The 144,179-nt window shown below is 44.5% G+C and overlaps 1 protein-coding gene, 2 long non-coding RNA genes, 1 other non-coding gene and 1 pseudogene across 6 annotated transcripts; 4 read left to right on the top strand and 1 right to left on the bottom strand.

Annotated features, from left to right (window-relative positions):
* Positions 1-13,412: 13,412 nt before the first annotated feature.
* LOC142775952 (uncharacterized) lies at positions 13,413-16,444 on the top strand (annotated as a pseudogene).
* A 1,242-nt stretch (positions 16,445-17,686) lies between these two features.
* On the bottom strand, positions 17,687-22,572 carry LOC119163046 (uncharacterized). The gene is made up of 3 exons (XR_012887176.1): positions 22,105-22,572; positions 20,508-21,201; positions 17,687-19,363 (listed from the first exon to the last, which is right to left on the bottom strand). It is a non-coding gene; the product is annotated as an uncharacterized LOC119163046 (transcript).
* An 18,090-nt stretch (positions 22,573-40,662) lies between these two features.
* LOC119185162 (uncharacterized) lies at positions 40,663-57,459 on the top strand. The gene is made up of 4 exons (XR_012887178.1): positions 40,663-40,827; positions 44,447-44,538; positions 50,238-50,321; positions 57,341-57,459. It is a non-coding gene; the product is annotated as an uncharacterized LOC119185162 (long non-coding RNA).
* A 9,854-nt stretch (positions 57,460-67,313) lies between these two features.
* Positions 67,314-133,037, top strand: LOC142775956 (uncharacterized). The gene is made up of 3 exons (XR_012887179.1): positions 67,314-67,829; positions 126,658-126,840; positions 132,734-133,037. It is a non-coding gene; the product is annotated as an uncharacterized LOC142775956 (long non-coding RNA).
* LOC142775955 (uncharacterized) lies at positions 83,657-119,653 on the top strand. Of its 3 annotated transcripts, none has more exons than XM_075878562.1 (5): positions 83,657-84,117; positions 109,806-109,868; positions 115,936-116,024; positions 119,045-119,204; positions 119,302-119,653. In XM_075878562.1, exons 2-5 carry the CDS (start codon positions 109,865-109,867, stop codon positions 119,562-119,564), a joined length of 516 nt encoding a protein of 171 aa, XP_075734677.1. In that variant the 5' UTR covers positions 83,657-84,117; positions 109,806-109,864; the 3' UTR covers positions 119,565-119,653. The 3 variants fall into 3 exon arrangements, with proteins under 3 accessions (XP_075734677.1, XP_075734676.1, XP_075734675.1); XM_075878561.1 differs by lacking the exon at positions 83,657-84,117 and adding an exon at positions 103,847-104,831; XM_075878560.1 differs by lacking the exons at positions 83,657-84,117; positions 109,806-109,868; positions 115,936-116,024 and having other exon boundaries at positions 116,039-119,204.
* Positions 133,038-144,179: the final 11,142 nt, after the last annotated feature.

Here is a 144,179-nt window from a genome sequence, read left to right as displayed (position 1 = left end):
CCCGCACCTCCACCAGAATGTCACGTAAGAGTGAGGGTAGCCCGAAGACAGGAGACCGGGAGGTTAGTAGAAATAGAAGGAGATCCGTTTATTTGGCGGAGTTGCGCCCACTAAAGGAAAACAGACGCGCCGGCTTAGCGGGTGGCGAACAGCGCGTTCGACTGCCGTGGGGGAACAGAATGTCCCACTGGAACGCAAGGCGCGTTCACCATCCGAGATACAGTCGCCGTAGTGTCTGGCGCTATCTCGTTATCAACGAATGGTCGACGTGCGGGTCATGATCTTTGCAGATGAATCGCGGTGCATCCTGGACCACGATAAGGCCGCGTGCCGGCGGTATCGGCATGCGCAACACTATCCGCAATACGCCTCGCGGCAATATAGTGCACCGAAAAGCACTGTGGTCAAGAAAGCCATCAATACCGTTGATGTCACTATACAGCACTTCAAGGTAACAAGAACACCACTATTAAAATATCGATATTTTTTTTAAACTGTGGGGCATTTGTAGTTAGCCATTCTGTTAGAAAAGACAGACTATCTTGTAAGGTAAGTGCAGTGTCTTTTAGGTCGACGATAAAGGCAACGTGGGCAATACATGTATTTTGTGGATAAATACATTGTTTTTTAAATCCTTGTCCTGATGCCAGCAGCACAAATGTAGTGATAGGAATCCTCATCTTGTTCTTAGAAGCCACTGGACTGGATGCAAGTCTGAAGAATTACCCCAGCCTAACAAGACCATCTTCTCGTCTCCCTACTTTACCATCGTTAATCAAAACTTTTTCACTCCCTAGTCACCCTTCTCCAGTGCAGAAAATCAGGCCAGTACAGAACTGTAGCCCTGGCCGATCTCCTTGCTTTTCTGTAAAAAATAAATCTCTTTCTGTTGTTCTTAGAAACCAAAAAGGACGATTACCTCATCCTATAGAGCTCAAATAAATAATATTCAGAGCCCCCGTTGTAAGCATTAGTTCCCTACGTGCTGGCCCTTGTTTTTTTCGGTCCACGCAGAATAAAGTCACGTAATTAAAGGCGAACAATCACGCATCTCAAACTGCTTGACGACACTTGGGAGAGGAACACTGTAACACGTGTACATGTTTGTTTAGGCGATACGGAATTGTTAATCTTGACGGTGGCCGATCGCGGAATGGTTTCCCTGAGCTCATGCAATTACTTCAATGGGAGGGGAATACATTCTCGACTACTTTCTTGAGAAACTGAGAAGTAGATGTCCAACAATTAGCAAACTCTTTAAACGTTTGAAACTAATGACATGCTAGCATGAACTGAAGTATATTAGTTTCCTCCTGGGATTTTGCAACAAAATGGATTTCCAACGAAAGATGACACCTCCTTTCAGAAATCGATTCTCTATTTGCAAACAAATGAAATAAGAAATAAGAAATGAATAAGAAATAAGAAATGAAAAAAGAAACAAACAAATGAAATAAGAAATGAATAAATGAACAAACCAATAATTGAACTACCAAACAAATAAACAAATCAAATAATGATTACCAGCATAGTCTTCACCGTCGACCGATTCCATGTCCAGTTCAAGACGAAGGCCTGTCTGAATAATCTTTCGAATACCGTAAGCGAGCTCATTGCATTCTTTTCATGCGAATTTCGCAATTTAGACATTGCACTTGTCTCGCTAAAATGACAATACGAGCAGAGAAATAAACAGTTAATATTCAGGTGGCACATCAAATCAAGTTGACCAGCGAAACAGCACAGAAATTACCCGTGTAAACTACGCAAGCAACGTATGGTACAGAGAAAAACCCAAAATACAAAACAAGTGCTTGTTCTGCGCTGTGTGTGCTCCTCTGTGTCCCGCACGTTACTAGTAATCAGAGTGTACATCAAACATAGGCAAGCCACTACTTCTCTCAAAGCCCGTCGAAATGTGTATTTTTGAGAATGTTATAATATACTTGCAATAAACCAGGGTGTTGACTCTATAGGTAAATAGCAGCTTCCAATGGCGTTGGTTATTTAGTCATGACAACAAAGCCGTAATCAGATCTTGTTTTTATTGCGGGGGAGGGGGGGGGGGGGGTATGCCGGTATGTGTGTCCCATACGCGTTTTATGTGCTGTTTCGAAAGAGACGAGACCGACACCCGCGTCGCCCTGTTTGAACACATCGTTCTTCTTTTGTTTCTTACGTTCTTTTTATTTTATTTATTTATTTAGGTACCCTAAGGGCCCAAATGGGCATTACATAGGGGGGGAATGGGTTGAAAGCCGACACAACGTACAATATTGTAAAAAGAAAGAATCAACACAACAAAAGTGACATTACAATATCATAAAGACAGCAAAGGTACACAATTGCAAAGTACAGCGTGAAACATATAAAAAAAGTGTAAAAGGGACAGAAAATCTGGTATTTGGAAGGCAGGAACACAAATTTACAGCCTAGAAAAGATGAGCATGATGAAGACAAGTTACAGTGTATTTTCAATAGCTAGAAAAGCGAGGAGTGCGGTTTGAAAAGAAGGGGTGTCTGTTTGTTCCACTAGGCTACTAGGTAAAGAATTCCATTCATTGATTGCCAGAACAAGGGGTGAGTTCTGATATTTGTTTGTTCGGGCAAAAATTGGGCCAACTTTGTGAGCGTGGTCAGCGCGTGCGGACGTATAGGGTGCCGGGAGTATAAATTTGCGAGCGAATGGTGTTGGATGCTGGTAGAGGGTGCGAAAAAAAGTTAATCTTGACAACTGCCTGCGTTGGGTGAGAGGGGGGAGATTAAGTTCGTCCTTCAAGGCAGATACACTCTGGTATCTTAAGTACGATGACAGAATGAAGTGCGCGGCCTTGTTCTGTACGGATTCGAGCATGTTAGTCAGATACATCTGATGTGGATGCCAGATGATTTGCGCGTATTCTAGTGAAGAGCGGATAAGAGCATTATACGCGTGAAGTCGTGTCTCTGAATTAGCTAAATAAAGGTGACGCTTGAGCAGGCCGAGCTTTTTACACGCCTTCGATGTGATTTTTTCTATATGGAGGGTCCAGCTTAAATCGGAGGTGAATGTAACTCCCAGATATTTGAAGGATGAAACTGTTTCTATTTTGGCATTATTTATTAAGTAATTATAAGTTTCGGATCTTGTCGTAGAAGAAAATTGCACATGCTTAGTTTTTTCTACGTTTATTTTCATCAGCCATTTTTCGCACCATTCAGTTAGAGTAAATAAATCATGCTGGAGTGTAGAAACATCATCGGAAGTTACTATTTCTCTATATATCACAGAGTCATCGGCAAAGAGACGAATTGACGAGGAAATGTTACATGCGAGGTCGTTTATATAAATCAGAAACAGTAAAGGGCCAAGTACTGACCCCTGGGGGACTCCTGATGAGACACCCACTGAGTTTGAAACGTGGTCATTTAATTTTACAGATTGCAAACGGTCTGTTAAAAAACTACGAATCCAGCTATAACAGCATAGCGCGCATCCGGTGCGCAGCATAGCGTTTCCCACCAACGTTTTCCGCGGTAAATTTAACATCCTCCCGGGACCACGGCGTGGTCGCTTCCCTCCATAGGGTACAGACGTTGAGCGGCGCAATGAACTTTCTGGCAGTTGGGGAAGGCGATCTTGAAGTACTTCTCCAGGCCATCCCTGCCTGGAAACGCCTCGGCTACTCTGCCGAGCTTCTTTTGCAGTGCTCACACGTTGTCGTCCCTAACAACCACCAAGTCACCGACGTGCGGCTGGGACGAAGAGGACGGCTGGCAGTGATTGGCGGAGCACAGGAGAAGTAAATATTCCTTCTTCTACCGTGTCCACGATCGGTGCAGAAGTCTGTCTCTGTATACTACCCTGCTTCGCAATTCATGTGCGGTTGAACTACGCAAACTACCACTTGAGCTTGCTGGTAATTCCACAACAGCCTTGCCGGTTAATTAATGCGATGGTGTCAGTGCCTTTGCATCCTCGGTGTCCTCGCAGAGTTGGGTGTGAGGGTGGCAGTTGACGATCACTTCCAGCTCCACCAGCTCAGTGAGCAGCTCTTCGTAACTGAGGCTGCTTCGTTCAAGGCAGCGCTTGAGCGCATCCTTAATTGTCCTTATGACTCGCTCCCAGAAACCTCCTCACCACGGGGCTCGTTCGGCGATGAACTTCCAGTATATTCGGTGGGTACATGCGTGGTTTTGCACGGTCTCGCTGAGCAGGAATGGCAGTTGCTTGGAACAGCTGCGGAAGGTTTCGGCGTTATCCGAATAAACGGTAAATGGGACGACCCTTCTAGACGTAAATCGGCAAAAGGCAAGAAGAAAAGAGTGAGTGGGTTGTCATGTCCGAGATTAATTGTAACTGCAATGCCTGCTTCATCGCACAGGAGAAAACGGCAATATAATGTTTCGCAAACTGTTGAGTAGAGTGGTAGTACAGTGGGCCGCAAAAGTCTACTCCCACGACGTCGAACGGTGACGCCTCCGTTATGCGGTCTTTCGGCAATGGTGCCACTGTGAGTAACGCTGGACGCAAACATCAGCGATGACACGTCAAGCACGTCTGAAGCCGCCTTTTAGCTGTTTGTCTGTCCTTTAAAATTCAAAACCTTGTTCGGAAGTCCAGCAGCGTATAACTTGAACAACGGCATGTAAAAGACGGGCATGCGTCGCGCGTACCAGGAGCATCGTAAACACGTTGTATTTTGGTAATAGGATTGTGTGTTTAAGCTCCTCTGGTCCATCAAGTTTCTGTAAGTGACTTGCAACTCTTAGCAACCCGTCCTGGTCCATATCCGGCCTTAGTTTCAGAACATTGGAATCTGATGGCAAAGGCTCGCTTGCGCGGTGAGCGGCGACGTCTGCTGGGAAGGCGGTTTTCTAGACAAATTTGATACAGTATTGCTATGCGTTATCTATTTGCGGAGACGTCAACGGCCCAGAGGAGGATGGCTGGTTTCTAGAAGCGTTGCAAACGAACCTAGAAATCCAGGCGATTACTTAAAGGAGCCTGAAGAGTGAGCTGTACTTCTCTTGGTCCAGTAGTGGTCTAGGTGGTTGTATGGCTTGAGCTGATAGTGCAGTTGGGAACACGGTCGGCGATTCGCTGTGATTTTAATCTAATTGTCAGGTTCACGGCGAGAACGAAACAAAACCTTTTCCTTGAGGGAGCAATGAAGAAATATCTGTCGACTTTTGACATTGCCTTCACGAGGCCCAAGCAACGGATCTACGTCAACGAACTACTGACACCCCACAACAAACGCCTTCTTGGTGCAGCCATCGGAAGAAAAAGGGAAATGTTTTGGAAGTGCGTATAGACAAAGAAGGGCAGCATACTAGTACGCAAAAGAGATACTTCCGATGGCATTCAGATCAACTATCAAGCCGATTTGTGTAAAATGACGTAATTCGGCGTCACTCAACCTTATACATGACTTGTTTGTTCTTTTCTCACCTCTAGAAAATCACTCGGGTAACACACCTTTTTTGACACCCTCGCAGCTTGATGCATATGCAGGCACAGAGAAAATTATTAGGTTGAAAGTAGTACATTTCAACATGCAATCTGCTGGGTAAATGTTGATCAATTGACCGATTATCTGGTGGGCTTTACAAACCCGTTTGACGTCATCTATTTAACCGAAACGTGGTATCATCAAGATAGTGATGTTCCGCTCATGCCTGGTTACAATTTTTTTATGTCAACCGTACAGCGAAACGTGGGAGAGGCGTTGCCCTTCTGCTTAAAAACAAGTATGTCTGTGAACTGTTACGCGATCACTGCCTTTGTGGCACTGATATTGAAATGATTACCATCCAGTTGGCCGGCCAAACATTTTGTTTTGTTTGTCGCCCGCATCAGGGAAACCTATCCACATTTTTTAAATGCTTTTAATGCGACATATTCTTTATCAATGCAGAAAAATTTTCTTCTTGCATTGCTCGAGACTTTAACATAGACTTCGGCACCATCAGCCTAACGCAGAAACCGTTGTCCTTGCACACCCAATCCCTAATTTTCATAATGTAATCAGTAGTCCCACACGAGTCACTGCTACTAGCACTTCGGCGCTAGACCTTACGATTACTAACGGTGATTGTGTGCTTGTTTCGGCCTGTGTATGAATAGCCATAAGTCATCACTTGCCTGTATTCTTGTTTCTTGAAAAAGCAAATTCCTTCAAAAGCACATGAAAATGTACAGCGGCAACTTCTACTTCTTGAGAGACTCGAACAATTCAGGAACTACATTGCTTAGGTGGATTGGTCTGCAGTATACAGAGAAAACACAGCTGAGGGTGCTTACCGTAAATTTCTAGAACTTTTTGATTTATTATAATTATACAACGAGTGTTTTCCCATTGTGTCCATACCTCCACCTAAAAGTGCTCGTAAACACTGGATGACCGGTCGGCTTACAAGGCAAGTGAAAAGAAAACACAAGATGTTTGCGATGTTCCTCAAAACAAGAGACGTAGATGTGCTGGCAAAATACAAATCACTGCGTAACCGCTCAAATAGAGAAATTTGGGTAGCGAGACGTACCTATTACGAGAACTTATTTGAAAAAATTATCTTTCTAGGAAACCAAAAGAAAAATGGGGGCACCTAAACGTGCTTTTAAAGAGAAACACGCATGAGGGAAATATCAGAAGTTTAGTAATTGATGGCAAAAAAAAAAAAACATCCGGCTTGCATTTTGCTAACTCATTAAATATAGGTCGCAGTCAATTCAGCGCTGGAATATCTGGTTTTCTGGGTGGCAAAGTAATACCATCCCTATATATTTTTTGCACCAACGAATGAAAACAGGTTTTTTCGACACGTAGAAAGATAAACGTTACCTGTAGTCTTGATCCACGCAATATTCATAGTCGGCCAGTGAAATATCTTCTCAATATTATGGCGCCTTGTCTAACGTACATATATAGCACCGCACTTACCTCAGCCGAATTTTATGCTTCCAACTAGTGAGGGTGGCTGTGATTTATGAAAAAGGAGATGCGAAAGTTTTAGGAAACTACAGGCCTGCAGTATCTAATCTTTCGTACTTTTCTAGGGATTTAGAGCAACTCGTCCGCGTTCGTCTTAACGAATTTATTTCTCAAACATTCCATAATCACTGACTGTCAGTATGGCTTTACACAAAACAGGTCTATGGAGCATGTGCTGCTTGTTCAAAAAGAATATATATTAAAGAAATTGCAGGCGCAGCTTTGAACTCTTGGTATATTTGTTGACTTTATTTATTTATTCACTTATTTACATTACCCTCAGGGCCCATAAAGGCGTTACAGAGGGGGTGGGTAATATAACAAAAATGCAGCAATAACAGAACACAATAATACAACCAATTAACTAGAATACATGTTCAAACAATATTCAGTTATTAGAGGCTTAAGATATGATTGGTTAGTGCAGTCTTGAAGGATGACACGTCCTCAATGAAGGCGATGGAGGTGGGAAGGTGGTTCCACTCGGCACTGGTGTTTAGCAGAAAGGAGTCTGAAAAAACGTTAGTACGGCAGAAAGGAATAAAAACTTTATACTGATGATCAAGACGTGACGATATGTATGAAGGTTGCGAGATGAGTTCCTGTATAAGTGCATTATTTTGGTAAAGGATTTTGTGAAAATGGCGTAGACGAGAAATTTTTCTTCGAATTTGCAAATCAATTAGTCCAAGGTTTGTTTTCATTAGTGAAACGCTAGATGTGCAGGTATAGTTTGAAATAATGAAACGTGCTGACCGATTTTGAACCAACTCAATGATTGCTGATAATGTTTTTTGACCGGGTTCCGCACAGATGACGCATACTCAAGCTTAGATCTAATTAGCGTTTTATACAGCATTAATTTTAAATGGGAGGGGGCTTTAGAAAAATTTCTGCGTAGGTAGCCGAGGGATCTGTTGGAATCGTTAGTGATGTATTCGATGTGCGCATGCCAAGAAAGATTATTGGTTAGCTGAATTCCGAGATATTTATATGAGGTTACGTAATCAAGATTAATGTTATTGATAGTATAGCCGAAAGAAGTGGATGAGCCATAGCGACGCAAAAAACACATGATTTTGCATTTAATGAGATTTAGGAACATTAGCATTTGTGAGCACCACTTATAGATATGTTATCTAGGTCTGACTGAAGAATAACGTTATCATGCTGATTAGTTATTTCACGATATAGAACACAATCGTCAGCAAAAAGTTTTATAGAGCTATTAGTAACAGTAGGTAAGTCATTAATATAAAAAAAATAGCAATGGGCCGAAGAGGGCGCCTTGAGGAACACCTGACTTACGTGGTAACGCGGGCATGCAGCATCATTGGCGGTTACAAATTGAGTACGGTTAGTTAGAAAGCATTCTATCCAACTGAAGATGTTAGGGTCAATATTAAGAGTACGGAGTTTAAGAAGTAGTAAGCGATGAAACACCTTATCAAAAGCTTTAGCAAAATCTAAGAAAATACAATCAATAAATTGGCCTTTGTCTAAAGAGGAAGAAATGCTATGTATAAACGATATTAGTTGTGTTTCGCAGGAGTAGTTCTTGCGAAACCCATGCTGAAATGAAGTGAAGAAAGAGTTTGACTCAATAAATGAAACGAGATGAGAAGATATGATATGTTCAAGGATTTTGCAAGGTACGCTGGTAAGTGAAATGGGTCTGTAATAGGCAATGGATGGATGGATGGATGGATGTGGCTGTACCCTTTAGATCGGGCGGCGGCTAACGCCACCTAGCCGTAATACTTAGTGAACTAACCATTACATTTATCTTTTTTTTCCTTTAAATAATGAAGTTGAGGATTCGTACTTCGCAGTGAAGGGTTTAATTTTCACTCGTGCCTTGACTTTTGCCACCAATCAGATAACCTCCTTCTAGTTAAGTCTACCCGCTTAAAGTCTATTTTGCCCTCGCTGTCCCTAAATCCCAGTGCTTTGAAAAACTCTGCGCCATCATCCTGAACTATAGGGTGAAGCCCTTTACAGAACATTATCAAGTGTTCGGCAGTTTCTTCTTCCTCTCCACACGCACTGCATACTGCGTCGACCCCTTCGTATTTGGCCCGATATGTCTTGGTTCGCAGTACTCCCGTCCTGGCCTCAAACAGTAGAGAACTACCCCGAGTATTATCATAGATCCTTTCCTTGGCAATTTCCTGCTTAAAATTTTGATAGATCTCTAGTGCGGACTTCTTAATCATGTCCATTCTTCACATGTCAGTCTCCGTTTCCTTCACTTTTTTCTTAACCGATAGTTCCTTTTGGTTTGGCCACCTGCTGTTTTCTAAGTATTTACCAGTCAACTTCCTGGTTCGCTTCCTCCATTTTGTATCGACATTCTTCATGTACAAGTAGCTGAAAACCTTCCTAGCCCAACGCTCTTCCCCCATTTCTCTCAATCGCTTCTCAAATTTTATCTTGCTGCTAGCTTCCCTGCGCTCAAATGATGTCCATCCCATATCACCTTGTACTCCCTGATTTGGTGTATTCCCATGAGCTCCTAAAGCAAGCCTACCTATTCCACGTTGCTTAATTTCTAATCTTGCTTGAACTTCTGATCTCATGCACAAGACCGCATTGCTGAACGTCAGCCCAGGAACCATGACCCCTTTCCATATGCCTCTCACAACATCATACCTATTGTAATTCCACAGTGCCCTATTTTTCATGACTGCTGCATTCCTGTTACCTTTAGTCGTCACGTATATTTCGTGTTCCCTCAGATACTCGGTCCCATTGCTTATCCATACGCCCAGATATTTGTATTTATCTGTTATGTCTAGCGTGACCTCCTGTATTCTAAGCTCACTACCTTCGTTGTCATTGAAAATCATGACTGCTGATTTTTCCCTACTGAATCTAAAATCTAACCTATCTCCCTCATTACCGCAGATGTCCATCAATCTCTGCAAATCTTCCTTGTTGTTGGCCATCAGCACTATATCATCTGCGTACATTAATGCTGGTAGTGCCTGATCAATAAGTTTTCCTTGTTTGACTAAAGAGAGGTTGAAGCCCAGTCCACTTCCCTCTAATTTTGCCTCTAATCCTTGTAGGTACATCATGAATAATAAGGGTGACAGGGGGCACCCCTGCCTAAGCCCCCGTTTTACCTCTGCCGGCTTGGATACCTGTTTTTCCCACTTTATAACTACCTTGTTACCTTTATAGACACCCTTTAAAAGATTAGTGACTACATGTTCCACGCCTAGGGTGTCCAGTATTCCCCACAATTCCTCTTGAACCACGCTATCGTACGCTCCCTTGATATCCAAAAATGCTAGCCACAGGGGTCTGTGTTCTTTTTCTGCTATTTCGATGCACTGCGTCAGTGAGAACAGATTGTCTTCCAACCTCCTGTGTTTCCGAAACCCATTCTGCAGTTCCCCCAGCACCCCCTCATCCTCTATCCACGCCTGCAGTCTTTCCTTTATAATCTGCATCGCCAGCCTGTAGACCACTGATGTCACTGTTATAGGACGGTAGTTGTTTATGTCAGCTTTGTCCCCCTTTCCTTTATAGATCATGCTCATCCTGCTAAGTTTCCATCCATCGGGAACTTCACCATCGATTATTGTTGTACTCACTGCCTCTCTCAAAGCCTGCTTAGACTTCGGACCTAATGTTTTTATCAGCCTAATTGGAATGCCATCTGGGCCTGTTGATGTACTACTAGGAACCCTTTTCTCAGCCCTTTCCCGCTCTTGTTGTGAAAATGGAGCCATTGCACCACTTGATTCGTCTTTGTCTATTGTGGTGCATAAAGTACTTCTTTGTTGAAATTTTTCTGTCACCCTTGTTCTTATATATTCAATAGCTTCGTCCCCTTCTAGCCTAGCACCTTGGGCTGTAGTTATAAAGTTTTGCTCTAGGCTCGTCTCATTTCTTAGGGAGTTTAAATGGTTCCAAAATTTCGCAGCTGCCTTTCTATCTTTTTTATGTACTTCTGCCAGCCACTGAGCTCCCTTCCTTCTAATCTTTTCATTGATCAGAAGAGATGCATCCCTTCTACAGCTTAGAAAGGTTGCCCATTTTCTTTCCACATCATCTGTCGGTTCCCCCCGCTGCTTAGCATGTCTGTGTTCCCTAGAGGCTTCCTGACGTTTTGCTATGGCTCTCTTAACTTCCTCATCCCACCAACTTTTGGGTTTCTGTCTTCTTTTCCGGGGTGACTTGTCACGCGTCTTAGCAAGCTCTATCTCAAAGAGTCTAATTAGATTCGTGTATGTCCACACTGTCTTATTATCCTCCGTGATTACTTTCTCAATTTGTTTAGTGGCTATTTCAATTTGCCTTTCTGGATAAAAATTTTTCCTGTAGTTGCTCATCTTGTCTCCTTCCCACTTTCACTGCTCTTCCAAAACTTAGCTTGATACGTTTGTGATCGCTACCCAGACTTCTGGAGCCACCCTCATCTATGTGCATTTCCCTGAGCTTATCATACATCCTATGTGACATCAGTGCATAATCTATCGTCGACTTAAGCCTTCCTACCTCCCATGTTATTTGCCCTTCACACTTCTCGGTACTGTTGCAAATGATCAAATCAAGCCTTTCACACATATCCATGATCATTTTGCCTGTCGGGTCGGTATACCCATCTATATCTTCTATGTGCGCATTCAGGTCTCCTAGTATAATTATCTCGCACTCTCTTCCTAACTCCTGAATGTCCTTTGATATACACTCCACCATTGCCTGGTTTTCCTCTCTGGCCTTTGCTCCCGTCCACAAGTACACGAAACCAAGGAGTGTCATTTGACCTGCCACTTTCCCTTTTAGCCATAAATGTTCCTTGCACTCCTGCTTGACCCTTTGCCAGTCTGTACTTTTATGAATGAATGCCCCAATACCACCCCCCTTTCTGCTGCCTTCTGTTCTATTACAATACTCCCACGCGTAGTCCGGATTGTTCGGAGGTTGTTCCATGTCCCTGAGATGTGTTTCTACAAAACCGTATACCATCGGCCTCTCTTCCCTTAGCTGCTCTTCTATCTCTTCCCACTTCAGCCTGTTCCTACCACCCTGCATGTTAATATACCCTATGTCTGAATTGGCTCGGCGCTCGTGGCTACGTCTATTTATGCCCCGGACTCTACGTATCTTTGATATTGGTGCCACTTTGGAATCGTATCTGTCCATACCACCTGTCGAAGAGTCTCCCTGGTTGTTTTCCTCGTTACTAGCTATCCTGCACCCCGAAGGGCTCGCTTGCCCCCCAAAAAAGCTACTGCGCGTCCTGAAAGTCGCCAACCCACCTCATGACCTAGCCGCCCATCGAAGTGAATTCTGTCTCGTTGAAAACCCCCCCACCTATGCACCTCTCTGTTTATTTCCACCACCTCAAAGCCTTTCTCCCGACTCATCCGCCATATCTCTTGGTTTGCGTTGACCACCGCTCTTTGCAGGTTGCTATCACGCACCGGTACCTCCGGTATCGTGCATATCACTACCTGCACCTTAGGAGAAGTGGCGCGCATGTGATCGACGCCTTTCGCCAGTGTGGCTGCTAGTCCTGCTGCATCTTCATTTAGGACATCGTTTAAACCGCTTGAAATTATCACGAGGTTGCGTCTATCAGCTGTCGTTTTGAGCTTTGCGCTCGCTTGCTTCATGACTGCTTCCAGCTTGCATCCTGGGAACGCCCCTACTGCAACCCTCTTGTCACCTCTTACCCTCTCTTTGATGGCTTCTGTGCATCGATTTAAATTTGAGTCCCCGGCGATTATCACATGCTGTGACTTTTCCGCTGGAGTGTTCTGCACCTGGGGGCTACTTGCACCTGTGACGCCGGCTCTTTTGTTCCCTTCCTGCCCCACCACTACCTCGCTGAAGCTGGGCCTTGCGACAGTTGAACCGGCTAAACCTGTTTTTTCCAAGCTTGCTTGCTTTTCCTTCTCCACCGTTCTGGTTGCCGGTTCCCTACTGTTCTCTCGGTAGGTCGCTTCTTTGTTCAGCTTCGCTAGCCCTTCCTCGGCGGACTTCAGTCTTTCTCCCATTGCCCTCGTTTTTTCTTGCTCTGTCGCCAACGCAGTCTCGAGTTTGGCGATTCTCATCAGCAGTTCACTCTGGGCAACCATCATTTTCTCCATTTTTTCCTCGACCTCACATTGCCTACTCTTCGCGTCAGCCTCTTCTCCATTCGCTTCTACGCTTGGGTCCACTTTCAAACCCACTCCACATCCTGAACACTTTACAGTCTTTTTAACCATATGCGAAATTGCGAAATTAACACCGCCATCTAGTGAACGCAGCAGGTACCCTATCCGCCATTTTGATGCTGGCGAGGCTCGACCACTACACACGGGCGACCCGCATGCGAGCGTACCACGGAACGTACGCGCTTCGACGCTTCGACTGTCGCAGTCAGATTTTTTTTTTTGCTGGCGAAATGCCAGTACACTGCTGTGTACCGCTGTGCAAGCAGCGCGGAGTCACAGACAGCGATGGGAGCAAGGTATGTGGCATGAATTACGTTTTTGCAACGATCATTTAAACGAAAAACGGGGTATGGCGTGCAGAAGCTTTATGGGCACATTCTAGGTTGCATGAATCTCCGCGGTGCACGGGCTGCACGAGAGCAATGCAGGACTAACCATTTTTCTGTGTTACTCAGACAGGCCGTGTTTTTATAGGTTTGTCAGCTTTGCGGCTAGGTGTTTTCACTACGTCGGCCCTCTCCACGACAGTGGTGCTCTTCGATTTACCGTCTCGGACTCGCCGAGAAGCTGTCCGGCATTCGAATTTCCCTATGGCTTCGGGGAATCCTCGGACTACCCGCGGCGAGTCCGAGATGGTAAATCGAAGAGCCCCGGTGATTCTCTGCAGTCGAGTGGAGAGTGCGCCGCTGCTGTTGGGGTAACTAGTGTGATAGAACCGAATTGTTAGGACGGGCTGTTTTGTGATGAGATTACACCATGTAGGTAGACGACGTATAAATGTTATTTTTGAAGGTGATTGCGCACAGAGACGTGTAGAGCTTCCGCTACTCCGAGTAACATGCCGTACACGCATCCTAGAAAGGCAACTCGGTTGCTTGTCCGCGTTTAGGCTCCGTTGTGTCCCCAAGTACGGTCACCGCGCAGCAATAAAACTGTCATTCGGAAGATGAGGGCTATGCCCACTTTCAAACAGAAAAGTATCTGCTCAGGCGCTTAACTTCAGTTCCCCCAACGTGCGCGGATGCAACTTTTCCATTCGGTCCTCTCTCACCGATATTCCTTTACCAACGAAATAAAATCGAAAAGATAGCGGGGCGCGCTGCCGTAGGTTTGGAAAACTGGCACCATGAGTATCGCCAGGGCTTGACTGAATGACGTTCTGCATGAGTTCAGAGCGCGGCAGTTCCATTTATTCGTGAGACGGCATTCATTCTCTGCATTTTAGTCTCTTCGGCTCAGTTGTGTTGCAACTGTTTGGTTGTGTTGCAACTCACCTCACCTGAAAAATGTTTCATGTTGCATTATCAAACATACAGCTGTGGAGGCAGCCATAACTTAGTTGTACGGGATTCTGCCTTTTGGCTGCCTTAGACTCGCAGATCATAGAAACCTTTGAAGCTACCTGGAGATAAAAAATAACTGATTTAAATTCCCCCCAGTGTCCACAAGTGACTAATGCCTCTTAAGGCTTGCTGTGAAGGGCCATATCTAGGAAAGGCTGCTAGAAAAGGGGAGTGTGCGCAGAAAAAACTGAGGGGGGTGGGTCACATTACAAGTGCATCATTAGTCCTGCAATGCACGTATTAGTTTGACCTCTATTGTTTGTGAGATGAATTTGTGATAGTGCCTGTGTTTGTAAACAACAATCAAACAGCTAAGAGAAACCTAGCTCATGACGTCGCACTGAATGTTTGTTTGCTTATATCTTGTAGGTATCCTTCCACCGCTTTCCGAAAGATGCAATGATATACAAGAAGTGGATTGTTGCGATCAAGAGGGATGAAGGCCCGGAATTTCAAGTCGGCAAGTCAACGAAGGTCTGCTCGAAGCATTTTAGGTCATCGGACTTTATACCTAGCGTTGCGAGTGGCCGCAGCCTCCTTCGGGACTCGGCAGTTCCGTCAGTTTTTGCTTTTTCCAAGGAAAAGAAAGAACGGAAGCCCCCAAAGCCACGTGCTTCACCACAAGTAAGAAGCCAAAACCCGGTTCTAGGCCCAGGAGTGCTAGGCGATGAGCTTATGCATAGCCCAGATGAAGTGAAGGCAGCACCGGTAGGTCTAGAGGAACCCACTAGGCTCAACAGCTCACTTGAAGGTGAAAATGCACGTTTGGCCGAAACGATAAAACAGAAGAACAACGAAATCGCGCGGCTCCGAGATGAGCTTTGCCAAATCAAGGAGCAGCTTGTTGCTGCAAAAGGAATCATCGGGCAACTGGGCTTTGAAAAGGCGTCCTTGAGTTGCCAACTTGCTGCTGAAAGAGAACGAACGGCTCCCTTCACAGTGGAACGGTTCAAGGACTGCGACGAAGACATGCTATTTTACACTGGGCTGCCAAGCTACAACCATTTCAAGAAACTTCTGGTCTACTTGAACCCCGGTGATGATGGGTGCAACGTTCTACGTTCAGAACGTACAGAAAGCAGTGAACCCAGATCATCGCGAGGGCGGAAGAGAAAACTAAGCACGGAAAATGAGCTGTTTTTGGTGCTAGTCCGACTGCACCTCGGCCTGTTTGAAGATGATTTGGCTCACAGGTTCTGCATTGCCCAGTCAACTGTGTCCCGAATATGCACATCGTGGATTAACTTCCTGTATGCCAAACTAGGCCTGTTACCTCTGTGGGCTCCTAGAAGAATTGTAGATGCTACAATGCCACCCGAGTTTAAGGAAAAGTATTCATCGACTCGAGTAATCCTGGACGCCACGGAAATACAGTGCGAGGTGCCATCATCCTTGTCCCTACAGTCTACAACGTACTCCCCGTACAAGTCGAGCAACACATTCAAGGGACTCATCGGCGTCCTGCCTAATGGCCTTGTCGCCTTTGTGTCAGAGCTTTTCACAGGATCCAGCTCAGACAGAGAGTGTGTGATTAGGAGTGGCTTTTAGACTTGAAGTTTGACGACGAAGATGCTGTTATGGCAGATAAGGGCTTTCGCATCGAAGATCTCTTGGAAAAGAAAGGAGTGAAATTGAACCTGCCGCCGTTCCTGAAGGGTGGCACATTCTCACCTGAGGAAGTGAAATCTACAAAGGAGATTGCTGCTTTGCGGATACACGTGGAGCGGCGGATACAGCGGATAAAGGCATTCCACATTTTTGATAGACCCATACCGTTAACCTTGGCTCCACTGATTAACCAAATTTGGACTGTGACGGCAATCCTGAGCAACTTCCAGTCTTCTCTCATGCAACAGTCAAGTGGCAAACCGCAACAAGAGCCTTAGATGTGGCAAGCTAAAAAATTACGCCCTTTCCCACGAGGGGATTCCTGCGAAGGACGCGGAGCGTAACGGGGCTCCATCTGAACAGCACTTTGCGACTTATCACAAAGTATATATTTTTGCAATGCACCAATGAAGTGCAAGTGGTTTTTTTTTTTCAGCGCATGCACTTGCTTTCACGAGACGAGCCCGCTTCCCCTTTAAAAGCTCTGAAGCGACAGTGTTGCTGGTGTCCTCCTGGGCCGGCACGAGCCCCGACCATGAGATGGCTCCTGGAGCGACAGTGTTGCCGGCGTCTTCCTGGGCACATGCGCAGGTGGCGTGCGGACGACGGACTATGGAGGGACAGAGCCCAAGCCTAAGATGCATTCGCAGTTACGCTCCGCATCTAAAAGAACACACAGCACTTGGCACGTTTTAATGCACCGACGACTGATGATTGACTGGTTGTGAGGTGTAACGTGCCGACGCTACACAGGCGATGAAGCACGCCGTAGTGGAGGGCTCCGGAGTAATTCTGATCACCTGGGGGTCTTTAACGTGCACTGAAATCTCAAACACGCAGGCAATTTCACTTTCCGCCTCAGTCCGAAAAGCGGCTGCTCCGGCCAGGAAACGAGCCCACAAATGGAGGATGACTGCAGGATCAAAAGGGAGATGACAGCACGGACCGTGAAACTGGTAATCTGCAGCTGTGTGACTTGAGCACTCAGGGGCGCCACGTGCGCGAACAAAAAGCCTTGAGCAAGAAGGCAATGTTGTGCGCTGTTAAGTTGCTGCTCACTGTGTGATTCGTTCAAAGACGTAACCACCAAACTTGTACTCACCATGTAAATACTTGTGCAATTTTTTTTCCTGGTCATCTCCGGACACCATTCACGCTACCAAAAGGCTCCCGAACCTGGATTCACAGCAGTACTTTGTCAAGCTCTATTATTATTTCTTCGCTCATTTGTAATCCTTCCTTATTGTTCATATACTGTGTTGTGTTTGTTAACCTACCTCAAGTTGACTCTCATTGTAACAAATCTCGCAAAGATTGACTATAAACTGGTTTTGTTTTGTCCATGTGCAGCTCAATGGCAGAAGATGTGGTTGTGTCCAGTCATGACATGCTTTTGGTTACCACAGACTAAATTTTAAGTAATCTAGTCCAAAAAAATGCTCACAAAGGGATTGAGTGGTGCTAGCATGTACATTATAACTTATTTGGATGAGATAAGAATTTAATTCGCAGCATTGCAATGTGGCCCACAATCATAGCTTTCCTCCCCCCCCCCCCCTTTAGGCATGTTTCGTTGCCTTTTTTTGCTTTTTTTGAGGCCGTAGCACTTCTGTGTATCGCTGTGTATCACATGTTAAAACATGTGGAGCTGTCCACCTTGAATGGCTAGAAAGGCGCACTCGCTGCGTGCGGAGTATTTCTCTATTTCAAAAAAAAAAGTGCAGGAACACAAAAGTACATGTCCCTTGTGACTCTGTAGCATGTGGTTAAGAAAACTGCTACGTTGTGTTTGCGTCTCTTCCTGCAATATCACTCAAACTGATGCGTTACAAAGCATCACTATGCCTGAAAAATGGTGTTTTTCTGAACTTTCATCGGCGAGATTTTAAATTATTCAAGATTAAATCGAGCGAGTGTGAGCTCACGTACAATATCTATATTCTCTTAGACGTATCCAAAACTTTTAAGGGCTCACTAAGTTCTGTATGAATACAAGCAACTGGATGCTGCAAGTATGTACTAAGATTCATTAAACACTGCTTAAAAAACCTTGGATGGGAGTATAATAATAATAGGTATGGCATGCAATCTTTTATCTTTACCCAAAATATGATGCATGAGATTTTTCATTTCCTTATTGTGGTCTCCACAACTTGTGCTGTGGCAATGTGAAGTCTAGTGAAAAAAGTGAATCTGAAAAAATTCTTGCACGAAATCAGCCTGTGTATGTTTGGTTCACAATAAAGCAGCCAATGTTTTTATTTCCACATGTCCGCAAAAGGAAATTTTTTTGTCTCAAGGTATTATGTTGTGTTGCCTTCTCTGCGTTGAGATTTTGGTGCACGTTAAGATGCCCAGGCAGCCAAGACAATTTGCAACCATCCATTACAGGGCACAGTATTGCCCAGATGCACAAATGGCAAGTAAAGCTCGGAGCGTTATTTTTTTAGTATTGAAAAATCCTCTGGCACGAAGGTAGCACCGAGTTACCTCTTGGCTAGGGTGTGCAGGTATTGTGCACGCCTCATAGGTTAGGTGTAGCCTTGGTGCACTAATCAGCTGAAATCTGGAAGCTTCACTGATTACCGCCTGGCAAGATGGGGCAGCATTTGCTCAAAGAAGAAGGCATCAAGCTTTTTGCGCATATCCTCCCACTCGTTCCTGTCGAACCAAATGCGCTCAATGCCAATCCACTTTTCCGAACACACGACAAAATCGCCCCACAAGCAGCCAGTGAGGGCCATCTGCCCAAGCACCTGAGCATAATACTCATGGTCTCTGTCCAGCTGCGGTTCACCATTTTCCCCGAACACTAAGGAAAACTTTTTTTCTTCGCTTCCTCTGGCTCAGAGTCTTTCAGAGAATGGGGGCACTTGACCTCCAACACACCATATGAAAGTTCTTCCGGGTCGTACACGAGTCCGTCTGGTGTTGCACCCAACCAAGGGCACACAGGGTCTACCACAAGGCCCCAATGCTGCACTGACACATAGTGCCCGTAGCTGTTCATGACAGCTATATACCTATCTTTGGCCATGTTCTCATTCCTTATGCCATATTGCACCGGACGGACGTGCGTGAGGTCCTTCGGCTTAATGAGGTTACGGAGGCCCTTCTCCGTCCATGCCTGCCACCTGACGACGTGGCCGAAAGTTGACGCTGTCAGTCGATTGGCCCGTGCCTGTCGCCAGCGTTCACTGAGCCGCTGCTGCCTTGAGTTCAGCTCGAGGTCCCGAGCTTCTTCTTGTGACAGCTGGATCTCCTGCACAATGTGGAAGTAAATATAATGAGAAAGCGCTAGAAACTTTTAACGGCTCAGAGCTTGCATACACTGTACCCAATCAGCTTTCCTGCAGCCTAGCTGGTATGCCAATGTTTGTTTTCGGTACCGTGCTGCACTAAGATTAATAGCCAGTCATCAAAAGACAGATTTAGGAGCCACTTTTAGGAGAGTCAATGGCATGAATGGCAGAACAGCAGCAGCAATGAAATTGTGCTTTTTAATAAGAACAGGCAAGAGAGGAGCACAGTTGCCGGTTTTTTAAGCAAAGCTTGGATAGCTAGGGTTCCATATATTTTTTGCATTTGGATATAGAAGCTCATGAGGCTGCAAATGTTTTCAAAGCGCAATACAATAAAAAGAAGTCCACACGTGTGTCCCCTCATGTTTAAAATGGCATATGCAGTGGATGGTGACCGCGCACATAAAAAAAAACGGGGTGTTTGTCGTCCTCGCAAAAGTAGCTAGAGATTTGGGCTTGAGAGTGGCACACACCCCAACCGAGGCATCGGTGTTTGCACCACAGAATGAATGCGCACCTGAGTCGGCCTCCACCACCTGCCGCCGCAGCGTTAGCGCCCGGTCATCCCTATTCTAAAGCTCTATTGTTATAATGCAGGTTTGACAAAATCAGAGGACATGCAATCGACAGTGGCCCCAAGTTCGATTAAGTGTAAGTCTTGGTTTACATTACACTGATGCATTGAAATTAATCAAAATACGGATATTGGGTGGTAAAGCTAGCAAATAGCAAATGTTAGCCTGTAGAAGCACATATGAGTGAGACTGTTTAATAGCCACACAGCTTAACATCCTTCAAAGCGTAGAACATAAAGCAATGATCTGCGCTGATAAAATAAAGCACAGCATTAGTGCTGGGTTTGCCTGTAGTTTAAAATTGCTTAACCACTATCATCACCGGGGCCATTGTCTTGGCATTTGTAACATTTGGTGGAAGCAAATAGGGCATTCATAATTTTCTCGCTTTCTCTTTTTACAGAGGACTGCATAAGAATATTTCTAGGCTGCATGTGCTCTACATCTAGGTCCACCTAATCAGTTAAAAGCATGAATGGTACACACTCCACCAGTGCAGAGAGAAGTATCTTTTCTATACTGCACTTACAGTCAACACCCTCCATTCTTCAGCCGTGAATCTGCCGGGCAAGGGTGGCTGTGAGGCTCCGTCACTAAACAGAGTCAAAGCTGGCACTGGTGTCACGGTGGCTGCCCCTTGCGAAATGCTCGGTGACATCCACGTAGTGAAGCCTGCAGGGAGTTTTGCCTGCTGGTACGACAGTGCAGACCCCGCAGGCGCAGGCCCAAGCTTTGTGTCCACTGACGGCCCCCCAGCAGCAAGGAGAATGGCAGCAAAGTTGAAGGTCCCGAGGCTCTGGAGGTCCTCTCCCAGGCTATAGATCGCTTCAAGGTGTTGCTGCTCCTTTTGCTCCTCAGCCCGCGCATCAAAAAGTCGCACGGGCATTGGCATGCCCATGCCACCCTCACGTGGACTCCGCCAGTCCACGTTCTGCACGGCCATAGGCCTGATGCCTTGTCGTCGGGGGCGCCTCCATTGCTGCGGCAACTCGGTGCATGAAAGCTGTGGTGGTGCCTCTTTGAAGCCCTTCTGCTTCAGCAGAACAAGGAGGCGCAGAGCCGCAAGAATGTGGCTGCAGGCACCACCAGCCCCAGCGGGGCACTCACAAGTAGAATCTGCCACTGCTCCACTGTCGCTTTTCAAAGCCAAGCTGACTTTGTACGGCCGCCCACTCTTCTTCTGGCTTCGGTAGCACGTGGCACGTGCATAGACAATCCCGAAACTGTAAGAGCAACAACAACAACAAAAAAAAAGAACTTTGTAAGCTGCACACAGTCAAGTTTGTCATCTTTTTACCGAGTGCCATATCACAAGTACGAATAAAGCTGTCGTGGCACTTGCCATGACAGCTTTATGCAAAGCAACAAGGTTATGCAACCTACTCTCCACAAAGTAATGACTATGTCATTCGGGGAAACCCCTGCGCAGCTGACGTTACAGTGCAATAATACAAAACCTGCATGAAGTGCTTCGATGTGAACAACCTCTAGTGGAACATAAAAAAACGCTGCTTTTTATTGACGAGTTGGAAAACCACATGCCAATGCTGCTGAAAAATCTCCAAACCAACATGCACCGAATGAATCAGGTTTTTAAGGAGTCCCACTGTTAACTTACGTTGACACTTGCGGTGGATCAGTTCCGTTCTTTCTAGCTGTCCTTGTAGACCTGTTTAGTCTAATTGTTTAGTGAACAAACTAGCGTACGTCGTGTTTTATATAAAGCAGCATGCGCACTCGTAAAGGCAGCACATTATATTAGACCAGTAATGCATACGTGCGGACGCGAAATTTGTTTGCGCAAAAAACTGTTTTCATAGTACGAGCGATGTCCTTCAAGGCATGCACACTGCACCACCGGAACAGCTGCGAAGTTCCTGCGCGACCACGCCTGCTGATCGGACGTGCTAAAAATAAATGCCAAACCATAGCCTCCTCTTGCCAAGCCATAATGACAAGTTATCCAAGCACGTGAGCACGCGTAGTGAAAGAAACACGCAGTGACATGACCGACCTCGCCGAGAACGCCCGCACGACGTTAACATCGGCGGCACTATTTGTACGTTGCTCCAAAAAGAAAAGCACTGCATGCTTTCAGAAGGTTACACAAAACGTCGCTTACCTACCTTGTGTCACAGGCGTTGGTCACAACCGACGACGGCAAGGTGTACGCTTCCACGGCGAAGGCATAAGATTTTGTTTGCTGCTTGGATGACGTCGGCGCCTGGTTTATTAGGTCCGCTACAGTGTCGTTCGATATATACGGCAAGTTTTCTAAACGGTTTGTCCACATCACATGTTCGGGCACTGGGAAACGTCTTGCTGTGGCCATCGCAGTAGCTCAGCGCAGTGAAGCGGGTGTTCAGAAGTCGTACGGCCGTACTAGCGAACGCGATTCCGTCGACCGCTCGCCCACATTAAAATGACGGCGGGGTCGAAGTGAACAGTGTTGCCAGAGCACAAAGCAATTTCGCATATGGTCTATTGAGAAGAGAATGCGGGTTACCTGATTTCAACAGCGGTAGCACCTTCCTCACCTTCCAATCTGCGGGCAAAGTCGAGCACTCAATAGACTGGGTGAAAAGGTACATAAAAAATACAAAGGAGTACACAGCAGTATTTATCAGAAATTTCGAATTAATTTCGTCCGCTCCACAGGAAGAGGATAGTTTTAAACTATGAATTAACTTTAACATCCCCGCAAAATCGACAACAAGTGGATCCATGGGGAAAAAAATCTTTTTTGCGCATGTACGGGACTGTGTCAGTACAGCAGTCAGAAAATGACTTTGCAAAGGCGTCATTTAGAACCATGCAACATTCTTCATTGCTCATGGTGCAACCACCAGTATCTGTAAGAGATATGTTATTTTTCTTTTTATTTGAATAGTGCTCCAAAATTTCGATGGATTAGTAGAAAAAAGGGAAGGTAGATATGTATTAAAGAAGACGACCTTTGCTTCTCTTAACGCGATGCAATATGCATGCAGTCTGTTTGCGTAATCATTCCAACGAGTAGATGTTTGACAGCGTTTCGCAAGACGAAAAGTGCGTTTTTTCTTGTTTGATAATCTTTTATGTGTCGTTTAAAACCAAGGGGAGCGTTTCTTTCCGGAAAGCCTGCGCAGTGGAATATATTTAGTGACAAGTGACGTGGCTTTGTTCCTAAATAGTGTCCAATTATCTTCTACAGTACGGCTAAAAAATTCTGGCATGAACTCGTCAATGAATAATGCAAGCTCATTACTGATTGTTGTGTAATCGCCTCTCGCATAATCTCTGATAAATTTTGGATTGCTTTTCTGACATGTAACACGGCCCTTTACAAAAAGAAATGTAAAAAACAATGATCGCTCATTCCAGGTAAACAAGTTAATGAATGCACTAAATTAGGATTACTGACAAGGACCAGGTCAAGTGTGTTCGATGAAGTAGTGCCAGTTCTAGTAGGCCCAGATACAAGTTGCGCAAGATTGAAATTTAGGCACAAGTTAATAAAAGATTGACTTTCAGCGGACGAACCAAAAACGGAGGGAAATTGCGAAGCCCAACTTATTCTACGAAAGTTAAAATCTCCCAGAAGAAGCAACGGAGAGTCAGGAAATTCTGAGACGAGAAAATTAAGAACTTCATGCAGCTCATCGCAGAAAGTAGTTGGTGCATTTGGCGGCCGATAACAAGCACAGATCAATGTGTTTTGGTGGTCTATGACAGCACGCACAGAAACCAACTCTAGGGGCGTTGTAAGTGCAATCCTAGCAGACACTATATTATCAGCAGCGGCAATTAGAACGCCACCACCCGGTTTTAAATCACGGTCACGAAGGTACACAACATAATTCTTGTCGCAGTGAAACAGCTCTTCACTATAAATTTTATCGGTCAACCAGGTCTCAGTCGATGCAACCACGTCAGCAGCGCATGAATCAATAATAGGTGTGAGAGCGTCGCGTTTATTGATTAAACTGTGCACATTTGACACAAAAAATGATAAGCCTTGAGAAGACTGGCTGCGTTGCTGATGCTTAACATCTGTTAGGAAAAAGACCACATCAGGACGGCGGTTTGTAGCGGCAGACGACAGTTCAGCAGTACTGGCGGCATTGCCCAAATGCAGTTCACAGACACTGTCGGTATCAGCCAGGGCAGTAAATGTAACATTTTTTGTTTATATACAGGTTGTTGTACCTCACAGTGAAAAGTTCACCGCTTTTCTTGCCAAAATCGTACAGTTTTGTCCTGACAGTTCTGATTGCCTTACAAAAGTCTTCCCCCGCCGCGGTGGTCTAGTGGCTAAGGTACTCGGCTGCTGACCCGCAGGGCGCGGGTTCGTATCCCGGCTGCGGCGGCTGAATTTCCGATGGAGGCGGAAATGTTGTAGGCCCGTGTGCTCAGATTTGGGTGCACGTTAAAGAACCCCAGGTGGTCTAAATTTCCGGAGCCCTCCACTACGGCGTCTCTCATAATCATATAGTGGTTTTGGGACGTTAAACCCCACATATCAATATCAATTACAAAAGTCTTCACTTACAGAGACACCACTTGTTTTTAACTTGTTTTTGGAAGACAGAATCGTTTCTCTTAGTTTACAGGATGAAAACCGGAAAAAATCAGGTCTGCACTTATTAAGGACAAAACGGCCAAGCCTGTGCGCCCGGGAAATGCGATCATCGCTGCTATCTAGGTTCAGGCTTAAAGCTGAATTTAATATCGAGCAAACTTTATCTTCTGACTGTGCCCAAGTTTCAGCAGCGGCATATACTACGCCGTGAAATATTAAATTTTCTCGACGTGAACGGTCTTGAAATTCATTGAGCCGTTGGTTCAGTACGGCCATTTGAGGCACGAGACTTTCTCCCTGTTGCCCTTCTGACGATCGAATGCTATGTTCAACTGCCGAGAGCTTATTGTCGATATCGGCGATTTGTTGCTCCATTGAATACTGAGCCTCTTTGACTTCACTCAAGGGAGACATCCCTTCTTCATGTTTTGAATCAAATTTGTCGTGCAGTGATTTAACGAGCTGTAGCAATTCTTTGTTAGGGTCGTCTTTTGGGGGCCAGGGTTTAGCTCTACGTCGCCGGACATGAATAGCAACTTAGCGATAAACACACATACACATGGTAATTGAAACAACGTTTGTGGGCCTGGAAGCACTAGCAGCCAAACATTTCTTGACATTTTACAGTGAAGTTGAGGTGCTGTACTCACCTGCACCCAAAAACGGAACGGTGTTTGAAACATGTTGACGGCTGTAGTGCTTCCATTCCCACTTAAAGCTTAGCAAAGCTTTGGACTCTTTGAACTTTGAATCACAGCATTCTTTTTGCGAGATTAGAGCAGTATGGTGTACGTAGCCACGCCCTTTACATACTTTAGAGAGCCTTCAGGCACGAGCACTGAGAATATGCCTTGGCCTGCCATGGTGCACGTCAACGTCTGGCACTATAAAGGAGTCCCGCACCTACCTTATGCAGGTTTACACGTCCTGTGAGCCTCTTCGAGTGCACCTTCGTCTGCTGACCCGACATGCACAGTACCAGTTGTCTTCGCTACAAGTGGACCGACCAGGCTGTACCTATTCGCGATGCCTCGATACGCATAGACACAGGATCCCTTCAAGCTTTGCACCTGCCGTAATCCCTGCAGTGCCTCCATGGACATTGACTAAACCGCTGGTGTGCCTTCACATACGTGGAATTTCGTATAAGTCGCGTGTCTCTTATATTGCTCTCAAGCAACTCACCTTGGCACATTTGGATTACCGATACAGCGACTCTGTGTACACTTACACCGATGGATCCGTAACTTCATCCACCTCAGCTGCAGCCTTCATGATCCCTCAACTCGGTGATTCCCGATAGTACAAATTAGACCACAGGTCATCTTCGACAGCTGCATAACTTGTTGCTATACAAGAAGCCATAAAATTTGTGAACGACCAAGCACCGCGTAAATGGACGATTCTGTCTGATGCAAAATCAGCGCTTCAAGCTATCCATTCTTGCGCAAGAAGAGGCCAATTTTACGAGTTAGCGTTAGGAATCGTCCAAGCATTTGACCTAACACACAGGAGTGGTCACTTGATTACACTCCAATGGATTCCTGGACACTGCGGCCTGGTTGGCAACGAAACAGCCGATAGCGAAGCAAGAGCGGCAGCATACAACGCTCCTATGTACGTCAAAGTACCGTATTCGCGAAGTGACGTCAACACATTGTTGAGATCGCTCATGCGCGAATGCGCTGCCATTTACTGGTCGCTACCAGATCACCGGAACAAGCGCCTGCGAGAAACAGACTCCGGTATGACGTTTCGTCTTCCAGATAAAATCAGCCGAAGACATGCTAATATACTGCACCGAATTCACCTGGGCGTCGCCTTCACTCGCCACTACACCCACCTAATCGGCCGTGCGGACAGCCCGAATTTTGAACGCTGCCAAGTGCGCGAAACGATAGCTCGCGTATTTTGTGACAGTGCATTATACGTGGCGCAAAGAAAAATGCTAACTGCAACGTTGCCAAGCATCGCACGAACGCCATTAAGTGAAAGCCACATATTGTCAGCAATGATCGACCAAACAGTGTCAAAAACTGCTACAAAGGCTGTTCTAGACTTTATAAAAAGCACTGGACTAGATACTAGACTGCAGGGTACTATACTAAGTGGCTACTGTACATACGCACCACCTCTACTTGTCTCCATCATCACCCTTCATCCCTCTTTCCTTCCCCTTTCTCTTATCTCATGTGTAGAGTAGCAGGCTAGAGCGAACTAGCTCAGGCCGACCTTTCTGCATTCTCACTCTCTTTCTCACCCTTAACATAATAAAGTCGTACCAGGGTTCGTGGTCCCAATACGTATTTATTATCAACTATATGCTTCAAAGTTGTAAAGTATTTCAAATGGAGTCCCTCAGGGTAGCATCTTGGGGCCTCTGCTGTTCAATATATATATATATATATATATATATATATATATATATATATATATATATATATATATATATATATATATATATATATATATATATATATATATATATATATATATATATATATATATATATATATAATTCACTGCCTCATGAGATTTTTTTTTGCCTGACAATTTTGCTATATATCGCTAGAAAGTTATCTACTTGGAGAATAGAGTGTTGAAATATGTTTTAAATTTTGTTGTGGTTTCATAGACATGTGACCTTTGTTAGCGTAAAGACACGTGTGTTTTTTTGTTTTTCTTTCTTGTTTTTCATTATGTTACAAATCACTTGATGTTCGTCGTGCCCTTCCTGTCTGGACAAAAAATGCTGGCGTGCAGCATGTCTAAATAAATAAAAATGAAACTGGCCACATAATGTTTTGAAAACACTCTAATTAGTTTTGAAACAGCATAAATACAGTAAATAAAATTTTGAAATGTCCAGGCATGATGATTATGTTTGCAACATGCACAATATCAATGAGCTGTGGCAGCTTGAGCTAGTCGGCATGACATGACGGTAGTTATAGCGCGAAAACCGAACGAAGGATACGAGAAGGAACGAAGGACACGAAGGATACGAGAAGGACACGAAGGACACGAGCGCTCGTGTCCTTCATGTCTTTTTTGTCTCTGTGTTGTCGTTCGGTTTTCGCGCTACAACTATCATCAATAAGCTGTTGGGAATTCCTCACATTAGGTAACTAGTGTTAAAATGTACTCGTTTCACTTTTTTTCTGCCTTTGGTAAACTTGTCTCTAAAGGAGGGGTTTCAAACACATAGCCCGTGGACCTTTCATTAGCACTGCATGGCTTCACAAGTTTTGCAACTTTCCGACACGATCTTTTTTTTTTTTGTGCGTGTGGCAATGCTTTGTTTAAAACTGCGAAATCAAAATAAGCGCCGACAGATGGAAAAACGTAGTGGGATAATGAGGGTCAAGAGTGGAAGCGCCTCAGACAGGCTAGCTGACATTTCGATAAGAGGACCTATCTTTGTCAAAGGCGCTTTGTCATCCTTGGCGTGTTAGTTTTAAGGGGGTTAGTAGAGGCGTCATCTCCTGGTGGGGGCCCGTGTCTCTGTTGGCAATCACCGTTTGAAAAGAAAAAAAAATGTATAGTTTTTTTTTTGCTTTATAAAGCAGAGAAGTGCAGTCCTCACTTCATTTCAAGTTAGGTGGAAAAAAAGGAAAGAGCTTATGTCACGGACGGCTATTTTCGGCGACACCGCGTCACGGCAATTAACGGGCGCCGTACTCCCCGACTGACCGTGAGAAACGGCGGCACATGAAAGGGAACCGATAAGTGCAAAATGGGGGTGCTCTCCTTAGAACGTCGCCGCCGACAGTTAATCCTTTTGTAACTGTGGCGACGTCTGCAAGGTCGTAGAAGGCCGCGGTATACCCCGAAAAAGGATTAGACTACAAGACGTACCGACTGAGAGCTAAGTGGTTGACCGTTTCCACGGAGAAAAGCGTGGGAAACGCTCTGGTGGCCGAGCCGTATGACAACAACCCGACAGGTTGTCACTCTCGCTAGTTGCGGGCCCTCTCCCAATTAAAAAGGGGTGGGGTCAAAATATTTTGGGGCGGAGTTTCCCCTCAATTAAGCGCGCATGATTGGACCCAGGTAGAGGTCTCTTGTCCCCAAGGAAGAGAGCGAGGAGACACGAGGGGGATTTAGGCGCAGGATTTTGCCCTGCTAGGCAGACTAGTCGCTGACCAAGATGGTGTAGAAACAGATCAACAAGCATCTCTTCTAGAAGTTTTTAGTGTGGCTCTGTATCGGCTGGCCACCTAAACTTAGCCGTTCGTCTAGCTGTGACGCGATATTAACGTCTGCAACGTAGACATCGGGACTTCGCTTCGAGTTAGCTCAACCTGCTCGAAGTCACCTGCAAGCACTAGCCTCCCGGAACCACCAGCGTTGCAACACCGCCGACATCGCAGTCGTGCCAGAACTCTCTTCGACTTCTCGCATCCGATCGTCGGGGACACAGCGCTGCCGGTCATCACACGTATGCCTTCACCTGTTTATATCTTCGAACTTTCTACTCCGTCGTTCTATTCTTGTTAGTTTGTGTAGTTTGTAATAGTTCTCTCTCGTAAGCTGATTTATTGTTTCTGTTATATATTTCTTTAGTCGTATCAAGTGTTGATGTATTTTGTTAGTTGTATTGAAGTGTTTTATAAGATCCCGTGTGCTGCAATATCACAAGAGTAAAGTTGTTTTGTTTTCTCACGTCTCTGATCTCTTCACTGTCTCTGCTTGCGTACGGAACGAACCAACCTGATGTCATTCCCGTCGCCGACTTCGCGCTGGCGACGCTAGAGTGGCAGCTTGTAACAGCTTAAAACATCGAAGCGGGCAGACGATCGCCGCGTCCAGCCACAACAAAGGGTTGTCGACGATAGTGGCGCACGCCTGTTCCCGAACACCTGTGAATGGAACGCATAACAAGAAAGCAGTTACAAAAAGGGGAGAGAAGCAGGTGGCGTACTTTTAAATGCAAAGATGTCGAAGGTAAGCGATTTCGAATGAGGTCAGAAGAAGACTTGTTTAATGGGTAAGGTCATTCGCTAAAATATGATTTCAGTATCCCCGTAGGTGCCCTTTTCAGCGGAATGGCCTCAAAAATATGGTGGCTTATTGGCTGAGAAAGAGGGGAATTGGGAATGCGAAAGAAATGCAACAATGAGGGAAACACAAAAGAAAGGAAGAAAAATGCAAAGAAAAGGCGGGGCGGGGATAGGCGGGACGTCAGGGTAAACAGGCGAGAAAAAAAGAGAAAAAAAAATGACGCAAAGAACTTTCTGGGTTGGCAATGACCTTCGTGATGCGAACAATAATTATAGATATGTACGTGTCAATGTACATACATAACTGCGAAGTTGTTGTTTTTTTCTAGAACATTTAAACCACTGTTTCTTTTTCTCTTTCCTCGCTTCTGAAAGCACTCCTACCGCGCATCTTTAAGGTCATTGCCAACCCAGAAAGTTTTCTGCGTGTTTCTTTCTTTTCTTTCTTCTGTTTCTTTTTCTCGTCTGTTTAGCCTAATGTCCCCCCTCCGCCTTTTTTTCCCTATTTTTTTCCTCTTTGTGTGTCTTTCATCGTTCGCTGGCCTTCTCCGTTTTCCTTTTTCTCAGCCAACATGCCGCGCAATTCTTGAGGCAATTCCGCAGAGCGAACCTCCTATGGGTATACTGAAGGCATATTTTTGTCAATGACCTTCCCCATTAGACATCTGCTCTTCCGAACTCACCCGGAATTGCTTGCGTTCAACATCTTAGCATTTGAAAGCACGCCGCCTGCTCCCCCCTGCTTTTTGTAACTGCTTTCTGGTTACGCATTCCATTTATACGTGTTCGAGAACAGGCATACGCCGTTATCGTCGGAAACCGTTTGTTGTGGCCGTGGCACCCGTCTGCCGGCTTCGAAGCTTTTGCATTTTTTCGTGTCTGTAGCGGACACCACTTTGCAGCACACGGCTCCTACTTAGCGCGTTTTTTTGTTTTTTTTTCACCCTGTGAAATCACTTGGAATCACTACCACCTAAGTAGAAATAAAGCGAGGATGCACTACTCTGCTTTATAATTTTTTTGAAACGGCAATTAGCAACGGGGACATTTGCCACCACCAGGAGATGACATCACTATTAACCCCGTTAAAACTAACATGCCAGAAATGACAAGACGTCTTTGACAGAGATAGGTCCTACTATCGAAACGTCGGCCAGCCGGTCTGAGGCACTTCCACTGCTAACCCTGATTACCCCACTGGATGCTTTGTTTGAGTAACCTGTAGAAACAGGACTGGTCTCAAAAGGCACCCCATGCGGTTTCGATGCATTGAAACATGAACGTTGTATAAATTTTTTTTCTATGTGTATCTAAACCCTGCTGCCCAACACCCTTCAGAAATGACTCGCATAATCTGCGAAAAAGCTTTCTTTCCAATGAAGTGTAAATTTAAAGATAGATTATTTGTTACACAATATTAATGACAACTAACAATGAAAGAGAAATCAACATGAGATGGCAACTTCTGGTGACAAAGTTGAATCCTGGTTCTCGAGAGATTAAATATCATGTCTGTTGCCACACGATGCAGATTTGTGACGACAACAAAATGAAACATGCTAAGCTGGCTTAGTGGTTATGCCAGCCCTATGCTAAGCACAATAACATGGTTGAGCCATTCAATTACTACATGCTCTTTTCAATTCACTGTAATGAAAATTCACCCGTTTGCTTTTAGTTGGATTAAAAAACCTCAAAAAAAGGCATGCATCATAACCTGACTGTGGTGCTGATTTAGGCATTGCAGAGTAACAGCATGTTTAAATAAGAACAGATAAAATGGACCTGACTGTGGTGCTGATTTAGGCATTGCAGAGTAACAGCATGTTTAAATAAGAACAGATAAAATGGGAGTCACCATTTCTTTTCATTCAGATTTGTTTTCTTTCGGCTTTTGTCCAAGGACAACAAATGCTTTCAGGATCTTTCTGACATATACAACGTCATAGCTTCATTTTCTGCCTGGCAAATAACAAAGCATCGGAAAACTGACTGCTTAAGGAATGTAAGGATACGAAATGAACATTGAAGTATTATGACACATTTAGTATATTTGTCAGTTTGGCAGCTTTCTTGTAGCACCCGTTTTACAGTTGCAAATTAAGTATTTCCAAGCAAGTTTAGCATGTGCTCGCATGCCGCAAGCTTAATGTTCAACAGGGTTCAGCAATCAGCATGGTCAATAGACGCATAGAAGGACTGACAAACACATTTATTTATTTACTAGTACCTAACAGGCTCCATGTAGGATTATTATGTAAAGGGAACTATACAATACTTCTTTATCAAGAAACACAGAAAAAACAAAATAAATTCAAAAGCCAAGTATACAAATGATAAGCCTGAACAATAGCATGCACAAATAATATAAAGTTTGTGTTATACATAATTAAATTGGTTCTACAACGAATGAACTCCAATACGAAAGATATGTTTAGGAAAGACAGTCGTAAATAGTATTCTATTCCTAAACTCCACGTAATCGCGATTGCAGAAAACATCACCAGGAAGACCATTCCAATGAGCAATGGCACGCGCTAGCGCCGATGCGTTAAAGGCTCGGGTGCGGCCGAAAATACGAGAAAAACTGTGCTGATTGGGAAGCCTGTGATATGTGCGATGAGTTTTCAATAGTGGCAAGGTATTCACATGTGTGCTGTAGATGGCTTTATGAAATAAACACAGAATGGCTATCTTTCTGCGTAATGCCCGGGAGTATAACGACAACGAAGTCTTTATTTTGGTTACATTGGAATAGCGGTTGTAGTCACGCGCTATAAGTTGTGCAGCGCGGTTTTGCACGGCTTATAGGTCAATGAGTAAGTCAATTCTAGTAAGTCAATGAACACATCTCATGATGTGTGTGTGTGTGTCCCCCTTCTATTTTTAGAGGAATGAAAAGCTCTTTACTGTTCCCCTACAACAGCAATTGTGGCAAATACAAGACTCCTGTTTTTGCACAGCAGTGACATTGCACTCTATGAATTTTGAAGTGCTTCGCATGGCTTGTGTAGTAAATATTACTGCGCACAAGTGCTTCAATTCTGTCACATGAAAACGAGCCATTTATGCAGATGCCGAGCCGCAGTTCAAACCAAGTTCCTTGGGTAGTTTCTGCAACATGCCTTCAATGTGATGTGGCTTGCTTGTTGTGTCCCGTTTTTTCTTTTTTGCACTCTGTATTCAAACTCAACTCACGCTACAAATCACTTGCCTTGCTATAATATTTGCTGCAAAATACTTTTGATCATTTCCATGATTGACGCTTCAGCACGCAATACCCGAGCCTTGTACACAATCATTGTGAACAAGGCTCCTATTTTGGGTACCCGCAACGTCAACAGATGTTTATTCTCTTGTGGTGAGCGTCCTTGTCTTTTTATTCAATAATTCTTTCCATCCAAACTAGTGTCTGTTGAAGCCTTGATTGCATCTCTATAGTATTAATAATTTCAACTGTAGAGTGTATAAAGATCTTGTGTACCTTATCGTCAAGGGACTTCTTTTGAATCTGTATTGCTTGAAACTAAGAAAGAAAAACTCTCCTACATCTCATTCACGACAGTGTTACGTCAGTGGCATGCAATACTTACGCCTAGTTCATAAGCAACTAGCTCAGTTTTTCTTGCCCGGCTTTGTAGCACATTACATCATTTTATATTTATCTACTAATGCTGATTTTTAATGAGTACAAAATTTAGACATTGCCTAGCTGTCTGCACGCGTATTTTCCGCATCGATCCGCAACGAATAGCTCCCAATGAATGTACCCCTTTTCCTGCATTCTGTGAAGTACCAAAGCCGCCTTAAGTTGTCTATACAACATCGTCTTGCTTGAAGGATTGCCTGTTGACGCTATAGCAACTAACTGGTCCATTCGCCAATAAAATGGCACAGACGATTGGTTAAGCGTCTTAGATGCATCAGTCTACAATTTCAAATATTCGCGCTACAAGAGAGGGAGCTGTGGAAACTTGAACGTGTATGTCACGTGGTCCTAGGAAAGCAGTCGCATGCGGGAACGAGCGAAGAGCGCGTATAGATGCACACAGGAGACGGCACCGCGGACAGTCGTGTGAGGCAAACAAAACGAATCAGAAGAAAACGAAAGATGGGAACTTTCTCGAATTCATCTCTGACGCAAAACGCGGGTGATAAAAAAAATTCTTCCGACTAAGAGGCCCGGGAGCATTGCGAACAACGTGGCCGGAAGAAGAGGCAGAAGCTGTTGCTCGGCTGTGCAGGACTATCATGCATGAATGCACTGACTATCCGCGTCAAACGAAACGCGAACAGCGACAAGCCTTCGTGGTGGTATTGTGCGTACCATCAGGAATTATCCCCGTTCACATGAGCGCGCATCCTTTTCGGCCACACTGCGCATATATGCGTGCCCGTCCATGGTGATAAGTGGACGGTGAAGTAAAGAAGCAAATTGGGCTAGTTGGAAGATACTCCTTACGGATCAGCGCACAAAAAGGACAACGGACAAGAAAGTGATCAGCGCTTGTGTCATGCACTTTCTTGTTGTTGTTTTTTTTTTGTCTTTTTGTGCGCTGATCGTGATGAGAAGTGGACGGTGTGCATTATACCATTGCGAAGGCTTGATGCCGTTCGGTTTTCGTTTGACGCGGATAGTACATGTGTTCATAATTTTGGCTCGCGTGCCACTTCTCGCGAAGTAAACTTCAATATTGGCGATTGGCCAACAAAGTAGTTTCCTCTGTATCTGGTGCATTCTAGTGCTCCCTAACGCTACGCACCCGAACGACACGCTTGCCTAACACCGATTCATGACAGCGAGAAGCAGTCACGGTCACTTTTATGGCCGGTAGCCAAACCTGTTCATCGCAAAGCCACCGTCATTGTTGCGGCCCTGTCGAGACAGCACAATCGGGCAAATACTGGTCGTTCGGAAGCGGAACGTTAGGGAGCACTTGAATCATCGTGCGCACTGGTGCGCGAGCTGGTTTGTCACGTGGCATTTTTTTTTTTTTTGTATTTCATTGGCAGTTTGCAGGAAAACACTAACAATAAACAGATATAAAGTTTGAAACTGTCCAATCGGATGTTTTGCAAACGGATCTACAACTTCCTCATATAAATTTTCATCCATCTCTCTTCTTTTCAAAGTTCGTTTATTGAACGGATATATTTAACCAATATTTTAGTACACCAAAATAGTCTGACTAGCACCAGGCAACGGTCAGCAACATGTGTTTGGTCGCGTCGTAAATGCGTGTGTCGGCACTTTTCTGAACTCTGGCTAAAGATAGTTGGGGCACTCTGAAAACGGGACCACCGTTTATATATTGATTGCATTATTAGAAAACAAATTCTGAATGGCTAGCTGAGTTTTGGAAGTATGTACGCAAACGTCCCAGCAAAAGTGGGGAGTCCTTCCCACTACTGGACGCAGACGGTGTCGACGTGCATGCCATCGTTGACTGTATTGCCAGGCATTTTTCATCCATTTAAAAAGTATCAGGCTCTCGGACTCCGTCAGTAAAACAGACCAAGGCAGTCAGCACATCTAGTGGCCTATCCATGGATAAAAAGCTTATCTGCTCATGCATTAAGACCTTAAAACCGTCCTTATAGCGTACCCTAGATGGCATTCCTACCACCATACTAAATGTTTAAGGTAGTATATATTTGCACCATTACTGACTACAATACATAACAACTGTCTGAACTCTTCCACATTTCTCAGCATGTGGAAAACTGTGCGTGCTTTTCAAATATTTAGGTCGGGCTGCAAAACTGATGTTTATAATTATCGCTCGATTTCGCTACTGTGTGCCACATCGAAGATATTTGAGCTGGCTCTTCACAATTACATATATATGCTAGCATGAATAATTTATTTTTTCCTAATTTACACGGGTTCAACCTTGGCCAATCAACTACCACAAATCTTGCAAATTTCATGACGCAAATCTCTTCTCCCAATTCTAAGAGAGGACAGGTTTGCAGTCTACTGAGTCCTGAGCAAGGATTTCGACGTAGTCAGCTGCTCATTGCTTTTGTTTAAACTTACAAAAGTTGATGTTAAATTGTCTGTTATAGATCTCCCGCACAGCTATCAGCATAAAAGATAATGTCAAGTAGCCGTAAATGGCAAATTATCTTTCTTGTACTAAGTGACTTACGAAGTCCCTCAAGGGTCGGTTTTAGGCCCACTGTTATCTTTATTTACGTTAACGACGTTTCTTTTGCAATTCGTTATTCTTCTTTTCTTTTCTATGCTAATGAAACCAACATATTCAAAGAAATTCATTCAGTGAACAACTGTCGTTTTCTTCAGTCAGATTTGTGTTCTTTCTCTGAATGGTGGGATAACAGTAACATTCTCTGATTACCTCAAAGACCGAATTCATGAGTATATCTCGCAAAACATTCACCGTGTCATTTACATACTCTGTAAATACCATGATTTTATGTAAGGTATATAAATTCAGTGATATTTGTGTTATTTTTGACAACCTGCTAAATTTTTCTCCTCACACTAAACGTGCTGTCATGTGTGGCTTTCGTTCTATAGGCTGCGTTTGTAGAATCTCATGAGAATTGAGTTCTCCTACAGACTTCCACAAATTGTGCACCACAATATGTCTTTCTCAACTTGAATATGCATTTGTGATCCGCAATGGCATTGCCAACATTGGCAGAGACACCATTCAGCGAGTCCAGAAAAAGTTTACAAGCATTTACAATAATCGTTTCTCAAGAAATGACTCAGGATCCAGTTCCAGCACTGCCAGATTGTTATTATTGGCATCTCATTACCATCACTCTACTGCCGAGGAAATCGCGCTGGCCAATTATTTCTTATTAATATAATTCATTGAAAGATATTCTGCCCTTTATTTATCAGTTGAGTAAATTTTTCAATCCCGCCTAATTTACCCAGAAAGAATCGACCATGTCATGCACCTGCCAACTTCTTTCAACACTCTACTGTTCACAAAAAACAAACCCTCTATAAAGTTAACTTTCATGATCTGGAAGTTTTTCACAGTCCTTGGTCATCGTTATTTCTCAGCTCTTCACTGTCTTAAAATAGTTTTTCACAACGTACAATTATCTCTTTCCCGTTATTCATGAAGCTTTGCACATATTCGTGTATATCGCCCTTTATTTTTCACTCCCTTTCCATGATCCTCATCTTGTATTTTTATTCTTCCCATTTTGCCCTGTTTTTTCCTGTGTTTTAATTCTTTATTTATATTTTTCCGAGTATTGTCTGTATTGTATTGTTGTTTGTATTGTTTTATTTTCGCATGTGCCTTCACAAAGATTTCACTGTTGTTCCAGGGCACGTTAAATAATTGATTAATTGATTGATTGATTGTTAAAGAATATCTAAACACTTGAGTTCTCCCAAACCTTTCGTCAAACAATACGTCAAACAGTACGGTCTTCCAGAACATGAATATGCGTGATTAGGAATAGAATCTCCAACTGTTTAGAGAAATTCCCTAAGCATTTACAACCATCATCTAGAAATGTTTAGGGTATCGTTCTAACACTGTTAATTTATGAAACAGCGCTGACCTTCTATTGTTCATGGTGTAAGGAGGAAGAACAACAATGTGCCGAAGAGAGCCACCTTTTTAGCCCGAAGAGCCGAGCGCGAGCTGTTGTGACCTGCCCTGTGACATTCGCACCCGCTTTCAGCGTCCATCACCAATAAATCCCGTACCATATCTTGCCCTCAACTGCTCAGTTTTATTAATTTTAGGATTGCTTGGAAGATTGACTGAGGTGCGCTGGTATTCAGTGCGGATCCAAAGATTAACTGTTGAGCAGTCAAAAGAAGAATTAAACGACGTACACGTCGTAAAGGCCAGTGAATTTTTTATTTATTTATTTTATTTACAAGTACCTTACAGTCCTCGCAGAGGCATTGTGTAAGGGGGGTCGATACAATGTAATAACAAATTGGTTTAACAAGTAAGTAAGAACAATGTAGTACGCCAACAACAGCAAAAATATGTCCAAGTACAGAAGTAGTCGTATGTATTTCACATGAATAGGTAAGTTTAAAACATCTAAAATAAATGCAATAGCGTGTTGGACAGATCAAAATGAAGCGTAATGAAACAGACTACGCAGTTTACCATTCCGGTTTGGGTTAATGAACAAAACTTTAAACAACAGCTTCACTGTGATGATGAAAATAAAAAGAAAAAGGGTATACATGAATCCCGGCAGTAAGTGGACTAGCTAAGCATTATTAGTGAAATGGTTGAGAAGATGCTCGCGAAATTTATTGTGATTACGCTGGAGGGTGATGCTGTTTGGAAGATCATTCCACAGTCGTACGGCACGCGGGAGAGACGAGTAGTTAAAAGCATTAGTGGTGCCGTAGAGGCGGGTGTAGCTGAGGTCATTGTGCAACCTGTGCGATAAGTGAGAGGAAAGTTGTAATTGCGCTAGCGGTGATCGAGTGGCGTAGGATATTTATGAAATTTGAGAGAGACAAAAGCGCCATGTCATGACGAATTGCTAATGAATGGAGTGAAAGTTCGAGCTTTAGCTGGGATACACTAAACAAGTTATTATAATTCCGCGTGATAAAACGACAACCGCTGTTCTGAATAGCTTCTAACTTCTGTATTAAATATTTTTGGTGAGGTGACCAAATGGATGATGCGTACTCTAACTGGGGCCGCATAAATGTTTGGTAGGCCTGTTTACGTACGTAAGGAGTAGTGTATTTTAGGTTGCGACGAAGATACCCCAATGATCTTGAAGCATTAGCAGAAATAGTAGTTATACGGCTGACCCAGGAAAGATTTTGTGTGAGGTGTACGCCTAGATACTTATATCCTGTGTTTCTAGCCAATCTGTTGTTACTGATGCTGTAAGGAAAGAGTGAAAGCTGGTTTACGGGTAAATAAGATAATGGCGGGTAAATGAGATAATGAGATAATTATAATGAGATAATAATAAAGATAATTAGATAAATGAGATAATTACGGGTAAATGAGATAATGAGATAATGCAGAGTATGGCGCTTTTAACATGACAAAAGAAAATAATAGGTACAGACTATAGAGCTAATATGCTACAGATCGTAGCCCCTTCCCCGATTCTTGCCCATCATACGCATATACGAAACGTTTTGCCCGATGTGCAACCGAATGTGCGAAGAGGCGCTAATTTATTAGGTTCGAGGGAGCACTCAGGCATTAAAAATATCGCCGTGCGGTTGTCTTTTCTCGAATATGTCTATTGAGCCCGCCGTGAACAAAATGCTTGCCAGGAAGGTTTGTTGATGCCGTACAGTTATCCTCTTCTGTAAATTCTGTAATGACATTTGCCACTCACAACCCATGAACAAAGATGGTGCCAATTCACGTCCCGTTTCCCCCAGAATAATGTCCCTCGGGCCCAACCACCTGTCGTGTCAACTATACAACTTGGAGATATATTCCAAGAAAAGAGTAAGTATAAAAGCTCCCTTGCATCTCCCGGCATCCCCCTTGCTGCCTGCTGAGTGTGCTGTCAGCTGTCGATTGTGTGGAAACACGGTTATCCGCCTTCCTATTCTTCACAAAGCTTCTATATCCGCACGGCGATTCATGAAACATGTCCGAAAATACCCACAATAAGGGTTCTGCGACATTTTTACTCGCCGCCTACGGCTATATTTATGGAAGTAGTTAAAGATAAATATATATTTATTTACTCATTTCTTTCATCAGATAAGGCAGGTGATCAGTTAACACAGGAGGATGAAAGTCCCTCCTGCGAACAGCACATCGGCGCTTTGGGAATTCCAAAAACCCGCCACTTGTGAAATACCGGCTGGTTACGATTTCACTGCTGAATGCGAAACCGAAAACACCAGCACTCTTCAATGACTTCCCAGATGTACGAGCATCTGTGCATAAACAATGCATCCACCTGACTTTGAATGTAAGCGGAAGGGTATCGCTACAAAAACACGCGTGGCACATGCAGGTACCAAATGCAGAAATCCCCCCACTGCCATCATTGTCGCAAACAAGCAGTGATGTCTGTCGTCTGCTTGAAAATACCGCTGGCCAAATAGGGATAAAACTTTTCGCTGCAGTTTGATCAACCTTCTAGTTTCATGAAAAGGCCATACATCTTGCAGTGTAGGGAAAATTTATCCCAAGTTCGTCAGACGTCGTCGAAGTCCGAAGAACGCGATCATGCTCTTAGCAACTTTCGCCTCAACGCCTTTTAAACCACAGAAACGAAACCACCATTGCATGGTCAAGTGATAATAGGCAATATTTTTGTTGTCAATTTAAGTCAAAAAACATTCTAGTGACACAAAGTTTGCAGGTTTAAGACATAGATTTCTGCTAAGCAATGATGCCCATACAATATTATTGGCAAATGCATTACTAGCAATGTGGACAAACTTTCATGTTTTGTAGTTGCCAGATTTTGATGTTCACAAAATACAAACAACTGATACATAAAACTAATTGTTACTACTATAATACTTCTAAATTGAAAACAATTTATACTTATATTTTGTATTGATTAACGCACAAAAAAATTTTGTTTTGTTCATTGTTGCCTGTTTTTGACGAGCGACTATAGACGTGGTGGCCTAACTTTTGTGCAAACTAATTACGTATTCGGTTTTGTTAATACTGTTTAAGATTATGTACAACGTCGACAAAAATTTTTTCAAGCCTTTCAGTGCACGCCGTGTGTTCGTTGTAATAATGTTATAAACTGATCCTCGCGGCACAAGTGGCACAAGTACGCAGAATCAATGCCTCCTAGAGTTGCCGTGCCTGCCAATTGAGCACGAAACGCCAGTTTTCTTTGACGACGCTGTCTTCGTAGGGTTAAGGGTTTTTGTACTCGGCCTTTGAGATCGGCAATTTTGGCGTTTGCTACTACTTTCAGAGAATGCCCTATAATAAAAATGGCTTGGTGAATGACAATGTCACTTACGTAGGGTTAATTATATTTATGTTTACGCCTTCTATGACTTTTTTACGTAATTTTTGTTACATATAAGCTTCAAAAACGTAAGAACCTTTATAAAGACACCCCTACTTGAGTAGCGCCACCACTGTAGTTCTGACAACCGCTTTTTCCAAGTGACCACCGATAATCCGGCAGGCACGAGAAATCTAGGAGGCGTTGGCAGTACACGCGACGCGCCTGTTCCAAAATGCGCTAGTCTGAAACTTCCCAAACGGAAATATCACATCGTACGGTTTTCTTGCTTGTACCACCATGCTTGTCAAGTTCTATTTGCGCCAGTTCTGCAAGTCATCTGTCCGGTATGTACACTTTGCGAAGCACGGTGAAAGTCGTTTGCGAGTCGCGGCCTTCCGTAAACGATAGTTATAGCGCGAGAACAAAACGACGACACAGAGACAAGAAGGACACGAATCACGCCTTCTTGTCTCTGTGTCGTCGTTTTGTTCTCGCGCTATAACTATCGTCATGCCATACCAGCTAGCCCAAGCTGCCACACTTCTTCCGTAAACGTTTATCACTTGCAACAAGTGTTTTCTAAAAACCTTCACTAATTGTGTATCTCCTGCGTCTACTCCTAGCAAGATGCCAATGAATTCTCATCCAGAAAACCGCCACCACTGTGCCTTGCCTCAGTTCTAGGACTCCCATCCGGCCTGTAGGTTTTTTTTTCCACCCCAAGATGAGTAACGTTTACCGCATATCTGCTGCTATCGTTTTGCAGACAATTAAAAAAAAATGAAAATCTGGCAAATAGATGTGTGCTATGTTCATGTTAATAGAAACAAATGCAACACATGCATTTTACAAGACAATTATGATTACAATGCGATTACGTTTCTCTCGGAGAAAACTTTCTTCAGATTCTGTTTCTTTTTTTCTTCTTCTTTGAAGTTTAGTAGCGACCGCGTCTATTTATAACTAAGCTATAATATGAAGACATTTAAAACGCTGCAAATGCAGAATTTTTCGCAATAAACTGCATCTAAAAGTGACAGTGATTATTCGGAAAGTATTGCTTTCCCACTTGAGAAAACATTTTTATTGTTTTTTTTAGTTTAGGTCTCAGAGGCAAGGTGCTAACGGCAGTTCCATCCACTATCTATTAGCTGATAATGGTCACATTGGATCGGAGGCTACCAGATTGCAATGTGAGGACAACAACACGAAGCACAAGAATAAACTCAGCATCTCAGTTTTTTTTTTTTTTTTTCAAAAACCGAATTGAGATTCATTCCACTTATGCAGGTTTGTCCTGCATTATGTAGCTGTGCTGACACTATCACAAGTTTGTGTTTAAACCATAGGTGTACGCAGGGTTCCCCTTCAAGGGGGGAAAGGGGCGAGGTTGGTCGCAGTGCCCTCGGGGTCCCCTCCGAGGGTGTCTATGCCGTTATGGGGTCGGTCTCTCACGCAAACTTCAAAATTAATTTAAAATACCTGCTATATTCGCTGTTGATATACGAATGTTCACGAGAATCGACCCCACAGGCTATCTCGGCCCCGAAACTTTGTGTCAGTACCTTTTAAAACCAGCCTTATGGTATTGATGCCTTGTGTAAGTTTAGCACACCAGTTAAGAGCCAGACTGCAGTGCAAGTGCAGGTCTCTAGCACACAGAACTGTACATGCAGCATGCCTCAAAGAAGTGTGGGGCAGGGAATAAGTCTGCTTTGTTTCTCTTGAGCTTCCTGTTCTCCTCTCCTTCTTTTTTTTCTTTTTTCAGTGTTTTCTGCTTTTATTTCCCCTCTATTTTTAAATCTATTTCTCTTGCCCTTTATATTTTTCTTCCTATTTCTTCCTTTTCTATCTATTTCTGTTTCACACTTGCTTCATCTTTTCTATTTTTGATATGGTTTTGCTCGCATTACACCAAGCGACGACAGCCGAGGCCCATAAAGTGCTTGACACTAAAAAGCACCTTCGGGCTGCGTAATTTCGCGCTATCATGTACGGCAGCACGCCACGTTTATCTCAATTTTATAGTGATTCGCACGCTTTATCTCCTCGCGCATGTAAGTGTGTGCATTACGCATGATCGAATGCTACATGTCCATTTATGTTCGAGCACTTGCTAGATTTTACGTGCCAGTATATATTTATCATTCTAAACGTCAACTAAAACGGTTCTGAAAGGCAGAAAGTTCTGCGATGCATCTGATGTTGAGAGCACATTTATGCGACATCATTTGCGACGTCTACTTTTTGTCTAAGAGAGAAGTGCATACGATCTTGATAATACGTAGGCTCTCTAAACTGTAAAGATGGCACATTATGGGAATGTTGATTTGATGTTATCGATAGATGTAGACGTATGGATCTCATCTCATTGTTGACAGGATATCAGTGGTTCATTCGGCTAATACGACACATTTCTAAAATTTTACTTTATTGCTTTTCTTGTGGAGAAGCAGGGTAACTGTGAAGTTGTTTTTATTATAGATGTTGGCTAAGGCTATCACATATGTTTCTTGACGTCTGCTGGTATCTCTGTTGACGACTGCTGGTAACTCTGTTGAGTCGAACGGCGTTAAATTTTTTACTATATGCAAGCAGCACATTTTCGAATTCCAGTGATCTCTTGAAGAGAACCCTTTTCAGAAGCCAGCTTCGCCTCAGAGTATTTTTTTTTGTTTTATTTGACATTAACAGGATAAGAAAGAACTTTTTTTTTCTTGTGTATATATTACTGTTATCTTGTTTTTCTAGCTCACTGGTACACCTCACTACGTGGCATGCAGAGTCACAATAAGTTTTTATTATGAATGCCCTCAATCTTTAATCAAATCAGCTGTTATGAGGGCGCATCTCCAGTAACTCTCCTTCAGGTTATTTGTTGCATGCATACTTATTAACATCATACCTGTGGAACTGCATTGTTCCAATCAACTTGGATTTCAATCAAGATTGGATGACCATCCTTCTCAAGTTTTATAATGAATCTGTACAACACAGAGTTTCTTTTTGTTGACAAGCTTTACTAGTTCAAAACTTTTGTTCAGTCTAATGATGTAATATTTGCCTTCGTCTTTTGTCTTTTTTTTTTAATAGAGTGCCTTTTGTTTTAAAGAGAGGTAGCTCACTTCTTGTTTTGTGTTTTACCTTCCATTTCACTTTCTGCTTTCAAAATCGGTTTAATAATGTTCTCCTCAATTCCTTCATACTTCCTTCTTGTTTGAAAGCACTGTTTGTGTCCTTGAGAGCATTCCTAAATTCGCTTTGTTTTACCCTCACTGTATCTGTGTTAACCTGTTTCATAGTAAATTTTTTTGCATGTTTTCTTAAGGTCATCCTCACTAAACTGTGATCACTATGCTTTATCATGCCAATTACTCTTTTGTTCTGCACGATGCCTGGGCATGGTCATCACACATAGTTTGTTTCTGTTTTATTTTTCGCTTTTACATTAACGCCTGTCCATGTCCACTTTCGATTTCTATAATTCCTCAAAAAGGTATGCATTAGATACAAAGTACCGCTTATTTCAGCATTTCTCCGGTTTTATTTCAGTATCTCTCCTGCTATTGATACCAACATTACCAACTTCTTGTTCTTCTTCCCCTTGTCTTCATACTGTTCCATTCAAGTTTTCAATGACTGTGGCACATTGGGCTTGTGCCTTTTTTATTGCCAATAGAAAATTCTCATGAACTGGTCTACATCTGTGGTTGCGCACACTTATACCTGCATCCATGCATGCCTAATTTAGTGGGGCCCTGAAGATTAAACTTACTGATGTTCAATTTCCTGTTAAGAGCCCTAGGTTTTTTTAATTCCTTGACCTCAGGCAAACCTGATAATCACTGCATATTGTAATTCATTGAGGGTCTGTCTCTCTGTTGTTTTATTTGCAGTATTAAAGCGTGAAATGTGTCTTGTATCAAAAAGAACTCTATTTGTGAAGACGTGATTTGCTTTCAGTACAAGCTAGGCATTCAAGTTGTGCGGTGGAGCCCATGCTGTCCCACTTTATGAGCAGAAGTCTTGGGCTGCTGGTCCATAGACGGGAATGAGTGAGTGAAACGAGTTCTAAGGTTTTTGGAAAAATATGCTTTTTATATCTACCACTGTCCTCTCACAGTGCTCTTGGTAAAGTGTAGTAATGCATCATGAATATGACATCCACAATTACTTCCTTCAACACGAAATTTTTATGATTCTGTCCCATATGGCGCGTTTCCAATACGAGAATTGCCATTCTGTCAACGCCCTCACAATTTGGTCCAGTATAGGTGAGATTGAACTCCGTGGACAGGTATTGAAAAAAAAAAATATATAGAGTTAATAATTTATTGGTCTTTGCTTTATTAAATTGGCATAGAGATCTACAGAATCACATTAATTGGAGTCATGTCCAATTTGAACAAGTTCCTTTAGAAGAAATATTGCTGCAGTTGAGAAACAGAACTAACATATTTGATTATTCTGCTGTTTTATAAAAACTTGTAATTGTGCCAAGTTTTATTTGCTCTAATTCTATAGAAGTTATTTACTCTATTTACCCCACTTAATAGAGAAATTGCACAATATGCTAAGATTAAAAAAGTTCAATTTCAATGTGGAAAGATTTCTGGTTCAATACTCTAGCTGGAAATGGTCCTTTTTTTCCTCTAACAGGCCCATATGGCAAATGTTTGTTGAGATTGTGCTTGGTTAGAAGCCTTATTGAAAAGATACAGGACTACTGACTGAATTGATTCTAGGCATGTTGTGAATAATTATTTCATAATTCACCTTCAAATTTTGGTGCGAACAATTTGTGTTATATTGTGTGCATCTATTAATGCAGGAAAAACTTCTTCCACCTTCCTAAGGCATCACTGTCTAGGCCAGTACAGCCGTAGCAATGTCTGTGTAGAGCAGGCAAGCAGCCGGTTTTTGCTCTGTGGTGCAAAACCTTGAGGCAGTATCAGGCTCTGATGTGGTCAGCCTCACAACGAGGACACGAACACTCCTGGTACATCACTTTAGAGCCAGAAACTGTATCAAGTTATCGCACCGTGGAGCAAAAACTGGCTGTTGGTGCTCTACATAGAATTTGCCGTGGCTGTACATAAAGCTTCTGCACAAGCTGGAAGCTTGCAAGTGTTTCTGTGCCTCCATGTATTTTTATACATCGCAAATATTTTGCAAGCACTCTCACTCCACAAATGACATGAGTGCAATTTACAGCGGGACGCATGCATGGATGCTGAAGTCGTCAGTTTATAGAATTGTGTGTGCATTTCAATGAAGTTAGGGAAGGGGCTCTAACAGGCAGCACTGTCTGAAATTAGTGGTTAGGCATGGATGTCATGGTACGCATAATTTATCAGGAGATGGCAGATGCAATTTCCTTGCTTACACGTCATCATCATCATCATCAGCCTGACTACGTCCACTGCAGGACAAAGGCCTCTCCCATGTTCCGCCAGTTAACCCGGTCTTGTGCTTGCTGCTGCCAATTTATACCCGCAAACTTCTTAATCTCGTCTGCCCACCTAACCTTCTGTCTCCCCCTAACCCGCTTCCCTTCTCTGGGAATCCAGTTAGTTACCCTTAATGACCAGCGGTTATCCTGTCTACGCGCTACATGCCCGGCCCATGTCCATTTCCTCTTCTTTATTTCAACTATGATATCCTTAACCCCCATTTGTCCCCTAATCCACTCTGCTCTCTTCTTGTCTCTTAAGGTTACACGTACCATTTTTCTTTTCATTGCTCGCTGCGTCGTCCTCAATTTAAGCTGAACCCGCTTTGTAAGTCTCCAGGTTTCTGCTCCGTAGCTAAGTACCGGCAAGATACAGCTGTTATATACCTTCCTCTTGAGGGATAGTGGCAATCTACCTGTCATAATTTGAGAGTGCTTGCCGAATGTACTCCACCCCATTCTTATTCTTCTAGTTACTTCAATCTTGTGGTTAGGCTCTGCGGTTATTACCTGCCCTAAGTAGACATAGTCTTTTACAACTTCAAGTGCACTATTACCTATCTCGAAGCGCTGCTCCTTTCCGAGGTTGTTGTACATTACTTTCGTTTTCTGCAGATTAATTTTAAGACCCACCTTTCTGCTCTCCTTGTCTAACTCCGTAATCATGAGTTGCAATTCGTCCCCTGAGTTACTCAGCAATGCAATGTCATCGGCGAAGCGCAGGTTGCTAAGGTATTCTCCATTAACTCTTATCCCTAACTGTTCCCATTCTAGGCTTCTGAAAACCTCCTGTAAGCACGCGGTAAATAGCATTGGGGAGATTGTGTCCCCCTGCCTTACACCCTTCTTGATTGGTATTCTGTTGCTTTCTTTATGAAGCACAATGGTAGCAGTTGATACCCTGTAGATTTCTTCCAGAATGTTTATATATACTTCATCTACGCCCTGAATCCGCAGTGTCTGCATGACGGCTGATATTTCTACTGAATCAAACGCCTTCTCGTAATCTTTGAAGGCTACGTATAGTGGTTGGTTATACTCTGAGCATTTCTCTATTACCTGATTGATAGTATGAATGTGGTCAATTGTTGAGTAGCCTGTTCGAAATCCTGCTTGTTCCTTTGGTTGATTGAATTCTAATGTTTTCTTTACTCTGTTAGCAATTACCTTTGTAAATAGCTTGTATACTACAGAGAGCAAGCTGATCGGCCTGTAATTCTTTAAGTCCTTGTCATCTCCTTTCTTATGTATTAAGATGATGTTAGCGTTCTTCCAAGACTCTGGTACCCTTCCCGTCAGGAGACACCTCGTAAACAGGGTGGCTAGTTTTTCTAACACAATCTGTCCTCCATCTTTCAGCAGATCTGATGTTAACTGATCCTCACCAGCAGCTTTGACTCTTTGCATGCTCTCCAAAGCTTTTCTGACTTCTATCATTACTGGTGGGGTGTCATCTGGGTTACTGCTAGTTCTTATAGTATTAAGGCTTATAGTATTATAGACTTTACAATGACTGCACACCCAGGAATCGTGCAGGATGTGGAAGTGGTTGGCAAGGTACGATGCAGTGACCATAGAATGGTACGGTCTCGAATTCGCCTAGACTTGAAGAAGGAACGACAGAAACTGATACGCAAGAAGCCAATCAATGAGCTATCACTAAGAGGGAAAGTACAGGAATTCAGAGTGTCGCTGCAGAACAGGTACTCGGCTCTTAGTGAGGAAACCAACCTTAGCGTAGATACAATGAATGATAATCTAACGAGTATCATTACGGAGTGTGCAGTGGAAGTTGGAGGCAGGATAGTTAGACAGGACACTGGCAAGCTTTCCCAGGAAACGAAGAACCTAATTAAGAAGCGTCAAAGCATGAAAGTGTCAAGTACAACAGACAAAATAAAACTGGCACAGCTTTCGAAGTTGATTAATAGACGTAAAGTATGCGATGTAAGAAGGTATAACACGGAGATAATTGAACACGCTCTGAAAAACGGAGGGAACGTCAAAGCAGTGAAGAGGAAACTTGGGATAGGCAAAAGTCGGATGTATGCACTAAGGGACAAAGAAGGCAAAATAACTACCAATATGGATAGGATAGTTAAATTAGCGGAGGAGTTTTGCAGAGATCTGCTTACACGTACAGTCGGTTAAAACAATGAAACTCTTCATAGTCCCTTTAGTAAATTCAAATACATAGCACCCACCTGTCTGCTTGCATAGGGAATCAAAATGAGTTGGAACTGAAGTGTGAATGCCTTTAAGAAAATACAAAAATGCATATGACCACACAAATTTGTTCAGTTTCACCTAAATTTAGCTGGATACAGCAGGCTTAATTTCTTGATAGTATAGCGCAGTTGCAAGGGTGATTGCCCAATTGCATCCACAATGTGATATCAAAAGTGATGGCAGATTCACATATTGCAGTTACCTTTCCTGGCATACAGCAGTCATCCATTTTCTTGAGATTGTAGTACACAAACAAATATTGCAGAGTAATTTAATGATTCTAACGAAATTTCTCTTTGCTCAAACACTACCACTGGAATCCCAGAGGAACATAATGACCTGATGACAACATTGATAAAATGCCAGTTTAAATTGAAGTTTGATAAGGTACACAAGCAGTACTTGTACAACTACACTCCAGCTAAGTAGGCACCGTTTGAAAGAAGGGCAGCACTTTAGCATCACAGTTCCTCTCATGGCAGTTTTTTTATGCACAAAAAACAATTTTTTATTCAGTCGCACCAACAAAACTACTTTTCCAGAACTCACGTGACTTCTTCATCTATTTTGCAAACTTGTACAATTGTTGACTCGTGAGACATTTACCAACATATTTCCGATACTTATAAATCTAAATATAAATAAAAAACACCTCATGCTTATGTGTTTTTCCTTTTTCAAAATTGGCTGCATACTGAATGATTTCATTAGTTTGTTCTTCTTGATTCCACTTCATATATATATCAAGGGAGCAGCAGGATTATATCAGATAGTTTACAGCAGTAGCCTCCAGATTGATCGTCGCAATATTATGTCCAGTGGTCCTTCAACTGAATGTGCCTTGTGCGTTCACTCAAAACCTAGAAATTCTACTCCCCCTTTCCCCCTTGAACACATGCATGCATGTTCGCTGCGCTGCATCAACATCTTCTTGCGTGTCTGTTGATATGTTGCCGTTAATCGTAAAAGTTTTCGTAGATCAGTTATACACTCAAACCTCGATATAACAAACCCAGATATAACTAATATTTGTTATGACGAAATAAATATAGAACATGTCTGAAATAGTTATAGTGGTAGCTAAAGTATACTTTTGTAACCAGCTTTCAGTTTTAACAAACCTATTTTGTATAATATGCAACTTCAATATAATGAGGTTTTAGTGTACCTCTTCTTACTATATATTTGCTGTGATGAAACTGCATAAATAGGCTGTGAGTCAGTGGCGTAACTAAGGGGGTGCAAGGGGGTACAAGGGTCCCGCGCGTCATTTTTGAGGGGGCACTGAGCCAAGTCTGCTCAACATGTACTCTGGGATCTGCTGAAGTCCCAAACAGCGTGCTAGCTCCCCTCGCCCAGTGGGAGGGTCAGCCTTTAGGTTCACTTTTCAGTGAGGGCATGCCATCACGCTGTTTCAACACTCCCGTCTTCACCTTCTTCTCTACTACTACTACATTTGAAGCTAGAGGCTAAATGGTGATCCTAACCTTCAACAAACAAAACTTAATCTTTTGGGAGCCTGTGGCTTCTGGGAACTTGTGGCTCATATGAGCAAGAAGCCTGTTCTCTTTCTTATAGACAAGTCTGTGAAAAGCAATAAGACAAATAAGTTGGTGTTAGCCTGTTTCCACATAAGCACAATTTTAGTTATGAACATACCTATCCTTGGCAGTAGACAGAAACTTATTGCTGGAGTTCGGACTTCTCTATATTGGTGTTCTGGCATATGTTTGTGTACATCATGTATCATCATCATCATCATCAGCCTGACTATGTATACTGCAGGAGGAAGGCCTCTCCCATGTTCCAACAGTCAACTCGGTCCAGTGCTTGCTGCTGCCATTTTGTTCACGCAAACTTCCTAATCCCATCTGCCCCCATAAGTTTGTGCACTCCCTCTAACCCGCTTGCATTTCCAGGGAATCCAATTGGTTATCCTCAATGACCAGTGGTTATCCTGCCTACGCGATACATGCCCGGCCCCCGTTCTTTTTCTTGTTCTTGATTTCAACTATGATATCCTTAACCCCGGTTTGTTCCCTGATCCTTTCTGCTCTCTTCTTGTCTCTTAAGGTTACACCTACCATTTTTCTCTTCATCGCTCACTGCGTCATCTTCAATTTAAGCTGAACAAGCCTCCAGGTTTCTGGTTCGTAGGTAAGTACTGGCACAATGCAGCTGTTATATACCTTCCTCTTGATGGATAGTGGCAATCTATCAGTTATAACTTGAGAGTGCTTGCTGATTGTGCTTCACCTCATTCTTAATTTTTCTAGTTACTTCAATCTCGAGGTTCAACTCCGTGGTTATTATCTCTCTTAAGTAGACGTGGTCTGTTACAACTTCAAGTGCACTATTACCTATCTTGAAGCGCTGTTCTCTTCTGAGGTTGTTGTACATTATTTTCGCATTCTGCAGAATAATTTTAAGACCTACCTTCCTGCTCTCCTCGTCTGATTCAGTAATCATGAGTTGCGATTTGTCCCCTGAGTTACTCAAAAATGCAATATCATCTGCAAAGGGCAGGTTACTAAGGTACCCTCCAATAACTCTTATGTAACCCCTCCCATTCTAGGCCCTTGAAAACCTCTTGTAAGCACGTGGTAAATAGCATTGCGGAAATTGTATCCCCTTGTCTCACAGCCTTCTTGATTGGTATTCTGTCGCTTTCTTTATGGAGCACTATGGTGGCAGTTGATTCTCTATAGATTTCTTCCAGGATGTTTATAAATGCTTTGTCAACGCCCTGATTCCGCAGTGTCTGCATGACTGCTGATATTTCTACTAAATAAATGCCTTCTTGTAATCTATGAAGGCTATGTATAATTTTTGGCTGTATTCTGAGCATTTCCCTATAACCTTATAGATAGTATGAATGTGGTCAATCGTTGAGTAGCCTGTTTGAAATCCTGCTTGTTCCTTTAGTTGTCTAAAATTATAATGCTGCCTTAATTCTGTTAGCAATTACCTTTGTAAATACCTTGCATATGACAAAGTGCAAGCTGATCGGCCTGTAATTCTTCAAGTCCTTGTCATCTCCTTATGCATTAAGATGATGTTAGCATTCTTCCAAGATTATGATACCCTCCCTGTCAGGAAACACTTTGTGAACAGGGTGGCTAGTTTTTCTAACACAATCTGTTCTCCATCTTTCAGCAGATCTGATGTTACCCGAACCTGAAAAGCAGCTTAGCTTCTCCGCATTCCCTCCAACGCTTTTCTGACTTTTTCTGTCATTACTAGCGGGATGTCATATGGGTTACTGCTAGTTCTTACATTAAGTCCTCTGCTATTTTAACTATTCTATTTATATGGGTAGTTACTTTGCCTTCCGTTTCTCTAAGTGCATACATCTGGTTTTTGCCTATCCCAGGTTTCCTCTTCACCACTTGGACACTTCCTTCGTTCTTTAGAGCATGTTCAATTTTCTCCACGTTATACCTCCTTATATCGGATACCTTTCGCTTCTTAGTCAACTTTGAAAGCACTGCCAGTTCTTTTTTGTCTGTTGTGTTTGAGACTTTCATGCTTTGATGTTTCTTAATGAGACTCATTGTCTCCTAGGACAGCTTGCCAGTGTCCTGTCTAACTACCATACCTTCAACTGCTACTGCACCCTCCGTAATGATACTTGTTAGATGATCGCTCAGTTCGTCAACGCTGAGGCTGGTTTCCTCGATAAGAGCCGAGTTTCTATGCTGAAGCGAGACTCTGAATTTCTGTACTCTCCCTCTCAGTGCTAGCTCATTGATTGGCTTCTTAACTATCAGTTACTGTCGTTCCTTCTTCAAGTCTAGGTGAATTTGACACGTTACCATTCTATGGTCACTGCATCCTATCCTGCCAAAAACTTCCACATCCTGAATGATGCCTGGATGTGCACTCAGCATAAAGTTCAATTCGTTCTTACTTTCACCATTAGGCCTCCTCCATGTCCACTTACGATTCCTTCGTTTTCGGTAGAAGGTATTCAAGAAATGTAAATAATTGCATTCTGCAAATTCTACTAATAACTCTTCTCTGGTATTTCTAGTATCAATGCCATGATCTCTTAGTGCCTGATCTCCAGCCTGCTTTTTTCCTACCTTAGCAGTCATATTGCCCATCAGTATAGTATACTGTGTCTTTACCCTACGCACCGCTGATTCCATGTCCTTATAGAAGCTTTCAACTAGTGCGTCATCGTGGCTGGATGCAGGTGCATAAGCCTGTGCCACCTTCATCTTGTATCTCCTATTGAGTTCAATTACTATACCTACCACCCTTTAATTAATGCTATAGTATTCTGTCATGTTACCAGCTATATTTCTGTGGATAATGACTGGTGGTGGTCACTGGTGAGGCTGCATCCCAGACCTCTTAGGGCAGTACCGTCATCACGCAGATTTTTTTTTAATCCAGTTGGGAAATGCTTGGATCCGGGATTCAAACCACGAACCTCTTGCACGCGAGACTGATACTCTAACCACTACGCCGCCGCTGCTATTGAAGGACATGTATATACATTTACAAATGTAATAATATCCGTGAAGTGGGAGGTCGAACCTCCCTAGCCTCCTCCTAGCATCGCCACTGAACTGGTCTCTTGAAATCTTCATTTTCTTCGGGTTTGGCCCAAACATTATTGGTTCTTCCACACGTACATAACCCCAGTGATAATTGGGAAGGAAAAGCGCTGCCCACAGTCTTTTTGAAGAGGTGTGATAAAAAATTTTTTTACCAACTAATCAAACATGTCAGCCTCCAAGCTTACACGGCGAGTTTTCATGAGCAGATGTCTGAATGAAAGAACGAAAGGATAAAATTAAGTACAGGTTATCCCATTAGGCTACATTATTAACCTTTTAAAGTGACAAACTCGTTCAAAAACTGCTTTCTTCCATCTAACTGTGTCGCCCCTACTGGTTTTTCTTTGTGTGTTGGTACTTTCCTTTGGCATTTTCCTCAATCAGCGTGCATAGGTTGGAGTTGCCTATGAAGGATCACTTACCCGAAGTAATTATTTTTTAGAAGACTTCGAGGTGTTTGCGTCTTCTGATAGAAATAAAGAAGTCCTGTGGGAAGTAAATGTCATTCACAAATTGATAATTCTGTCACCAGTCCGCAAAGAAAGTCGCCTTCTTGAAAGTGCGTGCAGCAAATGCCTGCGTGTGTCTCTGGCTAATTGCTCCTTCTAAGCTAGCTTTATCAGCCATGCGTCCTGCTGTTCGCTATTTTTGGGAAGAAAAAACCATAAATGGGAAATTGTACCCTGCTCTATTGCATGTGCGATGCACAAATTGTGCCTTACAGCACCAGTGAAAACATTAGTCATGCTTTTTAAGCTTTTGTTGTTTCTAGATGCCAGTGCACAAAAACTGGTTGTGAAAGGAGGCTGCATGAAGGGGTAAACTCTGAGAATAGACACGCTCGGGCCGCTGGCTACCTGTCTTTAGAGCCAGGTTCTGTGAAGCAAGGTGGCATCACCTAATCATAATGTCGTAGCATGTCGACTCCTACACCCGAGTCGGCAGTGGTGGGCCTCTTGTAAAATAACGCAAAACAAATTCAGAAAGTGCAGTTGCAATGGTAATTTATCCAATTATTTATGGATTCATTTCGTTATTGCTGTCAACTGAACTTTACCAAGTGAAAAAAAATGCCAGAGACTGAAGGGAATTTACGTGTACTGTGGGCATCAAATGAAATGCAAACAGTGACAAGTAATAGAAACCATATAGTACGCTCCATCCAGTCATCACCATTGATAGGTGCACATCAGTTCTGTTTGGTAGCACTGCGCATGTCCGCCGTGATGTCTCGACGGGACGCTCTATAAATTGGAGGTGCTTGCGGCTGTTTGTGTTTCATTTGATGCCGATAATACTAATGCTCCTTTCCATTTGTCTCAATGATCACAAATTTAGTTCAGCCGTGATTTTCCAAGAGCTATTTATTTTGATATCTTCCTGATTCTTTTGTATTGATTTCTTGCTTCTGCCGGTGAGGGTATTTGCAATAACAGCATCCAGGTGTAGCTTGACTCCGGTAATGTCGACGTCCTTTAAACGAGCAAGCCTCGTACCGATTCTGCAGCTGATTTCACTTGTGTTCTGCCGCTGTCCTGCAAAAAAAAAAAAAGTGTGGCTTTGATGGTTTTGATCTCATGGTACATTTCTTCTCATTGGTACCCACTCACCTGCTCTTCGGATGCGTGCCGTATTCTAGGGGCGGATTGAGTAGCTATGCATGGCTTTGCTCTCACTGCTCTTCCGCAGTTTTCTTCACAGCATCGGGCCTCTGCTCGAGTTCTCCAAAAAGGAAACGGTGTTAATAAAAATGAAAAGTATAAATACGAGCAATCATAAACAGTATTCAGCAACGTTGCATCATAAAAGAAAACAACGCTTTGCTTTCTGTCCGTTGGAGCCAGGCTTCGTTTGCAAAAAGCTGCTGCCGCCGCGAAAACGTGGGGGATCCTTGCACACTCAATGAAATACAATCCTACTTCTTTGTGGTGATCTTCGGGGCAAGGTTGAAAGTCTAGAACGAGATTGAGATTAAACGTGGCAATCATGAAAACCGCGGCATCACTTCACCGCAGCCAAACAGTGGCCGATTCCATGCATCTGGTGACGTGTGATGGCACTTTCTTATTGGCTGAGAGCAATCTGATTCATGACAACACTCCTTCAGCACTTAGTCTGAAGCAAAAGAATTTGAGTTGGAGATACGCAGTCTACGCTTTATCTCCTCTAATAACTTTTCTTCTCACACCCTACCAAATCCGGACGCGTTCTTTATTGCTCTGCTCATTCCGCCTCAACTTCATACCTATTGTTAGTTTACTTTTAAGGTCTCTAACTGAATGTGCATATTGGACGCCCAAGAATGAGAGTTAGACCAGAAAAGATCTATACACTCATGTTTCACTTACTATCCAGTAGAAAAAGTGGATCATGATCATCAAGCTCACTGTCAGCTCCAATGAGGCGGTAAGCTACATTGACACTTCGTAATGTGTTAACAAAGCTTAAGATTTTGCATTTGTTGGTTTAAGTGAACCGGTTGTTGTGGCTACATGAGAAGGTATTAGCATATTATCTAGTATATAATACTCTGAATAGGGCTTTAAACAAGCACCCACAAAGGGTTAAAATGTTTCAAATGCCCAACATTGCAATTTGAAATATTTTCCCTTATCTCATACATTAGTCAATTTTAAAGGCGATTGAGTGCAGGTATTGCACTGACATAAACCAGCCTTCAAAAAGACTGAAATCTCAACAATTCTGAAATCTGACTATTCAAAATCTTAGAATTTTGTTTCACAGTTATGCATCAATGCATGTTGACTGCAGTGGTTCCTTCAAGGAAAAAAAAATGGTATAGACTAGTTATGTCTGTGTAGGTCATGACCACACCTATTAGGAAAAATGAAAAGTGCGATGAAGACAGTCATGTGCAGGCAGGGCTTGACTTTAAGATATCTGCGGGTCCTGTATTTGAGAACCAGGGAACAGAGCACAGCCGATGGCGAAAATGTATAACTGGAGAGCGACAGTTCGTTTTGTAGTGAGCGTGCGCCATGTTATATGTGAAATATATAGAACCCATTTTTCTTTTTTCACAACCATTGTTCACGATCAAAATTTGCACTGGTGTGCATGCTAATTTGTGACAACAGGGTTTGACAGAACGAATATATTTGAATGCATCATTACCATTGACAAAAATGTAGGCATAATATGCAGATTTGATGAACGCTATCAATAATTTAGAACAATTTCTTTTATGGCAAAATAATAAGAACCCATTACATGTCGACTTTGTCATTTTCTTTTATGTGGTTGCATGTAATTTGCAAACTTCGTATATTTGGTAGAAACTAGACAAGTGACTGGCAACATCCATTTCTTCTTTCACATTTTTTCTATCTAACCTTGTGAACTTCTGGTGGGCCGTACAATGCATGGATGTGCAAGACGGCTTTAGTGCACTGTATTGGACAATCAATCAAGAGATTGGTCATACGCTTGCCCAAAACAGACAAATAGCTTTTTACATGTGAAGCAGCTTATGGCAGGGGCCTCGTCCCTCGCTTCTTCCCACTGCATCCACACCTTCACTGCGCATGCGCATCCCCTCCCTCTTTCTTTCTCCTTCCCTGCGAACCCCCTGTCTCTCCCAGTCAGCGCTGAAAGAAGGGTCGAAGGTAACGCTGACTGACGGTGCCCAGACAATGGTTGTCGAAGCGTTTGAATTCGTTCATCATGTTCGTGTACACGTTGGCACTCTTGTGGTGGAAGCGATGGTAACCAGCAGTGGTAGTCAGGTGGATGTTTTGAATGTTGTTGCGCCTGCTTAAGGCGACATGAACGAGTGTCTGTGGGTGTCGCTCACCATCTCCCTGATGCTTTGCATCCACACATAGTTCTCTTTAGCAGGAGATAATGTAATTTTTGCACTATAATAATATTAATCACTATATTTACCGTCACGAAGGGAGCAAAACTATATTTGCCATGGGCACGGTCCTATCTAGTTACGCGGCTGCTGTATTTGCAATTGATGGCTTATCGAAATACTCCTATTTTATGATTTCTCACAAATACTCCTGGTGAATCTTTAATTATTTAAGAGCTTCAAGCATCATTTTTATTTTTTGTCACTTAGTTATCTGAACTTCAATGTCACGTGCAGAAGCCATAACATCTGCTATTGATGATGTTTCTATTTGTGTAAAATATAACTCGTTTTCAGTCTGGAAGAGCTTGTTACTGCTTTACATTAATAACAACACCCATTTACTCTTAATTAAATGCATGTTTAACCAGTTGAACGGCTTGTTGGTTAATTATAAGGGAGGATACAGTATAGAAAATCAATGCATATAAGGAGAGGTACGCAAAGTAGACACAGTGTAAACGGCAGCCTCCTACAAGTGCTGTTAAAGAGCATTTGCAGAGAGTGTGCTCACAAAACTCTCACATGGGTGAACCACTAGATTAAAGAAAGTTTTAAACCCCCATTACCAATTTACTTTAACTCTTCTGGGGAATATTTCTGTAAGTGTTGAATGTCGGGTGTATTTATGGAATACAATCTTCTAAATATGGGTGGCTTTTCATGCAAGCAAGTTTTGTGACAGAATTCATAATGTACAAAATACTTTCTTTTATTGATTGTTTCTGCAGGTGGCTGAGTGAGTGACAGCTACACATATGGCGCTTAACAGGATGCCCCACGTGTCTGATGCAGCACTTAACTACTACATATTTCTTTAAATAAAAACTTCTGTTTTCCATGCACTCCACCCATACTTTCTTTCATTCAGAGCACGGGTCTCATTCTCGCAGACTTGATGCCTCCAGGTAGTATGTGAGGTATTATTGGTCAACTGCCAGCTCGTAGTAAGATCTTGTGCTATATCATGGCAACAGGCAAAAAGAAAAGGGCTGTGAATATACTGACGGGGTCCGTCAGCGCAGTAATATCGTGACTACGGTGAAAGAGCTCGTCAGTGCAGTACTATCGTTACAGAGAGGGGGCCAGTCATAATGGCAATGCAGCTGTAAGGACTGGCGCTGTTACCATAAAGCAATGACTACGGTGAGGGGGCCTGTCACTGCAGTGTAAGGATAAAAATTAGGGGCCGTTGCCATAAGATTGTAGTCATTTTAGACGCCACCATCTAGCTCTTCTGGTTGTGTAGGGGGTTGCTGCGCAGTTGGGAAGCGGTCGTGCCGCGGGTCATCAACTCGAATCCCGTTTTGTTATTTTTTACTTTTTTTTAGGGAATTCTTGAAAAATCACATTACTGCTCTCAAGGAGCGGTAATTTTTGCTTTTGTACAAGAAAATAATGTCGCTGTTTGTGCCAGTTGTTAGACAGCCCTACCACATTGATTTTTCTAAGCGCAGTCCGTACGTTATTGGTGTACTGCAACATGATGGGTTGTTGAAGTGCCACTTCAGTTCGAATCGTGCTGACCAAGTGAACATTTCTCTTTCTTTTATGCTTTCAATGCTCTTTTGAGTAATGTTGCCTATTTAAAAAAAATAATCGCGTAGGGCAACATTCTACAATGGAGTGATGGGAGCAGCCGCTGGCCAGCAAGAACCTAGACGATCAGCTGAGTTGATGCTGGTGGCTTTAATAATGATGGTTTTGACCCCCATAATTAAAAGCATATGCACAGACTTTACCTCATTGAGACAAGTGATACAGCTATAATGATATAATTGTGAGGTGGCATGCTAAAACAACTCTGCCTATAGTGACAGGCCGAGTATAGTGCTGCTGTTTCTGCTCTTCTAGAAGTGACTGGAGAATTTTTTTTACTGCTGTGTAAGGTGGATGCATTTGAGCTCCTTATGGCTACCTTTTCTCAGCATAGGATACATCAGCGCTGCTAGATGCATGTTCATTCTTTCATATTTTCTTGTTTCATCGACTCCATCACACCTTGTAATTTACCCAAGCCCGCAGTCACACCTGCCTGAACTTGGATGGATGGATGGAAGCGACCTTATTGAAAATCCCGCGATGTTTACAACCTGTTTTTCGTGTTAAAATTGGGATTCCTCAATAAACGGGAATTAGGGAAGCGTGTGCATTAAAACTTCGAAGTTTTGGTATCGTGCCCACTGTTTACTGTATGATTATGTGAGGCTTGGGTTGTGCGTGTTGTACATATTGTTGCAGCAGTGGTTGCTTCTTAGTGAAGCCCCGACAGTTCTACTGCCACACCACAAGCTCGTTAGTGAAGTTGGCCATTGTGGTATTCAGGGTATGGGCTATTTGAGATAGGGCTATTGTGAATGATGGTAGGGCCCACAGGAGGCATCATTGTTTGGCCTTGGCGAAGGCCTATGTGAGTCTTGAATTCGTCAATGTGAAATTCTATCCTGCCTGTACAGGCAGTGAGGTTGTTGACCACAACACCGATGTTGCAGATCGCACATTGAATGTCAGTGAGCAGTTTTCTCATTTCTTCTTCTTTATTCCATCATTCAATTATTGTGGCCTGTTTTATGCATCTTTCTCTTACTGTAGCTTCAAGGCTGTCGTGCCATTCAGATTCGGAGCTGGTTGCCATTGGTTTCATTGTCACGACCGGTCTTACATCCTTTTGGTGTCTGCACAGTGACTGTTAGTTTGGGTGGCCAGAATTTTATCGCTGATTGTGCTGTTCTCTTTCATGCAATTTATATGTAATTCTAGGACTCGATTTCCTGAATCTTTGTGGTGCCACTGTCGATTGCTGCACAAGAGATTATACTAGATTCAAATGTTCAAGTAGCGTTTATGGAAAGCCCGCCCTTTATAGAAAGCACCCTTTGTGTGTCCATGGACACAACTGTACCACCCTTGTCTGCCAAGTGTGTTCCTGTCATCAGTTTCCCTGCAACCGAGACGACATTTGATGCCACCGTAGAGCCCATTCGCCTCAGCTGCATAAAGAAAAATGTTCTAATACCCTATTGTTGTACGTTGTCGGTTGCGCAAGGGCATACTGGTTTGTGGGTGATCAACGGCTCCAATAAACCTTCGGTACTGCCAGAGGGTCTACAACTTCCTAAGATCCGTCAACATCAGGTGTTCTCGATTGCCATCCTTGGAAAGAGCAGTGATTCTCCGGATAAGCCCAATTCCAATCTTTTGCACGCCAAGGACACCTCCGTAATGGCAATGATTGACAAGTCTCTTAGCACCAACAAGCGTAATGACCTGGCGAGTATTCTGCGCAAACATGCTGGTCTTTTCAATTTCACACAGCTACAGGCTCCACTGTCATTCCCTGCTTCTCATGTAAAGCACTGCATAGATACGGCATGCCATAGACCTCTACGACAGAAGCCATACCTGGTATCCTCTGCGAAACGCGCAGTGATAAATGAACAGGTTGGCAAGATGCTAAAGAAGAATGTAATTCAGGAATCATGCAGTCCGTGGGCCGCTCACGTAATATTGGTCAAGAAGAAAGATGGAACATGGCGATTTTGCGTTGACTACCGCCGTCTCTGCGCTATAACAAAGAAGGACGTGTACCCACTACCACGTATTGATGATGCTATAGACTGCCTTTCATCAGCCTCCTACTTTTCGTCTGTTGATTTGAGGTCGGGGTATCGGCATATTCCAATGCATGAGGAAGATAAAGAGAAAACGGCATTTGTTACACCAGATGGTCTTTTTGAATCCAATGTGATGCCCTTCGGATTATGCAACGCGCCTGCAACTTTCGAGCGCTTCATGGACAACATTCTGCATGGTTTGAAGTGGAAAGTATGTATGTGTTATCTGGACGAAGTTGGGATTTTCGGGCGCACTTTCTGTGAGCACAACACGCCTCGACCTCATGCTGAACTGCCTAAGCAAAGCACGCTTGGTGCTCAACTCAAAGAAATGTCGTTTCGGAGAGCGCCAAACACTCGTCCTTGGACACTTGGTGAACAAAAAAGGCATACGGCCGGATCCCGTGAAAACGGCTGCAGTGTAGATGTTCAAGCAACTTCACTCAGCGAAAGAACTACGCAGCTTTTTGGGCTTCTGCTCATTCTTCCGTCGATTCATCCTTGGATTTGTCAGTATCGCGCACCCACTCACGTGCCTGATTCAGAAAGGCATGCCATTTGACTGGACTCCGGAATGTATGTCCGCTTTTTCCGAGTTGAAATTCCTTTTGACATCCCATCCGATTCTTCGACACTTCGATCCTCTGGCTCACACAGAACTTCACACAGATGCTAGCGGTATCGCTGTAGGCGCCGTGTTGGTTCAACGCTTTCATACCAAAGAACATGTCGTTGCGTATGCATGTCGCTCGCTAAGCAAGTCCGAGCGCAAGTCCTACCTGTACGGACGCCCCTTTACCATCATGACAGATCATCATTCGCTCTGCTGGTTGGTCAATCTTCGTGACCCATTTGGTCGACTAGCACGCTGGGCACTCCGTCTGCAGGAATACGACTTTACAGTTTCCTATAAAAGCAGTCGTTGTCACGCTGATGCAGATTGTCTTTCGCGAGTACCGCTTCCATCGACGGACTGCGACGTGGGCAACTTCGACACCTACATCACGCTATTGGACCTGCCATTTCCTGATACCAATGCCTTTAAGATTGAGCATCAAAGGGACCACAGCATACAGGAGCTCCTTCCTATCGAGTCAAGACCATCGGTGACTCGCTTCTGCATGCGCGACGGGCTTGTGTACAAAAAAAACTACTCAATGCTACGACCGGCTTATGATATCTTCTCGTGGCTCCGAAGAGCCTTCGAATTTTCGTCTTGCAGGCCTTGCATAATGACCAAACGTCCGGCCATCTAGGCACAGCAAAAACTCTTTGCCGGCTTGAAGAAAGATTTTACTGGCCGAAAATGCGCCAGACGACGGAACAGTACGTCTCTAGTTGCAACGAGTGCCAACGCCGCAAGCGCCCTACCAGTGCTCATCCAGGGCGACTACATCTTATTCCACCCCCTAGAACTCCATTCGAGGAAGTTGGGATTGACTTTCTAGGTCTCTTTCCGAGGTCTTCTAATGAGAATCGTTGGATGGTCGTATGTACCGATCACTTAACACGGTACTGCGAGACAGCTGCTATATCATCGGCTACTGCAGCTGACGTGTGTTTATTCATGCTGGGTTTTGTGGTTCTACGACATGAACCTCCTAAAATTGTTATCAGTGATCGTGGGCGACAATTCTTTTGGCTCTCTACGCCATATCATCCCCAAACAAACGGCCTGACGGAACGAACTGACAGGACTCTCACAAGCATGCTTTCTATGTATGTCACAGCAGATCACAAAAACTGGGAAGGCGTGCTACCTTTCATCACTTACGCATTCAACACTGCACAGCATGAGACTACCAGCTACAGTCTGTTTTTCCTTCTGTATGCTCGTCCACCTCGTCATACCCTAGATACTGTCTGCCCGTTTATAGACCACCATGATTCCGGTATATCCGAGATCGTCTGCCGTGCACAAGAAGCCCGACATCTTGCTTACCTGCGCACCCTCACTTCGCAAGATCGCTCGAAGACACATTTTGACCGTCAACGTCGACATGTGATGTAGAATAGTTGAGATCACTTGTTGCTGTGGACACCAAATAGGAAACCTGGGTTGTGTGAAAAATTGCTGGCACACTATTCGGGACCTTATGTTGTTCTGGACTGCATAAGTGATTTAAGTTACTGCGTAGCACGTCTTCATTCAAATGGCCGACGATCTGCAAAGACTGAACAAGCGCAGCAACAGCAGCCACAGCAGCAGCTGCCTCCTCTGATACTCCTGCCTTCACGAGACCGCGGAACCTTCTCGGGCACAGACAAGGACAAGGTGATTGTCGAAGATTGGGTCGCATTGTACGAGCGCGTGAGCGAATACTATAGATGGGACCCCACTTTGATGCTGGGCAACGTTGTATTTTACTTGCGGGATGCGGCACTCACCTGGTATGAGACGCATGAGTCGGAGTTGACCAGCTGGGACATTTGCAAAGTGAAGCTTGTCGAGTTGTTCAGCAGGCCATTTGTGCGACAGCAGGCCGCGAGGAAAGACCTGGAAGGCCGCGTGCAGACATCGACAGAATCGTATGTATCTTATATACAGGACGTATTGGGCCTCTGTCGAAAAGTGGACGAGAACATGAGCAAAACTGACAAAATCGCCAACATAATTAAAGGAATTGCTGACGATGCCTTTAATCTGTTGATCATTAAAGATTGCGCCACCGTCGATGCAGTGGTGAAGGAATGTCAGCGCTTCGAGCATGCCAAGAACCGTCGTATAACCCACCAGTTTGCACGCTTGCCCAATTTTGCAGCCACTTCGACCTGCGAAGAGTGCCCCAGGTTCACGCAAGCTACATCATCTGAAAATGTCACCCGGATCGTTCGCCGCGAAATCGAAGCAATGGCTCCTGCAACCATCGCTTCGAACAGCCCTCAAGATAGCGCATCCACTATTTCCCTCATCCAAACTGTCCTTCGCCAAGAAATAGGAAATCTCGGCATCGCACCTGTTTGGGCTTTTCGCACTACCGAGAGTTCGGCTTCGCTTAATCAGATCCCGGTGTACCCTTCCCGCTATTAGAGCCTTGCTGAATAGAGGACGCCGGTTGATCGACCGATCTGCTTTCACTGCTCTCGCGCCGAACACATTGCGTGCTACTGTCGTCCAATTCATCCGGAAACACTGGGACATGGCGCCGCTTTGAAGACAACTCTCGTCAGTTTTCTACTCTGTATGATCCCCAGCCTACTGCTACTAACGTTCAGTACTGAAGCCAGTAATCATCACCCATAGGCCGCCGATCTCTCTCGCCGATGATTCCTCGGACCAGGTCCCCTGCACAACCTGGGCCCTCAATCTCGGGGAAACTAGACCATGCAGCTCCCGGAGGTGGCGCTGCATTAACGACCCGGTCTGCAAATCCTCTGTTGACAATTCCTGCATGCCGCAATAATTTGGACCTTTTGGTGGATGACGTAACCGTTACAGCCCTCATAGACACTGGCAGGTGAACAAATTTCAGTCATGAGCGCTGCTCTCTGTATGAAACTGTAGTAATGCTTGACGATGGGAGCACATCCACTGTTCTCGGTATGTGCACCTCTCGCGTGTGTATTGCTGGCCGTCAGACCATCGTATCGTTCACCGTGCTTGAGCAGTGCCCACATGACGTGATTCTCGGTCTCAACTTTCTCTCTGCACACTCCGTTCTTATCGACTGCACGATGGGCCTCCTTCAGTTGGAACTGCCTTTTGACGCGGCTGGTGCCTGTGATGCTCAAAGTCGCCTTTGCGCTACCGAGTTTCTACATCTTCCGCAGCAAGCCAAGACTTACGTGCAGCTCGTGTGTGATCTGCCTGTGCGCGATGGTGAATATGTCGTTTCACCCATTATCAAAGTTGTGCTAAAGTATTCCATTGCTGTCCTGCACACCGCCGTGAGAGTACGCCACAACCAGACCTATTTGTCTCTTTCTCCGTGCACGCGCTGCCTGCTGGTATTAAAGTAGGCATCGTGTCGTCCTTGAAAGAGTGTGATATCTCTGCATTGTCAGCTGAGCAACCTATTCCTCACGTCAACTTGCTCACTGCGCCTAACCTCTCAAGCATTGACATTGCCAAAATGATAGCGCCAGATCTTTTGCGCTCTGAAGCACAAGACCTCCACTTTCTCTTGACATCGTATGCGGACATATTCGATCTAGACAACCCCCCTTTAGGCTAGACATCAGTTTGGCCCATCACATCAACACTGGCGATGCCAACCCAATACATCGCCGCTCTTACCGTGTCGCCGCTGCCGAACGTTCTGTCATTCAGAAAGAGTCATCTAGTCCGTGGGCAACCCCGGTCGTGCTTGTCAAGAAGGACAACACATGGCGGTTTTGCGTCGATTATAGACATCTCAACAAGGTCACTAAAAAGGACGTTTACCCCTTATCAAGAATAGATAACACCCTTGACTGCCTTCATGGCGCAAAGTTTTTCTCGTCTATTGACCTTCGATCCGGTTATTGGCAGATCGTTATTGACCCACGAGACCGAGAAAAAACAGCATTTGTAACCCCCGATAGGTTATATCAATTTAAAGTAATGCTGTTTGGGCTTTCCAATGCGCTGGCCACCTTTGAACGCATGATGGATTCCCTTCTGCGCGGCTTCTACACCTTCTACACCTTCGCGCGGAATACACCTTCTCGGTTGTGTATAAATACGGTCACCTCCATCAAGACGCCGACTGCCTGTCACGGTATTCAGTAGATCCGCCAGATGCCACAGAGAGAGCTACTGAGGCTTGCGTCTTATCAATATCAGACTTTCTTGATATCGCTTCTTAGCAACGCCGGGACCCGGATTTACTTCCCATCATAAATGGCCTGAGTTCCGCTACTCCACCCACTTCTCTTAACTTGTATTTGCTTCATGAAGGGGTTCTCTACCGCCACAACATGCACCCTAATGGTCCAGTCCGCCTTCTCGTCGTGCCTTCCCTTTCGCATGTAGATGTTCTCCAACAGCTTCACAATGAACCTGCCGCTGGTCACCTGGGAGTCACCCGCACTTATGATCGCGTCCGGCGCTGTTTTTTCTGGTCGCGTCTATATCGCTCTGTGCAAAAGTATGTCGCCAGCTATGACCTTTGTAATCGTCGAAAACGACCAACATCGCTTCCAGCTGGCCTCCTCACCCTATTGAGATCCCTGCTGAACCATTCTACCGTGTAGGGCTCGACCTTCTCGGGCCATTTCCCATTTCTGCATCCGGGAAAAAATGGGTTGCCATGGCGACTGACTACGCGACACGTTACGCGATCACCCGTGCTCTCTGAACCAGCTGCACTACCGATGTCGCCGACTTTCTACTGCACGAAATCATTTTGCATCATGGTGCTCCTCGACAGCTCGTTACTGACCAAGGCTGATACTTTTTATCTCGTGTTGTCAAGGATCTTGTGTGTTCCTGTTCCACGAACAACAAGTTCACAACAGCATACCATCCACAAACTAATAGACTTACTGAGCGCCTGAATCGCACTATCACCGACATGTTTTCGATGTTTGTTTCTCCAGACCGCCGTGATTGGGACGTAACGTTACACTAGGTCAACTTTGCTTACAACTCCTCCAGACATGACACCGCAGGCTATTCCCCGTTCTACCTTCTTTATGGACGTGAACCCTCTCTGCCTCTCGATACACTCCTTCCCGCTGGTTCAAGCTCCCCTGTCACATACGTCCGCGATGCCATAGAACGAGCCAACACAGCACGACAGATTGCCCGAGAACGACTCGCACTTTCTCAAGCCTCTCAGAAAGATTGGTATGATCGTCACCACCGTGAAGTTTTGTATGCACCCGGTTTTATAGTACTCTTGTGGACCCCCTGTCGTCACATTGGTCTCTCAGCAAAGCTCTTTTTTCACGGACATACCATACAAAGTCCTACGCAAGGTCACTAACCGCATCTACGAGATACAGCGAGTCGTCGATGAAGCGCACTCAACGCCACCACCATCTACCGTTGTGCACGTCGTAAGACTGAAGCCTTATATGTCGCCCAACACTCCACTTTTGTGACAAGCGCCGGGTCGGCGCTTTAACGCCGCGGAGTAGTGTCACAAGGCAGTAGTGGGATTGGGGCATAAAGCGGTAGAGGGTCTCTGCTTGGAAGAAAAGACTACGAAGTGGATAAAGACTGGTCCTAGCCCGCCATTGTGTCAGCCGTTGCCATCGCAAGTAAACATCATAAATATCCGCAATTATACGTTTCCTTGTAAGAATATTGTAGTTTGATAGATTCACACGCCAGCAGGTGTATACATACTTACACCATTAGTTATGTGCCAACTGCACCATTTAACTCATGTGGCATTAAACTACTGATCCAACCATACTCATGAAAATACTCATACTCATTAATACTTATATAGGCACTGATAAATGGAGCCAGTTTCAACTACATTAGAAATTCCCTCTATTTTTTTTTTCTTTTTCAATTAGGAATGCTATTGATCTGTCGTGGAGAACACATTTGCTTGGGATCAGCCCATGATCACTTTAACTTCACCACAAGTAATGTTGGTGGACATAATCTTTACCTCCGGAAATATATATAGCAGATGCTGTTCCAGTTAACCATGTGAGTTCTGGAAAGGTCTGCAATCTGCTTAGTGAAACATGCAATTTAGGGTTTGCCAACACTTTGCTCTGTGGTTTTTCAGTTCCATTATAGCATGGACACCCAAAGAATGTTAAAGGGCCACTCACCAGGTTTGACAATTTTGAGCTGACAAGCGCAATGAGTAGACGAGGCATTCATGATCACGTCTGCCAAAATTTGCAACGCTACACGCCGCAGAAATGGGTCAAATTTCAAGATGAAAGCGTCTCGCCCTCCCCTCTACCTTAGCACGAGTAGAGAATGAGGGCATGACGTGGGCGTAGGAATGGCCCTACGTACACAGCACTGTGGTCACGTTGGTCCTCTACTTAGACGACTCTGCTCTGACGTCAACAGTATACCACGTGACATGGCAAAAATTATTTAACACAACATGCGTAGTTTATGTATTTGTTGCTTTAAGGGATGAGTAAAACTTGAAATAAATAATGAGACGCAATAAAAAATTGTGCACGTTTTTCTTACATTTTTTTCTCGTGAAATGCTACGGGATGCGGGGCTAATGTGCCAGCATTTCACATCTGTTCGGGTTCCCACAGTCAGCGCATTAAGCAGACGACTGCCGTGTAACGCTCCTATGCGTTCGCGCACTCATTGTGGTAATTTACTTTACCGCGTCTAAGCCAGCATTTCCAAACAATCCCGCAGAAACAGGCAGAAGACCACAAAATAACGCTGGTCAACAAAGCAATGCCGCTCGCGTGCACGGGCGCTGGCTTGTTCGGGCACGTCATGCGAACGCCACCTTTTGGTCGGATGCTGGAGAGGGCGGGGAAGAGGTTTGGCTTGCGAAGGCTACGTGGAGGAGCGGCAAGGGTTTCGAACTCGTCTCCTCTCATCCTCTTTTCGCGCCGCTTCAGAAAACCTGTTTTCTCTGCTCCTAATGAATCGATTCGAGAAATTTTCGTGGCAAAACGTTCCTCATCGAAGACCCAACAACTACTACTGTCCAACTAATATTCGGTATGGAGCCTGGTGAGTGGCCCTTTAAGGACTAATTAGGGATTACCGATTTTTAACTTACGATTCCACCGGTTTGTCAGCCTTCTATGCATCTTCCATAAGTACCCCTAGTACTTCTGAACCAGTCATCTCGGGATTGAAATTCTTTTGTATATATATCATTGTTATAATCACCTCAGTTACAGACGCATCTTGGGCCGCACACAGTCATTCAGTAATTGTGCTTTGCCTCACCTCATCGCACTTTGGCATAACCTTGCTGGTGAAATTGTTTCGTTAAGAGACCCTGAGAAATATCATGAGCATTTGGAAGTTTGTTTGTTCGCTTAATTTTTATATAAACATTTGTTTTTTTTTTCATTTTGTGTTTTACTGCATTATATTGTAGTGTTTTGTTCTTTTCCCTTCCATTGTACAAATTTTCTTCATTTCATCTTTCGTGTAGTATTTTTTATGCTTTATTGATTGTGATTTTTCTATAACCCCTTCATCTATTTGATGCTTTTTGGGGCCAGTGGGGTACAATGCATAAATAAATGGTTAAATAAATATATAAATATATTCAGAATCAAGATTATAGAAGTACTTATGAGAATGTGTTTGTAACACATGTAATATCTGTGTATATAGCATACATTGTGTGAACGTGGCTTATATAGGTGGCTATCATAGTTGTGGTTAACTTGTAGAAAATTACCTGGAATGCATAAATACTTGGTGTGCTTCTTAAAATAGCAGAGACTGAATAGGAGCACAAAGGTACTTCACATGAGCAAAGCTTGTGCAGTAAAAAAAAAGAAAAAAGAGACACATCCTGGAAAGTACAGTTCTTCTCAGTTGGTCCTATTTGGTTTGCCTTATTACCCAAAGGCTCTTTACCGAAGTTTTTTTACCCACTTTGCATGACAACACAGCTGGACAATCTCCACTTGTAATAGATTTTTATGCATAAACTGTGTTCTAAATTGCAGGTAATACATATTTTAATTCAATGTTTCCAATTTGGACCTGTGCATGTGACGACCACATTATCACTGTACCTGACTGAAACAAAAATGCAACTTTTGCATACCGATCTTTCACATTATTATGGTTCCGAGTTATTGGCAATCATGGTTACAGTGGCAGCTACAGAAGCGATGAGAGAAAGGGCAGCAGTGAAGAACAAGATGCCTCGAATTTCAGAACGCCAGGAACTAGAAGTTCAATGAAGTGGAAGAGGAAAACGTTAAAATTTTATAATAATTTAGACTCGCAAGATATGCATTGTTCAGTGGGTACAGCTAATTGCTCTTGGTACTTTTGACTGTGCTTGACCAGAATGTTCTAGTGACAGGCAGATAGATTGGTGAAAGTGCACCTGCTTGATGTAATTGCAAGGTGCAACAAGTTCATGGCCATGGTCTATATAAAACCAAATTTTGCCTTATTACCACAATTTATTGCACAGATGAAAGTGGAGTGTCTGCATACATTCGCAAAGATTTTGGGTAGGGCATATTGTTGTGGCAGGATGAAAGGAAGCATGCAATGATCTCAAAAACTCAGATATGACCTGGGCATGGCAAAGTGAGCAAAACAGCAATGCTGACCATGTCTGTTCCCTTTGCTATCCAAGTTATTAGCAAATATAGCTGCGTACGTTCTAGTATAAGGTTTTTAATTGTTGTGCCATGCCCACATAAGTGCATCTGTATTGTCTATGATTTGCTTTGTGGAGATATAGAGCTGAATCCCAGTCCTCAAATAGAAAAGATGCTTATTGAAATCCTGGTGCAATAAGGTGAAGTTTTGAAAAGCCTAATCGATTTGAAAAGCGAACAGGCTGTCCAGATATCCTCTCTTGCGGTTATGGCTGAAAAAATTTCTCTGGTAGGAAAAATGGTCACAGAAACAAGACTCAACAAGCACGATCAATCTGTTCGATTCAAGCTTAAAAGAAATAAAAACTTCAGTAGTAAGAACATCAAAAAAGATTGTTGATATAGAAGACCGCAGCTGCCGTTCAAACTTAGTCATATACGGTGTTGTAGAAAAAATAGATGAAACGGAAGTTCACCTAAAAAATGAGGTTAAAGAACTATTTGGCAAAAAGCTTGACGTTGAGTGCAAGTGGATTGGACGTATACACCGACTTGGAAGGAAAACTGGAAATCGTCCCATAATTCTGTACCTACAGGATTACAACGAAAAACAAGAAGTACTAATGAACGCCAAAAAGCTGAACGGCACCGAAATTTTCATCCAAAATGATTACTCCTGCTGCACGCTCCGCAGGTGTGAACTGCTGTGGGACAGTGCTAAAATTGATAAGGCTAACGGCAAGAAACCCAATCTTTTGCACGATAAGCTCCGTATCGATGATGACACGTTCATGTGGGATGACAGCAGCAATGCCTGAGTAATAGTTCCAACCATTACCCGTCGAAGTTTATCACCGGCACTTAAGCCCCCGAAAAATGCCTGCCAAATCCCGCCTCCATGTAATCAAACCTTGGGTCTTCTTAATATCAACGCACCAAGCATTATCAATAAAGTTGCTGAACTAGAGAGCACATTGTTAGCATACTCTCCTGACATCATGGTCTTGACTGAAACTTGGCTGCATGAAGGTGTCAGTGATGCTGAAATTGTTCCTCGCAACTTTAAAGTGTATAGAAGGGACAGACCATCGCGTGGCAGAGGTGTTGCCGTTATTTTGAGCTCTCATGTGATGGTTACGCCTTTAAAACAAATAGATGGCCATGAAAGCTTATGTTTGAAACTAAACGTGTTCGGAAATTCTAATATTTTAGTAGGGGCCTACCGCTCTCTGGCTTCACGTGATGATTTCTTGTCTAAAATTTATGATTTTTGTGTTGAATATTCTGGAAGCCGCCTAATACTAACAGGGAATTTTAATTTACCCAATAATAATTGGTCCAAACTATGCTCTTCATCCTCAAGTGACCACTTTGTTTTTGATTTAATGCTGGCATGCGATCTCGAACAAGCTGTGAATGTGCCGACAAGGGTGCAGGATGATACATGGTCTATATTAGATCTTGTGTTTCATAGCAAATTCTTTTCTGACGTACATGTATCTGTTGATGATGGTCTGTCTGATCACAAATTGGTTTTCTTTACGTGCCGTCTTGGTAATCAATCTGACAATATGCACGAGAAACAGAAAGTGTTCAAAAATTTTTTTATAGCACATGAAAGACAGTTCTAGATCACCTCGATGTAGCGTTTGATCGCTTTTCTGGTGATGATGTAAACTATCTGTGGAATGCCTTCCGATCACTTTGTAGCTATTTCCTTGACAATTTTATTCCTAACAAAACGAAAAACCAACATGCCAAAAATCCATAGATAACTAGAGAAATCATTCAAATTGCACGGAAAGTAAAGACTATGAGGAAGCATAACTCAAAAGGATTGCCATTTCAGAAATTAAAAAGAACGCTTTCAGAAAGAATACGGTCCAGCAAACATGTATTTTAATCTGTTAAATTGCCCCAATTCCTTAAGAGTGATCCAGCCAAGTTTTGGCGCCACATAAAAGTTAAGCGACAGAAAACTACAGATTGCACTGTGCTTGGGGATCAAATTATTCAAGATAAGAAACAAATGGCCACAGAATATAACCGTTACTTTCACTCTGTTTTTCCAATCCATGCTCATTTATAGTGCCAATGGCAGTAATTCAGTAGAAATTGATCCTGACTTCATAACGTTTGAAGGTATCTTTTCCATGCTTCTGAACCTAAAAACAAAATCTTCTTGTGGTTCGAACAACCTGCCAAATACATTTTTACGTCGTTACGCTGAATCACTTTCCCGCTTCCTTGTAGTAATCTTTCATTTATCGATATCTCAAGGCATTGTTTCCTTAGACTGGCGCATCGCTCGAATAATTCCGGTACTTTAAAAAGAAAACACTTTTTTGTCTAACTACAGACCAATACCACTTACTAGCACTCGTTGTAAACTTCTAGAGCACATAGTTTCTAAATATATGAATAATTTTCTAAACGAGCGCAATGTACTATCACCATTCCAGTATGGTTTCCGTAAAGGTCTATCCACGACAACATAATTAGTTGCCTGTATACATTCTTTCTCCTCAGTCCTAGATAAGTCCGGTCAAACTGACGTCATCTCCCTTGACTTCTGCAAGGCATTTGATAAAATGCCTCACTCCAAATCAATTCACAAACTTAACTTGCTTGGTTTTCCCGCGACCATTGTTAAATGGGTAACATCGTGTCTGTGTTCTCGCACACAGTTTGTTGATATAAACGGTACCTACTCGAACCGTCTTCGCGTTAACTCCGGAGTTCCCCAGGGTAGCATCCTGGGACCACTACTATTTTTAATCTATATCAATGATATTACATCCTTTACATCCTGTTCTAATTATGGTGTTGAAATGCGGCTGTTTGTCGATTATTGTCTTCTGTTCAGTTCAGTTAAATCCACAGGTGACCAAGTGTTATCGAACCAAAGTGTTGATGCAGTTAATACCTGGTGTGAGTGCTGGGACATGCACATAAATCCAGAGAAAACTGTGTCTATGCACTATACTAACAAAAAACAACCCCTAATTTACTCGTACAGTATTAAAGGAACTCCAATTTCACTTACACAAAGTTATATATATCTCGGCGTCACAATAACCAACAACTTAACTTTGTCCTGACACATTGAAAAGATTTGCTCTTCTGCCAGTAGAAAATTAGGGTTACTGAGGCACACCCTCAAAAGCTCTCCCCCTAAAACTAAACTCCTCGCTTTTAACAATAGTCCGGCCTTATTTAGAGTACGCGTCTGAAGTCTGGGATCCGCGCACTAAAAAAGATATTAATAATCTTGAGAAAGTTTAAAGATGAGCTGTTCGGTTGATTTACAATGGCTTCCGCCTGTCTGACTCCCCGACAGAACTAATAATAGATAACAATATTCCAACTTTAGAATCCCGAAGGAAACTAGCTAGATCGAAATTTCTTTTTCACCTAAGAAAAACGCTATCTTAGACCTTTCGCACGTTCTCACTCCATTATCTTCACGTCCTACTTGAGGATACCATTCTTACAAATTCACACCTGCCTTTGCGCGCACTAGCAACTTCAAGTACTATTTTTCTCCCTCGCACAATAACAGACTGGAACGAGCTGCCACACCATATTTTTGAGTCTGCATATGTGCTAAAATCTCTAGAAAATTACTTTGAAGTGTGAGTTTTGTAACCCGCAAATATATTATACACCTGTCTGATTTCATTTTTCTCTCATTGTTGTTGCTGTTTTTTTGTTTTTTCTTCTTTCTCTACACCTGTACATCTATTAATTGGTCGTATCATAATTGTATCATATCCCCCTCCTGCTTGGGCCATTTTGTATGGCCTGCAGTACTTTATAAATAAAAAAATAAATAAAAACTCATATTAGGAACTGAACGCTGCGACATCCTTATGTCTCGGAAGTGAAGAAAAAAAAAAACAAAAGGCAAAAAAGGCCAGCTGGCTGACGGAGGCACACAATCAGTTTAATTGTGACCCCTCAAACAGTGCGAGATATGACTTCCCAAAAAAGTTCCCTGAACACCCAATGCTTGGACAAAGTAAGAAATGCTGAAAACAGAGAGTGGTGACAAACTTGGAATGAATTCCTGAAAAGGGGTGATGAAAAGGCCCCCCCTATCCCTACTTGCTTCATTAAAGGGCTGATAACACTAACAGTAAATGAAATGTACCCAGTAAGTTCTATCGTATGGGCGATTGGAAGACTTGCATCAAGCAACCAACATAGTACTTTTTTTATACTGCAAGTACCACTAAAATTACACTGGTGACTTGTAAAGTTCAAGTGCCTGCCGTCTTCTTTCTCTCCGAAATACAGCACAAACTATGCCTTTGGCCCAATAATTGACAGAGATATAATAACATTTTTTCCAAAATGCAGCAGAATGTCGCAGGTATCATCTTGGCACAGTTTCTAGCAATTGGTGCTGGCATCGCATCTCTGGTGCTTGTAAAGATTCTTTGCTCATGATAGTGTGTTCCCTCTTTCAATACTTGGTACTCGTGTCCTTGGTATTTGTCAGCAGTGGTCCAAGTTGTAACCAGAAGTCAAGAAAGACTGGATAAGATGAGCTTTCAATTAGTTACAACTGGGCGACTTGTAGGCAACTGGTTCTAGCTGAGCATTATTCTGTGATATAGTTCAACTAGTTCTACCTAAAATCATCTACAACCAGTTACAGTTTTTCTACCAGGGCATTTATTTTATATCTTGACAATAAAATATTTTATAGCATTATCAATCCGTCTGTAATAAGAAAAAAAAGCGAGACCGGTAATTCAGGGTTACTGGTATAGCCAGTCCGATAGAATGGCCTGGCCAGTTAACTTAATATGTCAAACCATTTGGATTATGTCTCTTCTATGAATCGTGTACAGAATCCATAAGGAAAATAATGAAGTTGTTTAGATAATGTTCATTAGCAGCTACAGAAAATCAAATGAGCCTTTCTTTTATCACAGAATCCATCTGGGTAACATGAACCTGGGGAAGCTTTCGCCTTGCTTGTTTTTTAAAGATCTCTCTATCCCTAGGTAGCACCTAGGAACATTTTATTTCTCAGCGAGCTTGTTGCTGTCATTTCGGGGCTGGCGTGCGAGGTTTGTTGATGTTGCTGGCTGATAGTGCGGTGCATAAGTGATCGTCCGACGAGATGTGTATCTTTGCGTGCCATCACTTAACGTCCGTGCTTGTTTTTACTCACGTGTACCACTCCGAAAGCTTCCAAAGACGGCACCAGATGTGTTTTTTTCCATGGTGTATCAGTGTTCAGCCAATCAGCATGAACGAAAGAATTTCGCTTATCCTCATGTCACACGAGCAAATTTTATTGTGATCAGGCTCGATCTGTATTTTGTGTTAATTCATGGACACTATTAATCGCGGTTTGTGCACTGTGATCTAGCTTCTAATTAAGGTTTGAATGACTGTTGCGCTGAACTCGATCCGGATTAGTTTGAACCGATTAGCAGCAATGATTGTATATCGTGATCCAGAAATCCGGTCTCGGTTAACCCTGATCGTTATCAAAAGTAGCCGTGTGACAATGGCTATAGCTATCCTACCCATGCCTGGGATTGTAATGCGAACAATCAAGGGCATGTGAACTCAATTTAACGTAAGTTTCAATGCTTCTATTAAAAAAAAAAGAAACGGAAACTGAGCAGTCCTTAGACATCATCTTGTAACCTAAAATAATTGCAACTGCTAGTTACGCCAAACTGCTACCGTGTGGACATACAGTGACAAGAATACATCTCCGTGGAGAATTAATGTTTTGAGTAGCAAGGCTGCTTTTGTTCTTGTTAAGGACGTAAGTTTGTCAGTGGTAGGAATGCATAATGTACGCGGGATTCGACCACTAACAGCCCACTCTGCAACTGTGCCAGTACTATATCGTGCTGGCACACAATGGGACTTGGCAAACACAAGTCCCGGAGTCCTGGACGGAAGCTTGCCTCGTTCAGATCCAGTACTTAATTCAAGTGCATACCCACATGCAAAGAGTTCGCCTACGCGATCGACTTCAGAAATTGCGAGGCCTCCTAAGTAAAGCAAGCAACAAGCAATCTCAAAACGTTCGATGGTCGTAAAAACCGGAACAGAAGGAGAGCAACAGCGTGACAGGAGTACGTGCACGATCATACACACCTCGCCGGCAGGGCACCATGACGATAGTTATAGCACGATAACAGAAGGACGACAAAGGGACATGAAGGCGACGAGCGCTCATATTCTTCTTGTCCCTTGGTCGTCATTCTGTCCTCACGCTATAACTATCGTCATGTCATACACCCTAGCCAAAACCACCCCACTTCTAATGCAGGACACCATCCACGCGCACACAAATTTCGCGGACAACACACGAGCCATGAAGCAACAGGCTTTCCTGGGGATAAACAACTCAACACGTGTTCCTTGCTAGTATCTAGGCATAAAGAGATCTTTACGGAGCAAGCGGGAGCGAAAGCTTCGTCAGGCCCAAGATACTCGGATGGATTCTGTAAGAGAAAAAGGGCTCGTGAAAATCAAGGTCAAAATAAATATTTAAAGTTTGTGCCGAATTCTTCGCGCATGAAGCCAAAAATTTCAAAATTGATTTCTCATCTTACCGCAAAATGGGCTAAATTAAATTTTCTGAAACTTTGTATGCTACATCTATAGCACCACAGATGACTATGTATTTCACTTTTTCTTGATTATAAGCTGCGTATGACCCTGTAAACGCCTTCAAAGTATAACTTCACAGTGTTTGGTGTGGGAATCTTCACACACTTCTTCTTTGCACGCATTTTCTGCCATCATCTCCCAGTAAGAGTGGTGTTTTCAGGATTAAGAAATTGTATTTTACTAATACACAAAAATTTTCTTTTTCCTGTTAGTGTTCCTTTCTCTTTAGTGTCCCGATTGTCTAGGCCCTTTGGACACAACTGAGAAATGCTATGAGAAATGCACAAGTTTTTGCAAGGATTGATGCGCACCTAGTAGTTTAATTTGTCAACTATTTGCATTTTTATTGTGTTACCAATTCAATGGTTTGGTCAGACCCATTAACAGAAAGGGGAGGGGCAGGATAAGATCCACAGGAATTTTTAATAGGGTTCCACAACTCAACAGCAAATTTTTCATTCCTACGTATTGGTTCCAAATATTAATTTCTAATTACCTTAGAGGTGGGATTTTTTGTTTTGTTTTTACTGCATAGTACATGACCTCATCAGTTGTGTCTCTCATATCACACATATAATTAATTTAGCGAAACCAGCCAGCCATACGGTGTGCTTTGCTATGTATGTGCATATAGTAGTCTAACCATGTTTCTTGGACCAGGGCAAAACTTGTTACATGTGTACTGGTGTGCTTTCCTAAGATGCCATTTAATCATTGGTGACACTACCATAGATGCTCACATTCCTGTGCAGTTCATTATTAGAAGCTAACCTGTAGAGGCTTATAGCAGGGAAATGAACTGAAAAGACGCAAACTGAATACACATAAATTATTTAGATATGCCTGCAACAGTTCCGAATGCCCATTAAAGAGATGCTAAAAAGAAACAATGACTTGGTTTAGATTAATAAACTGCACCCTGAAAACTTCAATGCTATATGTTTCTCTATAAGTGTGAACATTAATAGGACGCTTCTTCATCACCTGTACATAAAAACCACTGTCACATGGTGCTCTTCATTTTCATCGCTTGTGGAGAGATCTCTTAAGCTTGTTCTGTGCCTCAGCTGCGACTGGTTTTGTCCCGTAATTCCAGGCATAATAAAGGCATGTAAAGTACTGCGTCGCAAGTGGTGGAGGTTTCTCCTGGAGTCCCTATTTCTGCTTACCCATTTTAACTCCTAGAGCTTCTGTCAGGTCGCTGTTTGGGTCATTTGTCCACCAGCATTTCGCAGTACAAACCCTCCGACACTTCTTCATCTACCACTCCGTGTGCGACTGTCGCAGCTGCTCTCTCTGGGAGCCTTAGTAAACCCCATTGCGAGCCCCATCTGTTTGCTGGAATCCACAGTGAGGAGACTATTATCATATATTGAGTGCAGCGTATCATTGGGATTCATAAGTTCATTATTAGTGGTGAAAATCAAAGCTCATTTTTTATTTTTTAAATATCACGCCGAAATCTTCGTGGATGACATCTGAAATTTCAAAATGTATTTCTGGTGCAGGCTCAATGAAATTTTCTGAAACTTCATATACTAGGTCTATGGCACCAACAAATGCCAATTACTTCATTTTCATTGATTAGAAGCTAAGTAGGACCTACTACAGGTCTTCAAAATTTATGGCGTCATGGTGTTTGGTGCGGAAATTTGAAGGTGGCCTCTCCACTCGCATTTTCTTTTCACGCGTTTTCTCGCTTATCAAAGGTCACGTTGCGATAAGAGTGGTGTTCTTGGGATTATAAAATTGTGCTCTACTAATACACGAAAGATCGTTTTCTGTTTAATGTCCCTTTGAATAGTTCATGTTCAAAGCAAAAGGGAAATAAAAGAATGTTTTAGGTAAAGTGACAATAGGAGTAGGAAGGCACATAGGCACATTGAATTTCTGTCACAGGTCCCTCATTGTTTTATGTGAGGATATCTTCATATCTGACTAGAATAAATTACACTTCAGCTTGTATGCTTTCTTTTTCAGAAAGCAATACAGAATAAACAGCATTTCCAATGGAGGCGGAAAAGTTGTAGGCCCGTGTGCTCAGATTTGGGTGCACGTAAAAGAAACCCAGGTGGTCGAAATTTTCGGAGCCCTTCACTACGGCGTCTCTCATAATCATATGGCGGTTTTGTGACGTTAAACCCCACATACATACATACAGAATGAACAAGTGGCTGATAGTTTTTTTTCTTTCCTACCAATTTTCGGACTTGTAAAAAACTAAGCATTTATTATTGTACATGAAATCTAGAAGTGAACTTTCATCCAGCAAAGAGTGGATTACTCTTTGCACTCCAGCTTTGTAATGAGTATGATCCAGGAACGCAACTGGTTAACTCACCTTTATTTTTCTTATGCTATAAAGGGCATGGATAAAAGTAGCATACGAAACACTTCTATTCCTGACTTACAAAGAAATGAAAAAATTACATTGCCTTGCTTTAATACCAAGTCAAGTTAGAATGCAGTGACAGTTGTTTATATTATCTGAAACATTTATAGCCAATGAGTTCTACAGAGACCAGCAAGGGGCAAAAGGGTTCAGAAAGAAAAAATGAACAACTGCTTGAGTAGTTGCATAGTTTTTCTTTCTTATTTGAGACATTTAGTGTCAACTGGAGTGTAAGCTAATTGAGGGATGTGATAGAAAGAGCCAATGATGCAGTGCATTTTGGCTAACAATAACAATCAAAGTAATGAAAGAGAGGAAAAGTACAAGGCCACATTTTGAAAAGTAATATGTATTCTGTATATTGTTAAGATCAAATGATTTTCAAAAACAGTAAAGACTTTTTTCTCATAAACTAGGAAACAGATTCGAAAACTGTCAAACTGTAGATATAGTTTTACTCCTTTGTGCAACAGCAGAACACATATGTCCCAATTTTCACTTCGTGGGAAAAAATTTGCTCCCAGATCACCCCTAGCCATTAGTGTAATGCTAAGTCACTCATATCTTACCTAATTCTCTGTAATCCCAAAAAAATATTTGTTGTGTGTTTGAAGGGTGGAATTATTGTTATAATCATGTAAAATTTAGCTTTATTCAGATAAAAAAAAATGTCTGTTTCGGAGCAAATTTAGATAAGAAAAATAATTGTGTTTTGGAGCAGAATTGGAGCAGACAAATAAAAATTTAAGATCACTAATTGATGGAGGACATGCCTAAATTTTGGTGAAAATACCTATTTGCATGGATACAGGAAATGCTGCTGCTATACGCATAAACAAGGAGACAAGTTCAATCTTCAGAGTGCAGCCAGTAACAGCAAAAGAATGTAACATATTGGCTTCACTGCTGTGCACAAGATGTGTATTAAAGTGGAGCGCAGCGACACGGCAAGCATGCAGATGCGTTTCTGCCAATGACAATTGTCAAAAGGTCTTTCCAGGAAGAAAAAGAATCTTAACCAGAAAATCGGCACTATCTAACAATTACAGAAAGAAGCACAAAAAACTTGCTGCAAATCAGAAGACACTGTTTAAAATTTTGTGCATAGATGGATGGACTCGCTATGAATGATTTCCATCGTACCCAATCATTTCTTTAGGCATGAGCACCGAAGGGCATTCTTTATTTTTTGAGGACGCAGGGTTGATCACTTTCGGTTTTCCAAATATTGTGAGCGCGACAAGCGAATGACTCTTCATTTTCTTTAGATATCTTCATCATCTGTAAATATCATCACCAGTGTGATTTAGCTCGAGCCTGGCTGAATAAACCGGTTCCTCACAAGTGGTGGATGGTGCTTTTCCTTCCCTCAAGTCCTCTCACCCGTTCTTGCTGGAGCTCCGCTCGGGTTGTCGCATACAACCCCAGCCATGGCGGCCCAAGAAAACCCTGGCCCATCCTACGTTGCCGTCCCACTGCAGCCAGCGCCACCCGCTCCGCCCAACAACATTAGCCTGCGTGATCCACCTGTGTTTTCCGGTCTCCGAGGCGATGATGGCGAAGACTGGATTAAGAACTACGATCTCGTCAGCGATTTGAGCAGGTGGGACACTCCACAGAAGTTGTGCAGGGTCCCATTTTACTTGTTCGATGTTGCGAAAACTTGGTTCTGGAACCACCACTCGGATCTTCTCGACTGGGACACTTTCGAGCAGCAAATTCGTCAAATATTTGGTGCCCCTACAGTTCGCACTGAGGCAGCAAAGAAGAAGCTCGCTGAACGCACGCAGCTACCGGGTGAATGTTACACTTCCTATATTGAGAATGTCCTTGCACTATGCAAGCGCGTTAACACCGGCATGTCTCAAAACGACCAAACTGAAGATTTGCTCGCCCTGTTGAATAGACACCGTTCTCTATTTGACGTGAACTCGCTTGCCCTCAGCATGACTACCACCGCTACTCACAGCATTCAGACTGACGGCTCTCGTATTGTACATCGGCGTCCATATCGCGCGTCTCAGGCAGAACTCAAGATCATAGAGGAAAACGTCTCAGACATGCTACAACGCAAAATCATACGTCCTTCCTCGAGTGCCTGGTCAACCCCAGTTGTTCTCGTTCAAAAGAAAAATGGGACAGTGTGTTACTGCGATGATTACCGTGTGCTAAAGAAAATAACGCGTAAGGATGTTTATCCTCTCCCTCGGATCGACGATGCACTGGATTAATTGCATGGTGCAGAGTATTTTTCTAGCCTCGACCTTAGGTCAGGCTACTGGCAGATACAAATGTCGGAGCTTGATAAAGAGAAGACCGCATTTTCAACGCCAGATGGCCTGTACGAGTATAATGTGATGCCTTTTGGACTCTGTAATGCGCCCGCCACCTTCGAAGGCATGATAGATGGCGTATTGCGTGGTTTGAAATGGAAAACACGTTTGTGCTGTTTGGATAACATAGTAGTGTTTTTATCCATGTTCTCGCAGCATCTAAAATGTCTTGACGAAGTCCTCACATGCCTTGCAAAAGCCGGTCTACAGTTTAACACCAAAAAATGTACCTTTGCTAGCAAGACAATGAAGGTTCTCGGCCACCTCGTCAGCAAAGAAGGAATTCGGCCGGACCCCGAGACGCTTGCCGCCGTCCTCGATTTTCCTCGTTCACTACGTCAAAAGGACCTGCGCAGCTTTCTTGGGTTATCTTCTTACTTCCGGCGCTTCATACGTGGCTTCGCGGAACTTGCGTCTCCGCTCCATCAAGTCCTCGCAAGAAACGTCTCCTTCATTTGGTCCGAAGACTGCGAAAGCGCTTTCATGGCATTGAAGCAAGCCCTCACGTCGGATCCGGTACTGTGCCACTTCGATTCCACCGCACCCACCATCCTTCACACCGACACAAGTAGTCATGGTCTAGGTGCGGTACTATTGCAGCGACACAAAAACTCTCGTGAATGCGTCGTTGCTTACGCAAGTCGCACTCTTACCGCTCCAGAAAAAAACTACACTATCACCGAGCAGGAGTGCCTTGCTGTTGTTTGGGCAGTGAAAAGATTCCGACCATATCTTCACGGCCATCATTTTACCGTCGTTACCAATCATAATGCCCTATGCTGGCTTTCATCGATGAAAAACTTATCGGGACACCTTGGTCGCTGGGATCTTCGCTTGCAGGAGTATGATTTCGATGTCGCCTACAGATCTGGGAAGAAGCATCAAGATGCTGATGATCTATCGCGCTGTCCTTTGCCCAGTGGAAGCCACTTACCGTCGATACTCGAAAACGACAGCACCTCTCCAATCGCAGCGCTAAGTTCATCACCTGCTACCCTATCCGTCCTTATTTCACAACAATGTGTCGACCCATAGTGCCGCATCATTTTTGACCGCTTGACCAGCTTTACTACTCCTCCAAACGCAAGACTCCGTCGACAACTTAAACAATTTAAGCTTGTCGGTGGTGCTTTATACCGCTACATTTACCACATCAATGGCAACAAGTGGGTACCCGTCATCCCGCGTTCTCTGCAACGTGAAGTTCTGGAAGCCTTTTATGATGATCCAACCGCCGCTCATCTACGCTATCACAAGACTTGCGACAAAATACAAAGTCGTTGTTTTTGGCCTGGCCTCTCTTCAGCCATCACTAAGTACGTTGCCTCATGTGTCCATTGCCAACGGCGAAAACGACCGACAACTGCTCCGGCTGGCTTAATGCAACCTCTTCCTTGACCCGCCTCGCCTTTTGAAGTCGTTGGAATTGACTTGTATGGCCCTCTTCCTATATCATCCAATGGGAATCACTGGATTGTCACGACCGTCGACTACCTTACCTGCTACGCAGAAACAGCTTCTATATCATCTGGGACGGCCACTGAGGTCGCCAATTTCTTTCTTCGCCAGATCTTTTTGCATCATGGAGCTTGGGGGTGCTGACACCCGCCCTGTAAAGTTGCCTGTGCCGCGTGGCGCATGTGTCTCGCCCCAAGGCTTTATTTCGGTGGTGACCACCGCCGGGCGATAGATGGCGTGTTCGCTTTGAGTACTTTGAGTAGAAGGTAGCAACATTGGTTTTAATCTGTCACACAAACAGGGCGGCATGATGATTGAGCAGAAGCTTCCAGGTTTATTTTATGCGGACGATATCGTCTTATTTGCGGACAGTCGAGATGATATACAGCAGCTGGCGAATATATGCGGAAGGGAAGGTGAAGCTCTTGGACTAGGATTCAGTGTAACGAAGTGTGGTTTGATGGTATTCAATGATCCCTGTGATCAGACGGTGTCCATACAAGGCCAAGAAATTCCGAGGGTAAGTGAATACAAGTACCTTGGAGTATGGGTAAATGAGAGTGATAGATACATGGAGGTACAGGAAAAAGCCTCGGCAGCAAAAGGAAAGAGGAATGCGGCAATAATGAAGCACAGAGCGTTGTGGGGATACAATAGGTATGAGGTGCTTCGAGGTCTGTGGAAGGGTGTAATGGTTCCAGGGCTTACTTTTGGGAACTCAGTGGTGTGCATGAGGGCAGAGGTGCAATCGGGAATGGATGTAAATCAAAGGACTGTGGGACGCCTCGCGTTGGGTGCTCACGGGAAGACGACAAACGAGGCTGTAAAGGGCGATATGGGGTGGGCAGGTTTTGAGGCGAGGGAAGCGCAGAGCAAAATAAGGTTCGAAGAAAGGCTAAGAAATATGAAGGAGAGTAGATGGGCAGAGAAGGTGTTCCGTTATTTGTATAGGAAGAGCGTGGACACACAGTGGAGAAAAAGAACTAGAAGACTCACTAGTAAATATACGGCTGGTATTGTGAGCCATATGTCAACAAAGAGCGTTAAGGGAAAAGTCAGGGAGGCGGAGAGGATTTACTGGATGGCAGCTATGGAGAAAAAACCGGCTTTGAGTAACTACCGAAAGGGCAAAAATGAAATAAGGAGGGAGGCATTTTACGATAATTCAAGGGGAAGCGCTTTACTGTTTGAAGCGAGATCGGGTTGCCTTAGAACGCGTAGTTATAAAGCAAGATACAGTAAAGAAGAAGAACAATGCACATGCTGCGGGAAAGATAAGGAAACGGCGGAGCATGTTCTGATTGAATGTGGAGATATCCACCCAGGTGTACGTTTGGGCACGAGCCTACAGGAAGCCTTGGGTTTTAGGGACAACAATGGAAAGCTGAACACACCCGCGATTGAAATAAGTAAGAGACGGTTAGAGTATTGGTGGCAGAAAATTAGAGAGAAAGGACAAAAATAAATATTGGAAAAATAAAATATGGACAGTGTGCCGTAAATGGCAGAGAAGTTAAGCTGAAAATTTACCTTTTTTCCATTAAGATAGAATTTATCGAAGTAGAGGCATTAGGCCAACATAAAAAAAAAAAGGTTTTTTTTTTTTTTTTTGTCGAGCCTGGTTGCATACTTGTCACCACCCCGTTATAAAGGGGACGCTCATAGCATCCATCCATCCATCCACTGTTGGTAGAGTGGTAGCGCCGGGGGTGGCCCCTGGCGGAAGGCAGGCCTTGGTGGTGGGCGAGGGTTGAGCGAGCCTCTTCTGCGCGTTACGGCTGCCGGGAACGGTTGTCTGTAGCGTGGGCCCCCCGGTGCTCGGCACTGCGGGCTTCGCGCCGGGGTCCCTCATGGAAAGTCGGGCGTTGGCGACGCCGCCTTGGGTATGTGTTAGTGTGTTGGGTGTGTTAGTGTGTGTTTAGTGTGTCACTGCGTTATGTTGTTTGTATGGTAGCGTGTTAATTGAAATTGGTGTATCCTTCAGCGGACGATATCGTCGTCTAAATTAGTTAATAAATGTATATGTGTTGTGTGCTTTGTACTGACCGCTTCTGCTGTGTCCGTTCACTCCAAGAGCGTGGCGTGGCGATGCGCTCGTTCGTCTCGCCGAGACCCCACAAGCTCCACGCATTCTCCTGAGTGATCGTGGCAAAGTCTTTCTCTCTTCCATTGTCGAGCAAGTTTTGCGTGCCTCGAACACTGTTTACAAGACCACTTATAGCTAGCACCCGCAGGCCAGCGGATTGACTGAACGGTTTCATCGGACCCTATCGGACATGATCACTATGTACATTCATCCCAACTACACGAACTGGGTCGCGATTCTACCCTTCGTGACATTCGCCTATAATACGGCTGCTTAACGCATTACCGGCTTTTCTTCATTTTTTCTCGTCCATGGTCGCTCGCCGAGTTTCGCTCTGTATATGTCTTTCCTTTCAACCTCTGCACCCTCAAGGGCTCCTTTCTCTGAAGAGTTTTTATCTCGTCTCGCACACTGCCGTCACCAGGCCCGTGTTAACACCGGCCTTTCTCATGACACTCGAAAATCTCGCTACAACTCGTCTCACCGTGTTGTGAGCTTTTCTCCTGGTGACGAACTTCGTCTATGGACTCCACTACGCGTCCCCGGCTTATGCGACAAATTCATCAGTTGCTTCATTGGGCCATACACGGTGGTCGAACAGACATCTCCTGTCAATTACCTTGTTTCTCCTCAGCGCTAATCCTGATCATCTTTGCCGAGGAACAAATATAGTGCATGTATCTCGTTTAAAGCCTTATGCGCGACGCACGTCATAATACTGTTAAGCGACCAGGCCGCCGCTTTCACCGCGCGGGGGAATCAGTGTGAACGCGACAACCGAATGACTCTTCATTCTCTTTAGTTATCATCATCACTTGTACATAATCATCACCCGTAAATATCATCACCAGTGTGATTTAGCTCGAGCATGGCTGAATAAACCGGTTCCTAACAATATTAAGGAAAATTGGAAAAAAAATAACTGTGCACAGTAAACTGGAATGTAGGGGGGGGGGGGGGGGGGTAACTGATCCAAGCAAGCATAAAGGGGATATTCTCTAAGGCAGCTTTGAAGGAGGCAAGTCCACTTGCGAAATTGTGGGCTGTAGTGGCACCACCACGTGTTCATGATTTTTTCATATTAAAAGGCCCCTTTCCAGGTGACGTAGCGAGTACTCTCGAGCAGCAAAATTTTTCATTTTAGAGCAATCTGGAACAGCTAACTTCAAATCCTGGGGAAAAAGCAAGTTGCATTTAAAGTTAAACCTGGATATAACGAAATCGATAAATTCCCCGAAAAATCAGATATAAAGAGAATTTCGTTATATGCATGTTTGGTACGAAGATTCTAAAAATAAACACGCAAATTAAACAAAATGAAAACTGAAGGCAGAGCTAAACCAAAACACTTATTTTACAGTAAAAAAATACGTTATTATTGCGATAGCAATTATATGAAGAATCTCAGTGTTTGCCGTCGTCGTCATGCTCGGTAACAAGTTCAAATTGATAACACGCCGTCTCGCAGCTTAACTTTCACGATCGGGTAAAAGCGCCCATGCACTGCTGAAGCAGAGATCAAATGAGTCGGCCCATCCCTGTCACCTGGAAAGTGCATAGCACACATCTCCCGCGTATTAAAACTGTCGACGAATGCTCAAACAGAAAGGAAACCACCCATCTTGGACGAGCATGCAACAACGAGGGGAGGGGAGGGGGGTCTCTCGAGTAGCAATAATGAACTTGGATTTTAAGGGCGGTCGCAATCGCTGGTGCGCTTGCTATCTCGGCAAGTATCTGTGTGGTTTAATCGCGAAGGGGCCATGTGAAATGAACACTTCTTCCTGGAGCGGCCGAATTTAGCCACACCAGCGTTTTGTAGGAGTTCCGTGGTATAGAATCCAAAAGAGTTGGCTGCCAGCCTTACTTCTTATACTATCATAATTTTTTGCTATTGCGTTCTTTGCATTGCATTCAAGGCGCCCTCGTGTCACCAGGACAAATCGGCTAATTGCGAAATACACCAGAATGTGAACTCGCGGCGCAAAAAGGGAGCGCATGATGAGACGAGCTCCGAAGATCCGTCGTCACTCTGGTCTCGAAGAGTTTCCATCAGTGCCTAATCTGACATCCCCTCGGTGGGGACGACACGATTGTTCAAAATTAAGAAAAATCACAGTTAAGTTGGAAGGGAAAGCAATGACTGCGATAGTAATAACTTTGAATGTAACGCTGAGAATGGCATGTGATCGAAACGTGCAGCGCGCTGCTCACGCACAACTGATGCACGAAAACAACATACACAGGATGAGAGCGAATTAACGTTTACCGCTGGACACTTAACGCGCTGTTTAACAAAAACAAGGCATGAAAAGTAATAAAAGGTACAGATATGAGTGCGAACTAACAAGTTTCCCAGTTGTAACCTTGCTGTGTTTGAAAAGCTCCCTCTGTTCACAAACGGCACCTGTCCAGCGAGCGAAGTGATCTTTGTGCGCCAGGCAACTAAACGCGATCGTCACAGCCAAATTTGAAGGGCGCGCGATTCTCCCCACCATAAGCGCACGCGCACACAAGCATCTAACTCCCCCCCCCCCCCCCCCCGCCAATCGCAAGGCGAAGTACGCGTGAGAGATAAGAGCGTCCACGCATCTTGACGAGCTGGGCGCCGAGTGCGGGCGACTGTTTTGTTCTTGAGTTTTCATACATATAGATACGTATACATATACGGTTGACAAAAAACCTGCCGAGGTTGTCCATGTATTTGCTATCGCAAAAAAAAGCAACGCTGAACGTCGCTGACGGCCACACCTTGCGCGCGCAGTGTAACTATGCACGCTCATGCGGCGTCGAAAAGGAATTAAGAGCGAACGACACGGACACAGGCACGGATACCGCGGAAAAATATTCGGCAAAGCGCCCTAGATATGTAGCGCGGCCCCACATATGTGACGTTAACTAAATGAGAGGTACTCCCAATGCTCAAATGTATTTTCTTTTTAAAATATTTCGGTTTGAGAGCAAGGGGGACGCTTGCGCCCGCGGCGGCGAGAACGGCGGCAACGCCGGCTCGTGGGGTGGAGACCCGCCTCGTGCCCACGGGCGAGCAATAACAAGCGCTCGCTTTCGCCTGGTGCACCATGCGCTCCGCCGCCGCTTCTTCGTTGGCGGCGGGGCAGTTGCGGTAGATGCATACTCGTACCGAATTGCCAAAATGCGGAGCTAAATTCTTAGGTTGTCCGTGAGAAAAATTGGTTATATCAAAGTTGTCTCCTGCTGTTACTTTGTTACCTAGAGGTCGCAAATACATGTGCTTCCATGGAGAAACAGCGCGGAATAGAGAAACTTCCTTATATCGAGGAATTGATTGTTTGGAGGTTCATTATAAGCGGGTTTAGCTGTACTTTCATGGACATAAATAATTATTTTGGGGCTCATGTGTAGAGCTAGAAATATTTCAATTCATTGCAAGTATCATGGAGCCATTCATCTTAGAAGCATTTCTTATTTCACTTTATGATGCAAGAATAATAGCACGGTGCTTTTAGCATTCTGGAAAAACATGTTCAGTGAATATTCTCGTAGCAAATAAACAGAATACTGCTAGAATAATATTGTAGGCCCATTCCATTTCACCCTGCACTTACTCAGCTGGTGGTGCCGTTTGGGTGCCGTCGTCGTGCAGGGGATGTTTCTGCTAGTGCAGCTGCAACGAGACCCAGAAACGAATATGAGAGTGCAGATGTTGTGCAAGCCCTATGCTATTGGTCCGCTTTCTCGGGGGTTGTGGATGCTGTGGAGATGTGAACGTAAGCGGTGGCGCTGCTTATGTACGTTCTTAACATGTGCAAATGTAGGCAAAGGTTCACTGTCGTATTTGTTGCACGGCACAGAAACACACTCTAATGCAATCGGCTGTGTCGTCTGCTGCAGCTGCAGCCAACTTGTGAAGCACGGACTCGACACTACCTCACGAGCAGGTGCGGGGAATTCGTGAACTAGCGTTGCACGACAGCTGTGCTATATTGAAATGAATACCGTGGTGCCGCCGCCATGTCGTACTTGTGATACGAATGCCAGAGTGCAGAGCCTCTGTGAACCGGTTCACGAAGTGCAGGTGAAACGAATGGACTTTGTGCTTCATGCAATACCATTCTTAATACACCTATGTGGTTATCAGCAGATATTGTAAACAAGCACTGTGACATACAACGTTAGACACTCATACAGTCCAAACTGAATTTCCCTAAGATCACTTCAAGGATAAAGGAAAGTTATTTTCTTTCACAAGTGATTAAACTGCTGGGCGTAACATGATGTTATTTAGTTTGATAAACCAACCTCCTCCGGCACTCACCTATCTGTGCTGAGACTACACGCTTTAACAAATTTAGTTTTCCTTTAGCATTGATTTTTTATGTGGCTTGAGTTTTCTGGATAGAAAGGTAGACTAGTTGATAATTTATAATCGTTCAGCAAACTGGGAGCGTGGGGAGGGGGGAGACATACACACAAAGCAAAGAAGAGGCACACAGCACAAGCGCTCTGCCTATACATAGCACAGGACGTTCTGTCTATAGTTCACAAACCTCCTATAGTGTCCTTTGTAAATCAGTGCATAAAGAAAAAGGAACCTTACAGAGTTCCTTATGCATACTCGAAGGCGACAGATGTTACTTTTTTAATGCATTAGCAATTATATTGACATTCTCGACTGGCTTTTGTCACCACCAAAGTTGTAAGCAGAAATTGAAAACAATTTTTTTGGGGGGAGGGGGGGGGGGTGTACTTTAATTGGATTGGAGATTAGGCAGGCAAAAGTCATTTTGCGCCATATATGTCATGGCTTTCAAGAGGAAGGTATATAACAGCTGCATCTCTCCGGTATTTACCTATGGAGCAGAAACCTGGAGGCTTACAAAGAGGGTTCAGCATAAAATTAGGACGACGCAGCGAGTGATGGAAAAGAAAATAAGTGTAACCTTAAGATACAAGAACATAGCACAGGGGGTCAGGGAACAAACCTGAGTTAAGGATATCATAGTTGAAATCAAAGAGAAACGGACGTGGGCTGGCCACGTATTGAGTAGGCGCAGCATAACCACTGGTCATTAAGAGTAACTGACTGGATTCGCAGAGAAAGTAAGCGGGTTAGGGTTAGACAGAAAATTAGGTGGGCAGATGAGATTAGGAAGTTTGGGGGAATTAGGTGGCAGCAACAAGCACAGGACCTAGTTGACTGGCAGAACATGGGAGAGGCCTTTCTCCTGCAGTGGGCATAGTCAGGATGATGACGATGATCCTATGGTGAAAAGCAATTTGGGGGGGGGGGGGGAACATTCTTGGTGTCCTCTCCTGGCTACGCCTCTGGTCATCATGTTTTGTGTAATGTCCCAACAATCGATAATCTCCGCCCCCTGCCCACATCATTACCCGATGTTATCAACTGCAAAGTGTTAAACAATACCTTGCATACCTTGCATAACCAGTGTTATCCTGTCTCATATTTTTCAACAGTCATCGTTACCCAGTATTCTGGCACATGATTGGAAATTGGATAAGATTGTTTCAGTTCCTAAGGCAGGCCCCTTCAGCTACCCGCCTACTATCTCTAATCAGTATCTAGTCGGAAATTATAGAAAATATGATCTATACCCATACTGCCGATTTTCTAAATTTTTGAACTTCTAAAATCAAGGTCACCTTGCGCTTCGAGAACTTTTTTTCCTGCGAAACCCAACTTGCATTCTTTCTCCATGATATTGATGTCGGCCTTGATCAGAACATACCCGTAGACGACCTTTTCATTGCTTTTGAAAAAAGTTTTCGATGAGGTGCCACATAGATGCCTAATAATTAAACTTTCCTGACTTAACTTATTCCCTTGTTTTTGTTCACATTAAGAAGTTCCTCACTAACCAACAACAATTTTTGAATGCAAATAATTCAACATCGACTTTATCCCCTGTCTTATCCGAAGTGCCACAAGGCACTGTATTGGGCCTACTCATTGTCCTCATTTACATCAATGACCTGGCAAGCAATATTTCTTCTAACATATGCCATTTCGTCGATGACTTTGTCATTCATCGCCTGATCATCAACGTCACCGATAACTTAGCACTCCAAAACAACTTACGAAAATTAGATAAATGGTGCAGTGACTGGTTGATGGTGGTGAATACTCACAAAACACCCCTGGTTTTGTGTAGTAGACGGCATGAGTACAAGGCATTCAAATATTCGCTTAGCGGCAGCGTCATTTTCTCCGAACCTAGTGCCACGTACTCTGGTACGACCTCACTTGGGGCACTCACGTAACTAATATTACTAATGCCGCCAGCTGTGCTTTCGGCTATATTAAGCGAAATTTAACACTTGCATCTCCTTCAGTGAAATTGAAAATACTGTATAGCTTATGAAACAATAATTTGACACAAATGTGAGTTTATATTCTTGTTCTGTCTGGGATCTCCCTGAATGCGTTCTAACCGATCTTATAGAATCAATACATAACAGAGCCATTAAATTTATTTTGATTATTCTGACAATACTAGGGTAACTAACCTAAAGAAAAAGGCATGTCTGACAAGTGTGCAGATGCGTCGCTGAATTGCAAGGCTTTCACTCTTTCATAAGTTTTTTCATGTTCTGCGTAATATGTTCTCCTATCAATCCATCTCTCAATGCTTTTGGCTTGATTAATACGCGCATACCCTCCCCATACGCTCACTGCAACGTATCTTGAATCATTATTTTTGACAAGTGCCATCGACTGGAACAATCTTCCCTCAGACATCGTCCTTCACATCAACCATGCTCATTTCAAGAATTTCGTTGAGTCACATTTTGTAAACACTAACTTGTTGGTATCTCCCACTCTCATGTAAAGCCGTGTGTACAGGGTCCTTGAGGTATTTTTAATAAAGATATAAATGGGTTTTATTCGCAGGTAAAAGCGCCTGAGCGGGGGTGACGAACGCAACTAAAGGAGAGGTAAAAAAATAACAGAGTATCCACGCAGTGAATGAGGATGAGTGGGGCGAATCGTCCGGCCATCCGTTCGTCTTATTGCACACACACATTTATTGGACGAACGCCATCTAGCAAATGAGACTAGAAATGGTGATGAGACAGCGCTATATATTATACTATTCGCAAGATACTGCCAGTTACACCTGACGCAGGGCAAAGTTAGAGTAAGAGGAGCTCAACCCCATAAAAGAGCCGACCTATCTCTTTTGTGCTGAGGACTAATGCGATAACATCACCCCGCGTGCCTGGCCTATAGCACTGATTGTTTCTCAAGTAGCGAGGAACGCGCCGCCCGTCCCGAACGCAAGAAGAGTTGGTGGAAGGGGGGCGGGTGCGTTGTATAAAATTATGGGTGTGATCGCTGGCGCACACACGCTGTTTCTGCAGGCATTTAAAATGGCTGGTATACTTTTCTACCCTTTACTTTCTGCACGAACAGACTGTGCGAAAAGCGCTTCACTTTGTAAAGCGGCCATATAAGGATATGCACTGAGCCTTGATCGCATGGTGGTGACACCATCGTCGCGCCATTTTGCAGGTTCATTCATACGCACCGTTCGTGCTGTACAAATGGAATCGCACTCATAGAGCAGCGGAGCGCGTGCCTATCGACACTGTTGTTGGCCGCAGCTCCCTCACGTTCTACATGCGTACATTGATGCTTACATTATAGCACAAGTTCCTAACATGTAGTACAACCATGTTTGGTATTTCTTACATATTTCTGAAGAAATTTAACGGCAGCTGGAGTGGCCGGCTGGAGGCGCTTGACTAGACAAGTCTGATTCCATCTTTACGTGCATCGGCGTGCATGAGGTGTTCCGGGAGTGTCTAGTCATCCAAGTTGCTGTATGGATATCTAACACCGCGCGTGCAGCTAGTTTGTGTGAAAGCGGCAAGTGAGCGAACCTTTGATATGGCAACCTCGCTGCTAGCGCTCCTCGCGGATCACGTTGTGGCGGCAGCCAAGTCAAGCCAAATTTTTGTTGTCGCATTGCTGAGAGCCTGAAGGGTCACTAAAGTCAAACAACAATTTATGTCAGAGTGAAAGGTCAATGTATGACAACGTCTAAAACGACGTTATTACCAAGAAAGAGGCTGTACTTACCAAGAAATTAAGGTAATGGCATGAGCACACGTGCACTACGATAGGATATTTGCAAAAAGATCCCCATTACGTCAGCGGTTTACCGCCTACAATTAATCACTAGTAATTCAACTAGCTGCTCTAAATAAAGAACTTTCCGTGCATCAAGAAACAGAATAAAATGCTACTTGTTTGTTTCTCTTTGATTCATGAAAAGAAAAAAAAAAACGCATGCCTTCACGGAAAGCACAGCATAGTCAGAGCGAAAGCTAGAAGAGCAGCCTTTCAGAGCCTTTTCTAAACACTCATTGGGTAACCGCTACAAGCACACTTGCTGGGGACCCACTACGGCGTTAATAATAACAATTTCCGGGTATTAGGTCAGCATTTGCTATGCTATTTTTTTGCGATTTTTCTGAGAAGCGTGGTGTTTGCTACACACTTGCAAGGAATTTCGTGGCAATTGTGCATGGTGTGGCACCACGATTAGGCATTATGCCTGAACGGGGTATGCACAGTTATCACGTGATCAAGAACAAGCTTTGCTTTTTTTATTGGGTTGGAGCATTGGACGACCCACTCGTTACGCTATTCGCATTGTGGGACTCCTCGTTTTTCTTTTTGCTGTTCTAAAACGCTTTATTACTCATATTAACGCGATTCCTTCCACGACATCAATCTTGCCTGAGGCAAGTTTGTAAACAAGTCCCAAGCACAGGCCTGGCTCAGTGGTAGAATACGAGGCTGGCACGGAGCGGACCCGGGTTCAAGCCGAGCGCTTCTTTTCTCACAGAATCCATCCAGGTAACTTGGAACTATTGAAACATGGGTTGAGTTGTTCATCTTCAGGATAGCCTGTTGCTTCATGGTGCGTGTGCTGGCCGCGAAGTTTGTATGCGGGCGAATGGTGTCTGATTGTGTCCTGCCGGCAAGATGTGTATGATCGCGTACTCCTGTCACGCTGTCGCTCTTTGTCTGTTCCAGTTAGAATTATTGTATATGCTACCTTTAGGTAGCATATAGTAATTCTAGTTCCGGTTTTTATGGCCATCAAACATTTCGAGAGTGCTGGTTGCTTCTTTGCTTTATTTTAAGGGCCTTGCAATTAGTCGAACGTGTAGGCGAACTCTGCATGCGGGTATGCACTTGAAATAAGTAGCGTATCTGGACGAGGTGTGGTACACATGTTATCGTGGTAAGGCAGTGGTATAAACGATGGTTAAGCTTGCACATGGGACTCCGGGATGGGTGTTTGTTATTGAACGCGCTGTGGAATTATTGCAGGCTCGGTTGCATAGTGGGCTGTTCGGGGTAGAATCCCGTGTACACTATGCATTTTTTAGAAGTTTAATTTCTTTGTCAGCGATACTACTTCGTAGGAAGCATAATTTTTCTGTTCAAATATAATCGCAGTAGTTTCAACGTCTGTCACTGACAATCCCGGTCGTCTCATTACAAACGACATATCACGTCATCGTGTTTGGCCTCTGTGGGTATCACATTTATGAACAGCGATCAATAGATGCTTTTTCAGCCTGAAAAAACACACCATCATGACCAAGAAATTTTATGTGGATCAGGCTCGATTGTGGCGCAGGATATCTATAGCCGGTGTCACACTTGAACTTTTGATAACGACCAAGGTCGAGCTGGACCGGATGCTGCTATAGACGCCAGACTATGCCCAGGTGGCGCTGCAAAAAACGCCGCCAACAGCGCCCCCGTCGCCACGCCGCCCATAATTTGGTAGTGCACAGAGAGCCGTAAGCAAGCAAACGTGCTAGGCCCTCCTTTTTTGTTGTCTTGAGGCACAGTTTTCTGAAAATTAAGGGCCTGGCAAGCTTCTTCCTTCAATCCAAGCTCGCGTCATAAAAATTGGAAGCTCATCAAAATTAAATGCGGGCAGAATTCAAAATAAGTTTGATGTATTTGGCTTGCTGCACCTGTCAATTTAAGTGCAAGCGAGCAATGCATAACATCTAGCTAGTTCCCAGGCAGCACAGAAGGTCGGCCCAATATTGGGGATAGATCGGCATTGCCTGGCCCATGAACGGCCCAGTTTTCACAACGTACCGCCAAGATTGGCTATGCCAGCCAAATAGAACGGCGACGTTGGACCAGCGTTGACAACGTACCCCCAATATTGGTTCTGCCAGCCGAATAGAACGGCTATGTTGGACCAGCATTAACAACATTCCGCCAATGATGGCTGTGCCAGTCTATTAGATTGGTTATATTGGGCCAGTTTTCAGAACTTTCCGCCCATATAGGCTGTGCCAGCCTATTAGAACGGACACATCGGGCCAGGTTGTACAAGTAGCAGCCAATATGGGCGGAGCCATCCAATAAGACCGGCATTATTGGCCCGCCGTTTGAACGTTATTGCCGGCGTCAGCTGAAAAGTCAACATCACGATGTCATAATATTAGAATATGAGCCAATTTCTGCGTGTGCTGCTTTTTGGCGCTGTTCTGGCCCCAATTCACGCGCCGATTTTTCAAGTTAGAGAGATAGTAATATATGTGCCGGGCACAATATTAGAACTATATCTTTTCGTCATTAAACCATGCCCCGCCGCGGCGGTCTAGTGGCTAAGGTACTCGGCTGCTGACCCGCAGGTCGCGGGTTCGAATCCCGGCTGCGGCGGCTGCATTTCCGATGGAGGCGGAAATGTTGTAGGCCCGTGTGCTCAGATTTGGGTGCACGTTAAAGAACCCCAGGTGGTCGAAATTTCCGGAGCCCTCCACTACGGCGTCTCTCATAATCATATGGTGGTTTTGGGACGTTAAACCCCACATATCAATCAATCAATCATTAAACCATGCACAGCTCGTTGAAATGCATAATCGTTGGTTGAAGTTGTGCAAGGTAGACTTTTTAAGTGAGAAAAAATTACCGATCAAGTTTCTCTGTCAGACGTGACGTCCGATGCGGTGCTATCCGTACGTATGACGAAGCTGCTGCGGATACCGCTGTCTTACGCGTGCATGTAGACGTCGAATATCTGACGCAAATCTTATCGTATCATGTGTCGGGATAGCTATCTACGCGACCTATTCGAATCTGTTTTGCGTTCACAGCACAGTACGGTTAACGGCACTTGCTGCTGCTTGACGTGTGGGAAGAGCGGGGGTCGTCAGTTGCGTTATGGTGACTGAATCATACAACATATGCAGTTGCCGTGATCTAACACACAGACGCGCGTGCGCACGCACGCACGCGCTATATTCATGCAACGACCACACGAATTCCCAACAACATCGCAGCGAACGGTTGGTAAGGTGTTGCGGAGTGTGTGGGCGTCGTAGGGCACCCTGTCGGTGCCCAGCTCGTTGCGAACGAGAATTTCGGCGTGGAACGCATCTTTTTTATGTACTTTTTTTACGTGTGCCCAAAACGGTAGGCTGCGCGATACGAGAAGTACGACACACAAAAAAAAGAAAAAAACGTGAATGAATAGGGCAAATCGTTTATTAACAAAAAAAAAAAAAACACGCACGCTCACGCCACTGCAGTGGCGTGAGCGTGCGTGTTTTTTTGTTATTAACGAAGCACATGTGCTTCCATAAAACATGACAGCCAAGAATGATGAAGTATTCATTTACATACAAATTACTATGAGTTGCTGAAACTCGCGCAAAAGAACATAATTTTCTTCCTTGGATATTGATCGAGTGCCTTGGAATTATGCTATGTGAATTTGACACATCAACAGTGCATTATGATTCCCACCATAAGGGGCCACAATCTTGGCAAGTAATAGAAGTACTCTTCCCACCTGATGTGCACCTAATGTAAAGAGGCCTTGTTTCTCAAGTTAGCAATATATATATATATATATATATATATATATATATATATATATATATAACCACTGGAAAAATATACCAGGTGTAACCAGAAAAAGGTGCACCTGCAGTTTTAAAGTTTAAAAGAAGCAATGACATGCCAACCATCCAAAATAGAACGTCCGAGAAAGGAGCATCAATCAGTATTACAAGCAGCTAAAAGCCTGCTAACAGCTGAAGGTAGTCATGCTGCTCTTCCATTCAAGTATAGTGTACACTGAGATGAGAAAAGATACTGAAGATACACCATCAGCAAATGACAAAAACAATACAGACAGAGCTTTCTCTTATAATACAAAAAGTCTTTAGCTGAGGAGGCAAATAAGTCATTGGCACACAATAAGTGCACAAAAAAAAAAGCTGTCGCACGAGGCTGTCAGCGCTTAGACAACACAGGCAAAAATACAGTAGACTGAAGAAGGGAAAACCCATAGCAAAAATTACCATACTCCTGAGTTTTTGCTTTGCGTGCAAATGAAGCTAGCGTGAAGTTGAACACTAGATTAAAGCACCACAATCAAAATCTGGAAGTCAATGCTTTAGGAATAATACAAAGTACTGAAGAAGCATGCAAAGAGCATTCCTGTGAAGGCAAATATAAAAAAAGACTGAAAGCTCTGTGGCCCTGAACAAGACAACACCACAACCAATCGAAGAGCCGTTCGGACACACCAGCAGTTCTGGCCAACACTAAAAAGTCACAAAAACATACCTTTAATGCCTTTTTTACAAGAGAAATTCAAAAGAAATGTGCATACACCAATGCCAGAAGTATCGATGGAAGCTATTACTCATATTCAGCTCTTCATTGAAACACTGACAGAAGATACTTGTACCTGGATGCTTAATTACTTTGGTACAACTCAAGAGCGTCGACGCCAAGTGGCAAAAAAATTATGATGGAAGACTACAATGTGATCAAATGCACACGTAAACCACCAACCAAGGTCCTATGCTAGAGTGAATATCGCAAAAAGTCTTGAACGCCTAATGTCACTGGCTCATACTCAGCGTTCTCAATCAAAATCTTGACCTCCCACACAGCATATTATTTCAACAACCTGCCACCTCTCACCATGTCATGAAACAAGCTCGAGTATACACAAACCCTCCTCACCGTTAGGTAGTTGGATAGCTCCACTAGTGCTTCACTCTCGGAACACATAGACCAGGGCCGTAACTAGACGGGTAGTGAGGAGGTTCTGAGCCCCTGAAGTATTTTCATGCTCTGACTTTTCGTCAACAATAGCTTAATCTGGGCAAGTTGGTTCATCGTGGTTGTGTTCTAGTAACAGTGAGAGAAGTTCAGGAAGAGACAAAAAGGACAGGAAAGAGCGCTGACTGCCAACTAAATTTTATTGAAGGTACTACGCCCACTTTTTTACAGAGTACAAGAACAGTGTTCATGCACAACGACACATGTGAGACCATGGTAATATAATCTTAACTGAGAAAAGAATACTCTCTCTCCGAATGGATGAGTGAAGGTATACTGATGCACTAATCCATGGCCTTCCTGACAAGAAAATGCTTTCACAGTCTCTCTTTCATTTCTTGTTCTTGCTTTTTTCAAAAACAGTGTTTTATGAAACATAGAACTGCACTTACATTCTTTACAGTGTATGGCCATGCGACTACCATAGCCATTCTTAACATTTTAAGCATGCTGTCTTGCTCAAACATTGGGGCATTGCCCAGTTTGTCTTATGTTTACGTTTCCACGTGTCAATAGTATCTCATACACAACATTATATTGGCATTCAGTATACCTATTCTCGTGACGAATGGTGAAATAATGGCTATTCCTGTTGCTTTTTAGTACACACACTTTTGAAAACTTGCAAGGGATGGCAAATAACAAGATAAAATCATATCGGCTCGCTATTTTCTTTATATTGTGAAACACCTTATGTACGTACGGTTTAGCATGCAAAGATCTTTGGTCATTCTGTTTTTATTTTGGTCCTGTTTTGTTTAACTTGACTTTCTGCAGGAGGGTTTAGCACACGGGTGTGATGGTCCTGTTGGGATATCCAGCATCCTTTAGTCTTTTAATCTGGTTTTTAAGGCTTACCTCATCCTTGTGCTCACATGACTTCTGAAGGGTGGCCTCAATGCACGTGGTGGCAATTACTCTGTGTAAATTGTGTAAATGTGTAATTATGTGTTATGATGTACTAAAAAAGATGTCCCAAGAATCAGAATAAGTGACAGTAGTCAAATTTTTTGTCACTGCCTTTATACAAATACCAGTTTATTTGTTGCCTCCTGCAGTATTTTAGGGCCTCTTATATAGATAGGATGTTTTCTCACTTTTATTACATTTTTGTATTGATGATGCCATATGCTCAGGAGGTAGAATGTCGTTATGTTCTTTATGATAACTTCTAGCTTCTGAGCAAAGACAATGTTTCAGAAAAATGAAAAAAGGCTAGCATAATATTAAGACATGGGAAGAAAGCATAGTTTATCAAAAATGAATGCATTAGTTGGGAATGAGAAAAAAAGATGGATGACAGGTCAGTAATGTCAATTAATTTATATTAGGACACATGAAATGTAGCAGAGGGTGGCAGGTGATTAGTTCCAATGAGATCGAGAAATTATCAGCCATAATATGAAATTGGCTCATACAGGACAGGGAACATTGATTGGGCTTCCACCCTGCAGTGGACATAATATAGGCTTAATGCTAACAATGAGCAAAGCCTGTGAAATTAATGCTCCATGAAATGAGCAGTACTGCACAGATTGCTGTGCTAGACTTCCCATTTTGCATGTTTTTACCAGCTTATCTTGCTCGCTGTTCAGACACAAAGCTTCACCAGAAAAACAATGTTATACTTGCTGAGGATAATGCCAGTGAATCCAGTGTTTTATCTACACCTTTCCTTGCTTAAGTCCTCCTCCAAACTATACGATTTTTCTTGGAAATGTTCTGCTTACAGCACACCAACCGATCAAGTGAAACAACTTTATTGGGGTCCTGCAGGACGCGCCCTAGTATGCAATCACCATTTCACTTCACGTTACAACATACTGGTGGTAAAAATATTCTCTGGCAGGGTACAGAAGTGCATGCACTGAGCTAGCTTGTGCAGCGCGGTCTATTCCAGAAAGCTGGACCTATGTTTGGTACAGAATTTTGTAACCACACGATGCTTGCACAGATTAAATGTGGCCACACATAGCAACTTCTGAGCTTTTTTATGAAATGATCTCGCAGTATCTGAAAACATTTGTTTTTTTGTTTACTTCATAGTTCCCAGTGAAATATTTCTCTTGTTCCTCTCATCGGATAATGGCATTTGGTGTGACTAAGGTGTTCCTAGTGCCTCACTATGAGATCAGAAAAACGATTCTCCTTGAAATTGCTTCACAAGCATTTCCTAAGATATTGAATGACACTGCTTGCACGTGTACAAACATTTGCTAGTTTTATTGAGGGTTGATGATAAAGGGAATCAGTTGGTGCATCCAAGCCGGGCAGAGATTGACTGGCCCTGAAAAGGGCCGTTTAGTTATATATCTTGCAGCTTGTTCCAGGTAGACAGGGCTTCATTCTGTAGAAATGGTAACTCATCACACTGGTTCCCCAGCATGAAGAACATAACTTGATGCTAACACTGACTCAGATGTTCTGAAATGTCATAGAGGATACATGAAGGCTGGGTACATGAAAGTTGCAGTTATACTAACTGTACAGTCAGCATGCTTGTGTGATATGTGCATAGCTGCATCAAAGCCACGTGTGAGAATTGCGTGAACAGCTGAAAATCTCAATGGCAGCATAGCTTAAGAAGTCTGTCATCCCTTTTTTGCCAGTTTCCAATATCATCCTTCCCTTTTCATGCATCTTCTTTCAATATATCTGGGGTTTTAATTCCCAAAACCACGATATATTAATGAGAAGCAAATTTTGAACATCTGGTGTTCTTTAACATCGTCACTTGTTTGCAGCGCAACACCAGAAACACAGGACAGGGAAGGAGCAAAAGAGAAAGAAAAGACGGCGCCGACTCTGAAAAAGAAAAAAGGCGGCACTGACATCATGACACGCACATGTCGTGATGTAAGCTGCCCAAAGAGTGGCCTCTCGTGAGAATAGTGAAGAATTGAGAATAGGATCTACCAGTAAGGGCTTTGTGTGCAATTCACAAACAGTGAAAAAGATCCACCAGGGGTGAACCACAGGTACATGGTGCACTCTGGTTGAGAGAGAGCAGAGTAAAACAGATGTGCCAGACAGGAGATTATAAATGGTTTTGTCTGGAGCTGGTGCCACACCGAGCTCTGATTAAGCGTAAGGGAGTATTGAGCGCCAGGCCAATCTGATCCCATTCCTGTGATGGGGTGCAATGTGATGACAGGTGCGAATTCCATTTTCTTTTTTTTCCATGGGTTTAGGGAAATAATTTTTCAGGGATTAGATGAAAATACCTCCGACATACATAATAACATGCTTATTCTTGGGCGTAGTCATGCCTAGCCACCAGATTGGGAGAAAAAGGAATGTTTCTCGAAATGTGCGATAAAGTGTTTGGTGCTACGCCTTGACGGAAGTATTGATAGGTGCTTTGGAAATCGGTACGCCATTTCTGTAATCGTTAAATATGCAACTGCATGTGCCACTGCTAGGGATGGCGTGACACTCCCAGCCATTTCGGGGTAAGCCGTTTTAATCTACATGAAGATGTTAATGAGCCCGTTCTCCATCACAGCAGTAGCTGTGGCCATTCCTTCAACTAGGCCTACTGGAGCGCCAACTAAACGTCTGCATGAATTTAGCGCTAGTACCGTACATAATAATCAGCACGTGCCTTGGGCTCACTTCGATGGTGTTGTGAATTCATCTTGCGTGACAATGGTTTAAGTTGCATGCGTGCCTTAATCATTGTTGCAATAGGGGACCATGATTTATCGTCAGGCATGGTGTTGCTTAGCTCGGTCCTCAGTGTTCGAAGCAGGTTCCGCCTTGTGAATGCATGAGAGAGGCACAAGAGTTGATTTCTGCTCTGTGTTTCTATAATTCCCTAGCCTGTATTATACAGGAAGCGGATAGTGCTGGTGTGCGTCAGCTGCCTCGGTGCGCTCTCAACCGCCTGCCTGGTAAGACTGATAGCTCATTCTATCAGCGCCTTGTCGTACTCCCTCCTCACACTGCGACATGTCCTCCACTTGGAGGACATGATGACGGAACAAGATGATACAACGCCCAAAACCGCAATGTTTGCAAGCCACAACCCGAGCAAACAATTCAACGGTGAGGCCAGAAAATCTACCTGACTAGGCCTGGAGCAACAAGCCAGAGAGAATATTCTTGGCTGGATAGATGGATGGATGTGGTTGTACCCTTTAGATCGGGCGGCGGCTAACGTCACTTAGCCGTAATGCTTAGTGAACTAACCACTAGATTTTTTTTTCCCCTTTAAATAGTAAAGTTGGACGGGTACTTTGAAGTGAAGGGTTTAATTTTCAATCGTGCCTTGACTTTAGCCACCAATCAGGTAACCTCCTTCTAGTTAAGTCTACCCGCTTAAAGTCTATTTTGCCCTCCCTGTCCCTAAACACCAGTGCTTTGAAAAACTCTGCGCCATCATCTTGAACTCTAAGGTGAAGCCCTTTACAGAGCATTGTCAAGTGTTCGGCAGTTTTTTCTTTCTCTTCGCACGCACCGCATATTGTGTCTACCTCTTCATATTTGGCCCGATATGTCTTGGTTCGCAATACTCCCGTCCTGGCCTCAAACAGCTAGTAGAGAACTACCCTGAGTATTATCATAAATTCTTTCTTTGGCAATTTCCTGCTTAAAAGTTCGATATATCTCTAGTGCGGACTTCTTAATCATGCCAATTCTCCACATGTCAGTCTCCGTTTCCTGCAGTTCCTTTTTAACCGATAGTTCTTTCTGGTTTGGCCACCTGCTGTTTTCTAAGTATTTACCAGTCAATTTCCTGGTTCGCTTCCACCATTTTGTATTGACATTCTTCATGTACAAGTAGCTGAAAACCTTCGTAGCCCAACGCTCCTCCCCCATTTCTCTCAATCGCTTCTCAAATTTTATCTTGCTGCTAGCTTCCCTGCCATCAAATGATGTCCATCCCATATCACGTTGTACTCCCTGGTTTTGGTGTATTCCCGTGAGCTCCTAAAGCAAGCCTACATATTTCACGTTGCCTAATTTCTAATCTTGCTTGAACTTCTGACCTCATGCACAAGACCGCGCTGCCGAACGTCAGCCCAGGAACCATGACCCCTTTCCATATTCCTCTCACAACATTATACCTATTGTAATTCCACAGTGCCCTATTTTTCATCACTGCTGCATTCCTGTTATCTTTAGTCGTCACGCATATTTCGTGTTCCCTCAGGTACTCGGTCCCATTGCTTATCCATACGCCCAGTTATTTGTATTTATCTGTTATCTCTAGCGTGACTTCCTGTATTCTAAGCTCACTACCTTTGTTATCATTAAAAATCATGACTACTGATTTTTCCTAACTGAATCTAAAATCTAACCTATCTCCCTCATTACCGCAGATGTCCATCAACCTCTGCAAATCTTCCTTGTTGTCGGCCATTAGCACTATATCATCTGCGTAGATTAATGCTGGTAGTGCCTGATCAATGAGTTTTCCTTGTTTGACTAAAGAGAGGTTGAAGCCAAGTCCCCTTGCCTCTAATTTGGCCTCTAATCCTTGTAGGTACATCATGAATAAGAAGGGTGACAGTGGGCACGCCTGCCTAAGTCCACGTTTCACCACTGTGGGCTTGGATACCTGTTTTTCCCACTTTTTAACTACCTTGTTAGTTTTATAGATTTCCTTTAAACGATTAGTGACTCCATCTTTTACACCCAGTGTGTCTAGTATTCCCCACAAGTCCTCTTGAACCACGCTATTGTACGCTCCCTTGAATTTCTGCAGGCCGGTAGGAAGCTTCACAGCGCAGCGCCTGATCTTGTGAAACGGCGCAGCCATGCAGGCAGGGCATTCAATTCCCTCCCTATTTTTTGTATACTACTGTCCTTGTGTACATCGTAGAACACATAACAGTAATGATAGCAAACAGATCATTGATTCGGGTAGGCTTGGTGTTTTTATTTAAAATGGAACAACGAGGAAGCTGCTGAAGCTCGTGCCTGTATACAGCTGCTTTATATGAAGATGAAACTTTAACGAAAAAAAAAAAATGTAATGATAAATAGTAGGCTCATAACAAACAACATTTCTCTGAGGGTGCATGGAATATATGTCCCATGCAAGGCTATGCATTGCAGTCCTTACTGCATTAATTATGGACACGTACTGCAGGGCATGCAAGTGTATGCAGACACACGTTGACGAAATGACATTTTTTGCTACATACAAACGTGCACCGCACCAAATAAGACGCACGTGTTTGTATAGTCAGGGAACACTCGTGAATATTGATGAAATCACACAGCTCGCTTACAGTATAAAACAAACACAATTGCGAACAATAAAATGCGACGCTGTTTAAAGAGGCGGACCCAGGTTACGAGGAGAATTATCAGTATGGCATACACACCACGTGTCAAGCTTTTGCAACATCTAAAGAGACTAAATATGGAAAGTTGCCTTTGTAAGTTAACATGACAGTACCAAATGGAGAAGCCACACGAGAGAACAATTCATCGTGGGCTAAAGAATGTGTTTTAAATATTACACACAGCTTTGCAAGATAATATCGACGAGTTTTACTCGTCTAGGTGTGGGAGGTGTAGGCCTGATAAAATGCGATGTTGCTTCAGAGCCTTCCTTTCGTAATATTGCAATTTTATTCAACTCTTTCAAACGCGGCACCGTAAATTTCTTTTGGGTGCTCGAACACGGCAAGCAGGTCGCGGGGCAAAATTTTTGTAACATTTTATTACCGAAACAGCGATACTAGCAATGCTTGAGCTACACTTGCTGTTTTCTAAATTGTAACCTCCTCAATCTCATCACTGTGATCAGGAAACAGAGAGGAAAAGTACAGCAGTAGTACGTAGAGAAATATTCAATTTCAAGCCCTTTCAAGCAATATCATCTAAACAAATTGCCAGTTCACTGTTGAATTCTCGATGGAAACAAACAGCTGATCAGGAACGCAAGCTTGGCTTGGCACTGGCTTGGCCGTTCATACAGAGCCGAAAGCTGCTGCAGGAAACTGGATTGCGGATCGTATTGAGACAAAATATTTTATACATTTTTGTTTTCTTTGTTTCATTTCTCTAATTGCTCTTGTGATGGCGTGGACCGCGCTTCGTGATCTCATGTACCGGCGCACTGTTTTTAAGTTTAGTATGGCGCACGATAATACATGATTGCGTGCTTTAATTTAAGAAGGTTCGCGAGTATGGCAGCAACACTGCAATGTCGGGAAGAGGATAGTAGTAGAACCAGTAGCAGCTGCATGCCCGGGTGGAGCGACTGAAGCCCAGATGGAGGAATGTCAACCCGATGCCTTTTGTGTTGGCCGTTCTGGCAGTTCCGCCGACTTTATAGAAAGAGACGACCCCGTCGCTTGTCCTCTTCTCTTTTCCTTCGGGCATCAGCGACAACATTGACGGACGACGTGTTCGACTTCACCGTGCACGTGAGTATAGGTTGGTTTTTCATTCGAGTGAATTCTTGTTCAGATTTGCAACTTGTCGACTTCATCCTGATCACCTGTCACCGGCAATAAGCCACATACGTGTGATATTTAGGTGAAATAAACGATAATGCACATTTTCTGCTCCATTTGCGTGACTTAGCTACACCAGGACATAAGGTAAAGCCTTTGTCGCCTAGCCACTAGCAGGCAAGATCGATCACTCGCATCCTTCAGTTCACGAATCAACGCGCCTGCCTTAAAATTAGTAAGCTGCTCGCAAAGAAATCTTACCGAGGCAATTTTGTTTTCTGTGAACAATGCACCGTAGATTTGTCTTGAATAACAAAAAAAAAACTTGAAAAAGAAATGTCGCGACCTTTTAGAAAACGCCGTGTCTAAGAGCTAGACGCGGCATTTTGTAAAAGGCTCATTAAATTCAGTATGTTTTCGTAGTTTCTGCTTGAAATTATTATTGTCTATGAATTTCATGGCCAATCTTTTGCTTTGGCTGAAAATCTCGGCGGCAAAAACTTTGTTCAGTGTCCCTTTAAGGGCAGGTGTAGATGCCATCATTTCAGTCGCAAATCTTTTTGCTAGTCGGTCGGCTGGTTAACCATAAGGGTACTAACTAGAGTTCCAGATTTCATCAGCAACGCATCGTCATGGCTTCATCAGATGCTGCATTATATACATTCTATCCTCGTTTTTAAATAGGTGTACCGTATGGTCCACTGTTACAGGAAACAAGCGAGCTCATGGACAGTGAGCCATGTGGTGCTAACTGGCAGCGAGGCTTGTGAATGGGACGCATGCGCATAGAATCGGGGTGCGCCCAGTTTTGTCTGCCATTTCTCCGCCTGTACGCATGACAGCATTGGAAAGCGCATCCGTATTTTAGCTGCGCAATTTATCTAGCCCAGTGCCTCCTGCTTCAGGGATTTCCTGTAAGCACAAAAAATGCATGATTTTAATCGTTGCTGCAGTGTTTTGCAAGTTGTCACCGTAAAGCACATCATATTTTTCGCATAATATTAGCTCGCTGCAACTAACAAGTTTCGATGACTATGAATGCTGCTCAGGTCTGATGTAGCAAACATTTTAAGCTCGTCCTCGTGACCATGAAATATTGGTTTATTAAATAATGGAAGGCAGAGTTGGTATCAGTTGATTTACAGTGTGAAAATGAAAAGTGCGAAGGACCGTGCCTCGCAAGTAAGCCCCGAGAGCATGAGCAGAGAAGTAGCAGATGAGGATGCTCATGAGCTGCATTTCCAAATCTCACCAGCACTAATGCTTGACGGACTGCTGGCCACGCACTAGCGTGTTCTTTCTGAAACAGGACTTTGGTCCTGTAAGCAAGTTCTTGAAGGGCATAAGTAAAACGTAGAATGGGCCCCCTAAATGCACCCATCCTTGAACCATTGGGCTTATGAATTAGTGCCCTTTTCAAAATACAACTATTCTGAGCTATAAATTGTGACAGAACAGTGCACGAAGTTTATAAATGGGAAAAAAGTCTTTAAATGTCCCCTTTATACATAGTGTTCTTGTGATGTCACTTCTGCTGTTGTCGCCCTCTCCCGCCATGCCCGGGTAACTCCCTGGGTACCTACGGCAGTTCACGTGCTGCAGTGCGGTTTGTTGGGGGCTCGTCATCTGTTGCTGTGAACGATGTGGAAGCATTGTGGTTTTTTGTTGTCTTACTTTAACGAGCTCATTGGATTAGGAAGGCCTCGCTCGTTCACTCGATACAAGACCAGATAATCAAGATGTGCGACACATATACCAGCCACGGCGTACACCGGCTGCCCGCCACAACCTATGAGGGCCTATTATCTTGCTTTCACTACAAATTGCCTGGCCCAAAAACAAGTGAAAGCTCAAAATCTCTCGAGCCGCAATTTTAAGAATGGATGTGCGAAGCGCAGCTGCTCCCATCGAAAACTAGTCGTGCAGAGCTAGGCAAGTTTACAAGAGATATAATATTATGAATATATTGTCACGGCCTACGCCACCAAAGTAGCAATGCCCCCTCCCCCCCCAAGTGTTTTAAACAGTGCTGATGTAGAGCTTGAGCCTCTTTGATTGCAATTTGTGGAAATAGCCGAGGAAAATATTATACAAGGCAGATAGCGACTTTGCGTGGTGTGTGCCGCGATAATGCCAGTCATCACTTTATTTTTCGCGTATGCTTTAACACACTTTTCACTTTGTATTTTGCTTTTGTTGTATGCTAATGTACAGTGGAGTCACTGAACATGATAGAGACCGTGTATAGAATTAATTGACTAATTAAAAAAAATCCTGACGCCCAAATTGAACCTATCGGCTATACTTCAAAGTGAACTAATATTGTTTCCCATTCTTTATAGTTTGTTTCAATGCAATACCAAATCTCCGCGATCGCCATCACGATTTTAACCGCCTTCCTCGCCATCATGATTTTAACTGCGCACAAGTTTGTATGTACAGTATCTTGGTAAGCTATATCTGTTTGCAGGTAAATACTTGGCTATGGCACTTACCCGTAATGAAGTTGCACCTGAAGATGCAAATATTGCAAAGTTTCTTCAAGTAGCTTTTGTTAATCTGCACCAGCCAAATACGCTGGTACTTTTAGGAAAATCGGAATGTGCGTTCTCAATTTCAGGTTATAACTTTCAGCGAAGAAACACCCTAAGCTCTGCTCCCTCTGCGTGGACTACTAAATCAACTTGCCTCACTAGCAGCTCATAATTTCTCAAACTTGCATCGTGAGGCAAAACTAAACGGGTGCAAGCACGAGGAGACAACATGGCAGTTGTAGGCGATAGATTCGGTTGGTGCCCGGGCATGTTGGTGGCGCATTTCGGAAGTGACGAAAAGGCACTGCGAGATGCACGTGCACACTTTGTATAGTTGCTGTATTGGACAGCAAACTTTTTTTCTTATCTGAGCAGTTTTACCAAAGGAAGCTTCATCATATGGCGTGATAAATGAAGCGAATCCACAGGTTGAACCACATCATAGCCTCGCTGTGCTTTTGTACTTTTTTTAGCTCGCAAAATTTATTTGTACATATAAGTGACAACTTGCCAGTAATAAGGCAGCACTTGTTTCTTTACCATATGATCATCTCCGGTGTGCTGCTGTCTCAATATTTCAAATTCTAAGCATTTACACCATTGTATGCTAACTTTTCCTTCAAAGTGAGACAAGCCACATGTGTATCGTAGATCAAGAAGCATGCCAGTTTTACGTACTTGCAAGATAAACATCAGAAATGCACAGTTGATCAAAAATACTAGTTTAATGGTGCATCTACATAGCAAAGCACCTGTGGCACCTCGGGAACAAGATAATGCCACATATGTTACAAGAGATAATTAAAAAAGACAGGGAACGTTCCGTGAACAAATAGAAACAAAAATAAAATGGCACGTGGCAGCCAGCGAATGCGGCAAGGGGGGGGGGGGGAGCCCGTGGGACTTCAGCGGATGAACTTAAGGTGTGTGTTTAATATGTGGAAGAAAAAAACAATTCAAAGTTTTGGCGACTGAAATGAGGGTGACTTAGTGAGTGCGCTCATGACGAGAGTAAACACGGTTATTTTTTTTTTTTTCAAATCTCTTTTGAAAGCCACAAAAAATCTGTATGTGGTGCAGCCTAACAGAAGGTCCTTGAAGGCAAATTATGAATTCGTCGTTGTACAAAGGCCTTTTTTTTTTTTTTCATGCGCACCATCCCCGCCGCGGTGGTCAAGTGGCTAAGGTACTCGGCTGCTGACCCGCAGGGCGCGAGTTCGAATCCCGGCTGCGGCGGCTGCATTTCCGATGGAGGCGGGAATGTTGTAGGCCCGTGTGCTCAGATTTAGGTGCACGTTAAAGAACCCCAGGTGGTCTAAATTTCCGGAGCCCTCCACTACGGCGTCTATCATAATCATATAGTGGTTTTGGGACGTTAAACCCCACATATCAATCAATCAATCATGCGCACCATAAATAGTGCTCAAAATTTAATTGCATATGTTGTTTTCATCCTCGCTGTATTCCGTGCTGTTTATGATGTAAAAAAAAAAGTTGCACGCTGAAGTGGTGCTGCTTTTGGGCAACAGTTGAAAATGGCGGGGTGCATGAATGCGGAATACTGCCGCTTACACTCAAATCACTCTTGTGGTCACCTCCCACTGTTTGCAGCATGTGTTGTGTATACACAGCTGCATATTTCCTAGCTAGAAAATTTTGATTTTAGGTGTTTCACGCCATTTTCCATGTAACTATTCCACAATTGCACACACTGATCAGCAGGCTTTCAATTGCGCTGAAGGACACAGGTGCCATAAAATTCATAGTCGATTCTTTCAAGAAACCGTATGTAAAGGCTGAAGCTTCATGCGTACATACACACACACATACCATATTGTTTTTTGTACTTTATGAAAGCTGCGAAGGTCTCATGTGCCTCCAAGCGTAACCTGTCTTATTTATTCCCTATCACCGCAAAAGTTTTGTGAGTTTCAAATAAAAGTACTTTGCGCATGGCCACTTTTGGGTAATTTTTTTGTGTAGGTGTTATTTGAGCAGCCTACGGTGTTTACTTTATAAGCCTGTATGTATATGTTGCATTATAAGGATGCAGAATGTGTGTAGCTGTACAATATAGATGAAGTGTAAAAATTAAGTGTGTCTATTGTAGTGTTCTTGCAACCAATCTTACCCCCGTATTCTAGAACGTCCCTCCACTCAACGCTTCACCTTCACTTGAGATGACTGATGGGAGCGCCGTCTCTAAGCAGAGAAAAATGCTGCATGTCAGCAATAATCTGCTGTGATTCTCGAGTAGCGCAGCGTCGCTTTCAAACGAGCAGCGGCTCAGTGCTCAACTCTGTCAAGTGAAGGGTGAAAGTCGAGTCGGGGAGCGTTTATGAATATGGGAGTTAGTTTTGTTGTCTTGTTAACCTGCCATTAACACTGGATTGATGCTACTTTGCTCTAGCTGTACAGTGCCCTCCAAGGCTCAAGGAGGCACCGCACGGGGAAGGCTCGGAGCAAACCATGCGTGAGTTTCCTTTCATTGTTACACTATGCACGTATTAAGTGATAGACTTTAATGTATGCTATTTGTATTGTGCAAGTTTTTGGGGACATACAACTTCCAACACCTATATGTTCTGACGAAAATCACGCAAGAATGAGAGAAGCTTGTGCAAAAATTATGCAAGAGTGTAAGAAGCTTTTGCAGAAGTCTGTGAAATGAAGTTTTGAAACTTTGTGGCACTGTGTCATTGTACAGTGGTCAACAGTCTTGCTCAGCATGCTTGACTGCAGGGCTCCTGGCTGCACAGGCGCATCTACGGAGTGCCTGATGCATGATGGGCCAAATGTCAGCCTGCACACTGGTGCCTCTTATCCCCGTTTGTCTGTTACATCAGTGTCTCTTGTAAAGGGGATCAACTGTGCTACCTTTTTTTTTTCGAATGTAATGAGTTCTTTTTCCAGATTATTGTTATTTTAAGGTAGAGCCTCACATTTCTATCAAATACTGAAGATTCTATTTTTCCTTCTAGATGCTATGAAGTCACTCCTTGTGTTACAATAGAGTGAACACTGTTATGAGAAAAGCTACTTTATGGAGTTAACTCACTCCATATTGACTTAACACACAGAATTGGTGAAAACTACACTCCATTCCAGCTGCATAAGGAATAATATTCATTTGCATACTTCTGTTTCTTTTGTTTGTTTGTTGGCTGGAGGTTTGGAGTATAGGGTGGCCAGAGGGCACTGTGTAGTCTTTCTTCATCTTCCCAATTTTGTGAACATCAATTGATAGCCGTATGGGAAGCAGCCAGCATGCTGAAACAGCGGTGCAAGCATGCAAGATGTTCACCATTGCATGCAGTCAGTTGCTGTGAGCAACCTACTGCATACAATTAACTGCGAGTGGTGAACTAACGCTGGACTATGTGTGCCTCCTGGAAAGCTGCAATGGTAAAGTGCCACAATCGTATAGTAACATGAATAACATCGCAATTTGTTTGTTGAATAATTTTGCAACAGAATCAATGGAATCAATGAGGGTGGCGATTTGGGCTTGTTGGTATGGTTGCATGATGATGGATGGTAGCGCAGACAACGAACACGGACAAAAGAAGGCACATAGACACAACACAGCGCTAACTTTCAACAACAGTTTATTACACGCAGATCTCCGTGGTGTATGCGATCCACCACGCCAACGTCGCACGTGCGTAGCTCTAAAAACCATCAAATATAACCAACGCGCGTGTTCCAATACTTTACAATTTTATATTTTTCAATCTTTTTTTACTTTTTCTTTCTTCCTTTTATCCCATGTTACCACAAACCCTATCGCGAATACATGTAATCAAGTTCCTTATCCGTCAACACCACTGATGGGCTGCTCACACACGTGTCACCTAGCTCTGCAATTCTGCCGGCCTCCAATACCAACCGCGTCATCTCGTGCCTACTTCTATTGATTATAACCGTTTCCTTGAATTTCGGTGTGCAATTACATCTCTGGCAATGAAGGGAAAGAAAACCATCAGGAACAACACTATTTACTTTGTTATTGTGCTCGCGCAAGCGATCGTTTATGCATCTACTGGTCTGACCGATATAACACTTTCCACAAGTAAGTGGAATGAGGTATACAACACACATGATGCACTCCACAAACAGGTTTCTATGTTTCTTTTGGCATACATTTGATTTTCCCTTGTCTGGTCTTGTGCTTCTGCAAAGACTCACCAACTTATTGGGTGCCGAGAAAACTACGTTAGTGCCACATTTTTCCGCAATCTTTTTTATCCTGTGAGAAACCTTATGCATGTATGGAATTACGGCAAACCTTTCCTTTCTTGAGCTCACCCTATCCATCCCTTCACATCTTTTCTCCAGCACTTTTCTGTGCAATCCTTCAGCAACGGACACGACGAGGCTCTTGGGGTACCCGGCATTGCTTAGCCTCGAGACCTGTTGTCTGAAGCTTTCATTCATGAGGCACCGGCAGGACTTCTTTAGTGCCTCACTCAAGCACATCTTCGCAATGCCTCGTTTTACCAGTTTAGTATGCGCTGAGTGAAACTGTAGTAAAGGCTTACTTGCTCTGGGCTCGTAACACCAGCATGTCTTTTCATCTGAGAATTGAAAGTTAATGTCAAGAAATCTGAGCCTTCCGTCACATGGCATTTCAAAAGTCACTTCAAGTGGGTTAAGCCCCTCACGAAAAACGCTACACACGCTACTACATTGAGTAGCAAAATCTGCAGTTCTGTCATTGATAAACACTAAAAAGTCATCGACGTACCTAAATACGTGCACAACATTGTATTCATTTAGGCGTCCTGATAGCCTCCTGTCCATTTCAGCCAAAAACAAATTACTTAAAACTGGTGCTAAGCACGAGCCAATGCATACTCCTTGTTTTTGCAGATACAGGGTACCATTGTTTTCAATAAACGTTGACGACAAGTAAAACCTAAGTAATTCTAAGAAATTGTCGACGGACGTACCTGCTTGTGAGCTAAATCTAACGGCACCGTACTCATCGATGCATTCGCCAACACTTGTTAATACTGCTGATTGTGGCAGAGAATAGTACAGATCTTTTATGTCAGCCGAAAACGCTTTTAACCCTATGTTTTTTCGTTCCCTGACGAAACTTATCACCTGTTCCGAATTTTTTGTCAGGAAGGGGTCATTTATGTCAAGCAAGTTTAATGTTCTTTGCAGATACACAGCTACAGCTTTTTGCCACGTGTCCTTCTCCGACACTATCACTCTGAACGGTACTCCTTCCTTATGCGTTTTAGCACTAAAGAACACATCCAGACTGTCATTTTTACTTTTTCTGATACCGCTAAGCACACCTTCTAGATTCATCCTCTTACAAAGTTCTATTGCTTTTCCCCTCACTTTTTCAATCGAAATACTTTTCTTTTCGCTGAACACTGCCGTAATAGCACTTTTAGCCTTTTCTTTAAATTCATCATGCGAGAAAACCGCAAACCGCAAGGGTTTGCGGTTTTCTCGCATGATGAATTTAAAGAAAAGGCTAAAAGTGCTATTACGGCAGTGTTCAGCGAAAAGAAAAGTATTTCGATTGAAAAAGTGAGGGGAAAAGCAATAGAACTTTGTAAGAGGATGAATCTAGAAGGTGTGCTTAGCGGTATCAGAAAAAGTAAAAATGACAGTCTGGATGTGTTCTTTAGTGCTAAAACGCATAAGGAAGGAGTACCGTTCAGAGTGATAGTGTCGGAGAAGGACACGTGGCAAAAAGCTGTAGCTGTGTATCTGCAAAGAACATTAAACTTGCTTGACATAAATGACCCCTTCCTGACAAAAAATTCGGAACAGGTGATAAGTTTCGTCAGGGAACGAAAAAACATAGGGTTAAAAGCGTTTTCGGCTGACATAAAAGATCTGTACTATTCTCTGCCACAATCAGCAGTATTAACAAGTGTTGGCGAATGCATCGATGAGTACGGTGCCGTTAGATTTAGCTCACAAGCAGGTACGTCCGTCGACAATTTCTTAGAATTACTTAGGTTTTACTTGTCGTCAACGTTTATTGAAAACAATGGTACCCTGTATCTGCAAAAACAAGGAGTATGCATTGGCTCGTGCTTAGCACCAGTTTTAAGTAATTTGTTTTTGGCTGAAATGGACAGGAGGCTATCAGGACGCCTAAATGAATACAATGTTGTGCACGTATTTAGGTACGTCGATGACTTTTTAGTGTTTATCAATGACAGAACTGCAGATTTTGCTACTCAATGTAGTAGCGTGTGTAGCGTTTTTCGTGAGGGGCTTAACCCACTTGAAGTGACTTTTGAAATGCCATGTGACGGAAGGCTCAGATTTCTTGACATTAACTTTCAATTCTCAGATGAAAAGACATGCTGGTGTTACGAGCCCAGAGCAAGTAAGCCTTTACTACAGTTTCACTCAGCGCATACTAAACTGGTAAAACGAGGCATTGCGAAGATGTGCTTGAGTGAGGCACTAAAGAAGTCCTGCCGGTGCCTCATGAATGAAAGCTTCAGACAACAGGTCTCGAGGCTAAGCAATGCCGGGTACCCCAAGAGCCTCGTCGTGTCCGTTGCTGAAGGATTGCACAGAAAAGTGCTGGAGAAAAGATGTGAAGGGATGGATAGGGTGAGCTCAAGAAAGGAAAGGTTTGCCGTAATTCCATACATGCATAAGGTTTCTCACAGGATAAAAAAGATTGCGGAAAAATGTGGCACTAACGTAGTTTTCTCGGCACCCAATAAGTTGGTGAGTCTTTGCAGAAGCACAAGACCAGACAAGGGAAAATCAAATGTATGCCAAAAGAAACATAGAAACCTGTTTGTGGAGTGCATCATGTGTGTTGTATACCTCATTCCACTTACTTGTGGAAAGTGTTATATCGGTCAGACCAGTAGATGCATAAACGATCGCTTGCGCGAGCACAATAACAAAGTAAATAGTGTTGTTCCTGATGGTTTTCTTTCCCTTCATTGCCAGAGATGTAATTGCACACCGAAATTCAAGGAAACGGTTATAATCAATAGAAGTAGGCACGAGATGACGCGGTTGGTATTGGAGGCCGGCAGAATTGCAGAGCTAGGTGACACGTGTGTGAGCAGCCCATCAGTGGTGTTGACGGATAAGGAACTTGATTACATGTATTCGCGATAGGGTTTGTGGTAACATGGGATAAAAGGAAGAAAGAAAAAGTAAAAAAAGATTGAAAAATATAAAATTGTAAAGTATTGGAACACGCGCGTTGGTTATATTTGATGGTTTTTAGAGCTACGCACGTGCGACGTTGGCGTGGTGGATCGCATACACCACGGAGATCTGCGTGTAATAAACTGTTGTTGAAAGTTAGCGCTGTGTTGTGTCTATGTGCCTTCTTTTGTCCGTGTTCGTTGTCTGCGCTACCATCCATCATCATAGAATCAATGGAATTTTGGATAAATTTGTGTATCTGCCTGGTTCATCAAAGCTACAGAGTCAAATGCGGTATATACTCGCGTATTATGTGTACTTTTTTTGTCAATCCGGTCATGTGCGAAGCTAGTAGGAATCGCTGGCCTAAAAGCTCAACTGGGAATATATGTTGCAGGCGCTGTCACAGCTGTCTCAAAGCGGATTGTCATTTGTTTGCTAAGCCTGTTCAAATGCCCCCATTTTCTTGAAGTTCTTCCGAACAGTGCTCACAAAAACCAGTTCCCACGACAGGGTTATACCAGAGAACATAAGTACTCTCCAATAATTGTCGGTAACGCAACGTAAAGTAAGATGCAGACAAGGAAGCGCGATGCCAACACAGTGCTGTGTGTGTCGCCCTTCGTGTGTGTGTGTGTGTCCATTCCTTGTCCCAGTCTTCTATTGCGTTGTGTTCCCTCCGATATCTAACCAACACACCCAAGCTTCTATGCTAAGTCTTATTCAACGCACTCTTCTGCTGGCTCCCATACTGAATATTGCATGTCGAAGAACTCCACGCTGATGTGCTTAGCGGTAGCACGGTTTCAGTTTTCTTCGGTAAGCTTTATAACAGCAATCTGCCTCGTATATAATTATTGTAGCCTATCACAAGGAACGGTAAAAACGCAATGGCCAGATGGCGAAACCGAAAAAAAAAAAAAAAAGAGTGCGAAAACCTGCCTCATCTAGTTGATGTGACAGGTCCTTGCACGCGTTCAACATCTGTGCTGTGTCTCGGGAATACATTCTTGCCGTGGAAGAGGTGGGAAGATGGGAGGCAAACCTTTAGGCATTTCGGACTACACATAAACAGGTTTCAGTATTCAAGTTCAATATTCTAGGGAAAGCATAAAAGTTCATGGAAGAAGGGACCTTGCACTCAGTCCATTTTGTGTAAGACTGAACTCGCCTGCTCAACAAGAGATGTGCCTGACCAGAGCATCATGAAGTCAAATGTGTCTGTGTGTGTGCTGGCAAGGTGGCTCGGGCTGGTTGGGGAGGGCAAAGTATGCGAGCAAAAAGTCTCTTGTAGTAAAGCAGGCTGGCTAATTATACTGGTGAGCAAATTATGTGAGGATGCAAATTGTGCGAGTAAATATGGTATGTACTCTTGTATGTTTCAGCTCTATTGCTACGGATCCTGCGGATACAACTTGGCATCCGGCAGCAACAAAGACAGGTTCTGCAGGAGGTGCGACAGCTGAAGCACAAGGTACGGCTCTTGTCCGTGCCTCAGCATGCCCAGCCAGCACAGCACCCCTCTGACCTTCCCCGGCTGCCTGCTGGTACAATTGGAGAAGTGGAGGCAGTAGAGGCAGCTGTGCAGAGTAAAGCTGTGGCTGCGGCTTTGGTGTATATTTCTTGATTTTTAATATGCCTATGTAACATGCAGAAATTTAGTACTGCTTTAAGATACTGTGTTTTGGGAAACAAACTAGGCAGGTTATCTCATGAGCCACTGTACTACAGTCGAATATGAATAATTCGTACTCAAAGAGGCCAGAAAATTTGTTCAAATTAAAAGAAGTTCAAAATAATGAAAGTTACCGTAATTACTTGAATCTAACACGCACTTTTTTTCCGGTTAAGAGAGTTCATAAATCGCATGTGCGTTAGAATCGAGTATGAAAAAAAAAATGAATATGGTCATTCTATTGCCATCGCCACTTACAAAATGGCCGCCCCCTACGTGCGTCGGCATGGCGCGTCGGTCATTTCTGCCTATGTGTTTCCCATGCGCGGCATTCATACGTGTGCGGAGGAGTTCGTCATCTTGTAGTACATTAGCACCGACGGCATGGTAGGGCCGACTCCAAAAACTCGACGAGTGCACCACAATGCTGCTTCTAAAAGAAAAGTCGTCGCGTGTGCCGGAACGGACAGAAATCGGGCCGCATCGCGTTCATTTGGAGTTCCCGAAACGTGCGTGCGGGACTGGCGGAAACAAAAGCAGAATATTGTCGACAGCAAAGATTCACGCAAAGGCTTCAGTGGGCCACAGCAGGGTCGGTTTCCACAAATTGAAGAGCTGCTCGGCGAGTATGTGATTAAGCAGTAAGCGGCACAGCGGCCCGTGACGACAGAACTGCTCCAAGTGCAGGCTATGCAGTTAGCCTTAGAAAAAGGGCTAATGCAGAGCCATTTTAAAGCGAGCAGGTGCTGGCTAACGAACTTTATGAAGAGAAAAGGCTTTTCCCTCCGAAGGCGAACGGGCATATGCCGGAAGTTGCCGGAGGAGTACGAAAAAAAGCTTCAGAGTCTTCAGAGGTTCCTCCTAAACTTGCGGCACAACAACGGCTACCTGCTTGGGCAAATCGGGAATGCCGATCACACGCCTCTTTACTTCGACATGCCTGGCACCACAACCGTCTAGGAGAAGGGGGCGAAGCAAGTTTGTGTACTGACATCGGGCCACGGTAAAACTAGAGTGACAGCAATGCTCTGTTGCACGTCAGATAGGCATAAGCTTCCCCCGTACTTCATATTTAAACGGAAGACGCTCTCAAAAAGAGTCGTTTTCGCGAGTGGTGTGATCATGCAGTGATGCATGTGCATGGAGAAGTTTTATTCACAAATTACAGGACATCCGTCATTAATTAAAGTAGTCAATACATGTCTGTACACGTTGGCCTTGCAACGAGTCAACAAGTTTTGCGTGCAGTTTGCAAAGCATTTGTACTTCGGCTTCAGTATTCTCCTGGCAAAAGAAGTTGCGCGCGGCAATGTGCAGTGCTGACACTTTCGAAGACAACTGTGTTTCCACTGTTACCATCTGCGCTGCAGCCGGAGCGTGGCCAGCACATGATGAGAATGGAGGAGCGTCTCCACCTGGAGAAAAGCAGATCGGCATTCGAGAGAGAAACACTCCGCGGCAGCTTTTTTTTTTTTTTCTCTCTTCATGCGCGGTGTTGAAAGGAGAAGAGTCTCTACATAGCAGGAACGAAAAACAGGGAAGCGTGACACCGGTGCGTTGCAGATCGGCATGAGAGAGCCAACTCTCTGCGACAGCTTTTTTTCCCCTCTTTCTCTTCATGCGCAGTGTTAAGAGGAGAAGGGTCTCTACGTGGCAGGGACGGAAAAAGCCGAAGCGGGGCACAGGAATGTCGCAGATTGGCATTTGGCAAACATTCCACCGCAGTCTTTTCTTTCCTTTTCTTCATTTTCTTCTTCAAGCACAGCGATGAGGTGTCTGAAGTGCCACCGCAGGATTAGGCGGGGTGCTGAGAGCATTTTCGGAGCGCGGTATAGCTTTGATAGGACCACAGGGTCAGTTCAAATTAAGTGTGTTGGAATTAATGAGATTCGACTGTATTTACTATAGTCTGTGAAGTCCGAGTGAACTGTCCTAAGCTAGCAGACGATGTAGGGGGCATCGTGTGTTTGATGGGCAGTGACTAGCAATAGCCTGCTTAAAACAGACATTCAGTAATTTTGTTCATTTATCACCCTATTTCGTGTCCGCTGCGGCTCTCTACTTTGAGCTACAGTTCACCCTGCCTTGTGTTAGCCAATTTCTTACTTTTTTAATAATCTAACATGCACCCAATTTCGCAGTGTGAAGAAAAATGCACCTTTGTTGATTGTGATGAGATTTCTATAGAGACATGCCTCTTTGTTGGCTATCACAGAAAAATATAAACAGCAAATGGTGCGACCATCTAGTGCGACCTTTATTTTTCTATCAGTTTCATCTATGACCAAGATTTGGTCGCCCTAAGGTTGCCTCTTAGTACGCCTTGATCATGTTCATTTATCTTGTTGTGCTCTGCTTACAATGCATTGATTAAAAACATGTCCAAGCTTCTTTTTGAATTCCACATATTTTATCGTTTTTCACCTGTAGAAGCTACTCCTGGTCAACATTCAGGCAAAGACATTGTAACCTCGAAGAAACGTGTATTGGAATTTGAGCACTGTACAAAGTAATTATACTATTTCATAGCTAGAATCAATATTTATTAAGGGTTATAACAGTGTTGTATTTGATTTCATAACAGCGAAACTGCATTCAGAGAAGGACTCTGAAAGGTTCTCACACTGAGTGTGAGAGGGCTGATGTGGAAACCATTTTAGGTCAAGTGAGTTGAAGTTAGCGTAAAAAAACAATGAAATGTTGTGATGCCCAAAAATTCAAGTTGTTTTCAGTGTCCTCTTCTTGCAGATTTTTATCATGAAAACATTTCGATGTGCTGTTGCGTTCACCCCATCTATGCTTCTTGCATTTTTTTACAGTGCAAGCACCTCCTGCAGATTGGGGGACGTGGCCTCCGAGAAATTGGTGTGAATGCCATGAAGGCTGTATTGGCACATGACGTGCAAGTGCTGTACAGCCTTCATGACAGAAAAGGGAAAAGGGCCTTTGTGAACCTGAGGCTCTGTAGATTAGTGACAGGTTAGACTAATTCATTGTTTTATGTGTGTGTACCCTTGTGTATTCTCTGTACTGAAGTGCTTCATGTGTACTATGGTATTTCTGTTCTTGTATGCAGATGTCATCTGCCAAAAAGCAGGGTGCGACCAGGTGGAGGCCCTAAACTTTATTAAGAGGTGGCTGCCAGGGTCTGGTGATCGCTGTGGGGGCAGGAAGCGGCGCTTCAGAGAAGCATTTGTTGTGGAGCAGCCCGATGATCCCCACTCTCAGAGTGCAGATTATCGGCTGCTCGAGGCAGCTGGTTTCCTGCCCAGCCACAGCAGCCAGGGCCTTGACAGCACCACTGTCACTGTGCCCCCAACGCAACCTGATCTGCAGTAGAGCGGGCCTTTTTTAGTTGTGTATATATATTTTTCAATGTATACATTTTTTGTTGTACCAAATAAATAAAAAAAAAAACAAAGAATAAATAGTCTGCAGACTGTCGGTGGTGCACTGTTCGGCTAGCTTATGCTGATTCGGAAGCACCATCACCATGTTTTAGTTACGAAAAAATGCTCTAAACTATGAATATTCTCGATTACCATGTGGGGGACATATGTGGGGATTGCAAGTGGGGGACATATGCTTTCAACATTTACTTCTTAACGACTTTTTTCGATCTGCTGTACCAAATACCAGTACCAAATAAAGCACTCGCTATTGCAAAAGATAAATTGGTAAAAAAATAAACTACGCTTCTAGTGTTAGCAAAGGGAATGAGGTATAAAAGATGAAATAGATCGAGTAACTGCTTTCAGTTTTCAGCATTCAATTTTTTGTTGCCCCAAGTATACAGGGCTGCAAAACTACAAGAGCGGGTCATCGAGGCATATTGTTTAAATCTTCCGGTAAGAAAAATTCCCTACTAATAATGGTTACATAATGGCAAGCCAATCAGTAGCCAATATTCGTCGTGTAGGAAACATCGGTGTAATAACGGCATTTGATTGGCTGCAATGTGGCTCTGGATTGGTCCAATGTTGGTCGTACATCCGTAGCCAATATTCGTCGTGCAGCAAACATCGGCGTAAAAATGGCATGTGATTGGCTGAAATATGGCCCAATGTTGGCCGAACATTGGCAGCTTTGTCGGCAATACGATGGGCCTTCGTCGGCCCAATGTTGGTTGCATACTGGCTAAAACATCGGCAAAACGTCGGCCCATCATTGGCTTGAACGTCGGCCCGACATTGGAAAAAGTTGCACTTCCGACGTCGGTGCCGATGTTAGCCGATGTTGGTCCAAGATTGGTCCAACGGCGGCGTGCTGCCTGGGTTCGTGGCAAGCACTAAACTAAGTGCATACACGAACAATCTATGTGATCAGTGGTACGAATCCAACTTTATCTGGCACTAATGACCCTGGTGGGCCTCGCCGCGGTGGTCTAGTGGCTAAGGTACTCGGCTGTCGTCCAGCAGGTTGCAGGATCGAATCCCAGTTGCAGCGGTTGCATTTCCGATGAAGGGGGAAATGTTTTAGGCTCGTGTGCTCAGATATGGGTGCACGTTAAAACCCCAGGTGGTCGAAATATCCGCAGCCCGCCACTACGGTGTCTCGCTTGATCAAATGGTGGTTTTGGGACGTTAAACCCCAGATATCAATCAATGACCCTGGTAATTTTTGGTTTGAAGTTGCATTCTTGCTTGCAGGTGCTTACTGTGCATAGAAGGGTTTTATTACGCATGCTTGAGTGCTCTATTAACAGATGTCTTCCGTGTGTATATACTGCAAATGGAGATACATGAGTGTCCACTTTCTCAGTGTACAACAAAAGGCAAAACTAATGTCTCCGAGATAGCGGCAGTAATGCCGGTGACCAACGAAAAAAAAAAAAACGTTGTGGTCGTGATCATATTGCGATTTACCTGTTTGATGCACGCGTTTGCAGTTCCTAGTTAAAGCCGGCACTTAGACCCTTCAAAATTCTAGTGTGCGTAATGCTGTGTGATAGCGAAAACTTCAGATTGTCGGTTGTTGCAGCGTGTGCGATGTTTAACGCGGCCGGGCGTCACCTGTCTACTGTTGCACGTTGCGAACCGTGGTCAGAGGGTATGTTAAGCTTCATAATCAAAGTTACCATGGTTCTTCGTCAAGGCTACTCAAAACAATAGCATGAGACCTACGTTATCACAGTTACTCAAGTGAACGGCTGTGGAGAACGTGAGTATTCGCGCCCCGCCGCGGTGGTCTAGTGGCTAAGGTACTCGGCGGCTGACCCGCAGGTCGCGGGTTCAAATCGCGGCTGCGGCGGCTGCATTTCCGATGGAGGCAGAAATGTTGTAGGCCCGTGTGCTCAGATTTGGGTGCACGTTAAAGAACCCCAGATAGTCAAAATTTTCGGAGCCCTCCACTACGGCGTCTCTCATAATCATATGGTGGTTTTGGGACGTTAAACCCCACATATCAATCAATGTGGCTATTCGCATACCCAATATGTTCGCTACGGCCTGTATTTAGCACTCTTGTCATTATGCTTTGCGAAAGCTTCGGAAATCAGTAAAACTGAAGTCATCTACGTACGTGGCGATTCCCAATGCAACAGTAGCATAAACTGGGGTCTTTTTTTTCGTAGACCGCGGAGCTGTTGCGTTTGATCTTGTTCTCGCTGTCGTTCAGGCAAGTGAACCAGTAAGCACTTCACGGCGATTCGGTAAGGCGCCCGACTTGCGGAGAGAAATTCAAAGCTTTTTTTCTGAGTGTTCATTGCACAAATACATGTAATATTTAGCTCAATTGTGTTTTCGTACGATGTAGTTGCACCTGGTTGTGCAGCAAACTCTGCAAGGGAGTCGGACCTTGCACTACTCAAAACTGCATCGATAGGTGGCGCTGCGTGTCTGCAAAACCCCAGAGTCAGATGTCTATACTTGGTTCAGACTAATCCGGATCGAGTTTTGTGTGGAAGCTATTCAAATCGGGATCCGGGATCTCAGTGCCCGAATTGCAATTGATAGCGAACATGAATCAGCACACAATACAAATCAAGCCTAATCGCGATAAAATTTGTCCATGTGACACCCATAATATAATGAGTGAAGTGCTTTCATTCATGCCAATTTAATGAACTCTGATACATAATGGCAAGAAAACGCATCTGGTGCCGTCTTTGGAAGCTTTCAGAACGATACACGAAAGTAAAAACAAGCTCGGACGTTAAGTGACAGCACGGCAGGGCTACACACCTCGGCGACAGACCACGTAGGCGCCACCCCGTCCGCCAGCAACATCAACAAACCTCCCTCGTCAACCCCGAAAAGACAGCAAGAAGCTGGCCTAAAGATACAATTTCATCGCACTTGTTCATAGATAGTACCTAGGCATATGGAGATCTTCAAGGAACAAGCTGGGCGAAAGCTTCCCAGATCCTAGTTACCCGGATAGACTCTGTGAGAAGAGAAACGCTCTGGGAGTTAAAGCACTATTGTGTCCTTGGTACTACGTGCCTTTTTTTTTTATTTCGAGCGATAGTGTTTACGAACACCTGCAGTGGTGGACAACTACGGCGCCGCGCGTGACCCAAGTTGTGATCTCATAACAGCTTTCGCTGCAAAAAAACCGCCGGACTAATGTGGAATGTCTGTGTGGAATGGCACGAGTGGTTCAAAAGTTCAATTTTCGCCTGGGTAAACTTAATACCCTACGGGAGAAGAGTAGCGCATAGCTCTGCCATCTTGCCTAGTTAGCAACACGGCGAAGCCACGCTCTGTTTTTGCAGGCGCAATTCTTAAGCTTGTTCTAGAGCCATTTTCTATAGAACGCGGATTGAAGGAGCTGAAATGCGCTGCTTCGGGTCACTCACACCGTTTGCGAAGTTCGCGCACAGCACTGGAATTACCTGGCACTATGATTGTCAAAATGACCGTACTTTACCAGAAAAAAAAAACTGTCATCACAGTGCTGCTAGACAACACTCGTATTAGTCTGGCCGTGGTTTTTTCTTCCGTGTGCACAAGCTGTATGTTATCACTTGTCACAACGTCATGCCCTAGTGTCCCTGACACGATCCAGCAAAAAGCGTGTTGACTGTGCCGCGTGATAAGCAAGTGAAAAACACATTCGGGTAATAGACAACCTACGATGTACGATGCGAGACGCCATGGGCCATGGCTAGTGTTGTGCAATATAGAACTACTATACCACGTTACCAGTTGAGTAACACACATCCCATTTGCTCTGGTGCTGTGCCGGTTTTATTCAAATAATAATCATCATCATCAGTCTGAACTTAGCCTGTGTTAGTGCGGCACACATGAAAAGAAATGGAGAAAGATGACAGAGACGTCTGGAAAGATCAGCCTGACTACGTCCACTGCAGGACAAAGGCCTCTCCCATGTTCTGCCAGTCAACTCGGTCCTGTGCTTGCTACTGCCATTTCGTACCCGAAAACTTCCTAATCTCATCTGCCCACCTAACTTTCTGTCTCCCCCTAACCCACTTGCCTTCTCCGGGAATGCAGTCAGTTATCCTTAACGACCAGGGGTTATCCTGCCTTTACGCGTTACATGCCTGGTTCATGCCCATTTCTTCTTGATTTCAACAATGATATCCTTAACCCGGGTTTGTTTCCTGATCCACTCTGCTCTCTTGTTTCTCAAAAGACCACTGACACCAAATTTGGAAACTCCGTATGATTATGTTGTTTGATAGTCTTGGATGGGGGGACGCCTCTGACTGATTATTAGTGGCGAGCGTTGCCTGAAAGTTATTTTAGTTGATTTTAAAGTAAGGGTGCGTACTCCTCCGAGTATTCAGGTACAATCGACATTTTCTGTGGTTTCACGTAGATAAAGGGATTGCCTCGTAACGTTGCAGAGGTCAAAAGCATTTGTGGGGTGTATACAATACAGCGACTGGCGTCCAGCAAGAACTATTGTTCGTCACCCTTCTGGTTCTGTTTCTGCTCTGTAGGTAAGTACCGGCAAGATGCAGTTGTTATATACCTCCCTCTTGAGGGATAGTGGCAACCTGCCAGTCATGATTTGCAAGTGCTTGCCAAATGTTCTCCACCCCATTCTTAATCTTCTAGTTTAATCTTGTGGTTCGAATCTGCGGTTATTACCTGTCCTAAGTAGGCGTAGTCTTTTACAACTTCAAGTGCACTATTACCGATCTGAGAGGGCTGTTCTCTTCTGGGGTTGTTGTACATTAGTTTTCTGCAGAATAACTTTAAGACCTACTTTTCTGCTCCCATCGTCTAACTCTATAATCATGAGTTGCAATTCGTCCACTGAGTTACTCAGCAGTGCAATGTCATCGGCGAAGTGCAGGTTACTAAGGTACTCTCCAATAACTCTTATCCTTAACTATTCCCATTCTAGGCCTCTGAAAGCCTCCTCTAAGCACGCAGTGAATAGCATCAGGGAGATTGTACGCCCAATGGTATTCGATAGGTATCCGTTTATTCTACGACCCATTTCTTTCCATTTTGTTTTATTCACAACTATTTGCCCTAGCAAATGAACCAAAACTTCCTTTTCTTTATGAAGGTATTGAACCTTCTAGGAGGCCCTGCAGGCACATGAGCGAGGAGGAAAGGGGAGGTAGTCGCTACCTTGGAAACCTGTTTCTTCTAGGGACCTTAGCCCCACTAAGTCTATAGCATTGCTTATTTCAGTATGTTTTTCGAAAATGGTGCGGAATATACGCACATACCTTAATGTCAGAGCTTAAGGACATTTATCTAAATCAAATATAAGCACCAGTTTGTCATAGCTAACGAGCTACAGAGCGCACAATGGTAACTTGCCAGATCTCACGAGGACGGCAACCATGCACTTGCGACGGTGCGGGCTGTGCACCAACTTCTCTGCAGTGCATGGTTGCTAGTGGCGTTTTAAACCAAATGCGCTACTCTACTACCTAAAGGTAGCGTAGACAGTTACTATAGGTATCTTGTTCACTATACTTAGTTGAACTAGGTTAACTGGACAAGTCGTGCCATCTATCTTGGTTCACTTGAACCGTGCGGGTGCAGTATAGTCTGGCTGTAACCTGCAATTGTGAAGACCATGGCTAAACACATTTTAATGGCTCTTGTTGCTGCTGTGGCTCACGCTACTTTCCCTCTGCTGCTACTAGTGTCGGTGGCCGCGCAGCAATGCCGGGCAGTGTTTTGCAACTGTGAGGTCAGACTCTCCGTATACGCAGAAAACTTGAAGTGAGCCAACGCAATGCAGACCACTAATACGTGATTTAATTTCAAAATATGCTCTTTTTTGGCAGAAAAGTAACACTACGGGGTTTCTGGACCGCTCTTTCAAAAATCAACGTCGACCTTATAGTTGCTTTAAGTGTCCCTTTAAGTGAAAATAACAAATTGTATCTTTTGGACCCAATATCGCGTAACTCAGAACAGCACTGGCTTACGGGCAGTGATAACTACAGTTGCAAAAGCGGTTTTTGTGTTGTGTGTTATGTAAACGTGAAGCGGATGTTAGTAATTTTGAATTCGCACCCTTGCGATCTCGAGTTCTGAAGTGTTGGCTTTTTATTCTCTTTCAACGCAACAGTGATTACGAAAGTGAATGTTATGCTGCAAGGAATTACGAAAAAGCTGTTCTGGCTGTGTTCATAAGAACATCGGTGCATGTCCACCGACCCCCTTTAAGTTCGCCTGAAAAAATGTGTTCTGTCTTTCGAGTTCCCACAACCACAAAACCACTTTTTCTTTCATGAAAAAAAAACTTTTACTTTAAAAAAATTCGCAAGTGTCCACTGAACTGCAACCATTTCTTTCGATTTTGGCGAAAATAGGATTTTGATGAGTTTCGGCAAAAAAAAAAAGAACTGTCTTGGCTATAAGTCTGAAAAGCTTAGTCCACATACTGAGAATAGTTTTCTTTGACAAAACGTTGTTACTTTGCAGTTTTGGCGCTGTTCTTTGAAGCGAAAAAATCAGGAAATTGAGTCTCAGTTCAATATTACTCGAATTTTATATATTTCTCCAGGCGTATAAATGTCATAGTTCCCAAAAATTTCAAGAGCATTGCCGCATTTTATGTTAACGATTTTCGTAACGCAATTGCTGAGAGGGAGGTCAAACGTTAAGCAGGAACATTTAACTGAGGACATGTTTCAGAAAATGCAATATTTTGAGGACCATTAAACAAAAGCCATCTTCGGTTTCCTTCAAACTCTTCGGAATCAAACCCATGCACATGGTCTAACTTAAAATGTAAAAATATGCTGCATGACTTTTGTGCGAATGGAGTTACAAAGCATGAAAAGTGGTAAAAATTTACGTAAACTGAATAACCATGACATCGAGCGAGCAGGAAGCTATATTTAGTTGCCTTGTCAATCATTTTAGGTCGTTAATGTGTTCTGTGGATGTCAATAAATGAAGGATTTACCAACAAAAATACAGGAAGAGATGGTTTCAAGGAGCAAATTATGACTACATTTTTCTGCGCATTTTACAAAAACTCGCAGGTGAATCTTAGCAACATAGTGTGCCGCAAGGCTTAGTCACAAGCTTCGCAAGAATCGGTTTCAAGGTCTTTTTACGAATGCAAGCCTGTGTACACACCATGAGCAGCACCCTCGAGCAGGAGCAGCACCCTCGAGCCACTCGTGCACCTTTGCGAGAGTGCAGCTTGCGTGGGCGGTGTCATGGTAAGTGTCATCGCTTTTTTTGCCAGTGATACTACTGAAATTTTCCCGGTAGAACTACGGTCAAGTTTTTTGCGAAGAAAAAATGCAGAAGAACGCTTCTTTTTTCGAGGAATTGTTTAGCTTCACTAATGACTCTGCTCTGAAAGCACCGAATGTACTCGTGTGGCACCAGTTTCCTTAAGCACTGTTGAAGGTGTTCCACGAAAGTGTCCGGGCTTACTTGTCTTCTGTACAAGTCTCCTTTATGCCAGGTTGTGAACAAAATTTCATATTCTTCTGGGATCTCTAGGTCAGAGGTGGTAATAGCTGTGATAATAGTAAATAATAATAATAATAATATTTGCTCGGATTTAACATCCCAAAACTACGATAAGATTATGAGATACGCCGTAGTGAATTGTTCCGGAAATTTCAATCACCTAGTGTTTTTCAACGCGCACCTAAATCTAAACACACAGGCCCGTAGAATTTCCGACTCCATCGATAAAGTGGCCACAGCAGCCGGGATTATTTTCTGCGACGTGCGGGTCAGCAGCCGAGTGCCTTAGCCACTACACCACTGTCGAAGGTTCAGCTTTGGCTGACAGCCGTTTCATGTAGCGGAACTGGCCATATTGTAACTTATGTTGCGTTTAATAAATTCAAATTATAGATACTATTACCCGGTGGATGCGCCAAACTATAGTTAGAAGAGGAACAAGTGAAAAGAGTGAAAAAACATCTTTAAGCAAAAAGAGAAAAAAAGGCTTTGTGTTAATCCATTCGTTAACCTGGGGCTGCACTTCACAAGTGAGAACATACTTTTTTCGGTGCTTCGAATCTATAGCCTTCTGCCACAAGAATGCTTGTGATGCCGTTTGTATTTACTTTCATGAAACTAAACAAATGAAGTTCCTACTTGTGTGAGTATTATTCCTGCAACAATATCTTAACATATAAAGGGTTTCTTTGTTCATACAAATTTCTGTCGCTAATTACGACTATACTGGCTGATCTGAACGATTGAAAAACAGTCATTGCACTCCTTCCGTTTTGTGTACGTTGTTTTTCTTTTGGGAATAGATATTGAATACCGAAAATGTCTCACTTAATTATAAGATAAATTCTTCCCTGATCGCCCATGAGTGGATATGAGCCATGCTTGAAAATTCATCATCTTCATAAGTTCGCTCCAGTACTGCTTGCAAATTATATACGTGCTTGTGGCTTTGCCTGACAAGATTGGCCAAAAAGTGCTGAACGATCGCGTCCTTGCGAATGAGACATCATGATGCTGAGTACCCGCAGCCAAGGGAATCGAGCCAGTATCGAGAAGCGCATGACAGCAAACCAAAACAGTTCTAATGCAAGAATAGGAGCTCTACGAAGGGAAGTCCAGGAGCGAAAGCGTTACCTTATGGACTACAAAAACTTAAAATGTTTGTTAGGCAAAGACCCCAAAGAACAATTCAACGACATCTTGTACGAAAAGAGCACGTTCAACACGGTCAACACATACTTCCGCTCCCGTATGAAGGCTCTCCAAGAAACGGCTGAGCGCCTCACTATTGAAAACTCGCAACTTTTTGGCACAGCACCCATATAGCGCCGTCTATCACCACGTGCCATCACCAGAGCATGGAAAGAGGTCACAGAGCGGCAGTACGGGGAAAATGCCTGCCCAATGGTCGAGGCGCGCCTCAGATCCCTGCACCGTCCATTAAAAATAACGGACGGACAACTACCCAGAACATAAAATAATATGACTAAACGGGTGGAAAAAGTCGTCCCTCATAGCGACTCAAACCAACGCTGTTTGTTTCATGAGAAGTGGAGCTATATTGTTACGTGTAAAACAGACCCCGCGGGCGCAGACTTTAAGGTATATATACATTTATTACACACACACACACACACACACACACACACACACACACACGCACGCACGCACGCACGCACACACACACACACACACACACACACACACACAACTGTTTTGTTGAGCTGAACTGCCAATACGTAGAGCTCGTGAACAGTTTATCTGCTGTCGTTCTCTTCTTCGTCGTGTTTATCGCTATACCAGTGGTACAGGGCAATATCATTATTTCATCGAAAATCGTGAGAAAGGGCCAATGGTGCCACCTGGTGGCAAGACAACCATTCAATGTACCCTGTCACGTGACAGTAGACTGGTGCACGTGGTCAACAATTTCCTTGTTAATGTTGAAATATTGTTGACTCATTTGTAGTAAAAGATGTTTGTCCACAAAAATGTACACATATGCATGTGTTAGTAGTCATTGGTGTACCAACTCTTTCATTAGTGGGGGCGCTAACGTCAGCCGGACGCAATTGCAATGGGTGATTTTTCATACACACAGCACTTGTTGAAAAGCGTAAAAAAGGGACACGTAGCAAGATATAAACGGCATGCATTGGGACAACATGTGTATATATGTGTGTCTTGTGTCTTGCATGTAGTAGTATTACATGAGATGCTTTTTAAGAACTATCTCGCAAATTTCCGCATGAATACAGTTATGGTATTGTCGGCCTGCCCAACAGAATATATTTGCATTATTGAATGAATGTTCAATGATTATAACCAGGTCACTAAGACACCAAATTTTAAATCCAGGGCAATCTCTAGAGAACCAAAGTTTTTTTAGATTTCTAGCTGCTTATCTACATATCTCATTAGCTACATGTTGGTACTCTCGTATTTGCCTGATTACTTTATACAGACAGAAATCGGCATGGTAGAGGGCTTGAAAACATGACAACATGCCTATGCTGACGAAATAACGTGAAAATCAAATGTATGTCATAAAACTCTTTCTTTCAGTAATGTTTCTCATACCCGTTTACCACAGGCTGCGGCATGCGGGTATGCACCCAAAAGTTTGTATCTACGTAGGAGCAGCGACAACAGACGTATCTAATCTGAACGCGAGAAACTTTCAAAAATCTGGCATTGGCAGCATTGATACTATGAGTGCTAAGAATAAAAATCAGGTTCCAGAAGGAATCCCAATCCAGCATTTCGTGTGGCAGTCATGTATTCTACCACAGAACCACGCACCGTGCTGAATCTGCTTTGGTAAAGGTACTGTGGAGATAACAAGTTGGTGCAAAGGGATTATGGTTTCTATGCTAGCTATCTAAATTTATAAGAAGAAGATTGATATTCCATATGTACTCCTACTATACAGATGCACGCCATTTCCGGCTAAACCCCTACTATATAGGTGAACGTCATGTCCTGTTAACATCAGTTGTATATTCAGTATCGCACCGCAAGGAGCCTTCAAGGACAATCATCACAGCAGAAATATTTGAAAATGTTTTCTGTAATAAATCATCCCCTGGTAAGATTTTCATTTTCTCGTAACAATGGTAATTTTGTGATTACTGTGGTGAAGCAAAACTTCGCCTTAGTATTGGTTTCCTCAGCGTGCAACCGACAGTGACCACGGTCAAATGTAGTGGGGCTCAGTCCCCCTAACTTTTCTCAGTGGGGTGGGGGAGAGGGGGGCTCCCACTTCTCTTGCCTCTCCCCCTCCCGGCTGATACGGCTATGTTTGTAGTACGCAATAAAGTGGCGCTGTCTTTGCATAACATAATAATCCTATGCTATATAGAGGTAAAATGTAGGAAAGCTGTAGCCACATCGTCTCATTGTAACGGCTTGTTATCTTTAAAAGTAGCTGTAAAGCTCAGAATAGACGTGACTAAGCATAGTTACAGGAACTCCGGTGAATACAGATTAAGTACAGCATGCATGCACAAGTCGCTATAAGGGCTAACGGCATACTATATAAAGGTAATATGGTAGAAGTTCTGGAAACTGACTGATAGCAACACCACACTTGGTTTTAAATCCAACTCACCTAAACAAATCTATGCACTCTTTAACTGCTGGAAGCAACAGATCATGGGGAATTATTTGCATTATTATATCCTGCATGATCTGTTTCTTCGTGCGGTTGAAGAGTGCATAGATTTGTTTGGCTCTGTTACATTTCAAACCGAGTGTGGTGTTCCTAAGAGTTGGTTTCTAGAAAGTTTTATCATTTTACCTCAAGTCGACGTACATTTCATGGGATGAGAAGCCTTTTATTCAAAAGGGCGGAATCTTTATGGGGTCATGTATAGTGCCCACATTTAGCGACATATTCTCAAGTAGAATTGACAGATCGATTAACCTATACATTTTGATGAATTTAACGTCAAGAAAGTGTTCAGGTATGTCGATTTTTATCTTGTTTTGCTAACTAACCACACAGCAGCATATGAGGCAAGTTTGGTAAAAAAAAACCTAGCAATTTTCTGAGTGTTTTAAACCCTTAACATTTGTTTACGAACTGTCTGAGAGTGATGCTATAAAATTCCTCGTTATCTTCTTCACCTTTTATCCTAACTGCATTTGTTGGGCAAACCAACCATGCATAAACAAACCGCGATCCTTTCTTACCAATAGGCTTATTCCAAACTCGTAAAAAGAGGCATTATCAGTCATTGTTTCCGTCATGTATTAAGCAAATCTTGTGAGCACGAAATCGCCAAAATTTTTCATAATGAGTCAGACCAATTGTCAAAAGCAGGTTATGCTCTGCCCATTCAAACTTTAGTTGCAGAAGGCTTGCTTCGTATGCTTCGCAACCCGGCATCTACAGCGCCTCATGATGCCGAGAAATCGAAGCACCTAGTCGTCATAGCATACCATCATCACAAGATATCGCACAACCCAAAGAAATGAGCTAAGCGCTTTGAAGTTAGCATTGTCTTTTCGGCTCGCAAGAAGTTGGCCAGCTTTAGTAGCCTTCATGACCACGACGGAAAACCCAAAGGTTGTAATAAGAAGCATCGAAATGTTTTTGTTCCCTGCGTCATTTGCATTGTTGATCGTGTCCCGCTCTCTTGTGGTAAATAGTGTATTGCACAGATGAGCTGTTGCCTTAATGATAGATTAAGAGAACATTGTAATAACGTGAAAATGGCCGAGGGAATTGGCTGGCCAGTCATTGTGAATCCTGCGGCTGCTGACTGATATTCAATGCATGCACAGTTATCAAGAGAAGGTTTGACAAGCTGACTTGAGATATTATTGAGGTTGAGGCTATTGCATCACTGGGGCTTAAGTGCGTCATCACTCTCTCGCTTATGCTCAGTGATAAGGAATTCTATTTTTTAAGGAATAATGTTTTTTGTGCTCATCATATATGTCATGTGGCATTCTTCTGGTGATATAGACGAGCGTGCGGTTGTAATAAACACTATGTTAGAAATTAGCGCCTGTATCGTATGTCCTCTTCTTGTTTCTTCATTTTTTTAGCACTATTTTCAGTCGTCAGATCAAGAAAGAAAGCATTTTCGCAAAGACTTGAAGTATTGAAGTAATTGGAAAATAGGGAGGCTGTAAACTCAGGAGGCACCCCAAGGCAACCACCAGGTGCATCCATCGGCACAGCAGCAATATGTGGGTGAAACTGAAGAGCACCTGTATACTTGGATTTTTCATTTATTTGCAAATACTTCAGGCCCTATTTAGGCTCAAGAAGGAGTGGGTGCAGAAATGTCAGTGAGATTTAAAAAAAATCAGTAAGAAGGTACGAAAGTTGCAAAAGTTTGCAACATGAATGAGGATTGTTATAAATATGTAGCAACACAAAAATACAAAAATTTGCAGCAACAATGAGCTTTAGGTGCATGCATTAATGAACGTCGGCCAAAAGTAAGCTCGATATTCCCCTATGGTGCGCTTTCTAATCGTAACACTATCGAATTTATTAAGTTTTTAACAGTAAAAAGGCTGGAAGTTTAACTGAAGCGAATATTCATTCTGTTGATATTTATTCATGCCGATATTCAGTCATGTGATGTTCATCCTTTGCTTATTTGCTTTTTATTACAGAATGCCTACACCTCATCGTACCTGAAAGGCCCCGAAATGCAGTGGAGATTGCCGCAGAGTTTGAAGACTTGTCAGTGGAGATCCTGGATGTCATTGCTGGTTACAGCCCTTGTGCAGATATATTATGCATTTATAGTGAAATATGCACCGCACAACCAAAACACATTTGCTGTGCTGAAACGCTCCTGCGGGCGAAAGTGTGCATCAATACCACCACAAGGGTAGTGGTTAATCGCAGCTATAGAAAAGAAACATGGCGAACGATTGAGGAGCCCCAAAATTTGAATAAATGTTTCATTCATAATCTGTATTTTTGTTTTTACTGCCAAGCTGAGCTTTTGTTAATACTTACTTGTTAGGAAATGAATCGCCACTCATATTTTTTGTCCAACCTAAGTTTATCTGAGTTAAGCTGATGCATTTTCTTTATTGTGGAGATAGGTTTGCACTGGGCTTACCTACTAAGCGCAATCGTGTAGGGATGCGACGTCCTCCACTGCCACTGCGTGCGAAGACGCTGTGGCCGGGTTCATCGTTTTCTCCGGCACGGCGCAGAAACCACGCACGAGGCAGGATAACAACAACAACGGGTTTATGAACCCAAAATGCAGCATAGTGCGACACTCACGGGCTTGCAGGCCGTACAGGGAACTCCGCAAGGCCGAGCAAGTACGCTTGCCTAGGGCACGACGACTCCCGCACAAGGGCCGAAGTCGAACGCACGAACGAGAAGCCGCCTGCTTAGCAGCGCGTGAACCCCTCGTGAAGGCCTGAGAGCATCTGCCGCGACGAGCGAATCGTCGGGCGCAACAAAGCTCGTAGGAGAGGAGGGTGTCACGCGCGGCCCAAAGGGAAATGGCGCTGCGTTGTGACGTAGGCCAGCGTAGCGTGCCTGGACATGCCAGCGTGGGAAGGAGCCGACGGTTGACTAGCCCAGACCATAAGGCGCCCTGGCAGCCATCTTGGCGGATGCCGGTGCTTATGCGCACCCGGGCTACGTTGTCGGCGTGCGCGGGGCAGCTGGGGAACGAGGCGCCAGGTAGGAGGGCGCTCTCGATTCGTAAATCCTCCCCCTCCTGAGACCGAGGCCGCCCTAAAGACGCCGTAATAACAGAATCAACCGACACCGAAAAAACAGGTCCAGCTCTGTGCCGTCCACGAGATCGACGGGGGTCCCGGTGTCTTCATTCGGCGGCGTCTCAGCAGGAACCAGGGGCCACGGGAGGGCGGCAGACACCGCAGCAGCGATGGCCGACTTGAATGAAGAGTTCATGACGAGCGCCGCTACGACCGCCTGAACGGAGTCGGTCGACAGGGCAAGTTGAAGGCCCGGGCCTGGCGGCACCGCCGGAAGGGACAGGACTGCAGGGGCACCGCCGGACTTCGCTCGGTGAACCCTCGAACGGAGGTAGGTAGCCTCGTGCACCAGCAGGACACCACAAGCTTCGCAGTGGGAGGCCTCAGGAACAGGCGACATTGAGGCACCTCCGGAAGCGTCGAGCAAGTTCGAATGGTTGCGTCCGCAGAAAGGACGTGGGACGGACTCTGGGTCTAACCCCATCCAGACTATGCGTTGCTTGGACCAGCGACGAGTCGACACGAAGGCGGCCGGGGTCTCAGTGCTTTGTTGGAACGTCCACGTAGCGACTCCATACGAGGCGGTGTCTTGCTAGCCGGGGCCGAGGGGTGTAGTTGGAATTGCTGGCCCCGCATTGCAAGAAAGAGGAAAAAGAAAGAGTGTGAGGACGACGCCAGAGCTAGCCTCAGGATGGCTCGCGCGCTATTGGTTTGCCTCTGGTGGTGACGTGCCGGTGACGGGCGCGCTGGTAAGGCAGCGACACCGACTAAACTTGGGCACCTGCACCTCATTTTCAGCCATGCTCGCCGCTTACCATAGACCCTCTCCGGCTAAGCAGTGCAGCCCCCGCCATAATCGATGGTAACGAGGGACGGGGTCTGGGTAGCAAAGAAAATACTTCAGTTGGGTGCTCGAGCTGCCCATTCAGACGCCGCGGAAGACTCAGAGAGGGCATTGTTAGCTCCCCCAATATTGCCCGCTTCATGGTCATTTGAAGCAAAGACATGGGGCGAATTTTCGCTCAGCCGCCGATCTCCCGAAGACACGCCGGCAGTCACGGAATCACGGAAACACAGAGAAGTGTTTACGGCTGTTCCATCGTGCCGAAGCACCCTCGGTCTTCGGTGTATTGGATGGGTCGCTACCGTGCGGCGAGGGCGCGAGCGAGTGAATTTCGATAAGATGGCGATAGCACGGTGATGGTTTCAATGAGCGAAGAGGTTCCGACTGTCAACGGGAAGTGCCTCCGCGACGCCTTCAGTATAGACAGCAGCAATGGCATTAATACGCCCTAGATCGTCGTATTAGCTGCTTTGCTGTAGCAGGCGAGGCACTCGTGCGCATCCGGTCATGCAGAGGTCGATGAGGAGGCACTTCACGTCAGATGGGCCGGCCAAACTGGCGTCTATTTCGCACGTAAATGTGCGCGAGGCTTCCATGTCATTCGGAACTGCGTTGTTGACTGAAACACGCTTCACGTTTGATGTGTTGGTGTCTAATTCAGATGTGAGCGTCTGGGCGTCTGCCATTACAGGCGGAATCGCGTTTCTGCAAGGGCAGTTGGGACTGGTATGGTGTGTGACAAGCGCGATGCATGTGATTGAACGTTAGATGGTGATTTCGAACTTTAATTCGCACATGAGCATTGACCATGCAAGCAGTGGTGCGTATGATGTAGTGGTTCATTGAATTAAACAAAACAAAAAAGTCACTCTTCTACAACTCTTGCGGCTAGCATGGTTTGGCTCAGCTCTTACAGAAAGAGGGAAAAAGGAATGCAGAAAGGCAGAAGAACAATAGTTATATCGCGAGAACGGAACGACAACACAGACAAGGAGACGTCTTCATCTTGTCTCTATGTCGTCGTTTTGTTCTCGTGCTATAACTATCGTCATGCCATACGAATTAGCACAAGCTACCGCAGAATAGTGGTGGTGGTAGCGGCTAGAAGGTGAGAAAGGGCACCTAATTTCTGCAACCCGGTCGGGAGCATGGCGCAGTGCCTACAAAAGGGAAAGGATGAGAAAGAGTGCGGTGGCAGGTTGTGTGTGCTTCCCTACGATGGAACAGCCGGAAAAACTCCACACATTCCATCGCGCGCGCGTGTGTGCATCACTAGCATGTCACCTATAGGCGTGCACGTCCCCTACAGAGAGGAACCAATAGCGCGCGAGCAGTCCTGATGCTCACGCCGAGGGAGCATTCGACGGAGGCGGCATGGACGCGGCTAGTGCCTGCGGAATGACCGAAGGTGCGGCTGGTCTCCCGGGCTTCTTGGAGGAACGGGCCATCAAGAAGGACATCACGAATGCTGGGGTGTCGCTGAAAAGCAGAATCACAACAGAAGGTGCGGTCCTGGAGGCGCGACAGGCTGGCCCAATAAAGAGAGCCTACTCCGTCGGATTGAAGGTTGCGTGAACGAATAGGGCGCACGCTTCCCTTCTCCCGCCGACTACGCGGAAGATACCCAGTGAGCCATCGGGGAAATGGCTTTTCTCTCTCGAGCATCCGGGAGCGCTTAGAACTGGGTGGATATTCCGTGCGCAGGGCGTGTAATGGTATTCCCAGGGAGAAAGCTCGCCAGGTTGCCAATACTGTTGCTGCTGGATGGGCTCTCGCACAGCAGGAAATCTCCGCTCCCTTACATAAAGGGGAAAACGTCCCGCTACATGCCGTGGTCAAAAATCAGCCTAAGTGCGTTTTCGCAGGTTGTGTCGGTGGCGTGGTTTGGAACCAGCCTTATCCCGGTTTCCCTGAGGTTTGGTGACCGCCTCCCCCTCCCCGAAGTCGTTGCTGCAGGCAACGAAAGGTTTGAGGTCGGAGACGTTAACTGGACCGCTGACTGGTCTCCTTTGGGAGTCAGCCAGCTTGTATACCAGGGGCAACACTTTGGTGTGCACTCGGTATGGGCCCAACCACTTGGCCGAGATGCCTTTGGCAGCGTCACTCAAGACGTGATTTCGCCTGAGGACGAGATCGCCGACATCGTAACGGACATCCCGACGCGACCGGTCGTATCGAGTCTTCTGACCAGCTCGCGCTTTTGCCAGGTTGGAACGCGCCAGGTCGAAGGCCGCGTCCATCCGTGAGCGCAGTTCCGCTGCGTAGCCAAACGGGCTCATTTTCGCGGCGCTTGCCCCGCCGCCGCCCCGTAGGACGCGGTCCATGGCGTTAGGCAGCTCTTTCCCAAAGTTGAGGAAAGCGGGCGTGTACCCTGCCGAGCGATTGACCGTAGACCACAAAGAGAAGCCGATCTCGTTAAGACAAACATCCCAATTCCTGTGTTGCTGCGCAAAGGCTGTCAGCAAGGGCTTGAGGTGCCGGTTGATCCGCTCGGTCGGGTTGGCCAGTGGGTGATACGTGGTTGTTTCATGGTGCTCAATGCCAAAGGCAGCAAACGCATCCACAAACATGTTGGCCGTGAAATAGGACGCATTGTCCGTGATCAACTCCGCCTGAAAGCCAAAGCGGGTAAAGACCTCGGTCAACTTGTCCCAGATTACGCGTGCCGTTAGCTTCCGAAGGGGAAACAGTTCGACCAGCTTCGTGAAGTGATCTGTGACAGCCAGGGAAAAACATGGCCTCTCCGGCTTCTTGGGAAATGTTCCATAATATCACAGGCCGCGACCTGCCAAGGTTGTTGGCTGTCGATCGGCTGCATGAGCGCGGGAGGCTTTTCACCGCGAGGCTTCACGCATTGGCACACGCGGCATGAGTGGGCGTAGTGAAGGGTGTCGTGCTTCATGCCAGGCCAGGTAGCGGAGCGGCACAAGTTTTGAAAAGTCTTAAGGCCACTCGCGTGTCCGACCAACCGCGAGTCGTGGAAATAACCTAGGGTGGCTTTCCTTAGACTGCGGGGTATCTCCACCTTGAAAGACTCCTGGGGAGCTTCTTCATTTGGGACGTAGTTCAGGAGAACGCCGTCGGCATTAAGCAGGTACGAGTACAAAGTGTCCGCAGCAACACCAGCCTGCGTACGGCACTCGGCGCCGAGAGCAATACCAGCTGTCTTCGCGCCCGGCGGCTTGACCGCGCCGCTCTGCTTGGGAGCTCAGCTCTTTGAGCTCATCAACGATGTGTTGACAAAACGGATCGTCCTGTTGTGCCTTGAGCAGCTCCTCTCTGCTAAAGACGATACCGGTGGACGTGACAGGGTCTACCAGGTATGCGTCCTCACCCGAGGCTGTCGACTCGAAAGTCACATCGCCATCAGAGTTCGCGCCTTTCGACCCTTTGGAGCCAGAGGGCCCGGGGTCTACTTGATGCGATAGCTCTCGGGAGTGGCGGTCACAAGTGCCGGACGCCAAAACGGGAGCACGTGACAAAGCGTCAGCCACGACGTTCAAACTCCCTTTCCGGTAGCACACAACAAAGTTGTACCGCTGCAAGGTCAACGCCCAGCGCGCGAGGCGGCCGGAGGGCTCGCGCAAGCGCTTAAGCCAAGTGAGTGCCATGTGGTTTGTTTCCACCACGAATGGCACGCCGTCGACATAGCAGTCCAACTTCCGGAGAGCAAAAACTATAGCGAGACATTCCCTTTCTGTAACGCTATAGTTACGCTTGGCGGTGTCAAGTGACCGGCTCGCGATGGCGACTGGCCGGAGGACGCCGTTGTGCTCCTAAAGGAGTTCCGCGCCGAGACCCAGGTCGCTCGCGTCCGCTTGGACAACGAAGTCCCTGTTCAGGTTGGGCAGCTTTAACTCCGCTGTGGCCACTAGAGCTTCGGAAAGCGCCTTGAAGGCTCGCTCTCTTTCTGGCCCCCAGCTCCATCGTGCCGACTTTTTCAAGAGTGCAGTCAAGGGCGCTTGGAGGGCCGCACAGTTTGGGATGAACTGTCGATAGTAGTTCACCATGCACCAAAAGCGTTTCAGGCCCTGAATGTTTGCCGGCGTCGGGTACTCCACAATGGCTCATACCTTCTTCTCGCACGGCAGAACACGACCGCTAGTAATGGTAAAGCCCAGCAGTGAGATGCGAGCCTCAGCTATTTGAGCTTTCTTCGGGTTCAAAGTCAACCCGGCGGCACGCAACCTCCCGAGGACATCCTCCAAGTTTTGAAGGTGTTCCTAGAACGTTCGAGAGAAGATGAAGATGTCGTCGAGGTACGCCATAGCGTGTTGCCATTAAGCGTCCCCTAGAACGCGGTCTATCAATCTCTGGAAAGTAGCTTCAGCTCCAGAACAGCCAAACGGCATGCGGGTGAACTCGTACAAACCTCTGTGAGAGGTGAATGCAGTTTTCTCCGCGTCAGCTTGCTCCATCTGAACCTGTAGGTAACCGCGGCTAGCATCCAAGGTGCTGAAGTAGCAAGCACCGCCTAGAGCAGCCACGATCTAGTCAACGTTAGGAATAGGATAAGCATCCTTCCTCGTGACCTCGTTCAGCCGGTGGTAGTCCACACATAGCCGGTAAGAGCCGTCTCTTTTGCGGATCATTACCACCGGTGAACCCCAAGGGCTGTTTGAACGTTGGACAACTCCGGTCTCAATCAACTCATCCAGTGCCTGGTAAATTTCTTTCTTCTTTGCCGCATTAACGGGGCGAGGATGGCATTTCCACGGTTGTGCGTCACCTGTGTCAATCTGGTGCCTCACCAGAGAGGTGCAACCCGGCCGTTCCATGAACATATCGCTGAAACGTGTCAACAGCGACGACAGGCGTGCTTTCTGCGTTTCGACAAGCTGTCCGGCAAAGGCGGCAGCGAGCCATTCGAGTTCCTGCTTAGCGGGGGGGGGGGGGGGGGGGGGAGGGGTCACCGGCGTAGCTGAGACCTCGTTCACCGCGGCAGCATTATGCTCGAGGAAAAGCTGTACGCACGGACCGTTTTCCGCCGTGCCGGCCAGAGGGCCAGTCTTGGCGTCGGAGGGCAAGACGCGGGCCGCGGGGGCAACGCTTGGTCTCCTTTCCTTCTTCCTCCACGTGGCGTCCGGTGACTTACTGGCAGCCGAGACCACGTTAGGTGCAGCGAAAGCCCGTAGGGAGCCGGAAGGGCCGTCCCTGTAGCCTCCGCTTGCGACGTCAATCACAATACCTGTGCGCGCGAGAAATTCGCGACCGAGAATCACAGGCACGGGAAGACCAGGGAGAATCACAAAGCGCTGTCGGCGTGCGCGATTCTCCCAACGCACAACCAACCACGCAACGGCGCACGTGGTGGTGGTACCGCTGGCGAGGTGGAAGGCAGTGTCGCAAGCACGAATTCGGACAGAGCGGTTGCGCAAATTAGCCCTAACCTCTTCGCCGAACACCGAGATAGAAGCCCCGCTATCCAGCAACGCCGCGAACTCTCGACCAGCGATCGTAAGGGCGATGAACGGCGCCGGCGTGGCTGGAATGTCATGTCCAGCGTGACACGCTATCGGTGCCAGAGGTTGTGTTACACTCCCGTGCTCTTTTACTGCTGCAGCCGCCGGCAAGGGGGAGCTCACCGACGGCTTACCGTTTCCCGACGGGCGAGCAGGCACTTGTGTCGGTTGGGGCGCGTTGCACGCACGCGCGGTGTGACCACGCTCACGGCAACGGAGGCAGACAACGCCTTTTCCTCAAACGGGTGGGAGGGATTTCGGCGATCCTTTAGAGCTACGAGATGTCCGTTCGCTAGCCGCAGTGGGGGCTCCGTGATCGTATATCCCCTCGTGCACTGGAGCATGGGGTTTCCGTTTTTGTTCATGCTGCCGGGCAACGGTGGCCGCCCGGGCGTACGAGTACGGGTCCAGAACGCGGTCCGACACGTCGAGCGCGTCTCGGTCTCTCGCGGCAGAGGCCGCCTCATGGTTCGGGGAACCCCAGATTAACGAGTCACGACCAGCCCACGCGCAACGAGGCTTGAGAGACGTGGACGGCGGTGGCGGCGGGCGATAGGCTCGCGCGCCAGAATGTCGCCCTGAATACGCTTCGCATCGGATGCCAGCTCGTTTAGGTCACGATAATGGGCGCTCCGAAGGTTGGATGAGCCTGACGTATGGCTCGCTCCACCTTCTTGGCGTCTGATGCCGTAGGATTGGCAAGGAGGTAGAGTTCCTGCAAAGCTCGAACGTACTCGAGAAGAGATTCGTCGGGATGCTGTGTGCGAAACTCTAACTCGTGATGCATGCGGCGCTCGTATTCAGGAGGAAGGAATTCGCTACGAAAGAGCGCCATAAACTCCTCCATCTAGCGAGCTTGGTGGCCGACGAGCCGGTACACCTCACCGCTTGGGCTGTCAGCGCCACGGGCAAAACAGAGCTTAGCATAACGCTGTCGCTCAGCCGCGTAGCCTGCTGGTAGCGGTGCACTGCCAAGATGTACTCTGTGGTCCGAATAACCGCTGTACTCACGCAGAGGTACCCTTAAGCTACTCGGAACGCTTCGCTGAGGGGACTCGGGGTCTCCCTTTAAAGCACAAGGCTGAGAGCGGCGCGCTTCCAACAGAACGTTTAGGAGCTGCGCTGCAGTTGCGTGCAGCGGTGACTGCTCCGACGCGGGCGCGGCCGTAACAGGTGCGCGCGCCTGTTCCCCAACATGCGCGTCCGACCGAAAAGGGCCAGTACACGGCATGGAGGAGGGTAGAGTTTGCGCTCCGACAGGTGCTTGAGGCCTCACGCGACTAGTAAATGCGTCGACAGCGGAGCACGGCGGCCCACGTCCGTCGAAAGCGTCGCCCACGTGAGTCTCAGGCCAGCGAGCGTCGGTGTACGCGGCTACGTTGTTGGTTAAGCGAGCAGGCTCGTAAACGACATCGTCAACCCTTTGCACTCGCGACCACGACGGGTCAGTAAGCAAGTTCCCGCCGACACCTGAGTGCCCCCGGTAGGAAACACTGGGTGCAGCGATTTGAGCTGTCAACCGTGCTGCTGACGGGGAAAGGCCAACGAGCGGAGACTGCGCCGGGGACGGGCCCGTAAGAGTGTGAGTCTCGAACAGCTGATACAGCCCGTTACTGGCTTGGCTAGGACAGTGGTCCTCGTTCAAGCGACTCACGTCACCGTAGGGGGCCCCGAAAAAGGGATCTCTCCCGGTGAACGAAAGCAGAGGGTCGCCGAGAGGGCCGTACCCCGTGCCGTAGCATTCCTGTTCAATCCTGCGGCGACGGACTTGATCTCGAACGAGATCAAGTCCGTCGCCACAGGATCGAACAGGAACGAGCGCCTCGAATGGGTCTGCTCTGAAGCCATGCTGAAACCAAGTTGGGCGCCAGTTATGTGGAGGTAGGTTTGCACTAGGCTTACCTACTAAGCGCAACCGTGTAGGGATGCAATGCCCTCCACTGCCGCTGCGTGCGAAGACGCTGTGGCCGGGTTAGTCGTTTTCTCCGGCACGGCGCAGAAAGCACGCACGAGGCAGGATAACAACAACAACGGGTTTATTAATATAAACTCAAGAGTCAGCACAGTGCGACACTCCCGGGCTTGCAGGCCGTATAGGGAACTTCGCAAGACCGAGAAAGTACGCTTGCCTAGGGCGCGACGACTCCCGCACAAGGGCCGAAGTCGAACGCACGAACGAGAAGCCTCCTGCTTAGCAGCGCGTCAACCCCTCGTGAAGGCCTGAGAGCAGCTGCCGCGACAAGCGAATCTTCGGGCGCAACATAGCTCGTAGGAGAGGAGGATGGCACGCGCGGCCCAAAGGGAAATGGCGCTGCGTTGTGACGTAGGCCCGCGCAGTGCGCCAGCGTAGCGTGCCTGGACATGCCAGCGCGAGAAAGAGCCGACGGTTGACTAGCCCAGACCAAGAGGCCCTAGCAGCCATCTTGGTGGATGCCGGTGCTTATGCGCACCCGGACTACGTTGTCGGCGCGGGCTGGGCAGCTGGGCAACGAGGCGCCAGGTAGGAGGGTGCTCTCGATTCCCACATTATATATAGTACCATGCAGTTTTTTTTATTTTATTACACTATCTGGCAACATTATAGTTCCTGAACTTGAGTAATGTTGTCAAGTGTTGTCACTAGTTTGCATCGCTACTCGGCAATAGTAAAGATTTACTGCGAAAGTTTATTTACATATTCTACTTTCCTGCTTGTATAGTAACCAACCTAGTAACATTTTTGGTAGTAAACTTAATAGCCCAGCTTACTATCTTCCAGTAAGTAGTAAAAAACTCGTTACCATCATGATAGTGATATTTATTACTAGCTTAGTTTGCTACCTTTCACTAAGTAGTAACTAGAGCTAGGCGCCAACATAGTAGTACATTTACTAACTTTATGTTACCAGCTGCTGATAGGTAGTAACTGCAGCTAGTAGAAGACATGATAGTAACTTCACTACCTTATCATTTACTACCTACAGTTACTACTTGGGTAGTGAATGTTGTGACAGCAATTTACTACCTGAAAGTTAGTAAGTAGCACTACCTTTTTTTTAAGAAAGATGGACGCCGACTTCGCACAAGACGACGTAGTGGGCATGCCTGACAAAAGCTTCAACACGAACCCATCAGGGGTGCTTGAGCAGTTGCGAGAGCGCGTGACAAATGAGAAACAAGATCGAAGAGCTATACAGATGCAAGACGCGGTATTAAGAATAGTAAGTGATTCTTAAATAAAAAGAAGATAGCACTGAGCCCCGTTATTGTCTCTCAGGGGGAGGAAGCCTCAACAGTAGCTCACGAGGGATGGGGGTAAGGACAGATTAAACGGATATGATTAAAAGGTATAGAGATAGAGAGGGGGGAAGGAGAGAGCGTGGCGCAGGCACAGCGACGCCCAAAAGCAAGGAGAGGATAGAAAATATGAACACGGTCACAGGAGTCCGACGACGGGGCACAACTCAGCGAGAGCTCTTGTCGGCGTCACGAGATGGCATGGGGCAAGCCAGCCGGCCAGAACTGCGCTGTCGTCGGAGATAGCGGGGGCACGAACGGTCGGCACGAAATCCAGCAAGTGACCGGCATCAAGAAACCCTAACTTTGTAGTTGGTGAACACGTGTGGTTTAGGTTATCAGCCGTTCCTGGGAAGCTTTCTTCACAGTTCTCTACGCCAAACATAATCGTTGAAAATCTTGGATAACTTGGTGCGTGAAGAACGCGTCCAAGTTAGCCACTGTTCACCCTATAGCTGTCAGCAAAATAAGATCCGGCATCTCTGCTGTCATGAACTCTGGTCACCGGCATCCACTCGATGTTCTGCTACAGCTTGCAGTGATCTATCGCATCCTGGGTTATGAAGATGAGATTATCGGGAAAATCTAAACTTTACTACCCCAGCCGCTGCAGACAGTGTGAAAAGTTCAACCAAAATGTCGATATGCCAAGCATGCATTAAAAAAAGCACGTGTAAAAGGTAGACACCATGGAAGTTCGACTACATTTGATAGCATTTTTAAATGCGCAGCATTTCTTAGCGAACTTCGGCGACATTTAGCGTATCTATCTATCTATCTATCTATC

Source organism: Rhipicephalus microplus, chromosome X (genome assembly GCF_043290135.1).
Source record: "Rhipicephalus microplus isolate Deutch F79 chromosome X, USDA_Rmic, whole genome shotgun sequence".
NCBI classification, from domain to species: domain Eukaryota; kingdom Metazoa; phylum Arthropoda; class Arachnida; order Ixodida; family Ixodidae; genus Rhipicephalus; species Rhipicephalus microplus.
Note: the sequence above shows the minus strand (reverse complement) of the source record. Positions and strands in the feature narration are given on the sequence as shown.

Coding starts and splice junctions, on each gene's coding strand:
- LOC142775955 (XM_075878560.1), top strand. CDS start 118,931: ATGCCCAAAAATTCAAGTTGTTTTCAGTGTCCTCTTCTTGCAGATTTT. Junction 119,205..119,301: donor GCTCTGTAGATTAGTGACAG/GTTAGACTAATT, acceptor TCTTGTATGCAG/ATGTCATCTGCCAAAAAGCA.